The sequence below is a fragment of the Triturus cristatus genome, chromosome 10 (genome assembly GCF_964204655.1).
Source record: "Triturus cristatus chromosome 10, aTriCri1.1, whole genome shotgun sequence".
In the NCBI taxonomy this organism is placed as follows: Eukaryota; Metazoa; Chordata; class Amphibia; order Caudata; family Salamandridae; genus Triturus; species Triturus cristatus.
The window spans coordinates 683,936,308-684,080,486 of NC_140593.1; positions in this window are offsets into that span (position 1 = coordinate 683,936,308).

Sequence of the window (144,179 nt, forward strand, 5' to 3'; positions counted from 1 at the left end):
ACTTGTACCAGAGAAAACTATGGATGTGTGACTTTTCACCAAAGTACCTGTAGATGCATCAAAGTTCCAAAGCCAAACAGTTGCAGAGTCGGAAAACAAAGAGAAGCGACAATTCTGAGACCTTGGGAAGGCGATGAGACAGTCCCGCTGCACGCAGAGTAAGGGTTGCTCCGAATCCAATCTGTATTGAGAGGGAAACAACCTTTACAACGCAGCCATTACAACTCACGACCTTTACAATGCAGTAATTATAATGCAACATCCTTTCCATCGCATGCCATTATAACGCAGCCATTAAAACGCATGTCACTACAACGCATGTCATTACAACACATGTCACTACAACGCATGCCATTACAACGCATTATAAGGTAAGTATTCGGGAATAGTAATTTTTAACTCTACACTATCCAACACATACCCTACTGCTGCACTCACTGGAGTGAGAATAATAATTTTTACCCCTACACTATCCAACACTTATCCTACTGTTGCAATCACTGGAGTGGGAATAGTACATTATACCTCTACACTATCCAACACTTACCCTACTGTTGCCCTAAAAGTAATATATGTTGTAATGGTATGCGTTGTAATTGTATGCATTGTAGTGACATGCGTTGTAAATGTAGTTTCTGAAAATGTATTGTGATGGCATGCGTTGTAAAATCATGCGTTGCAATGAATATATACCTTTACAACGCAGATTTTACTCCACAATACAATCACTACGCGGTCGTTACAATGACCGTGTTGTAACCACGCAATGCCATTACTACGCAAGTCATTACATCGGCTTGCAGTAGATGGCTCCATAAAATTAGCAATGTATAATTTACTATTCTAACTCCAGCCTACATAACAGTAGGGAAGGTGATGGAATAGTAAACTATACTATTCCTTATGTTAGAGCGCCATCTACTACACGTCGATGTAATGACTGCATAGTAATGGCACTGCATGGTTACAATGCGGCCGTTGTAACGACCGCATTGTGATTGTATTGCGGAGTTAAATCTGCGATGTAAAGGTTGTTTTCCATTGTAATGGATGTTGCGATGTAGAAACTGCTTTGTAAAGGCATGCGTTGTAAATGTTTGCGTTGTAACGTCATGCATTCGTATGGCGAGTGATGTGTCGATTCTTCGTGACAGTTCCGGTCAGCAGGGGATGAGTCGGACGAACTTGTCGCCCAGGTCGTATGCAAGAAAATCCGGTGTGCGTCGGTGATCGATGCGGTGGCGTCAAGCAGTGCTGTGTCGGTCCTCCTCAGTCGCGATCCCTTGATGTGTTGATTTCTGTAATTCTTTACGTTTCTTCTTTCTTCCAGCTCCCAAACAGAAGCAACAACCTCCAGAGGCCCAAAACTGGCACAGGCACCTCTTGGCAGGCTAGAACTCACAGCAGCAGAGTTCAGGGAAGCTGGGGGTGAAATCTTTGTGTCCCTGAGACTTCAGAACAGGAAGCCAGCTCACTTCAGACCCTTGGAGAGCTCCTTCACGCAGGGGACACAGCACACAGCAAAGTCCTTCTCCTTTCCTTGGCAGAAACAGCACCTGCAGGCCAACCCCAGACACACAGCAAGGTCAGAACTCCTACTTCTCCTCAGTCTCTCCAGCTCATCTCCTTGGCAAAGGTTCCTCTTAAATTCAAGGAATGATCTAAAGTCTGGGGTTTTGGGTCTGATACTTATAGCCAAAATGTCTTTGTTCTCTTTGTGCAAGGGGCTCTGAGCCCAATTCAAACCAGTTCTGGGGGGGCACTCTGCAAGTGCACAACAACATCCATTGTCAGTGTGAGCCTTGGCTCCAGATACAGCACGGGGGGCAGAGCCAGCATTGTGGAAGGCAGGCACAGCCCTATTCAGGTGCAGGTGCTACTCCTCCCACCACTCCAAATGCAGATCAGGCCTATTCAGCCTAGTGCTGACTCATCCAGATTCCTGGAGCCACTGCAGCTTCCCAGTCCCGGCCACTCCAAAGCCAGACAGTCAATCTACTAACAGGCAGAGGCAAACAGGATGGTTGAACAAGAAATTAGGCACTTTCTAAAAGTGGCATTTTTAAACACACAATTTAAAAACCATCTTCACTAAAATCTGTGTTATTAAATCCTGAGTTCAGGGATACCAAAATTATTATTTTTGTATCTTATCCCTATGGGAAGATATGCTTGTACAATGTTACAAAGCATTTTCCATTCTGTCCTATGGGGCAAGATAGCCTTTCAATAGTGAAAAACGAAATTGGGAGTATTTCACTATCTGTACATGTTACACACACCAGTACATGTCCTTCCTTTCACATACATTGCACCTTGCCCAGGGGGGTACCTTGGGCCTACCATAGGGGTGTCTTATGTGTAAGAAAAGGGAAGGGTAGGGCCTGGCAAGTGGGTGCACTTGCCAAGTTGACATGGCAGTTAAAAAACTGCACACGGGCACTGTGGTGGCAGGCCTGAGACGTCTCTTCAGGGCTACTCATGTGCCCAGAGTCATATAGCCAACAACCACTGGTCAGGAAAAAATATAGGAGGAAGAAGCAACAAGTTTAGGGATAAACCTGCAAAAAGGGCCCTTTCCAACACTCCCTATTAGCTACTTTCATAGCTCTAAATGCTGTATAAGTGACCGTTTCTTATCCTCTGAGCAGGGGCGTAATGCAGGCTCCTGTGGTGCAGATGGGTCCTAACCCTCCAGGGCAGGTCAGGGCCGGATTGGGAACTTTAAGCTGCCCAGGCACATTTTGTCAGACCCGCCCTCATATGGTGCATAACAAATACAGCGAGCAAGCCTGACCACTGCAAGGGGGGTTTGGGGGTGTTTCCGCCCCCCAAGAAAACTTGGGAAACAATGGTGGATTCTACCACACATTTTTCATTATATATTCAATTGAATTAGTTTTTAAAGCATAGTAAATGATGACCTTAAAATGCACCACGATATGGCAATCTTTATTGGGGCTCTTTAATGATTCCCTCACTATCACCCTCCAACAATGCCTATCATCTTTCCATAGCCCATCTCTCACATGCATTTGAGTTATTTTATAGGGCCTCTCAGACCAGTGTAGGGTGTCAGAGCATGTTACATCACACACACAGACCATAAACCATATGTGTGTAAATCAGTCTATAGAAAATGTTACATAAGACAAAGGGGACCACAGGGTGTAGGATTCACATGTCATCCATACTGGTCGTCCTTTGTCTGGAGAAGCACAAATTCAGGATTCAGAAGGCATACTCTGCTGCTGCCACAACTCGAGTGGACTCTCTGCCCCACAAAACCACCGGCCCAGGGAGGAGGGGCTACTGCTGCCAACAACAGTCTTTTAAGCGCTATGACTCTCCCGTGGCACAGGACGGGCCAAGGGCAGGTCCGTCATTGCCAGGAAGAGGCAGTGCAGGGCCACCCCCCTTACTTCTCCACTAAAGACTTCTAAACAATGGTAAGCTCCCTGCTATCAGAGCAGATATTGGCAGTTGCTCAATTAGGTTTTTTATGCATTTGTGTTGGAGCCTGTTGACTGCTGACTGACTAAAGATTGGGGTAGGACCATAATCAACGAGAAGCTTCCTCTTATGCTTTATATCTATACAGTGGCTACTGTCGCAGTAATCAACAGTGCGGTTTTGGCTTTGAGCAGTATATTGAATTTAAAAGGGATATTGAACGCTGCACAACAACGGCAGATTATAACACAGGATATTTCAGCCGTGGAACTTAAATCACCTGTTTGGGTAATCTGCCTTTGCACACAAGTGTGTCTGGCTAAAGGCTGAATGTGCACTACTACTTAGAGGCCAGTGCATCTGGGTGGAGACAGAATATGGACTCCACTATGGTTACTATTGTAAGATCCGGTCAGATCTAAAGAAGGGATATATTATCTTTTACTTATTTTCATAAGCATTTTGGAATAAGGTGGGGATTGATTTTGACATCCTCTTTGGCAGTTGGCTACTTTGAACATGGGGAAGTGCAAGGCTGCAGCACCGGCCCTAGGGACTGCCAAATATAGCAAATCTACCTGACAAATAAATAGTCAGACTTTAAATGAGATCGAGCAGTTAATTGACAATGTGAAATCCTCTTTAGGGGCTGTCACTGCCCATACTGCCTCCAAGGAGAGAAAACGCTTTAAGAAAATTCCTAGTTACTTTAGAAAAATCAGTGTTAAAAGCCCCTATTCAACATACAATTCCTGATCCACCTGAGGAAGTAGAGGAAGTAGTGTCACTCCCTGTTACGCCAATTGTTTGCCGAAATATGTTTCTCCCTTTGATGGCATTCTGGCATTTCAAAAGAGCCTGGAAATGTTGACACTTATATGCAATATACCCCCGGGCGTCAGTTTGGATTCTGGTACTCGAGAGCCGCCAAACCGTTCCCGCTCTAAAACTGAAGACAAGAAACCTCTCCTATTGTGTCATATCTAGTGAGAGATAAAAGGCAGACTCAGCACTAGCGAGGTTGTCCATAATAAACCAACTCCTCACAAAATTCCTGAAAGAGACTCTTTACCGGGAGTTTGTCTTCTTTCTTTATACTTTTGGGTGCCGTGAACAGAGAGCCCAACCCCAGCACCCAGAATGTTTTAGAGCTATAACTCAACCAAGGGATAGCAAACTCTTTACCCAGACTCACACAGTCTGAGCTGAAATCCCTACAAAGCTGTTTTTGCGGGTTTACACACACACTAACCCAAATTAAAAGTGGGACAAGTTAAACCCTGTCTTTGATGTGACGCTGGTTTAACTCTGCATTGATAATGTAATGAGATGCAGTCAGTGGGAGCTGTAAAAGATTCAGACACATGCAGCTTTCTTCAAGCTGGAGAGGGGAGGTCTTATAGTAACCCCAAATCCCCACCCCATACATAGCGTCCGTGACACATTGCACATTATATACTTTTGAAAGAGGCAAAATGGTCCCTATCACCCTCACCTTAGGGAGATTAGAAATTGGTCCAGCGGACCCGCTAAATTTGAAACATGAACTTGACAACTGGGGCTGCCATGGGCCTGAAGAGCTAAACGTTATGCCCTGATAATTAAAATATTTTACGCTGCACAAAGGCTTGCCCTTAACAACAAACCTAGACTATCAGTTTTGCTTGGCTTACAAGCCATAATCTGAGATTTTCCAGGTCGAGGCTACCCATAGAGTGGACAAAACTGTCCTCCAGTTCGAGCAGAGCATTAGGGTTCCCAGCCAATAGGACCACGTCATCAGCATAAAGCAATGCTGGTACCTGAGCACAATTCTGCGAGTGTCCACCAGGGAAGAGGTCAGATTTGAGCAGAGACCGTTAATATATAAGATAAAAAGTAAGGGGGCAAAATGCAAACTTGATGCACCCTGCACTTAAGACTAAATTCAGGGGACATTTCACTATTTAGGCTCACACGCATTTTCACTGCCAGATCAGTATGCAAATCATGCATGAAGTTTACCAAAGATATCTCCACACCCATAGCCCAGAGCCTCAACCACAATTTTGATGTATTTACAGAATCAAACAATGTTGAGAGGTACATAAAGGTCAAGTACAGTGGACAGCACTTGACAAATATGTATTTGTTAACTAATAAACTCAGATTCAAGCACTGCTGTACTGTACCTAGCCCTGGACGAAACACAAATTGAAAGGGAGAGATGCTTTCGAATCCATGCAGCCAGGTAGTTGTAACTCACTCTGCCGATACATTTAGCTGTGCTGTCTATTAAAGAAATTGATTTATAGCATTTCGGGGACATGCGATCACCTCAAATTTCTTGGTCACTATGAGTTATTTTCTGTGTAAATAATTTTAGACAAGGTACATGGTTGTGTAGTTTTTCAAGTGGTCTAACCTTGCTTAAACAATAAACCCACGCTATAGGTTCATACTTTTAAAAAGCTGTCAATTTCCTATTGTAAACCTTTTCTGTCTTCTGCCTGTTTCTGGAACACAAGTCTGGGGTGGATGACAGTTGACTTTGTGCATTCCCTCTAGACAGCTACTCAGAAAGGAAGAGTAGGTGTGACTGAGTGGCCATCTGCATCCTGATGGGTCATTCTGAGCAGTATGGGGTAGGAGGTGATACTTACACCTGAAAGGGCTGAGTTCTGTCCCAACACAATGGGTTGTATACCCCCTATAGTGAGCCTGGAGCCACCGCAGGAAAACAAGGGACTTGTGCTCTTCAAAAACATCTCCTTGAAGGCTCACCACTTCAAAGCCCAACTAAGAATATGTACTGGACCTGTGACACCACCAACTTAGAACACTTCTGGAAGTTAGGACATTTCATCAGGTAGAACTGCTGTTCTGCTGGAAAGACTGCTACTTTGCTGAACTGCTTTGTTGTGTGGCCTGCTGCCTTCTGCCCTCTTGCCTGATAATGAGAAGTACTGGACCTGCATCTCCATATCCCAGAACCTGAGTATCTCCAAGAGCCCTTGGAGATACTCAGGTTCTAGCAAGTAGAGAGGCAGGCTCTGCCTCCTGTCTTCTGATGTCTCAAGGATATCAAAGAATTCAAGCTGAAAACAGCACCTGGACTCTATCTGCTGTGAGTCCTGCTTTGCCAAGTGTGCCAATCCAGTCCTGTGCCCTTGAAAGTGAGTTTAAAGTGCTGCATCCTTCAGAATCCAAGCATTGACACCATTGCGCTGATCATAACTGACTCATTGCCGCCATTGTGGGAACCTGGTCGTCGCAGCATACCTGGAACAGCCACATCGGAATCTGCACAATGCCACCAAGTCATGGAGAAGATCAATGCTTTGCCTCTACACTCTGGAGAAAACCTGGTGCATCGCATTCAGAACCGCCGCAACTTGGAACCGGTGTATCGGTCATGGAAATGGTGCATCACCGCCGCTGTGTGGAGAAATCCGGCGCATCACCTCAACTCCATGGAGATCACTGACGCATCCCTGGGCTGTCTCTGCATCTCGTTGTTTGCGACCAGGCTCAAGATACTTTTGCTCAAGGCGCCCTGTGTAGGTCCTGTATCTGGCCTGTACTCCATCGCAGTCAGCCTGATCTCTTAACTTTGTCCCGGTCCACCGCCACCAATTAACTCTTTAAGCACTTACTGCTTCTAGGTGCTATTTTTGCCTTTAATCTTTAAAAATTCATATCTCCACTTATACTGGTTGGATATTTGTTGTCTTGTTAATTTATAAAATTATTCTCTATTTTTCTAAACTGGTGTGGAGTCTTTTGTGGTGTTTTTATTGTGTTACTGCTTGATGTGTTGCACAAATACTCTTAAATTAAGCCTGACTGCTCTGTGCCAAGCTATCAGAGGGTGAGCACATGTAAATTTAAAATGCGTTACTGACTTACCCTGACTAGGATTGTGGTTCCTGCTTGGACAGGGTGCCTACCGCTGCCAACCAGAACCCCAATTTCTAACACCTGTCAAGCAGAATATGACTTTTAAGGAGGAATTGACACTTTAATGTCAAAGAGGATTTTTGCAGCTCTACCTCGGTGATAACTCTAAATTAGTTCTGGGGTAGCGTTCCCACACACTAGGGTTGCCTAATAACTAGAAGGACAAAAGCGGAGGCAGCTCTAGGTGTGAGCTTCATCTGCCTGTGACAGGAGAGGCCCATTTGATGTGCACCAAGAGTCTGGCCCCAGCTCCTGGGCCATTCTGTCAAGTAGAGGAAATCTCCTGCCCACACCAAAGGCCTATTGTCACTGTCCTGGGAGCAGTTCACACCTCACCACAAGGGGGTGCCAACAAGCTTCCAGGTGACATACTTACAGAAAGGCCTCCATAGGTTTTAGGAAGTCAAAGGTTAACTTTTATAAAGTATCTATTCAGTAATTGTAAGACATATTTTGAGTTTACAAGTTGGATTGTTTTAACTATTAAAAAGAGTACTGAAAAAAACAGTCTAGTGGTTTCCCAGGTGGAGATAAAATGTATTAACTTAAAATTGCATCCCAATGCTTTCTTACGAAACAGCCAACCTAGCTTCAGTGAAAATAGCATTGACGTGCTAGTCACTGTAAGGACATGTATTCATTAACCATTACATGTCCTGCTTTATAAATATCATGCTCCCTGCTTAGGGGTCGATTCCGATCCTGTTTTTTTTTTCCCCGTACGACTTGTATCTGTATTTTTTTACGTATGAATCGTACAAGTCCAGTACAAATGGTGAAGTATGATTCGTACGTGAAACATACATACGAATCATCTCGGGAAAAGTCTACGAGACTTCCCCGGACAGTTTTACATACAAATCGTAAAACTGGAGTCCGAGCGCGCAAGTACGATCCGTACCGCCCGTCCGAAAACACGAGCACATGGAAAAGGCTCCGTACGGAGCGAACTTTGTACGAGCCCTACCCCGAGTACACTTGTGCCCGGGGTACGAGTCGTATGGCCCCCCCAGTCTCCCACCCCTCCCGCGTACGTCCTCACCATACCCCCACCCTCGTACGTATGGCATGTACCCCCACCCGCGTATGTTCGCACCGTACCCCAGGCGTACCCCAATCCTCGCGTATGTACGGACTGTACATACACGACGATTGGGGTATGCCTGGGTACGGTGCGAACATACGTGGGTGGGGGGTACGCCTGGGTTACGGTGCAAACACACACGGGTGGGGGGTACGCCTGGGGTACAGTGCGGATATACGCAGGTGGGGGGTACGCGCCGTACATATGCAATGTTGGGGTATGCACCGTACATGATGACACGTACGATGTGGGTGATGGCGTGTACATCGTGTAGCGGCCACCTTTTCCTCGTGCATCGCAGCGTACTTAGCTTTTCCGGTGCTTTTTGGCTCCCGTAAAAATATAGCCGTGCGGAGTGCTGTAGGTACGAATCGTACTTGCTGGTCCGTAAAACGCTGCCTGACTCTGTGCGGACGTCGCGTAAGCGCTGTTCAGGATCGGAATTGTATGTATTTTTTAGCCGTACAGTGTTTTTTACGATTCGTACGGAAATGGTATTTCTGTACGAATCGTACTTGCTGGTTTGTACGGTGGAATTCCCGGGTACGAGTCGTACGGAGAAAACGCTCTGTACGACCATTTGTACCCGGGTTTTACAGGATCGGAATCGGCACCTTAATGGCAAGTCTGTCTGTGCTTGTCGGCACCCAGAACATGACCAGTACCAGCCATGCTCCCCAATTCTCCACAGATCTGGTGAGGACAATCATTTTCAGCAGAGAGATCCTGTTAAAATTCCAGCCGCCTAAATGTGGTCACTTCCTCTCATGTTTTTCAGAAGATAGCAGTTCCTTTATCTGCCCTAATTACTGTTTTGAATTGCTTTCACATACGAGACCACTTCACCCGGGGGAGGAACAAATGGTTTTTGGCAGTTCCACTTTGCATAAACAAGACTCTTTTAAAGGTTGTAATTTAAAGGCATGTTTAATCAATGCTAGATGACTGTGAGTCCTGCTTTGCCAAGTGTGCCAATCCAGTCCTGGGCCCTTGAAAGTGAGTTTAAAGTGCTGCATCCTTCAGAATCCACGCATTGACACCATTGCGCTGATCATAACTGACTCATTGCCACCATTGTGGGAACCTGGTCGTCGCAGCACACCTGGAACAGCCACATCGGAATCTGCACAATGCCACCAAGTCATGGAGAAGATCAATGCTTTGCCGCTACACTGTGGAGAAAACCTGGTGCATCGCATTCAGAACCGCCGCAACTTGAAACCGGTGTATCGGTCATGGAAATGGTGCATCACCGCCGCTTTGTGGAGATATCCGGCGCATCACCTCAACTCCATGGAGATTACTGACGCATCCCTGGGCTGTCTCTGCATCTCATTGTTTGCGACCAGGCTCAAGATACTTTTGCTCAAGGCGCCCTGCGTTGGTCCTGTATCTGGCTTGTACTCCATCGCAGTCAGCCTGATCGCTTGACTTTGTCCCAGTCCACCGCCACCAATTAACTCTTTAAGCACTTACTGCTTCTAGGTGCTATTTTTGCCTTTAATCTTTAAAAATTCATATCTCAACGGGGGCGTGGCTTGCGCGCCGCTGCGAGATGGCGTGTTGCGCTTGAGCTCTGTGCCGAGCGAGGGCCGTCGGAGGTTTATCTACCGCTTCGAATTGCCCCATACCTGTCAAAAGTTGGCCTCATGTTTCTGACGATGCCGAGTGCTGCATGAGCGAGTTTCCTGCTCTCTGAAGCTGCCGGTGACTGCATTTCTGCCGTTTAAGGTGGCGCTCAGTGTTTTTACGAGCGGCCGCCATTTTGTTTCCTCACTGACGGAGATGTTTTTTCTCCACAACACGACGGCGTTATTTCTACGAACTTGCCAGGAATGATGACAAACAGGTGCTGGTGACTATTTCCATACTTATAAAAGTCTATATTGGATTTCTTTCATTCCTCATGTTACATTGCTGCCTATTATGAGAGTATTTTGGATTTTATTCTTCTATACCTCTCTTCAGAGCGCCTCCAATGCCTTTGTATGGTGCTTCTATGCTCTATGATACCCTGATTCTTGGTTTCTTTTTGGTTTCGAAAGGCGTGGTATTTTTGTGATGAGATTCCTCTCCTTTGTCATGTAAGCCCGCTATTATTATTATCCTGTATTGGTTGCTGAAAGTGCGCTCTCCACTTTTTGCTCATTTCTTTTTTGCATATTGAGTATACTAGTATCCTCTGGCTTTTTCCTTCCCTTCATTTATCTGAAGTGGTGTATTTTGCTTCCGCTGTGGCTGTGTGCTCTATGGCTGCGAATATGGGCTTGTCACCAAATGCTAAAGATGCAAAGGACTCTTAAGTTTCTCTTAAGAGGTCCAAACAAGTGTCTCCTACACCTGAGACTGCTCAAAAAGACACCAACTCCACTCTTGAGACTATTCTGACGCGCCTTAATGATGTTCATGACATTGCGCAGTCTACCAAGACTAACACAGATTTGCTGCAAGTGGAGGTGTCAGCCATCAGGAATGATCTCAAGGCTCTTTCCCTTCGTGTTTCAGCCACAGAAACACGTATTAGTGGTTCAGAAGATTCTATGCAAAAACAATCTAGGTCTCTTTGCCAGTTAGAGCGCTCAATGGCGGCATTGCGGAGAGATCTCACTGATCAAGAAGATCGTAACCGCAGATCCAATCTGCGCATTTTTGGTCTTCCGGAGGAAGTTGAGAAAGATGCACCTTCTATGATTGATTTCTTATATCAATGGATTCCTTCTACGCTGCAAATTTCTTTCCAAAGAGACTTTGAGTTGGAACGGGCACACCGTGTTCCCACCTTTCGCTCTAAATCGGCCACGCAACCAAGAGTGATAATTTTTAAGCCATCAACTTACGGAACAAATTCTGGCTCATATGCGGAAGGTTAAAGCTGTCTCATGGAACAGCCATCGCATTTCAATTTCTCAGGACTTTGCCAGAGACACGGTAATAAGGAGGAAAGGTTTTCTTAATCTCCGGAAGCGTCTCTCTGAGATGAATATCCCCTTCTCTTTTTCTGGCCCTTCAAAATTCCGCATTACCTTCAAAGGTCTTTCCAGAATCTTCGATGAACCTGCTGATTTGTCGTCGTTTTTGGACAATCAGATGGAGCTGCAGATGGAACTTCAAATGGAAGCTTCGCTTGATCCTGGTCCCTCTGGCACCTGATGTGGTTACATATAACTGCAATGAGTTTTCTCTTCTCCAGATCTATTAAGTTTGTCTTTTTTAGATATGCGTGGTGATCTTATTGTCCACTGTTGTTGGTGTGCTTTTGCTGTTTTTTTTTGTGCGTCGCTTTGTAAGCTATGTGGTGGGTTGTGTTTTTTCTCCTTTTCCTTATATGTTCTCCCTTCATATCTTTATGATGTAGTGGACCACTATCTCCGGTATATCTACTTTATGTATCTTCTATTCTTTCGTGGTATTGTTTCTTTATAGGTTGGCCTCACTCCTGCTCGTTTTTTTCGTGCTTATCAATCTTTTTCCTCCTTGCATGCTTTTTGTCCATGTCAGGTTCTGGTTCTTTTCTTATCTCACTTTATGGCTTCTTTTATTTCCTTAGAATTTTTGTGTGAGACTTGGTCTTATCTCTCTTTTTTTTTTGTTTTTTGTTCTTCTTTTCTCCCTGACCCCAATTAATGTTACTTCCATTGTCGCATTTTTATTTGGTCCTTTCGCGTGATGTTTTTCTCTTGTTGTTTTGTCTCTATGGAGTACGCCATTGATTATTAACTGTATTGTTGTATAGATTGGTTACATAAATTGCTTCATAGATGCTTATTAATTGCTATATATAGAGTTAATTTTAATTTCTGTATAGTTAATTTTTATATCTATTTCATTGTTATATCATTGATTGGTTTGTTTACTTATTATTGTTAACTGCCTCTCTCTACTAGGTCTAAATTACTATATTTATATTGCACTTTATAGTCTCATGTTTTTTACTTCTATGGTTATATATTTAAGATATTCTTGCCTCTTTTAATTAAATTAAGTATAACAAGTTTTATATATTTGTGGACAGTTAACTAGATGCCTATCTTTAGATTTTACATATTTAAATATATACTTGTTTCTTCTATTTATCTTCCATAGGGCTTCATTGATTGTTATACTGATCAGCTATTTCATGCCTTTCTCTATTATGTCTCATTTATTTTCTTCATACCGTACCATATAGTCTTCTTTGGAAATATATTTCTTTCTCTTTATTCTTTCCTGTTTTTCATGATGTCTGCTTCGGTTTCGTTCTACCTAATATTAGAGATAGTTATTAGCTTATTTTTCATCATTTCCTCATTTGTAGCATTAGATATCTTTCTCTCTTCTGCTTTCTCCATTCTTTTATGATATTCTTTATATGTTACCTATTTATCAATTTGGTATATACATGTCGCCTTTATAGACTTACATGATGAATTGTTTTTGGAATACTCTAACTAATTCTAGTTCATATTTCAGATATTTCTTCTTCTTAATTAAGTATAATCAGTTATGTACTGTATTGGGGCTGTTTATGCTGATTGTATTTATTTCTCTTGATGGTCCCCTTGCTCATCTTCCCATGTTCCCCCTAGTATGAATTTGGTCTTTTTCAGACCTTCCTTGTTGGTTCTTCTCTCTCTTCTTCTTTTTACTTTCCTTCTTTCTTTTTCCTCTTCTTTCTCTTTTTCTCTTCGGATTTCTTCCTTGGATTCTCCCTGTTTCGTATTGTTGTCTAGTGTCTGGAGGCGAATTTCTATGGTTGTTGTATATCCTCTGTCATATCTGGAGTATCATTTTTTCCTATTATTGGCTCTATGTCTGGATTGAATATACTTTCCCTTAATGATAAAGGGTTGAATAACCCAGTAAAAAGGTCAAAGATATTAGACTACAGCAAATCTCTTTCTTCGGATCTAGTCCTTTTTCAAGAGACAAAGGTCTCTGCCAGAGAGGCGCTATTTTTGAGGAAAGAATGGGTTTCTGATGTTGCTTGTTCAGATGCTTGTGGCAAAAGAAATGGGGTAATTACTTTAGTTTCTAGACATTCTGGTTTGTCTATTGTTTCCTCTGAACAGGATACAGAGGGACGTTGGTTATTATCTAAGTTGTCTGATGGTAATGCTGATCTCTTTGTCATGAATATTTATGCCCCTAACAAGGATGATCCATCTTTTTGGAAAGTAATCACCAAAAAGCTAAATGACACACCGCATTCTGGTAATCTTATTGTAGGTGGAGACTTTAATTTACCAATGGATCCCATCCTAGATAGGAATTCTGCCATTAATTTTCGTCCCCCTAAATCACATAAACAAATGATTAATATGTGCTCTCTTATCCATCTTCAGGATGTCTCGCGTCTTCATAATCCCACTGGCAGTGATTTCTACTTTTTTTCTTCCCCCCATTCGTCTTTTTCACGCATTGATTATCTTTTGGTTCACTCCTCTCTTGTTCAATCTTCCTCATCTCCGCTTATTCATCCTATTTTGATTTCAGACCATGCCGCGGTGACTTTCACTCTTTTGGCTTTTGCCCCTAGAGCGAGATCTCGATCTTGGAGACTAAACACAGAAATCTTACATGATGATTTCCAGGTTCGAGAGTTTTCCAATGATATTGAGACGTTTTTCCTTGAGAATGGTGGTTCAGTCGATTCCCCTGTTGTTCTCTGGGACTCTTTTAAATGCACTTTCCGTGGTCAGGTCATCAAATGTATGTCAAGGAGAAACGCTGCCATTAAAAAGGAACTCACAGACTTAGCAGCTGAGATTAAAAGTCAGGAATCTCTTTTTCGACAATCTAAAGATAAATCTTGCCTACAATCTATTAAGAATTTAAAATATACATACAATACTATAGTCACTAAGAGATCTCATATAGGTCTTCAGGCTCAGAAATCTAAGAAGTTGTTGTTAAAAACCATTCTGGCAAGATTCTTGCGGCTACATTAAAGTTCCAGGAATCTTCTTATAAATCTTCCCAAATCTCTTCTATTAATGACCATCTTGGTAAGAAAAAATTTCAGACTGAAGAAATTCTTGAGGTCTTTCGAGATTTCTATAAGAATTTATATACCCCCTCTAACCAATCTTCTTTTCAACAATGCTAAGAGTTTAAAGACAGTTCCTGTGGAAACTGTATCGGAGGAAGATAATAACTCTTTGAATGGCCCGATTACCTCTGACGAAATTATTTCTGCAATTAAAGCTACTCGCTCCGGTAAAGCTCCAGGTCCTGATGGATATCATATTTTGTTTTATAAAACCTTTATATCTGTGATTGTGCCGAAACTTCAATCCGTCTTTGATGCTTTTATTAAAGATGGTTCTGTGTCTGGTTCTGCTGCTGATGCTACTATTGTAGTAATCCCCAAAGAAGGAAAAGATCATTCGGACCCCAAAAATTTTCGTCCTATTTCTCTTCTTAACATGGAAGCTAAGATTTTTGCTAAAATCTTAGCTAAACGCTTAGAATCCTTTATTCCTCAATTGGTTCATCCTTCCCAAACAGGTTTTGTAAAGGGTCGTCTTGCACGTGATAATATCCGTACTTTTTGTCACATTCTCGGTTCAGCCAAGCGATCCACTCTTCCGGCGGCGGCCTTGGCCCTTGATGCTGAAAAGGCCTTTGATAAGGTCTCTTGGCCTTTTCTACGAGCTGTTTTATGCGCACACAATCTTGGTGATTCCTTTATCCGTATGGTTATGTCTCTTTATTCCCGACCTAGAGCTAACATAAGAGTAAATGGAGCTACGTCGTCCTTTTTTAACCTTCGCCAGGGTACTAGGCAAGGATGTCCCTTGTCTCCTCTTTTATGTTTGTTATCCATTGATCCTCTTCTCAGAATGATTGACTTACATCCAGACATTAAGGTGTTCTCTTTTGGGTCTCATCAGATAAAAACAGCTGCTTATGCGGATGATGTTCTTATTTTCTCTGATGATATTGCACTGGCCATCCCTGCTATCTCTGATACGATTTCTCTTTTCTCAAAGGTTTCAGGATATACCCTGAACAAAGATAAGACAGAGATGTTCCCCTTAAATGCTTACTGTTTCTCTTCTCATATGGGTTCGGCGGGTTTTAAGTGGCAATCTAAACAACTAAAATATCTGGGTATTTATTTTTGTTCCACCCTTTATGCTACGGTTACTTATAATGAATCTCAAACTATTCTTAAGGTGCGACGTCTTTTAGAAACTTGGTCTCCGAAGCATATTTCCTGGTGGGGTCGACTGCAGACTCTTAAAATGATGATAACACCTATTATTAATTTTGTTTCTTCTATGCTTCCGGTAAAACTCTCTGATTCCTTCTTTCACGAACTTGATTTACTTACTTCCAAATTTTTATGGAATGACAAAAGGGCTAGAATTGCTTATAAATTCTTACGGAAATCTTACGATATGGGAGGCTGTAATCTTCCTGATTGGGGGAAATATCAAACTGCTTTTCTGGCGTCTCAGGGTGCGCTCTGGTTTTCTTCTCCCTCTATTCATGTTCCATCTTGGTTGCTAATAGAACAAGAATTGGCCTCCCCTCTGCCGACTGCCTCTTTTTTAACCACGAATACCCTTTCTATTCCATTCTCTCGATCTATTATTTTAGACACTATTGCTGCGGTTTGCAAGGTTGATAAGAAAGTAGCAATTCCACTGCATAAAACTAGATGGTCGTCTATTTGGCGGAATTCTAAAATCAAAATTAATATTGATCCAGAGTTGATGTCTTATTGGGCTGGGAAAGGTATCTCACTTGTTAAACATCTCTATGACTCCAATAATGATCCTTTCCCTTTCTCCTCCCTAGCTCAACAATTTTCTAACTTAGACTTTTATACCTTTCTTAAGATAAAGGTAGCACTTGCTAAAGTGCACCTTTATCCTTCTTCCCCTACGATTACGCTTTTTCAATTATGGATCAGGACTGGTCATGTAGCGTCTAGGATTCCCAAACTGTCGCACAGCAAAAATGGTTACATCATTTTGATCATAGTGTTACCGATCAGATCTCTTCAGACACATGGCAAGATATTGGTAAGCTTTCTCTTCGTAACAAAATCGCCCCCTCATTAATGCAGTCTAAGTTTTTCTCTGTTAATCTTCTACACTGGACTCCCATTCGTTTGTATTCGCTAAATCTCAAAGAAGACAATCTGTGTTGGAGTTGTGGTCTTTTACTAGGCGATTTTCAACATATGTTCTTTGACTTTTCCCTTCTCCAACCCTTTTGGGATTTAATTCACAAACACCTCATGATTATCTTTAATATTAAGTTTCAACTCTCTTTTCCATTAATTCTTTTAGGTCCATTGGCGGCCCCGGTCCCTTTGCCTTTAGATTCCATGGAATTACAATTGTTAGATCTTTTATTGACTATTGCAGTCAAAGTAATTGTCATGGAGTGGAAATCTTTCTCTTCAGTTTCTTACCATACTTGGTGGGCTTGGGTTTCCTTTTTACGAAGTGCTCATACGTCAGTTGATCACGCTCATCTCTCTCCTTCTATATCTACTGGTGTTTGGAAAGCCTTAGATACGTACATGGAATTGGCCTCAGAGGGGTTGGTGGATCAATATCCTTTTGATTTGTCTGGTTAATGTTGTCTTGTGTGTCGGGTGAATCCTTTGGAAATCTTCTCCTCTTCCTTCACTCCTCCCTGTCTTTCTTCATCTCTTTCCTACTTTTTCCGTCTTTTCTTCTTTTCTTCCTTTCTTTTTTCCTCTCATCCCTAATTTGCTATCTGATGGTGATACTTTTGATAATTACTTCTGCCGGTTATCAATTTTTTCTTCCCTAATTAATTTATTTATCTGATATCTGCAGATTAATGAATGTTAATGATGTGTTTCTTATTATTTAATTTCAATCTAACATATTGTTTGTCTTTATCTGATATCAATTGTATCACTTTTGCTTGTATCCTATGTCCTTATTTGCTCCTTTAAAATAATAAAATTCTTTTGAAATGAAAAAAAAAAAAATTCATATCTCAACTTATACTGGTTGGATATTTGTTGTCTTGTTAATTTATAAAATTATTCTCTATTTTTCTAAACTGGTGTGGAGTCTTTTGTGGTGTATTTATTGTGTTACTGCTTGATGTGTTGCACAAATACTTAACACATTAACTCTTAAGTTAAGCCTGACTGCTCTGTGCCAAGCTATCAGAGGGTGAGCACATGTAAATTTAAAATGCGTTACTGACTTACCCTGACTAGGATTGTGGTTCCTGCTTGGACAGGGTGCCTACCGCTGCCAACCAGAACCCCAATTTCTAACACCTGTCAAGCAGAATATGACTTTTAAGGAGGAATTGACACTTTAATGTCAAAGAAGATTTTTGCAGCTCTACCTCGGTGATAACTCTAAATTAGTTCTGGGGTAGCGTTCCCACACACTGGGGTTGCCTAATAACTAGAAGGACAAAAGTGGAGGCATCTCTAGGTGTGAGCTTCATCTGCCTGTGACAGGGGAGGCCCCTTTGATGTGCACCAAGAGTCTGTCCCCAGCTCCCGGGCCATCCTGTCAAGTACAGGAAATCTCCTGCCCACACCAAAGGCCTATTGTCACTGTCCTGGGAGCAGTTCACACCTCACCACAAGGGGGTGCCAACAAGCTTCCATGTGACATAATTACAGAAAGGCCTCAATAGGTTTTAGGAAGTCAAAGGTTAACTTTTATAAAGTATCTATTCTGTAAAAACTATTAAAAAGAGTACTGAAAAAAATAGTCTAGTGGTTTCCCAGGTGGAGATAAAACGTATTAACTTAAAATTGCATCCCAATGCTTTCCTACGAAACAGCCAACCTAGCTTCAGTGAAAATAACATTGACGTGCTAGTCACTGTATGGACATGTATTCATTAACCTTTACATGTCCTGCTTTATAAATATCATGGTCCCTGCTTAATGGCAAGTCTGTCTGTGCTTGTCGGCACCCAGAACATGACCAGTACCAGCCATGCTCCCCAATTCTCCCCAGATCTGGTAAGGACAATCATTTTCAGAAGAGAGATCCTCTTAAAATTCCAGCCGCCTAAATGTGGTTGCTTCCTCTCATGTTTTTCAGAAGATAGCAGTTCCTTTATCTGCCCTAATTACTGTTTTGAATTACTTTCACATACGAGACCACTTCACCCGGTCGAGGAACAAATGGTTTTTGGCAGTTCCACTTTGCATAAACAAGACTCTTTTAAAGGTTGTAATTTTAAGGCATGTTTAATCAATGCTAGATGGCTTACCAAACAGAAACTAGAAATATGGAACATTATAAAATGACAACACCATAGATCTTATTTTCCTTACAGAAACTTGGCTAAAATCCAGCTCAGGACCAGAGCTTGAATTTGCTATTGCTGACGGCTACTCAATCTCACATCGAGAGTTGATTTTGTAGGGTGGCATGGCTATCATACATTGCCTTAGGTTTCTCTCATCCATGCAGCACGTAGATGGTTTGGGCTAGGCTGAAGGAGTTGTTTTCTCAATTAAGATTTCTGCCAATATTTCCCTCACTAGTGTAATTATTTATCATCCTCATGTGATTCCCAGTTCAGCAAGGCCATATCTAATGCCACCTTGCCTCTCTTTTAACAATATTCTGCCTTTTTAACAATATTATGCCTTTCTAACCTCTGGCCTGTGTCAAACTCTCTCCCCAGCAGCTCCGCTGTGCCGTCACCGTGCCGCAGTCTCTTTGCCTCCTCGTGAGGTTCGCGCCTGGTGCCTGCTCCGCTGCCGATCCTGCCTGCCTTCCTCAGCCCACGTCCTGCCCCGTGCTACAGTCCTCAGCCCTTGCTTATATATTTATTTTATCCTCCCTTCTCCCACCTTATTTCATATTTAATTTATTCTTAAGCTTTTTAAGCTTATTGTGCCTGTCTCGGATGCTGCTGCCCCTGCGGCTCCTCCCCCCGGACAGCCCCCTCTCCCGCCTCCCAGTCTCTCATCCCTTCCCTGTCCCCTATTTAATGGTGGCTGCTGTGCAGTTGCGCAGTGGATGTGCGCAGCAGGCGTGCCGCTGGCACACCAAAGGAGCGCCTAAGGCAAGTCTGTCTGCGCTCGTCCGGAACCTGACCCCGACCAGCGCCAGGGACCCTGCATCTTTAACCACCCACCGCTACACCACAACCGCCGTCCACACACTAATCCCCAGAAGACTCAGAGACTGACAACAGGCCACGCCGAACATGACCCACGGCCAGTTCTGCTGCCTCCACTGCCGCCAGATCCTCACCAGCATTCGGGACCCAGCAAAACGGGCGCAAACACTGGCGACACCCTAAGATGCATCCTCCTCAACATGTACTCCGCGTACAAACATGCCGTAGAGATCTGGAACCTAGTCGACTCCCTCTCGGCCGACATCGCCTTCTTCACAGAGACCAAGACCAATGCCTTCAGTGCCATCCAGGATGGATATAAGATCCAGAGGAAGGACCGCCCCAACCACCCAGAAGGGGGCCTTGCCATCACCCACAAAAGCACCCTCCGCTTCACCACCTCCAGCTAAACCTTCCCCTCTGCCGAACACCTGCACTTCCAGATCCAGACCAGCCCCAACTCCAAACTCTGCAGAACCCTCATCTACAGACGCCTCGGCCCCCGGACACCCTTTGCCACCACCATCACCGACCTCATCGCATCCCACGCCATCGCCTCCTTGAACTATGTGCTCATAAGAGACCTGAACTTCCACATCGACAACCACAGTGACCCCAACTCCACAACCCTTCGCAACAACCTCTCCAACATCGGATTAAATAACTCGTCACCACACCAACCCACAGAGCAGGACACACCCTCGTCCCCATCTTCGCAGCAGGAAACAGCGTTCACATCAGTCACACAACGCAACCCCCATGGACTGACCACCACTGCATACACTTCACCATCTACAAACTCAAGACACCCAAACCAGCCCCACGCCCCCCACGAAGGAACTGGAGAAAGGTCACAGACGAGCAACTGAACTCCACCCTCACCCGAGACAACCACACCTCGGCATCTGACGCCAACGTTGCCGCCAGGGAACTCCACACCTGGATCTCCAACTGCGCAGACGAGCTTGCCCGCCATGCAACCCCGACAAACAGCACCCCAGGAAATCTGCCTGTTTCACCACCGATCTCCAAGAAGCCAAACGCACCTGCACCAGCCTGGAGAAGAACTGGAGAAACAGCAAGACACCCGAAAACTGCACCGAGACCGCCCTGCTTTCCGCCACAGACAACATCCGCACCCTCCTGGACCAAGGCCACTCCACAGCCCTTATCCTACTCGACCTATCAGCAGCCTTCGACACCATCTCCCACCGCGCACTCGTCGCCAGACTACATGATGCTGGCATACAAGGAACAGCCCTAGACTGGATCTGATCATTCCTCACTGGAAGAAGCCAAAGAATTAGACTTCCACCCTTCCTCTCCGATCCCACGGAAATCACTTGCGGAGTTCCACAGGGGTCATCACTAAGCCCGATCCTCTTCAACATCTACATGGCCCCCCTCTCTGACATTGTCTGACAACACGGCCTCAACATCATATCCTATGCTGATGACACCCAGCTCATCCTCTCCCTCACCGAAGACCTCACCACTGCCAAACTCAACTTCCAGAAAGGAATGCAGGATGTCGCAGTCTGGATGTCCAACAGCTGCCTAAAGCTCAACACTGAGAAGACAGAAGTCCTCATCCTATGAACCAACCCTTCAGAATGGGACAACACCTGGTGGCCGACAGCCCTTGGAATCCCACGGACCCCCACGGACCATGCCAGAAACCTGATTGTATTCGACTCATCACTCATCATGAACTGGCAGGTCAACACCATCACCTCCAGCTGCTTTCACACCCTCCGCAAAACCTTAAAATGGATCACCCCAAGTCAATGAAGACGGTCATCCACGCACTCATCACCAGCAGACTGGACTATGGAAACGCACTCTACACCAGCATAAACAAATCCCTACCCTGCAAACTCAAGACGATACAGAACACTGCTGCCAGACTCGTCCTGGGCATCCCCTTCACGAACACATCAGCCAACACCTACAGAGGCTCCACTGGCTCCTTGTGGAGAAAAGAGTCACCTTCAAAATCCTCACTCATGCCTACAAATGCCTACACAACACTGGACCCAAATACCTCAACAACAGAATCAACTTCCACATACCTAAAAGAAACCTCAGATCCTCCAACCTTGCACTAGCCGAAACCCCAGGCATCCACAGACCCAGGGCAGGCGGAAGATCCTTCTCTCACATTGCGGCCAAGACCTGGAACGAGCTCCCGGTGGACATCAGACATGCCCCCTCCCTGAGCACCTTCAGGAAGACCCTCAAGACCTGGCTCTTCGGCTAAGCAGATCTGCGGATCCCCCCCCCCCCCCAGCACCTTGAGACCCTCATTGCCTGGTCTGACCACCATTTAGTACCTTTTCACTTTAAGTTTTTTCTTCTGGAGGTATCCAAGAAAAAGCAGGAAGCGATGTATCGGCCCAGGCACTCCATCTCTGACCCAGCCTTGCACTCGTCATCAGTGGATATTGCAATAGCAGTCTAATCATATGACTCAGACCTCAAGATGAACTTTGATAAAATAGCTCCCTTGACAAACACTGGCAGGAAAAGGATGTCTGCATCTGCTCTTTGGTTTCCTGCCATGTTGAAAGCTAAACACTTAAATGTAATAAGTTAGAGAGGAAGTGGCAACTTAACTTTGCTGATGAGGACAAACTCACTCATAAAGCTGCTCTCAAATTATTTAGGAAAAATAAGAAGAGAGCAAAACCTTTCCTGATTTGAAAAAAGTTGCAGAAGCAGAAAGTGTGCCTACAAATGATTTTAAACAGTAAACTTCTTTCTGATTCCCAAAGCTAGTAAACAATCCACCAAAACATCACAGCAGCTGGCATTTTTTCACAACAAGGTTAACAATATTTACTCTAAGTTCAGAGACAATAACATCCTTGATTCTTCCATGTTACCACCAGAAAACTGGGGCAATGTTCCTCAGTTTGCTATTTTCAATATTCAATATTTTCCTGTGCCCACCCATCCGCGCATCTAGACCGTGTACTGCCTTAACTATGCATATGTGTGCTTAAGGCATATGCGTGGTTAAGGCGAATGTATTACTTCTGGTTTGGGAGTTGTTGATTGCATAAACATATCTGGTAAATTTCAAAGGCATTTAGATATTTGTTCGAAACTATAATTTCACTATAAATGTATTATTTAATATGAATATATGTAAAGTTTGGTGCAATTATTTTAAGGGGAACAAAGCTATTATTGATGCAAAATCAAGATTCTCTATATAGAGGTGTGAGTGCACCTTTGTTCTGCATATTCATATGTAACAAAGTGCACCATTCGAGAATTTGGCTCAAACTATTTAAAAAAACAAGTGCATTCACAGTGGGTTTCTCATGGCAAATTTCAGTACAAAGTTGTCAAGCGGGGGCCCAAAAAAGAGGAAGAGGGCTCCCAAAAATTAAATTTCCTAATTAACCTGCCATAGGAGTCTCTACTCATTTATACACAAAAAATCAGCTGAACAGAATTATTCCAAATGTTTGTGAAATAACTACCTCTGTCTTGTTTGTGCAAATCCATTCAGTAGTTTTCAAGAAATTAGCATTATATTTGTGGCTCTGTCTGGATATGAATATGGTATATTCGCAGTTGGTAAGGTATATTTTTGATTTGCCGGTAACTTTAGTGCTATTTGATAAATTTGCTTGAAATTTGGCCTATTCTTAGAATGTTTAGGTTACCCTTGGTATGTTTACATTTTGATTTCAAATTCATCAGTGATGGTCAAAATAGTGTTTACTTGCTAAATCACCGCCTCATCATTTAATAAATCCATATGAAATGTGCTCAAACCTTAGTATGAACTGTTGGAGCTGGTGTCGTCCCAGTTTCCAGAAACGGTTTTCTGAACTGAAACCAGGGCTGACAAGCTTCTAACTCAGATGTGCTTCAGCACTTCCAGCAGAATCCACTATTCACAGACATGATAGGATGGGGAAACGGGGCAGCGGAGTAGCTATAATTAAAATTAAAAAAAATAACATTTATGTCTCCTGTCACCCAGTATACATTACGGACTGTGAATCCCTTAGATTCAACATTAAACTCAACCATCACAATGCCTTCCACGGCCTATTGGTCTATAGGCCCCCAGGTCAGAGATGTTTTTTTTTGTTGCATATTTATGTAGCGCGAACTCGACCCGAAGGTATTGGAGCGCTTTACATGAACACCGTATTTACATTACACATTCAGGCACGGGGAGATTAAGTGATTTATATATTTATAGAGGCTTTTAAGCGATTACCTGGAGGGCAGTTTTACCCGGAGCAACTACACTGCTCTGGGTGATCAGAATTTTCACATAGATGACCAGAGGAATGCTGATACTGAGATAGTATTAGATAATCGTGTCACCTTTAGCTTGGAGCAAGTAGTGAACGCTCCCACCTATGTAGGAGGCCATATCTTAGATGTCATTTTAACTAATTGTCCACTATTTCAGGTTGGAGACATCCTCCCTTTGATGTGGGCTGATCACTATGCAGTAAACGTTAACATCAATATAAACAATCCTGTCAACGATTTCAGCCCTGGGCCCCAAGATGTTGTAATCCGAATCTGGACAAACTGGAAAAAACGAAACCCATTTTAGGGAATGACCCAAATAAGCTATGCTTAACTTCTCTTACTGGATGCACAAGGCCATAAATGACTCCCTACCATGTTTACTAGCCCCTTAGTAATATATTTGAAATGTGTGATCTAATCTAGAAAAACACTGTGGAATATGAATACAGCTTTTCAATTTATGATTCTTATTGCTACAATTCTTACATGATGAAATGTGTAAGAGCTTGATTGTAACGTTTTTGTAAAATGTATTAAGTCAAGATATTTAATACTGGATATGAACCTGGTTTTTAATTGATGATTTTATATTCTTCTTAATCATGTCATATCGATGTGATCGGATTTTTAATAACCATATTTGATAAAATTGTGCTTTTATGATTAATGTCTTGAATCGAATAAAGCTTATTTTGAACTTGAATTTGACTCCCTACCATCAAAAATAATAATTAGCCACAGATTTGGCCAATCTGCTCCTTGGTACACTACCTCACTCAATGATTTTAAAAAGAAATGTCAATGCCAAAAAGGGATCTGGAGGTCAGAATACAATGCAGCCGAGAATATTTAATATAAAGAACTGATACAGGAGTACAATTCCTTAATAATCACAGAAAAGACCAGATATTTTATGGATAAAGTCAGAGCTACAGCATACTCATCGAATAGAATAAAGTAGAGGTTATTTATCAAGATACCGTTCAAACACGACAGGACTAACTCTCAGCACCACATGTAACCCCACAGGAAGTAGAATATCCGCTGCTTAAGGAATTCCCAGCGAACTCCATAGGTAACCTAGGCACTATCCTAGTGGGCACAAAGTAAGGTGCTCCCAAAGACCCCTGTCTAGCCAGTATCTTCCATGAATTAGGAGATTATTTTTAACCATATCTTATACAATTGCTTAATATAGTTTTAGCGTTTGGTGTGTTTCCCATTGACTGGAATAAAGCTTTAATTCAGCATCTTTTGACAAGAACCTACACTCAATACCATGAAGGAAAATAATTATTGTCCCATTGTCCCTTTCCTATCCAAAATGTTGGAACAACACTTTAACATGGCCCTTATCATCTATCTGGAGCAGAATCATATTCTTGACCCATGCCAATTTGGCATTAGGAAAGGACACAGTACCGAGAATGCGCTGGTCACGGTCTCAGAAGAAGTTAGGGAAGTCCTGGACTGCGGAGGAAAGGCAGCAGTGGTATTGTTAGACCTATCCGCATTCTTCGACACAACATGCCATCAGAACTTAAAGCACTGACTGCGTGACATAGAAATCCACGGCCGGGCTCTCAGCCCACTATACTCATTCCTATACAACAAAGAACAAACCATTAGCATGGGGACGCATACCTCAGAACCTCTCACTCTCACTCTACCATGTGGGGTCAAACAGGAATCATCACTAGTCAGACACTTTTTAATATTTACATGACTCCCTTGATGAAACTAATAACATCTTTTCGCTTTTTCAAGTATCCTACTCAAATGACACTCAACTTCTGATCTGTTTGGAGGAGAACTGAGAGGAAGTCTCTTTTAGATTTAATGCGTGAATGACAGCAACAACAAACTGGATGAGTGCCTAAGCACTTAAAGTGAATTCCGATAAAACTGAGGTCCTTTTACCTTGGCAAGACCCCTTCTTTTGGAATTCATCTTGGTGACCTCAATCTTTGATACTTGCCATGCCCAGTCTCAAACGTTAGGAACCTAGGTGTCCACTTTGATACCAACCTCACGTTCAGAGGCCATACAAACCATTTTATGTCATCCTGCTTCCTGAACCTGAAAATTCTCGGGAAAGTTCTCCCCTTCCTACAACCTGAGATCCAAAAATCAGTGGTTGTTTCACTGGTCCTATCGAGGTTGGATTATTGCAACTCACTGTGCATTGGAGTTTAGCAAAGCATCCTAATGAGACTACAGAGGTTGCAGAATGCCGCTGTACAGGCTCTTACTAAGGCTAAAAAGAATGATCATGTCTTTAAAGACATACAGAACTTGCACTGGCTCCAGGTCAAAAAGAGAGTAGCCTTTAAGGCACTCTGCATAACACACAGAGCTCTCCATCAGCACTGAGGTCATAAACGGCCAATAAAGTACAGATCTCTTTTATCAGGAAAGTGTCCCGGGGAGGTAGAAGTTTGGCCCACAGGGCAGCTAAGTTATGGAACCAAATGCCCTGGAACCTGAGAACACAAGCCGACCACTCTGCATTTAGGAAACTACTGAAGACTTGTCTCTTCACTCTCCCATTTTAGTTTCTTCCATTGCCTGCTTGAGAAAGTTAGTGCCAATATGCGCGAGGGCATATGCTGCACTCTATAAAATTAAAATCTAATCAAATCATTTGGCAGATAATCAGCATGCTTAGCCTTCTGTGAGATTGGCAAGCTTTATGTAGATCCATTATTTGATTGACTCCTTACTGAAGAAGTCTGAAATTGTGCAGGCTATTAGAATATCAAACTGATTGGCTGGCTGCAGAGTGAGTTGCTGCTGCGATTACAGGATTCGGTGCTTCAGTCTCCAATTCCTAAAGAATAGATCAAAAAAAGCTAAAAAGTTGCAGGGGTTGCACCAATGACCCATTGGCTCAGGTTAGAGGGTCCCAAAATAATCCCTTATAGACAAAGGTTTTTTTTAAAAGTTGTCTTGGCTTTCTTCAAAGGTTTGGGTGAAGGGACCTTCCCATCTCTGCTAGGGCCAACCCCATGGCCAACTCCTGCAGTGCACATCCTAAGGCATGTCTAATGGAATGTTATGTCTAGGATGGTTTATTTGCACTAGAAAAGCAGTGGTTCAAAGGGTATTGACTCGGCGATGCGGCAAGTGCAAGGTAAGTGTTTTTATAAAAAACGTTATTCAAATTTACCTATATCGTCGTCTGTCAAGGGTGGGATTGCTGGCTTTTTTCTTGCCATTGCCAGTGATTATTTGGGATCTTAAACTCCCCATTTTGCCCTATGGGAGGAGGAATGGAGTTGACATTTATTTATTGCTCTAGGAAATAGAATGTCTTTCCCCCATTGCCTTGAAAAATGATGGGTGGTGTATTACTCATCCCTCTGTGCTCAACCCAATAATGAGCTCCTTTGAGGAGCCTTAAGCCCGTCAGATTTCCAAAGGGGGATATATTATAGTTTGGCCACCATCCAGTCCAGGGGGTAGCCTTTGGTTTTTCTCACTCTTTATCTTGTCCTAGATAGAAAGGTGGAAAGTGTTCTTAAAAAGATTCCCAAGGCAGCTTGGAGCTCTCAGCTGTTATCGTCCCCTTTGGCTGTCATAGAGATACAAGCCAGGGGGACTGTGCAGCTGGGCTATGCCCTGTTGACATTTTTATGGTGCAAAGGTGGCAACTTTAAGAGCCTATTTTGCTCTCAGTTGTTTTAGGTTAAAAGAGGATTGAGAGTGGTGACGACTGCTCTGGTACTCAGTTAGAAACTAAAACAGCACTCAGGGACAACTGTCCTCTGTGTCAGTCTGTAAATTAAAGAGGATTTGGCAGCACACACACTCCCCAACACAATCTTTGCAAGTGCAAATACACCATCAGGAAGACTGAGGATTTCTCTATTTTGTGCAATACCTCATGCCTCTTTGGGTCAGGTAAGAGGCAATGTGATAATTTCTCTTCCGTTGTCAACATCTTTACACTGTGAACACCTGTTTGTAGTGTTTCCCTCTTGATTGTCCAAGAAAAGGGTAATTGCTCCCAGTATCCATGGTGTCACTCTGCACAGTATTTCTCATGTGAAAGATGTCGGGTGTGTTCCTTAGACATCCTTAATAGGAGGAAAAAGAGTAAGGTAGAAAATGTTCTTGCCAATTTGAAAATTGTTGCTTAATAATGGAGAATGGAAGTGGAATTCAAATGGCAAGAACCAGGAACAAAAATATACACGTTAGCATTGAATCCAACAATGAAAAAGGAACTGGCATCACAGGAAAGACTCATAATTCATCATTGATTGGGAACCGCCAAGAGTGTCCTTTGGACAATACACCAATTTCGAAAGGGTAGATCATATGCTTATCCATGTTTATTCCTTACAGAATCTTTGTCTAAGTTGAAGATGTGAAGAAGAAAAATAATTTTGACCTCTTTCCTATTGCCAGATTGTTTAGCCCCAATGCAACTTGTGGTGAGTGTTATCTGCCACTGATTGCAGAACTTCTCACAGGGTGCCTTCGGTGTCACCTAGGCCACAAGGATGACCAGGTGCAGGCAGGGCACAACTTCCAGCAACACACCATTTGGCACAGCAGTGACACCTGTATTAAGGCAATGAAAGACGAATAGGGAGATAATTAGCACTCTTCACCCTCAGGCAAGATGGGGGAAGGCAGCACATGAGCCAACTATGATGTCAGGACATCAACATAGTGACTTGCGGTCAGTGTTGGAGAGATTTTGTCATGGGAGGTAATCAAGATAGATAAACATTAGAATTATATTTTTAGTTTCTTACGTTTGGTCATTCTGAGCATTTATATCTATAAATTATATAATTCTAAGATGGATCCAGAAGGAAAGTGTTTGGTATACCTTTCCCAAACCAAGATTTTGCCCAAATAGTGAGTGTCACAGTCAAAACAAAAACAAACGTGAAGTAGAATGTAGCGGCCATCTTTGAACTCTACTATATCAAGGGAATTACCCTGGAGAAGCATGCTTCGGAATGGCTATTTTCCATCTGCTTGCATCTCTTTGAGTTTGAAGACTGAATAGTGTTAGGGTATTTTCTTGATTATCCTCTTCATGGAATCAGTTCAATATCTTCAGTTGAACTGTTTTTTGTTGGAGTGCTGCCATCTCTGCTTGTATGGAATTGAACATTACTTCAAAGGTGGTATTGTTTCTTTACAGACTCTATCAAATTGAAGATTCTATCAAATTGAAGCTATGTCTTCGTGTATGGAGTTACATTCTATGATTTCTTCTAAAGACTTTGAATCAAGTACCTGATGTGGTTTTCTAAATGTATAATAAGCTCAGTTTGATATTATTTAAGGTATTTAAGGGATTATGTTCTGAATACATGTATCATCGCACTTCAGGCGGGTTGAACAGGAGCCATTTATATTCACAAGGACAGAGGGTATAATAAACACAGTGTTTTAGACAAACTGAAATAGTGAAGTTCAGAAGACAAAATAGTAAATTTTGTTTGTTAATTCTCTATGAAGACTTAAGTGCATTACAGGAAGCCATAACAGGTCCAAGGGAGGGCCCTAGCAAGTGACGTGCTTCTTTCCCAACACCGCTCCCTATTCCACCTGCATTCTAGGAATCAACATTTTTTGGAGTACAAGGTGGGTGAGACATAGCAGCATAGAATTCTAGAAATACACACAGTAGAGTCTGACATGGAGCGACCCGTTTCTCTTAAGAGGCAAAATTACCGTTTGTACTTGAACTGGGATACAATGTTCCAAACCCCTATTGTTTTCCATCGGGTTAGCTTGTCTTTAGTTAATCTCAACCCTTCCAGCCCTTAGGCAAGACAAGAGGACCAAGATGGCACACAGGAAGCATTTATCAGCATTTATCAGCACAAATGTAAAAACAATATTTCCTTCCTATCCTTGGCCAAGGTGGGTGAGTGGGGGCATCAGGAACTTTCCCTAATGTCCAATTAATAGTTTAGCCTTCACAGCAAAAAACAAATTGCAAGCAGTTTGAATGACAGTAAGAAGACAGGACCGAAACAAATTGTCCTCTGAATCCCATAGCACCCCCTTATCATACATGAACTAATTGTCTTTTCTGAAACCTACTGGATCTCTGACTTGTTATGACCTCTTGATTACCTTATAATTATGCCCAGTTGGAACTCTTTATGAGTGGATTACTCTTCCACTGATTTGTAAGTGCTCATATTAGAATCATTGACTTGCCGAACTTCCGATGGTCCCTGGCTGCTGTAGATTCTTGCCCGTTTTGTCCCTTCCCACCTTGAGCTGGCAAGGAATCTTGAGTTACCCTGATTTCTTCCTAAACAGGTAACTCTGTACCTCCCATTTTGAGCCAGCGAGCTAGTCTTGAGTCTTTTTGCTATATCCTAATTACATGATTTACCCTGTAAGCTTCTGCTCATTTCTGAACCTATGCATCATCTTTTTCGGATCCTCCTTAGATCCCTTCCCACCTTTTGACACCTGAGCCAGTGTGTAATTAGATTTGTCCCTCAATATGGGAAAACAGAGCTAGTGAGCTCATTCCCATCCCATTCCTGGGCCTGTTAACCTTTTCAGAGGAGCCTCCTCTGGATGAGCCCTACTCCTTGAACTGAGCAGGAAGAGTAAAACAAAAAAGAATGCAGTGCCACTCAGCTCTTGGATGGTCAGCTTAATTACAGTTCTCACTTCCTGCATCCTTTCCTGTAGTTTTAGTCTTTGTAAAAGATAATCTCCAACCAATACGCAGCGTCGAAAAACCTCGGCATAAACTCAGGTAAATTATATATTTTTTAATGTACCAATTTCTCTTTCATTTCCCAGTTCTCCCAGTGAACTTTTTATGTCACATGGTCCAACTCTATTGAGCCTTGATTTAGTTTTGTTTGGGAAAGGCTAATTAAGTTACTTATTTGCAAGTACAATTATTTGTGCATGTGTGGATGAATGAGTGTGTGTGGTGTGTGTGGTGTGTGGTGTGCTGTGTGTGTGTGATGACACTGAAAATGAATGCAAGAGTCTGGCGGAATCAGACATTTCACTGTAAAAGTCTAAATTTCCGGCATATTTAAAATTCACCGTATAGGCCAGAGTATGATGATAAAGAATATACATGTTTTTGTTACAAGAGAAGATTAAGTGCATTGCTTTATGATAACTACCTTCATAAATGGTGTATATGTTTAAAAATCAGGTATTTCAATATATAAAGTGTTTGTAGCAGTATCTGTTTGTACCATGTGGTGCGATAAGATAATTAACAGGTTTTTAAACTGCAGCAGCCTCTGAAATATGCTCCTCAGTTATACAAAATAATTTTTTTTTGCTGCATATGTTGCAGGATTCATAAGCAGTGCTGATGAATGGTTTGTTCTCAAATTCATGTCATGCTGTGTCCGCCTTCTTAATGTTTTCAATCCCATTTTGCACTTAGCTTCAGACCCCCCACAAACCATGCTAGAAAGGCCCTCTGAAATATTCTATGAGAAGAGCTGCAGAACAGATGGGCATAAATGTTGATCATAAATTCTAGAATTTTGTTGATCTGCCTTAACAAATTGTTCTAATTATTTTGGGGAGAAAAGAACAACACGCGTTTGTGGAGGAGAATGTGGAAGCTTGCAAAAGAGAAAGAAATGAAGACATGCACACTTTATTGTTTTAAAAGGTGTGTTTTATTGTTTTAGACATATACTGAATATAGGTAGGATCCTAAGTAAGAATTGACAAAACCAATCGGATTGATTTTGTATAGTTCATGAACAATCCATGCACGCGTTGATGTAGATCACACACTCGTATGCTTCTCGTTAGCCTGCTCGGGTTGTGGGCGAGGATTCGATTATCTTACAAAAAACACGTATTTCCTAGATATATTCGCATCACCAAAACATTCAGCCTTCCCTAAACCCTCCCTTCAAACGGCAATTCCCTTTTCTTTTCCTCACCCTATGCAATCATTTACCCACTATTACTCTGTTCTTCCTTTGTTTTCTATCCCAGAACCCCCCTGGCCCTTATATCCTATCACCTTCACCTCCACCTCAGCACTGCCATTGTATTCCCACTGCCTAACTCTAACTTGGCTCCAAAGAGCAATTCAGCCTTGACGGTTCCACCTCATTTTTTTTTTGTTTACATTTCTTTATTTGCATTTTCAATATATGTAAATACAATGCCCACAATATATACTTTACAGAATGTTTGTCAAGTTTTGGCTTGTAGTCATCACTCTACATTGTATAGGCTTAACAATTTTGATGAATTAATAGTGCTATGTAATTGTTAAAGTTCTTGATGTATTGAGGCATGCTAGGGTTTGAGGTTGTGATTAACAGAAAATAGAGAAGATTTCCACAGTCTTTTAGCATCATTGTGACATGACAAACGTATTTGGCGACTGAACATCAATAGTTTCCACTGGGCCTGTATTTCCAGTATTATGTGGAGTGAAACAATGCAATGTTACTTAATGTAAACATATTTCAACAAACCAACACATCTGATTCATTCAAATTCCGTTTTAGTGTCCCTATCTTGAACAGTTCCCTACACCAACCAGGGCCGGACTGGGAACCGGAAGTGGCCCTTGCAAACTGCTCGGCCGGCCCTCCTGGGGGGCCGATGGGTGCGACCAAGCTGTTTGCTAGGGCTGGTTTTAGACAATTTTGTTGCAGGGGGCTGATATTGCCAACCCCCAGTAACAAAACCGGCCCCCCAGGGGCCAAAAACAGGCCCCCACCCTGGCGACCCCAGGGAAATACCCGGTGCCGGCTATGGCCAGGCTGGCCCTGACATCAACCCTGGTGTCCCCCCTTCGCATTTCAACATATTCTAGAGTTTGTGAAAGTGTGTGCCCCGGGGTCGTTTATGCATGCATCACCTAATAAGTGGCGTTTCATTTTTGGTGTTTATGGATTGTGTTCAGTTTAAGTGTTTGACGGTTCTTCCTCATGTACGAACCTCACCCTGCTACTAAAAGTTCCCTAAAGACTTGCAATAACAAAAGCTTAATGAAAGTACCTGTCCTAGTAAATTACCTCCCTGATGCAGAGTAAGAATTCGTAACAGAAATCCATAAGTCTAAATAATTAAAATGCCATGAATAAATTAACCCTTTCACTGATGGGGTTTTGTGCATCGACTGTGTCGGAGTGTTTTTTTTAAATCAGCATTATTTTTTTCTCACACATTCAGGGTCATGTATTGGTGCATACTAATCATCAATATCTCATAGCAGTCTGAAGATATAATGAAAAATATGAAATACTTTAAATCTTTGACAAATGTGTTCTTTTTCTCGCATTTCTAAAATGGGTAAATTCAAATTTCTGAACGCTAATCAAAGAAATGCTGCACTGAATGTTTGGAGTTTAGCACAACAAATATGTGTGGGGTTTCCTAGGGAATGTAGTCTGGACAAATAATTATCCAAAATTAGCACACATCACTAAATGACAGCAGAATCACTGTTAATGGTACATTTGTTCATTTGGTAACAGGTATCAAAACTCAGACTATATGGAAAGACTCAAAAATACATATTTTGAAATTCGGTACCATGTAAGGAATCTAATGGTGCAGGTTGATGGCCATTAGAACATGCTGAACCTGAAGCTTGACAGACTTTTACAATTCCATCCGGTCTCCTCTCATGCAGGAACAAATCATTGTTAAGGCTTGATCCACAGCTTTGTTTCTTGGTGTTCCCCTGGTTATAGGTGTATCAGTTATGCCTGGGATTAATATGGGTTACTAGTGCCCATGAGAAATAAACTAGATGCATGTATTTGGGAAACAGTGAAAACAATTCAAAGTTAAGTGTATATATATATATATATATATATATATATATATATATTATCTACTGGTGGTCGCCAGTAGATAGTTATAGTTAGGACCGTGTTTCCATAGGAAATCCGCAACATTCTATTTGGAATAACTTTGGCGCCGGTTGACGAATCCTCGCGACATTTTCAAAATAGGTGGGGCACTCTGCTCCGCTCCTACCCTGAAAGTCTCGGGGGGATTCATCAAGCGGGGGCTGAGAAAAAAGGGGGGTCCCAAAACGCGTTTTCCCCATGCAATTTTCCATAGGGACCTTTAGTCCAAGGTACAGCCCGAACGGCTGAACAGAATTACTTGAAATTTGGCAGAGAGGTAGTCCTCAGGTCAGGGATGTGCCTTTTGCAGGTCTGGTGTCAATCTGTTCAGTAGTTCCTGAGAAAATCAAAAGTAAAATCATATATATATGTGGGCGGAGCCTAACCACACATCTCATCCTGAGATCTGATTGGCTGTCAGCACTTCATCCAAGAAGTGTTGACAGCCATCTTGGGACCAATATACATGATAGCACCTCATTAAAAAGCATTGCAGTTAATAGAAGGTTTTATGACTTTAGTTACATTATAAATCATTTGTTGATGGTACCATACTCATTTTAGGAATTGTGGTATGTTCTAAGGTGATTTCACCGTGTGAAAAAGCCTTCTGCTGCGATATCATGATTAAGAGAAAAATATTTTCTCATACTTTTCCCACAGAGGTTTGGAAGGTGATCTATAAGCTAAACTGAGAGCTTATTTTCTGTAAATTCACATTATCTTTCTCAGTCATGTGAGAATGAAGTCTGACATTCTCAGTAAAACATGTACATCCAACAAGGGCAGAGACTGTCAGTTGATTCCTTTGTGTTCTACTGCAGCTTCCCAGAGTGTTCCAAAGAACAACTAGAGCGCTAACAGTCCTACTTATGATAAACGTATGGCACACCTGAAGCCATCTTGCTTGGATTAAAGTGGTAACTCTTAAAACATTTAATTTAAAAAGGAACAAAATGAGGGTGTTCATTTTTCCATAAAAAGTATGATTAGTGCTGCAGAAAGAAAAATTAGGGCACATTTTGAGTGACTTCTCAAATCCTCTTCTATTTCATTAAAAAATTCTGACATGCAGACTGAAACATGCACTTTCAATACCAGCAGCAGTTTTCCCTGGTGAGCAGTAGCTTTACTACAGTGATCTAATGAGCAAAAAGAGTGCTAACATTCTGAATTTATGGCAAATCTGTGACACATCTGAATGCCTTTGGAATCAAAGTAAAAAACTGAAAGTATTTCCTACTGAGGAGACTGCAGTAAACGAGGAAATTAGGAAACTTCATAACAAATAAGTCTGCCAAGATGGCCACCAGAGACAAAAGAGCCCAAATGTAGCCCAAATATCACCCAGATGTAGCCCAAGTATAGCCCAATGACAGAATGTCCCAGAGTGTTCTTAAAAACAACTAGAGCGCTTACTGTCTTCATTATGACAAAAGTATGGCACACCTGAAGCCATCTTGATTGGAATAAACGGGTAACACTTAAAACATTTAATTTAAAAAGGAACACAATGAGGGGGTTCATTTTGCCATAGAAATTATGATTAATGCTGAAGAAAGAAAATGAGGGCACATTTTGAGTGACTTCTCAAATCCTCTTCTATTTCATTAAAAAATTCTGACATGCAGACTGAAACATGCACTTTTAATACCAGGAGCAGACTTCCATGGTGAACAGTAGTTTTACTACAGTGATTTAATGAGCAACTAGAGTGCTAACATTCAGAATTTATGGCAAAAGTGTGACATATCTGAATACCTTCATGATGGAATCAAAGTAAAAAACTGAAAGCATTTCCTACTGAGGAGACTGAAGTACATGAGGAAATTAGGAAACTTCATAACAAATAAATCTCCCAAGATGGCCACCGGAGACAAAAGAGCCCAAATGTAGCCCAAAATCACCCAGATGTAGCCCAAATATAGCCCAATGACAGAAGTGTGCACAACACTTATTATTTTGTGTTTTTGCAGTGTTATATAGTGCAGACTTGTCAGATATTGGAGTGCTTTACATGAGCATTGGTTACATCACACAAGAACAAATTCATTTTGGTTGTAAACATGGGGAGACTAAGTGATTTGACCAGAATCACAGAATGTCGAGCTGAAGCAGAAACTCCAACCTGGTTCCCCAGTTGCAAAGTCTGCAGTTCTGGAAGTAACACCACATCCTCTCCCCTAAGTGCAACATTTAATCAAGTGGTCAACTGGATAAAAAACCATAAAGGTAACAAATAATTTAAAAGTGCTTTCTCGCTATTTGAAAACTATGTCCTTATTTTAGTCTTTTAGAGCACTAACCATAATTTTGATGCCAATAAGACCCTCTCATATATGTAATTTCTAAAGGAAATGCTCTAGGTATTACAGTTTTGATTACATCAAGATGACGTCAGGCGTTCCACACTTTTGTAATAAATATAGAATGTTAGCAATCTAGTTGTTCATTAGGATACTGTTGAGAGGCAGAGGCCAGGGGCAGGTAGGAGGGTGCAAAGGCAACAATTTAACCACACTGAGCAGGCAGGAAGGGCCGTGGCAGCACAACAGACTATGGAGGGCAGTGGAAAGGGGGGCAGGGGCAACAAACCAACAATACAGGACTTGCAAGAGAGGCTGTGGCAATGTAATAGACCATTGTGGGCAGAAGGAAGAGGCAATGGTAGTAAAACCATACATGCCAACAGACCCGATTCAGCCAGGAAACGTCCAATGTTTTTAAGCTCAAATGGGCTTTATTTTATCTGTCTCCTGTCTACAATCTCCTCTTTTTCAATGTAACTCAAAGGGGAAAATCAATACCCCAGTTTATTTTCAAAATCTCCCTCTTACCAAGTTCAAAATATTCACAAGTATGGTACATTGGATCATGGAAGGAAATGGGGTAGGGACATGGACTTGGATAACAGAGGACAGGAGGGACATGGAGAGGTGCACCAAACTGACCCTCCAGGGCAGGCATCAGGGTTTGCAGCAGCACAATACACCACACAGGGCCTGCGGGACAGGAGTGCAGCACAACAATCCATAGAAAGCAAGAGGGAGGGGACAGGACCATGCACATGGACAACAGAGAGCAGAGGGGCAAGAGGCAGGACCATAATGGACAGACAGGAGAGAAAGCTGCAGCATAACAGACCATAAAGGGCAGGAGGGATGGATCAGGGGCATTACAATGGAACAGACAAGCCAGGAGGGAGGGAGTAGGGGTCTGCACATGCAAACAGAGGGCTGGGGGCAAGGGGGCAGGACAGGAGCAGCAAGATAGCCATGGAGGTCAGGCAGGATGGGCACTAGAAGCAAGACACACCATGAAGAGCAACAGTGAGACTGTGATGGCATACACACAGACCATGGAGGGAAGGTGGTAGGGGTTCTGGGGCAGCTAATTGACCACACAGGGAAGGTGGGAGGGGCCATGGCAGCACAGAAGACCACGCATGGCAAGTGGGAGGGTTAGTGGTAGCACAATGGCTATGATGGGCAAGAAGGAGGGTGCAGGAGCATGCACAAAGGACGATGGAGGATAGAAGGGAGGGTCAGGACCTGTGCACAGACAAGAAAGTTCAGGGGAAGGGGCCTCACAACAGACCGCATGGGGCAGGCAGGAGGAGCAGTTGCAGCACAACAGACCAGGGAGGGCAGAAGGGTGTGGCAGTACAATGGACCATGTAGGACAGGAGGAAGAGGATAGGGGCATGGCATGTGGACAGGCAGGGTGGAGGTGGCAGGGACAGGTTACAGTCATCTGACAATGCTAGGCAGGTGGGAGGAGAGTGGCAGCTCAACAGAACACTCAGAGTAGATAGGAGTGGCAGGTCCATGGAACATGGTGGGCAAAAAGGATGGAGCAGGGGCATACACAAAGACATCGGAGGGCAGGGGGAAGGAGAATAGGGGCAGCAAGCTAAGCACAGAGTTTAAGCAGGAGGTCAATGATGGGGCATAGAATTGGGCAATGGAGGGCAGGAGGAGTGGACTGGTACATCATACTAAATTGAGGGCAGTGGCAGCACATCAGACCATGCATGGCAGGAGGGAGGAGGCTAGTCCATGGATTCACACAACAGAGGATAGGGAGGAGGGGGATGGGGGAGCAAGCTAACTGTTCAGAGAAGGCGGGTATTAGGAACTTTATTGTTTTTAAAACATGTGTCTGTGCGAACTACTTAAAATATGAACAAGTATGCAGCATAATCTCACTTTTATTCAGGAAGAAGAGGACGTTTGTGACTGTGACTCCGGGCTCACTTGGCAGAAACACCCCCTGACCCTCCACCCCCTATCGCAGAATGTAATGCCCGTGAAAAGGGTAGGTGAACACAGTGTTATATAGAACATAGTCCTGAGAGCATGATTGAAAATGAAAACTAGATATAGTGTATGGTATAAACTATGCACCAAAAAGTGTGATATAAGATGAACCGGGCGTGAAATATAATATGCAATACATTGTGCGCAATGACAGATTCATTGGAGAGCGCGAGATACCACAGGCACTAGCGCGTGCTATGCGATATGAGCCGTGGAGTGTAATATGCACAGGGCAGTGTTGTGTAACCTAACTACTCTCTAAAGTTGTAATATAAAATATGTGCTGGGGAGTGTAACGTTGCATATGCACTGTGACAAAGATATGGATCCCAGATTGTAATATGTATGGCATAGCACTGTGCGTTATAACATAGGCATCGAGGAAGGCACGTTAGATGGGGCAATATAACCCATGCGAAGTGTGGCATGACATATTCACGGGGTGGTGTTACAGTGCACATGGGCTAGAGAGTGTCATAGCATATGCACTAGCTAGTGGAGTACAACACAGAGGTGTGTGGCACTCAGCAGGCAATGGTGGGTGTAACACAGCATTGGGCTCTGCTAGGAGCGCGCTGTGACTCTCAAGTGATGTTCGTCCCCTTTCCAGAGAGTAAAATAAAAATTATTACACATCCGGCAGTGGATGTGTGTTTTATTAACCGTGAGGGGGGTTTCTTGCATAGTTTTGGTCGAATTTTTGTCGAATCCCCTTTGAATGGCTTGGTGTGCATATGTATTAAATGTGCCCGTCAATAGCTACCCATGTTTGTATAAATAAACGACAAGGGTGTCTACCGGGATTAGGCACGGTAGGGCATCAGACATGTCAGAGCTTCACTAGTGGTGTAAATACATTCCACGTGGATTCATTGTATGCATAGTCGCCTTTTAATGAATATCACGCAAATCGTCATGGTGATAGGTACGTACGGTTTGTCCAGCATGTCCTAGGTGTGTCTATAAATATATATTTTTTTAAAGTAATATAAAACAGTGGCCGGCCCTGGGGATTGGGGTCAAAAAAATATAATTAGGAGACAGGCCCTGGGGGATGGGGTCATCAGGGCCAATAAATTAGAATAAGAAGGGGAACCACACAGCCCCCCTTCTTAAAAAATTAAAATAAATAAAAGACTGGCATCGTGCCGGAGGCCACGCCCCGACATTGCAGCACTCTGCAAACGCGCCCCCTGGTGAGTTGTCAGTTGGGGAATTAATTCCTCTTCAATACTGAGGGTCCCTGAGGGCCAACTAGCCCAACAGGCATCTCCAGTATGCACCAGGGAGCTGCGCTGCAGACAGGTGTTCCGAGGCCAAGCACCTTTTCACACCTCTCTGCAACGCAGCTCTGTGGCGCTTACTGGAGGTACCTAGTGGTCTAGTTTGACCCTAGGGACCCTTAGGATTCAAGGGGACTTAATCTCTCAACTTAGAACAGCCACAGGGCGCGTTTACACAGTGGTGAAGGGAGGGGACAGGGCCTGAGGTGACGTGTGCAAACACGCACTATGGCACGTTTTAAATTGGGGATATAATTTTCCTTCAATACTGAGGGCCCCTGAGGGCTAACTAGCCCACCAAGTGCTTCCAGTAAGCGCCACTGAGCTGCATTGCAGAGAGGTGGTCCAGGCCGTGCCACTTTTTACACCTCTCTGCAACGCAGCTCTGTGGCACTTACTGGAGGTACCTAGTGGGCTAGTTGGACCCTAGGGACCCTCAGGATTCAAATGAACTTAATCTCCCAACTAAAAACGGACACAGGGCGTGTTTACACAGTGGTGAAGGGAGGGGACGGGGCCTGAGTTAACATGTGCAAAAACGCCCTGTGGCCTGTTTTAAGAGGTAGTTTTAATCCCCCTGCCCTATTATATACTAGGGGCTTACAGAGGAGGTCATGCTAATCACAGGGGGACCCCAACGCATAATGTTCCCTAGTGTATGTAGGTGTTTTCACTGTATTCTAAGTGTCTTTTAACATAGCACTGGCTCTAGGACTGGTTAGTCAGACTCAGTTACCACCAGTATCTGTCTGAAAAAGTTGAGGGTACAGGATGATTTTGCAACAAGGCTCCTTTCTGCTCTTCTTTTTGTTCTTTCTGCATGTTATCCTTCTTCCTGCACTTTTCTTCGTCTTTGAGGAATTCTGTGGCTTCTGTCTGCACTTTATTTTTCTTTCTGTGCATTTTTTCTTCTTTCTTCACATGTCCTATCTCTGTAGGCATAGTTAGAAATTAGCATTTAAAAAACCTTTGAAATTCACAGAAAAAACCATAAGCTTCAGGCACGTTATAGTTAGGAATTAGCATTTAAAAAACCTCAGAAATTCACTGAAAAAACCATAGGTTTCAGGGGTGTTATAGTTAGCTGGACTTTTCACTTGTACAAAACCATTGAAATTCCCCCGTTATAGTTAGTTCAGCTAACTATAATTCGCGTGCCCGCAATGCACTGCTGATGACGTCACATATTACATCACTCATGACATGATCAGTGACATCACTCATGACATCACTAATGACATCTCAAATGACATCACTGATGACATCACTGATGACATCATCCTTGTGATAGAGTGGCAGACCTCCTCTCACCCTAATATAACCTTTGATACACACATTCAAAAATAGAGACTAAACTTTTCAAAACAATGGACATACCAATACCAGTTACAACAGCCTCTTCAGTAATTCTAAGATTCACATCCACATCCACTCATTCACCAACAGTCCTATACAGTCACTCATACATGTATTCACTCATCATATGTACTCATACACCTATATATCCTGTTACACAATGCCACTCATCCATAGAGTTACTCACACACATAGTCACTCATGCTAATAAAGAATCAAACATACATTTATTTGCATATACAGTTATACACACACCACCACACTTACTTCTACGGAAACTTACACATACTTAGTCTTTTAAACAATCACTTATAGAAACACATACTTATTCATACCGGAACTCTTTCAATCTCTCACTCTCACATATACTCACTTATATACACCAATAGTCACATATACTAGTTTAAAACAAATGTAGTTACTCATAAAGACACTATTGAGACAGTCATTCACTCACTAACACACCCATACACACACTCATTCACCCATACAGTCCTGCACACATGCTGTCTTCAACACATACAAAGAGTGAGTCACTCATTCATGCACCTATGCACTACGTAATACCCCCCACCGAACCATGCAGACACTCAGACTGATACTCAAAAAACCAACTAATAACCTATATAGACACCCATGTAGCTACTCACCAACCCATGCAGCCACTTATACACAAAGTGAGAGACTGATACAGATATTTACATATTTAAACATTACTCACTAAGCCTATGATACACATAATCAGTCAGTTACACAATCAATTTTTCAAAAACAAATCATCCATTTAGACACTTATATACCCATTTATTCTTCCATCGACCTTGAGATATACATATATAAAACATATTTAATTTTCAGAAAAACACACATTCACTGGATGATGTCATCAGTGATGTCATTTGAGATGTCATCAGTGATGTCATGAGTGATGTCACTGACCATGTCATGAGTGATGTAATATGTGACGTCATCAGCAGTGCATTGCGGGCGCGCGAGTTATAGTTAGCTGAACTAACTATAACGGGGGAATTTCAATGGTTTTGTACAAGTGAAAAGTCCAGCTAACTATAACACCCCTGAAACCTATGTTTTTTTCAGTGAATATATCTATATATATGTATTTTTTGGCAATATCACCCTTGGACTGTATGGAAATTTAATACCACTATATATATGTATTTCATAGTGGCAGTTGCCACTAGATAGTTATAGTTAGGTATGCTTTTCCATAGAAAGCCCATTTTTTGGTTTGCTAATAACTTTGTCCCCCTTTGACCTATCTTCTCAAAACTTTCCCAAAAAGAGTTCATCCACCTCAGCTGCTTTCTTGCATGTTTCAGGGGGAGATGTCAAGCAGAGCCGAGAAAAAAAGGAGGTTCCAAAAAATACCCAGGCCTTTTCCATAGACTTCTTTAAATAAGCCTACAGCAAAACGGAAAGCGAAATGACACCAAATTCGACAAGAAGTTAGATGTTGGTCCACAGATTGTGCTTTTGTGATTTGGTATAAAATCAGTTCAGTAGTGTTTAGGAAATTTAGGGTAAAAAAATATAAATTTTTGGATGGTTGGGCTCAAGAGAGTCTCAGAGACTATTTAAAAATTGAGAGTTCTCATTGGCCCAGGGAGCTTTATTTCCCTTCGACTTGCTTTCACTCAAGTCAGACTCCCATGAGAATGAGCACATTTTGCAGTCCAAATACCCACTCATTCCTAAGAACTAGGCCGACACCACCTAGTAGAGACAGAAGGATTTATTCAGGATATTTTGTCAGCGAAGGAATCTGTGGTTGAATGTAACCTCTAGGCAGATGCTTTCTTCAGTGCCGGTTACAGAGGCAGGTTCTCACACCTGGGGGCCGTTTTGAATCTTGCTGAAGCCCCCCCCATTGGAGCCTTGCCACGACCCCTCCTTTGCCTCACAGCTGTGTTTTACCCTGCGATGACACTCCAGACTGCTGCATGCTGGTAAGTGAAGCGTAGATTCCCCTTGAGTAAGAAGGTAATCCACAACACCGAGTGGTGTCCCAACGTTGTGGTCCTTGGCCTCCACTCCACCGCAGCAGTCTGATTAGATGTAGATGCTGATACCACTTGTCTCTACCTCACAGTTAATAGCGCTCCTCTCTCCCCAAGCAGTGATGTGACACCATGTGTTGATGAATCTGCATGGGGGCAACGCATATGTAGTTTCATACACAGTCCAAAGTTTGCTGGCCCCCTCGTTGTTACCTGATCGAGAGGGGGTGCTGCTATGCCAGTGCCTGCAATACTGGCTAGCTATGCAGTCCAAATACCCACTCACTCCTAAGAACGGGTCCAGCACCACCTGGTAGAGGCAGAAGAATGTATTCAGGATATTTTGTTAGCGCAGGAATCTGTGGTTGAATGTAACCTCTAGGCAGAAGCGTTTCAGCATGAGTCCTTTCTTCAGTGATGGTTACAGAGGCAGGACCTCACACCTGGGGGCCATTTTAAATCTTGCTGAAGCCCCTCCCATTGGAGCCTCGTCACGACCCCTCCTCTGCCTCACAGCTGTGTTTTACCCTGCAATGACACTCAAGACTTCTGCATGCTGGTAAGTGAAGTCCAGCGTAGATTTCCCTTGAGTAAGAAGGTAATCCACAACACCGACTGGTGTCCCAACATCGTGGTCCTTAGCCCCCACATATATATATAGAGTAGGGGTATCCTGACCCCCTAAGCCCTATTAGGGGGACCCAGAGTAACCTCTGTGGGGCCAGGAAAGAAAGAAAAAAAATGGCACAAAAATGCTGCAATCCTGCAAGACTCTTTTAATGTATTTATTATGATACATCCTAGGGGGTCTAACCCCTGGGCTGTGCTTATAAAGGGGAGGAGGGTGCATGACCCCCTTACCTGAGCCTCCAGAGGTCCTGGGGTTCCCATCCCCAGGGCCCAATTAAGCGTTTCTGGGGAGAGGGACATGCAGCCCCCCTGCCTGAGCCATTAGAGGCCCCGGGGAAGTCCACACCTGGTGCCAAATATACTTTGTATGAGTAGGAGGCCACCCTACCTGAGCCATTATGGTCCCGTGGAGTCCACCCCACGAGGCTGAAACACAGGCAATGTCCCGGGGAGCCCACTCCCTGGGCATAGCAGTTTCCCTGCCTGCAGCAGCACGGGGATGTAAACCTGTGTTTGCTCTCGCTTGGCAGAATGTCTTTTACATTTTCCACCAAACGGGAGCAAACACCAAGTTTGCTCCCAGTAGGCGGGAGCTATAAAAATGCTTCCAACCCACTGGGAATGGTCTTTAGATCTGTTTACCTGTCCACAGTCATGAGGGCATGACAATAGATCTAAATATTGCTCTCATTGTAAGGGAGCAGCATAATTAGCTGCTCCCTGTGCGCAGGAGCAATGCAAGCTTCCACTGGTTGTGGGGAAGTGACTGAGGCTTCAAGGTCCCCCCACGGTCCCCAACTACACCATGGTGGGTGCCCTGGGTGGGCAACAAGACACCCAAATGTAACGGTGTCAGGCCCCAGGGAATGGGGTATCTGGGGCTGGAAACAACCTGGGAGGGGGCCATGTTGCCCCCTTTCCCTGTAGACGTTTGGTGGGTTCTGGCTATGGGGTTCCGGGAGCTGAAATCACCCAGGGGAGAGGGGCCATGTGATATTTCTCCTTGTTACGTCTCCCCCTTGGAAGGCGTATATTTTTGATGCATTCCCAGGTTTACCCGTTCTGGTAAATTTGGAAATGTGTCAAAAACCATGGGGGTTGCATGGGAACACCCACACAACACCCATGGAATCCCTTACCAGGGCAGAGTAATGCAATGCAGTGATTCGCACTGTGTTGCATTTCTCCAGCTGTATGAAGCCACTCAGGGCCATGCTATGTGAACTTGCATGGCTTCATAAATCAGAATTTTGGGTTGCGTCATGCTTGCACAATGGTGTGTGGTGCAAGGGCGACACAGCATGGCTCCTGAATATGGCCCTCAGTCGTAGAGAAAGCTCAGGACCCTTCGTCTTTTCACATATGGCTGAAACATGTTGTCTTCACATAGGGTGTAGGAAGATTATTTGTATAGGCACCCCTTCTTAATCATTTTACTCATACCAGGAACACCACTAACAAAGGGAAATCTAGGTATTCCAAGGCTCTTTTAGCACTTCCCAGAAGGCTACTATCACAAGTGCTTCCTGGAAAATGAGCGAGCTCATTCTGGTTTTGTAAGGACCAGGATGAGATCAGATGATGGAGCATGACACCAATAGGTTGTGTGAGGATCTTATAAAAAATGAAGGATGATTGTGGACTTGTGGTAGCACAGGAGGACACAAAATTACAGAATTATTCCTTGTTTAGGACACTGTGTTGTGCTTTGTGTTTGTATAACAATTACCTTGACATAATGTTTAGGTATCACTATATTAAAATCACAAATCAAGGGCTGCAAAAAGAGATTGATTCTTCCAAAAAGTACATATGATCCATGATAATAAATCTATGGTACTAAAAAGGGCTATGCACTTTCCTTAATTTTTCACCATTGGATGTCTCTATTTACAAGAACCAGATCCTCAGGAAAGTGAGTGACCTAGAAGCGAAACAATTCAAGGGCATTGCAGAAATGTGGTCTTCAATCTCCGGAGAGTGCAGTGGTTGGTCTGAATACAGAACCATGCAGCAAATGCAGTAGCATTACTCACTAATGATAACAAAATTACCTGCCACTTAACATATAGGTGCCGATTCCGATCCGTTAAAAATAATTTGCGTACGACTTGTATCCGTATTTTTTTACATACGAGTCGTACAAGTACCGTACAAACGGCCAAGTACGATTCGTACGTGAAAAATAACTATGAATAGCGTCAGGAAAAGTGTACGAGAGTGCGTCGGATAGTTTTGACATCCGAATATCGTCGGGAAAAGTGTACGAGAGTGAGCCAGACATTTTTACGTGCAAATCGTAAAACACAAGTCCGAGCGCGCAAGTACGATCCCGACCATCCGTCCGAATACACAATCGCACGTAAAATGGCCCGTACGGAGCCAACGCAGTAGCACACATGTACACGGGTAAACTTATGCCCTTGTACAAGCCGTACAGTCCCCCACCCCCAAATATGTCAGCACCGTACACCACCCTGTCCGCACTGTACCTCAGCCCCGCAACTGTACGCGCCGTACCCCCCATGTACGTGCCGTACCCCCCATATACGTGCCTTACCCCCCCTGTCTGCATTGTTCCCCAGCCCAGCCCCGCACCTGTACGTGCTGTACCCCCCATGTACGCGCCTCCCCCATATACGCACCTTACCCCAGCATGTACGCGCCGTACCTCTGCATGTACGCGCCGTACCCCAGGCCCGCACCTGTACGCACCGTACCCCCACCACATGTACGTGCCTTACCCCTCCCATGTATGCGCCGTACCTCCGCATGTATGTGCCATACCCCAGGGCCGCACGTGTATGCACCGTACCCCCACTGCATGTACGCGCCGCACTCCAACACCGTACCCCAGCACCCTCACCCAGCATCGCGTATGTACGGATCGTACCTACGCGAAAAAGACTCTTACAGAACCAGCACACTGTAAACCAGCACAAGGAGGGTCAATTCGACTCGCACAACACCACAAAACATGTCTACATGACAAAATACATATCAATGACTGACCTGGCACATCCAAACAGGCAAACAGAGGCCCTAAATCATAACCACCTCTTATAACACACCCACCAACATTCAAACACAGCCACACCCAAAAATGGACCAATAAAAAGGGCCCACACACACAACCCATGAGCCTTTGCAACAGACCCACTGCTGCCAGACCCCACAGAGAAACAACTCTACATTACTCATACCTTCACTACACCTTCACTCACACACCTTCACACAACCTCCTTCACAAACATCCCCCTCTTCACATTCACACACTGTTGGACAGGCCTCACAGACGGTTTGCTCCCTCCCCGCACGACAGGGCCCGAACTCCGGCCCACCTGGCATACCCCCGCGACAAGCACCCGTACTCCGTCTTCCGACGGACCCTCTGCCCTCGGACCCCTACTCATCACGGGGTCCAGCCCCACCGGCTTCCCCGGCCGGGTCAAGCCGCCCTCTTGGGCCCTGCACCACGCGGCCGCATGGCCTCACCTCGACCCTAACCCCGGGCCTGGCCGGCCCCGACATCCCGGCACCACCATCCACCCAGGAGGTGAGCGGACCACTTGGCAGGTCAATGGGAGAAAGAAGTACCAAGGGCTCTCCCCCGCCAGGTGCCGATCGCCCCCAGCTCCCCCAGGCACTGGCTCCACCCCCTGCTGGGTGTCTGGACACCTTCATCCCGGACCCTCCGACCTCCAAGTGCGAGGGTCCGGACATCAAAGGGCACCAGCCCTATAACTGAGGCAGCTCCGGAGCAGGAAGGCAGTTGTATCCTGGAGTCGAGAGACACCGAGTGAACTCAACCTTGACGGTCTACTGGCGCTGCCGTAGCCGCTCTTGTGAACCATCGTCCTGCCTGCTGGCGCTGCCGCGGCCTTCTGCAACATTCATCTTCCTGGGACCTGCTGGCGCTGCCGCGGCCCGTTGTAACGACCATCCTCACCGGGACCTGCTGGCGCTGCCGCGGCCTTCTGCAACATTCATCTTCCTGGGACCTGCTGGCGCTGCCGCGGCCCGTTGTAACGACCATCCTCACCGGGACCTGCTGGCGCTGCCGCGGCCTTCTGCAACCTTCATCTTCCTGGGACCTGCTGGCGCTGCCGCGGCCCGTTGTAACGACCATCCGCACCGGGACCTGCTGGCGCTGCCGCGGACCGTACCACCTAACCACCAAGCTCGAGGATTGTGAGCTCATCATCCTCTCATCCGAACTACCTGATTGGTAAATAGACTGTCCCGCTACCCCCTTCCCTACCTTGCGAGACTCTAATCGAGGGGACCCCTGAGTCCAGACCTCCTTGTACCATTCAACCGTACCTTAAATAAGTGCTTATAAAGAACACTGAACCTTATCCGTGTGTGATATCTGTCTGTGGGGGGGAAGTTACTTGTCTGTACGATCACTGGAGACGGCTCTCCCCGGAGACCTCTCCCCCTGACCCCGGCCGGCCCTCCCGGTCCGTCTACCTTTTCTAACACACACACACCATCACATTCACACCCACACACCCACAACCATCCACACCCACACCCACCTCACACACACCATGCCCACAGACAAGAATCCAAAGTTCACAACGGCGGAGCTGGACCTCCTTGTCAACGAAGTCATCAGAGTCGAGCCACAGTGGTTTGGAACATTGGTCAGACAGACCAGCATATCTGAAAAATCTGCCATGTGGCAGAGGATTGTCGATAAAGTGAATGCTGTTGCGCCCATCCGAAGGACCAGGCATGAATGCCAAGCCAGGTGGTACGATCTGCGCAGGGCGGTCAAGAGGAAAATGAACGAAGAATATGCCCAGAGTAACATCACTGGAGGTGGGCCGCCCCGCAGACCCGTACACTACCATCCCTGGGAGGAGAAGGTGATGGCCCTGCTACCGCCGGTGGGAATACACGGAGTCGAAGGAGTTGCAGAGCCTGGTGAGTACACAAACAACTTACGTAACATGGGGCAATGGAGTCCAAACCACATATACACCAAATGCACACAACTTCCCCCAAGCACTCACCGCACACAACCACACTCAAAAACAAAGCTCATGCCACCAACGTCACCATGCACCCTTCACAAATCAAGGCAAAGCCATGTCCAAGGCTACAACAACCACAAACACAAGACTGGATGTCCGGGAGGCTGGGAGGGTGGGCCCCACACAACACATTGTGAAAATGAGACGCAGACACCAATGCCCTCAGCCCATATGGCATAGGTACATACCCATGCACAATGCACAGGGACTGGCAAAGTACTGACAAGGTAGCTGACACTTGGCCCTGCTGTATGCAGCACAAGGCCATCCTGGGACCACTGTACACTCAAACACCAACCACACAAGCACAGGTATCTAGCACAGGAACTCACACTCACTGTCATGCCAGCATGCACCATGAGGGGACAGACACATCACCTGGGAGACCCAATGACACCTCACACTACACACAACAGCAGGCCCGGTCACAACCCCCCTTCCTAACACAAGCACACACCCCCGGGGCAGACAACGGATTTACACACTCCCACAATGGACATGTGACACAATAAGACCAATCCATAGCCAAATAAGCCTCATAGCCAACAATCTACAGGTCAAACACTCAGGAGAACATCCCAATCTGTCCCCCGCAACATACCCATCCCCAAGTGGACATTGAGATTAAAGCTAGGCACATCCAACTACCTGGAGGAACTGTGTCAAGTTGAATATGTATGAAACATAGATGTCACATGAAACATCATTAACATTGTCTCTCTCTCACACACAGGGCAACGTCGTCGATCTCCCCCCAACACTGGGGGGAAGAATCACAGTCCCAGGCTCCGCGTGACGATGATACCACCGGCAGCGACGACTCTCACCACTCCGTGGATGACCCCAACCAACCTGGACCCTCTGGTGCCCAAGCCCCTGCAGCACCTGCGTCAGGTACATCTGTGCCAACCACCACCCCCATTCCTGCCACATCCCAGGACACACCCAGGAGCCCTGCTCACACTGAACAACAGATCCAGTCTGACCAGGAGGGACAAGGTTCTCCGGGCACCCAAGAGGAGGCAGGCAACCCTGCAAATGCCATCCCTCAGGGGTCCCGTAGACCCGATGTGCCCACAAGGGCAGGCCAGGCTCAAGTGGGCAGGGGTGGTGGGAGTGGAGGCAGGCAGAGGCGCAAACCTGACCAGCCAGCTCAGGACACCGGTATGTCACACATACGCAATATCCTGGACTCATACCGGCGTGACACCAGAGGCATCAACCAGGTCGTGTCCAGACGCTCAGAGATGCAGGGGACCCTCGATGAGATAAAGAACCTGCAGGTCGAGCATCATGCCAGTCATCAACAACACCAAGGACGGATGGAGGCAAGACTGGCTGAGCTCCTGGTGGTGCACAGGGACATGAGCCAATTACTCCATCAGATCGCCCAAAGCATGGGCAACCCTCCCTGTGCCACCAGGCGTAGACCAGCACCAGACACAGGGAGGGAGGAGGAGGAGGAGGATTTGTCTGACGGAGCGTCCCAAGCATCGTCAAGGCCTGCATCTGAGGGTCCCCGGAGGAAGGTGGGTCGTCCACGGAAAAGACTGTCCACATCTCCCAGGTCACCTGGCCTGGCACCTGGCCCTCTGGCGCAACAGCAGCACCTCATCCAATGACATTCTCTGCCACATGGACTTGCTGGTCACAGTCTAACCAATGATGACCAATACTGTGCCCTGGACTCTGATGACTTCCAATGCCAAGGATACCATCTCCCCCTGTGAACTTTGGATTCTATTCCCCCGGTAGAGCACCTAATTTCATCTACCAATACACGTACCCCACCGCAAATAAATATATTACTTTGGTCATGAGACGTTCCTGTCATTTTGCATTATTCAACCACATATGTGTGTGGAAATGTCAAACTATGCCTGAGTGTTGAACTAACTCCAGCCATCCATACCCTGGGATCAGAGTCTGGTACAGGACACACATGGGTCACAAGGTATCATTCAATGTAGGCATGGAGCACAACACTCACCTGTGATGGCCTCTGGCTGCTGAGGGGGGGCTTGCTAAACTGTGCGGACAGACCTATTTGGGAGAGTATCATCAAGGCGTAGAGGTCATGGCTCATGTGGAGGTTCCCGGGGAGGGAGTCCCAGGTATGTGTGGCCAGGTGGGAGAACAATGTCCTGTATGCTGGAGTACGGTGGATGTGAAGAACGTTGGCCAGGGCAAGGTTGGATGCACGGAGATGGCCCAACGGGATCTAGGATGACAGACGTACAAGGTTGGTTTGGGGTCGGGGTTGTGGACTGCCTCCTGAGTGTGGGTGGGGAGTGTGGAGGTCATCCTGCAGCAGACAGTGATCCGTTGCAGCTATCTATGGTGGACGGTGAGGTGGCTGGGGCGTAGGGTGTTGAAGCTGAGGTGTGCAGATGCACCCTGGATGTGGACAACTTTCCTGGGAGTTTGGATGTACTTGCTCCGTAGAGGGCAGGGCAGTATTTGACATGGATGTTGTCATGGACCTGGGGCATGGTCTGTCTTTTCTTGGAGTGGATCTATCTGTGGATCATGTGCACAATGCAGAGGGTGTTGCAGCATGAGGTACAGCTGCTGTGGACTAGCATGGCAAATGTGAGCGAGCCAAACATGATGCACACCATCTTGTGTGTGTGGCCACTGGGTGCTTGTGCAGGGCTCTTGCGGGTGGGACACAAGCACTTGACCCAGCTGGAAATGGACAATCCTCAGATGATCACCTCAGTCCTGTACAAGTCCAGCCTCAGGTGGCTCGTGTTCAGCCATTCATTATTGGATCTCATGCATACTTGAATGATGGAACTGCCAATGTCTGTGTCTTTGTTGAGGGTGAGGAGCACCTGGCTGTCAATGGCATATGAGCTGATGATGAGGTGCTGTGCGCATGTGATGGTGGAGAGGGGGGTCCTGGACACTCTGTAGATTGACATGCTGAGAGATGATACCTGTGCCATGTCCCAGACGATGACACCATACTACATGCTGAAGCCTTGAGTCCCACTCCCATGCCCTTGCTGGGCTACAGAGCTGGTGGGGAGTATTAGGGACGTGACCTGGTTGGTGTGACAGGGTCTGGAAGGCGGGGCAGCGCAGTGTAGGCAGTTGGAGTTGCACACTCAGCATGCAAAGGTATCGTGTGTGTGCCCAGGGTATGTCTGACAGCAGGCGTTAGATGTGCGGATGGACATAGCTCGGAATGTGGCTGCTACATCACACTGTAGTGTGAAGTGAGTTATGCAAGGACAGGATGGTGGTGCAATGTGCACCTTGCATGTGCTGATGGTCCAGCCTTTGGCACCGCGTGGCGGCAACAGTGGCATTGACAAGCTGAGGACAGCCAAATGAATGGGTGGAGGGAGGAAGTGAGGAGCATCTTGGAGGCGTGTGTGTTGCCAAATCAGGATACTCTGTGGGCCCTTGCTGCAGGGGCCGCAGCAGCAGGCGGCATCTCCTTGCAAAATGTCAGAATTTGCACACAAAGACTAGGATGTCAGAAGGACAACTGCAACAGGCGCGTGTGTAAAGTAAGGAGTGTCCAGTGTCACATGGCACACCCAGAGACAATGCATGCACAATCACCAAAGAAGCATGACACCGGATCAGGAAACTGAAGGCCGACCTGCGCACAGGAGACACACCCTCAGCAGCTTTTGATGGGCCATTGTGTGGACCAACATGCAAAAAAACATACACGACCATGTACTTCATGCCCAATAGGGAGCCTAAACCATGAGTAACTGCATGCATGTTGCTAAACTACACATGGACTCCTATGCATAATCTTCCACAACTATGCCAGATATGCCGCATGCAAAGTGGCAAGAGACCTGCATTGGCAGAGATGAGGCACCTTGGAGTGTGACAAACACCTTTATTACTCAGCCTCACACTAAGGGAAATGCATCAATTGGAACAGACTCACAGGTCATTTGGCTGACCATGTGTGACCTACACTGGACACCCCCTTCAACACACAGATGTGGTACATCCTACTGAGCTGGCACACAAGTGAAGGGGTTGAGCCTAACACCCCTTGCTGCACACGGTGAGTCTGCAATTCCCCATTGAGCCTCATATTGGGATGTCCCACACTATGTCCACCATTAGCATCCCGTATGTTCCTGAGGGACGTTTTAAACACATTGATGCCTTCATCAGAATCCACAAACCATTACATATGACTGTCAGGAAGGGTGACTATCAATTCATGGGAGCCATGCAACACGTCATGTGGCCCATAGTGAGTCGACATGTATGCATGGTAAAACAACATGCACAGGAGCAGTCCCCACATATCACAAACACGTACCACCCACAAAATGCCTTGCTGCACTTTTTACCCCAAATGACTTTTCACCATGTCTGTGCATGTAACTCTGATCAGCACACGTTGCAATATTCATGAGGAATAGCAGGAGGGCAATGATGACATGAGCAGACGACAGCCGCAAGAACCTGGAGAGGACAGACACACAACAAGTCAGTGAAGAGCTAGTAATCCGCAGACATGTACATGTACTCTACAGGAATGATGTTGTCACCATGCTCTTAATAAATTTATTGTCCCAGCTAAAATGTGTGGAATTACATCATCACTTTACTGACACATCAGAACACAACTCCAAGTCACTTAGCACACAGTCAGCTGGACACACACATTGCAACACATGCCACACAAGGCTCAAAGCGTGCACACTCAGACACAGGGACTCACCATCATGAGAAGTAGTTGCGGATAAGCTGACTCCGGATGTCCTCATCCTCATCCTCATCCTCAGCCTCACTTGCCCCGTGCCCAAGCCCTTCATCCTCCATGAGTGGATGATCCTACACATCGGGATCCAGGATGAGTGGCACGGCCTTCTCCACTGCCATGTTGTGCAGCATGCAGCACACAATGAAGATTTTGCAGACCTTCACCGGGGCATATGGGAGTGCACCGCCGGTCTTGTGGAGGCACCGGAATCTGCTCTTCAGGAGTCCAAACGTCCTCTCAATCACGCGCCTCGTCTGCCCATGGGTGTCATTGTACCGGTGTTCTGCGGCTGTTCTGGGGTTGCGGAGAGGTGTCATCAGCCATGGCATGTTGGGATAGCCAGAGTCCCCTATATGGAAACATCATGTGAAGAAGTGGGTCAGGAGATGCCGTAAGATACAAAGATAGCGCTAAACACAGGACTAACAGAGTATACCCACCAACAAGACATGCTCGTTCCGCGTGCAGATGCAGCATCATTTCTGGCACCCGGCTACGCCTCATGATGTATGCATCGTGTGCAGACCCTGGAAAACGGGAACAGACATGGGATATCAGCATGTTAGCAAGACACACCACAAGGGCATTAATGGAGTGATAATGTTTTCTGTTTCTATAGGCTACCTCCTGTGCCTGTGGTGGTACCAAAGCCACATGTGCCCCATCAATGGCCCCAATTACATGAGGCATCCCTCCCAGGGCATAGAACTCACCATTGACACGTGTCAACTGCTCACGAGTGGGGAAATGGATGAAGTCATCCAGGTGCACCAACATGGCTTCTAAAACATCATGCAGGACACGGCTGAACATTGTCTGAGACATGCCACCAACATCAGCTATGGTCAATTGAAACGTGCCGGTGGGAAAAAAATGTAGGGCTGCCATCACCTTCATCTTGGGGGTCAGAGCTGTAGGATTCCTGTGTTGTGGTTGGAGGTGTGGTGCAAGCCGGCAGGTCAAGTCCTCTATCAACTCTTGCGAGAAGCGGTATCTGCGTATGCAGTCATGTTCACACATGGCACCCAGGTCTGGCATTCCTCTGGGAAGAGGCGGTGCCCTGCAGAGATTTGGAAGGAATAACGAAGAGTGAGTACATTACCACACCAATGTCACTGAGGTGAGCACATGTTCAACAGCTAATACACATCTGCTTAATACAGAGTCTGGGCTGTGCAGTACATCCAGGACACGTAGGCCAGCCAGGTGATACTCCTACGAAGAGCCAGCCACAATAGTTGTATGGCAATGTTGACGTGACATGCCATTAAAATAGCTGTGGGCCAGTGTAAGTGACAAGCCAGACACATTACATCAGTGACAGACATCCACATATCAGCATTTGGAGGATGTCATCTCATACAGACAGCTGGCGGGAGTCTAGACGCACAGGTCACATGTCATCTGAAAAAGGACAGATAACACACATTTCCATGAAGGGGTACATGTCAAAAACTGATGACACAGACATTGAGAGAACGCAGATATTGCCTCATGTCAGGAAGTCATCTTCGAACCATCATGACACATGTAACGTGTGAGTCCACATGTGGTATGGTGTGCGTATATGTGTGTCATGCACATATGCACACAGACACATGTTGGATGCTGCAACAGCAGATGGAGTTGACGGAACACAAACGGCAAGCTCATGGGAACACATGACACACACATGACATAGTCACATCGTGGCACGCTGGTAGTCACATGTCAGGTGTAATTACCCGTGTACCTGGCATCAGGGGACAGTTGCGGGTGTTGCTGACTGTGCCATACCAGTGATGCAGTGCTTGACACGTGTGTCCTACATGCACACATGTGCAAAGTGTGAAGGGGAAGTGTGCCACGTAGTGCCCCATCACACATGACATGTGAAAACAGCTCATCACACATCTATTGTGCCACAACATGAGGAGACGTGTGCCACATCACTGCCTGACACACCTAGGCCCTGCACAAGAAGGACTGCACTGACAATGACTTGATGTCCAGCCTTGTGCGAGTCTGACACCTCCATTCCTTTCGTGTGCGGCTCCTATCACCAGTGTAAGCTGTGAAACACAGTACACACGCTCTGAGGGCATGTGTACGGGCCGTACTCATGCGTGAGTACCTGCCGTACACGCGTGACTACGTGCCTATCACTATAGTTGGGGGTACCGTAGGCCCTAGTGATACAGCACGTACTCACGCGTGTACGGCCCGTACATGCGTGAGTACGTGCCTATCACTATAGTTGGGGGTACCGTAGACCCTAGTGATACGGCACGTACTCACGCATGTACGGCCCATACACACGTGAGTACGTGTCTATCACTATAGTTGGGGATACCGTAGGCCCTAGTGATACGGCACGTACTCACGTGTGTATGGGCCGTACACACGTGAGTACGTGCCGTATCACTAGGGCCTACGGTACCCCCAACTATAGTGATAGGCATGTACTCACACGTGTACGGGCTGTACACGCGTGAGCACGTGTCTATCACTATAGTTGGGGGTACCGTAGGCCCTAGTGATACGGCACGTACTCACGCGTGTATGGCTCGTACACACGTGTGTACGTGTCTATCACTATAGTTAGGGGTACCGTAGGCCCTAGTGATATGGCACGTACTCACGCATGTATGGGCCGTACACGCATGAGTACGTGCCGTATCACTAGGGCCTATGGTACCCCCAACTATAGTGATAGACACGTACTCACGCATGTACGGGCCGTACACGCATGAGTACGGCCCGTATCACTGTAGTGATGGTGCCCTAGGGCTACGTGTGAAACACGCCGTACCTGTGTGGGGATTTAAGAATTACAATGGGGACACATGCGGGACAAGTATTAGGGCCTAAATGCATGCTGGTTGTCATAGATACAGAGTTTCAAGTTCAAAATTTAACATCATGTGGTCTGGAAAAAGCTGTTGGCCACATTATACATTGTTGCAAAGTGGTTGTTGACTTGACATGATGCTGCAAAATCGAAAGATGCAAAGGCTGTCACTGGTGTATGTTTAAAGGGATTGGAGGAAACGTAGGATGCAAATGAGTCTGACCAATCACTCTGTACTCCTGTAAATGAAATAGGCCAGCAAGGCAGATATAAGGCAGGCAGAACCCATGAGAGGGCACTTGCCTGCACAACATGTCAGTCGATACCACTGCTGCTGTATTGTCTCCCTCTGGCACCATGTCAAGGACTGTGGAGAGGGCCCAGCCTTTCACCCAGGAGGAGACGAGGCCCTGCTGGATGTGATCCTCCCACGGTACCCCATGCTGTATGGTCGACCAGGAGAGCAGGTGAGTGCTGACTCCACTACCTTTGCCTGTGCACCTTTATTGTGTCTGTCACTTCTGGCATTGTGTCCAGGTGTGACAGACATGCAATGTTGGTTGGAGTGGGTCCCGGGGGGGTGGATGGCTTATGTCTCTCATGCAGGGCTTGATGTAGTTCATGTGTGCACTCCTCACTTGCATTGTGCTTACTGTGACATTCACCGCATAGTGCACGGCACATACAGCCAGCCTAATCCTCTTGGACATTCTTGTTCTATTGTCCTGCGGTGATTCAGTGGTCACCCTGGTGTGACAGGTGACTGCACCCACAGATGTGTGTGAGAGTTGAGTGGAGCTGTGGTGAGAGTGGTGAGAGTGTCCAAAGGATGTGTACGCCCCCTGGGCATTGATGTGTGTGAATGTTTCTTGTCATGTGGGTGAGTGTCTATGTGGAGTGTTGCACCACAGCTGCATAGAGGAGGCAACTGCTCAATCCATCTGATGTGTGAAGTAAGCCGTGCTGTGTGTCTGACTTGCTGAGCTAGCCCCACACCTGTGACCCCCCCTGGCAAGTGGCACATGTGCAGAGTGAGGTTTGCATCCGCTGTTGCCAATGGCAGGTGATTGATGTGTCCCTGTGTGTGTCTGTGTACTCTGCTGAGGTTTCGTCAGTGGCCTGGGGCATGTGACTGCTTTGCGGTGCTGTCCATCAGCCTTGTGTTGCTTGGGATGCACAGTGTGTGCCAATGATCAGGGATTGTTTCGCACCCCTCATGCCACCTGTGTACTTACTATGCCATGTAGTTTATTGGTGCGTCCCCAGTGGCATAAGTCCCTATGACTAAGGTGCTATTACTTGCCAGCATAGTATGCCCTGTTCAACAAATCAAAGATGTTCAAATGTGTGTCTCTGTGACATGGTGCAGGTGTAGTGATGTTGTCCCACTTTGTCATCCACACAGGTAACCACCTACCAGAAGGGGAAGATCTGGAAGGATGCCGTCAAGGCCGTGCAATCGGTGGAGAGTCGCAGTCGGCGCCTGCCACAAGTGAGGAAGAGATGGCAGGACATCCGGTGCTGGACCCGGAGGATCGCCCGGGTCATGCTGAAGGAGGAGGCTCCTCGCAAGCATGGCGGGTGCCGGCGCCTGACCCACCAGATGAAGCGTGTCCTGACAGTGGTCTTCCCTGACCTGGATAGGCTGATACAGGAGTTACGCCAGCAGGAAGGGGGTGGGTACATGTGTGTTTGTTATGTGTCGCCAGCTTTTGTAGCTGCTCAGTCGCCTGGATACACTGCCAGGCTATATATGTGCAGTGCATATCTTGTTCCCCCAAGTCAACCTGTGCTGTTCTTCCTCCCTTCCCCTCCTTGACATGTGTTACCTGGTCTGTGTGTTGTCACTATTGCACATGGTCATCTAGGCTGCCAGTTTATCAAGGTGCACACTGCTTTCAGCATCATGTGTGGGGGTGGTCTGCCTGTGCCCTGTCCTGTTCAGTCATTTGGGGGTGCATAATTGTTGGCACTGATGCTGAGTCTCAACATAGGAGTGTGAGGGTTCAAATGAACAGACTTGCAGCATGCATTACCAATGTTGTGGCCTCAGACATGATGTGCGTGAGTGGGATATATGCATAGTGCCGGGATGGTTGCTCCTGTAACAGTCAGCTCATTCCAGGCCCATGGAGCAGTGTGCCCACTACAGTCCCCTGACACAGCCTGCCCTCCTACTCATGTGTGTCATCCAACACTGTGCACATTCACTGTGGGTTCAGCATGGCTCTGCCTCTGTGGCCTTGTTCCCTGGCCTAGGTAGTATTTTTCACATGTGTGATACATTTGTCCACTGCACAGGGATACACCAGTTTGCTTGTGCATACTCACACTGGCCAGTCCCTGTGTGGCTGTTCACAACAATCTGTTGATGTTTGTTTGTGAGCAATATGTTTTGGCAGCCCTACAAGGTGATGTTGTGTTAATGAAGCTAGTTTTCAAGCACAGTTATTGTAACCCTGAATAAGAGGTGTCACTTCTTGATCGTTATCAGTCACATTGACTCAGGTATGGGTGGGTGTGTGCGGGAGGGGCGTACATGTTCAACCCTGATGTTTAATTGCCAGTTCTGACTTGTGTGTGATGATTCACAGTACAGAAAGTCATCGTGCAGTGCCCCCGTGATGTTGGCCAGTGCTCAATGTTCGTGCTTCATAGCCTGTGTCAGTTTTTGACAATCATGTATCCTGCTTGTACATTTTTGGCACCTGTGTGTGGTTCAGATGCTACACAGTTGTGACTTTGTGTGCTGACATCTGTGGGTATATTCTGGCTTGCCATGAGGGGGAACCCACAGTACAGCTAGGCTTTTTTGCTAAACAATTGCAGGCCCATTACCTTATGCATTGTCCTGGGTGTGGACATGTGTGCCACTCCAGATGACAGTCAGTAGGTCATATGTGTAGCCAACTGTGTGATCAGGTGACGGATAGCCATGTGACAAATAACATTATTCAAGTTGTCCATTGGCACTCACTACACCTGTCAACATGTCTCAATGTTTCATATGCTTGACCTTGTTGTTTTGTTGTGAAAGACAATAATGTGCCTGCATGACAGATGTCTCCCAAGGAAGTGCACAAGACACCACCTTTACACTTTCCAGGGACACGCTGGCACATTTTAAAGTAAGGCACAGTTTGAACAAAACTTGTTTGGAGTTCATACATATACATGTTCCCACAGTGTGGTAGCATTTGGGTTAGTCCTTGGTTGTTGCTGATACCAACTTACGAGTGTCAAGTCATCCAGACCACCGTGGTGCCATGTATATGTACTTACTGATACGCCATTTCTGCCTAACAGTGGCTGATTTGAATGAGTCTGGCAGCTCCGACAATGACTGTGTACATGTAGTTTTGTGTGCACCTCCTTGTGTGACTTCTGCTATACAGACACATGTGTGTTGTGTTCACAGAGTGCCACATTCACACATGCTAGACATGTCCATTGTGTAAAGGGTTGTGATTCTCCAGGAGTCACAATGTATTTCTTTGGGGTGTAAAAAGTACTCACAGGTCTCTGAGTGTGGGGACACCTTCTGCATTGGCATGTGGTATTTGGCCTTGGGTGCGACAATACTGTTTGGTTCACAGTGAACAAGAGGTGGCATGCCTTCATAGTGTTGCTGTGCTCAACTGATCCCAGACACTAGCTTCTCATGATCTTGGGATTTCTAGGTTTTTTGCTGTTGTGTCCTAATTTTCATTGTTTCCAAGTGGCATGGTGGGTCAAACAACTGGGGAGTGCAGGGCTTACATATGAGGGAATATCCTAGATGTTACTCATGATGCCTTTCCTGATATGCACTGTTGCCTATTTTGTTTGGACTCATGTGTCAGATGTATAGAGGTGACTGATTTTTTCCTGTCTCTTCACCTTGCCCACAGCATCATCGGAGGACATCGAGGGAGACACCGGCACGGACGTGGAGGAGGGATCGAGCACTGGTGCCACCACTGCTAAGGAGTCGGCGGAATCAAGTAGCACGGAGGGCGAGGGGAGTGAGGCGGAGGACCTGCCCAGTACCAACACTGATTACGAGGCAGACGGGTCCGAGGCTGAGCTCCCAGAGGGGGCGGAGGCTGCTCCCACAGCTGAAAGCAGCAGTACATCTCTCACTGCCCCCTCCATTCCCATCACCGCCCTCCCACTTGCTCGGGTCCCTTCTGTCTGTGCTAGGCCACACCGTGTCTCCTTTGTGCCAGGCACCGCACCCCCTGCCCCTGTCCCCCCTGCTTCCCTCACTGCCAAGTCTGTGGACATTCAGCGGCAGTTGCAAGTTGGGCAGACATCGATCCTGACTGTCCTCCATGGCCACACCAGACTGCTGACCCAGATGGTGTCGTACATGGAGGGCATGTCATCAGCGATGTCTGACCAAAGGATGTTGCTGAGGTCCCTGGACTCGTCACTGCGGCAGTAGTGAGTCACCTGCAGCGCTGCCTCCCCCCCCTACCCCTGCCCCATCCACAATTCCCACACACATGCCTGTCCCAAGCACACCAAGACATCCACACACATGCACCCCACCAGACACAAGCAGCACACCACCACGTAAGGGCAATCGCACACCTCCTGACACGCACACTCAGGGGGAAGCAGACACACCCACTGGGTCTGGGGCACACAGGCAGGGATGCAGCCACAGTCCTCGTCCACATGACTCACTCCCCAGTCCCTCCGATGTCACTCCCCTTGGCTCCCCTGCCCCAGATTCGGAGAAGGAGGCCTACTTTGCTGGGCTGGGCCTCAGCCCCACTAGTTCACCTGGCCGGAAACGGTCAAGGCACTCCACGGGTAGGGGAGTTAAGTCCCCCAGCGTGTCCACCACCTCCCCCAGTAGCGCTGCAACCCATCCCTCCGACCCCCCCCCTCCTTGGGGCCTGTTGTTTCTCCGGGTACAGGGGAGACGCTTGAAGAACTGGCAGAAATGTGCAGCGCCAAGCTCACCTCCACCTTTGGCGCTGCCCCACCCCCTGTGGTGGAGTCGTCCGTCCCTGCACCCACCACACCTACCCTTCCCCCTCCTGTCCCTGCGGTGCCTGGTCCTTCCCCACATGATGCCCCCCCCAGTCGATGACACAGAGTCTTCTGTTGTGCAGACAAGCTAGGGGAGACGCATGGCCATGTGTCCCCCCGCCAAGGTCTGATGATATGGACTGGCCATTGGCCTTTGTGAATAGTCTCGTTTACACATTATTATTTTCATGCTGAATAAAGCATTTTCTATTTTCGTTAGAAAAGTCTTGCATTTCAGGTATTGATATTGATGCTGATGCTACAGGAGTTGGGGTTGTGGGCATGTGTTATGTTTCAGGGAAATGTTGTAGTCTGCTGCTCATGGGGTGGAACCTGGTATCTGCGTGCCATCAGAAGGTCTCTGCAAAGATTCGTTGTCGTGTATGCTCTTTGTGTTTGGAGACATTGTTCCAAGGAGTGTTCCTTCCTCTGTGGCACCTGACATCTTCCCTGCAGAGAGTTGCACAATTGTTGTGTTGCCTGTGTCTACATTTCCTATGTTGGTGATGGATCCCTTCAACTCTGGCCATGCCTGCTCAGCATGTCTCCGGCTGCATCGTCTGTGCCATCCTTGGTACTCACTGTACTTGTGTATAGAGTATTTTGCCATGCCTTCGTGGATAAATTGTCCCTTTTCTGCACAATGCATGTGTTTATTCCCAGCCTAGCACACATATGGTACTTGTTCTGCTGGGTATTTGAACACCTGACTCACAATTGTGGCCATTGAATCTGTAGGAACTCCACCCTATCCCTTCCATGACAGACAACATCTTGGTGGCTGGCCCAGCACCTGAACATTCCTATCAGTCCTGGGATGTGCATGACAGTGTGTGTTCTCTTTGGCTCTCTTAGTTTAGTAGGCAGTGACAAGACTATACAGTCTTGTGTCATGATCTCAGTGTGTGTATTGTGCTGCATCTGCCAGGGGTGGGTATGCACGTGTTATTTGTCCTCACACCCACATGTGGTGTGTTATGCAGTGGGGGAAAGACATCCATCCTCCTGGGAGTGGGACACTGCTGTCAGTGATGTGTTGTTATGGCTCTATCATCATTGTCCAAAGTTAGGGATGCGTACATACACCCGTGGTGTTGTGGTCATCTGATAATGATGTACACCCCCCCATGTCCCTGTCCACTGCTGGGAGTGCTCTGCACCCACCCCCATGTCTCTGTCCACTGCTGGTATTCCTCTGCACCCACCCCATGTCTCTGTTCACTGCTGGGAGTCCTCTGCACCCACCCCCATATCTCTGTCCACTGCTGGGAGTCCTCTGCACCCACCCCCATGTCCCTGTCCACTGCTGGGAGTCCTCTGCACCCACACCCATGTCTCTGTCCACTGCTGGGAGTCCTCTGCACCCACCCCCATGTCTTTGTCCACTGCTGGGAGTCCTCTGCACCCACCCCCATGTCCCTGTTCACTGCTGGGACTCCTCTGCACCCACCCCCATGTCTCTGTCCACTGCTGGGAGTCCTCTGCACCCACCCCCATGTCTCTGTCCACTGCTGGGAGACCTCTGCACCCACCCCCATGTCTCTGTCCACTGCTGGGAGTGATGGGCACCCACCCCTCACATGTCCCTGTCCACTGCTGGTATTCCTCTGCACCCACCCCCATGTCTCTGTCAACTGCTGGGAGTCCTCTGCAACCACCCCCATGTCTCTGTCCACTGCTGGGAATGATGGGCACACATTCCTCACATTTCCCTGTCCACTGCTGGTATTCCCCTGCATCCACCCACCCACCCACTTGCGCCCTTGCTGTGGTACACTGCTGTCCTGGGCATAAACCACCCCCAATTTACAGCTGATGTGCTGCACCAAGCCGTACACCTACATCCGTGGCATGTGTACGCCTTGTATCCATCATGTAATGGGGCTGTAGGGGTACGCATGGTACGGCCCGTACCCATGCTCTGGGGGCGTGGGTACGGGCCGTACCATCATTGTGGCGGTGACGTAGGGGTACGCGTGTACGGACCGTACCCATGCTCTGGGGGCGTGGGTACGGTCCGTACACGCGTACCCCTACATCACCACTGAAATGGTGGTACAGACCGTACCCACGCTCTGAGGGGCGTGGGTACGTCCCGTACCACCATTGTGGTGGTGACGGGTACGCGTCCACGTCCACTTCCGTTGTGGCGGGACGTGGGATTGGTGGACACGCCCCCCAAAGTGACCAGACCATGGAGGTAATTAATGTGTAGGATATATTTGTTGTTTTGTGGTGTGTGGGTTATGTTTCCTGCCCCTTGCGCCCCCCCCCTTTGCCCCTGGGGGCTGTTCTGACCTTCTGCGGCATCTGCGTTGGTTTCTGAACACGAGGTCGTAGGCTATGAGGGCCGGGATGACGCGTAGGTTGGGGTCCATCGCTGTCCGTCTCATACCGGTGCTCCTTGTTCACGTCGTCCTCAATTTCCCGGCAGTTTTTGGCTCCCGTAAAAAATGCTACGTGCGGAGTGACGTAGGCACGAATCGTACTTGCTGGTCCGTAAAACGCTGCCTGACTCCATCCGGACATCACGTATGCGCCATCCAGATTCAGATTTGTATGTATTTTTTTGCCGGTCGGTCTTTTGTAAGGAAATGGTATTTCTGTGCGAATCGTACTTGCGAGTTTGTAAGGTGTTTTTCCCGGATACGAGTCGGACGGAGAAAACGCTCCTTACGACCATTTGTACCCGGGTTTTACAGGATCGGAATCGGCACCATAGCATCAACAGCATCACTTTCACTTCCAACATCGGCAATTGGTTGACTTAATAATATTCCAGGACTTAAATCAAGTGCACAGATGCAGGAACCTGTGGTACAGACAATGTCCACAACTACAACAAATTGAGAGGATGTTACAAGGTCACTTGAATAACTAAACAGAGGTCTACTTGTCTAAAGACCTTTCAACCTATTGGCGTGTGAAAAAGAAACACAGAACATAGTGAGCTGTAAATAAACTGACTTCTAGGTCCTGTAAACAGTGTATCTTCAGAGATGGTATTTAGTGCAGCTGGTACAATTCTCACAGACAGAAGGGCCAGTCTCTTTCTTAAAAATATATAGAGACTGATGAAGATTAAAATTAGCAAACAATGCTATACCCAAAAATTACCTGATCCACAAGATACAACCATAGATAAGGGTAATTTCTTGGGCATTACAAGTGTGACGAGTGATCATCCTCCAGATGATCTCCATGAATTTGAGATTGACATCTACTTTCCAGATTTAAAAAAACAACAATAACATAACAGACATGTCTGCTTTAAAAGCATTTTTTGTTGATATGTGTTATGTAGCTAATGTGAATAAACCTAAAAAGACTATTGTGAACAGGAGAGATATTTTTCAGGGAGGACATCACCATTTTAGCTCGGTGACTCAGAAAGTGGTTGGAGGAAACACAGAAACAAAACAAATTCAATCTTAGGGTCAACCATAGACTTTGCAGTAATGAATCGATTGTATTAAAGTCTACAATGGATGCCACCAGATCACAGCCTGAATAAACAAGATATCTGCCTCCAATGCCTGACTTTGCATGCCCATGCTAAGCTGTCAGTAAAGGTGCAAAGGACTGCACAGCCTATGTATGTCACTTTTATTGGAAAAGATATGCATAGGTTGAAGAACAATTTTCTTGGAACATTTAACTTGCATTGTAGTGAGGATATGGACACACCTGTGGACATTACTAAGTTAGCATAAGTTAGTATATTCTTGCCCGCCATTTTGACGCTTTTGCTCACGTTACTACATGCCACATTTCTCGTAAACACTTTGCTTGCTCGCTTTCACATGAGAACTGTCTGCATTTCACATATTTAGTTGAACACTCGTCTGTACAACATGTTTACGGTCGAAAGACGATGAACTCTGTTGATTTGCTTTGGTCAGTCTCACGTCCCTAGTCATAACATAGAAAACTGCTGCAAACCTCGAAATCTGGTGCTTTTATTATTGCCTTGCATGCATGTTAGGACACTTGGAGAAACGCTTTCCAGGATAGGAGAGCTGTGCTCGTCTGGTGATGTAAAATCCTGGAGGTATGGGGTCCCCCTGACAAAGCCTGGAGGTCTTCTATAATTATCATAAACTAGCTTCTAGCACGGGGAGGGTGACAAGGTGCTATAGTCCTGTTTGCACCATCGTTGTAATATGATTTCCCCTTATGTTCTAAATGGAATTGTAACAATGCTGATTTGTTTGATCTTATTCATATTGCTGCTAGTATTGGCTAGTGTACTGCATTATAGAGCACGTTAGTTAAAATAAACATTTTAAACTATTCCTTGACTCTATTTACTCATGATGTGGACAAGTACGAGAGTTTGAACAAAAGAGTGTTCTTGTTCCCACGCATCCTGAGAGGGCTGGAGTAGCATGTTCTAGGATGTCTAATCGTTGGTAGCTTCGCTGTAGCACTGAAACTGAATAAGACACTGTAGCTAGTCGGATTGGGGTTCTGGGTACTGAGGTGTGTATTTTGGTACCCCACTACACACTGAGGTCCTGGTTTCCTGCGCATAGTACTGTATATGTGCAGAATCCCTGCAACAGCATCAGTGAATGCCAAACGATAATTCATGTGATGGACATGAGGGCTTAGAATAGGTAAACTTGTATTTCATATGGTAAAGAGTCAGAATATCGAGTTGGAAAATTCGACTTGCACTAATATCGAGTTCAAAATATCGAGATACAGAAATATCGACTGCAAGAATATAGTGGTCTAGAATATCGAAGTCAATCAATCAATCAATCAATTTCTTTATTTCGATGGTTAAAAAATCATCATAAAAAGTACATATTATAAAAAGACAACATCACATATGATTTTATATTACATCAATATAAAATTAGTCATCAATAAAATTGTTGCAATTCACATAAAAAGCAATATATTCTTCAAAAATAGGTTAGTCTCTGGTATTTCTTAGTCTTACTGCTGCTTTCAGAAAGCCTATTACTGAGCATAAAGTATACATATCGTTTGCTCTCTGAAGGAACAACAAGGCTATTTTAGCGTGACGAAATTTTCTGTTTTTTAAAATTTCCACCAAAAACCTACGCCTAGGAAAACGATAAAACGGACATAATAGTACAAAATGAAGGGTGTCCTGCGGAGACATATTGTCGCAGCCGCAGGCACCCTTCTGCTCAATGGTTACAGTAAAACCAGACGGATAAGATAAAATATTGTGCAACAAATTGAGCCTAAAACGACACATTAAAAACCTATCCTGCTGATTATGCATCAAAAATAGATAGGGTTCCATACCCACTGCCTCTTTAACTAGGGAGTGTGCTACGACTGAGCGTTTTAATGCAAAAGCTTTAGTCTCCCTGTGCATCTCCAATTTATCAAGCAACAATCTTTTGATTTGTGATTTGCTATTCCTTGATATTAAGGCAGGGGTACTAAAAAGGGTATGCTGGCCTACGAACTCTAAAGTTAATTTGACGTATTTCAGCCAAGGGATTAACATCCATTTGTCCCTTTGTAAACAGTCAGAGAGAATTTCTCGGCTTAGTGCTGCCTCTGGGTTGGCCCAAATACTAAGCCAAGCCAGGACCGGTCTAATCTTGATCTGGTCTACAATATATGGGATTCCGAGTTCGGAATGTGCAATTTCGGCTGGTATTGAGTGAGGGATCTTGAGGATTCTACGGATACATTTATCTTCTTCTAGTTGTAGCTGTTTGGCATCCCTAAAACCCCATACCTCAGCTCCATATACTGCTTTGGCTATGCTTATTGAGCTATATAAACTCATTATTTGCTCTGGGGACCAACGTCCTAGTCTTTGGGCGAAGTTCATGATTGCACCACATGATGAAGCCAATTTAGTACAGTGTACATCTAACAGAGTATCAAATTGAATCTTACCATCAAATAATAAACCTAAATATGGGAAGGTGGTTACAGTGCCCATCGGGTGAGTTCCAATTTTAAACACCGGTTTTTTAGTAGGTTTTTTGCCTGTGATCAATGCAAAAGACTTGGTCAGATTCACGGAAAGGTCTAATCTTTTCATGAAAGCTACAAATCCGTTGATCAGGGATTGAAGACTTTTCGGTGTCCGAGCGAGCAGGACCGCGTCATCCGCGTACAACAGTACCGGTATTTGACGCTTCCCTACCTTGGGACAGTGAACTGCCTGAGCTATAAGGCATGACTCCAGGTCATTTATGTATAATGAGAACAAGAAGGGGGCAAGAATGCACCCCTGCCTTACTCCGCTAGAGCATGGGAAGGAGTCCGTTTGCCCTCCCTCCATACTGAAACGAACCCTAGCTGTGGTGTTCCAATGTAGTTCTCTTAAAATGTTTATAAGTCCCTGGTCAATCCCTAAAGTGCTCATCCTTTCCCAAAGTTTACTTCTATTCACGTTATCAAATGCCGCTGCCAGGTCCATGAATCCCATATAAATGGTACCATTACTTGCTCTGGTGTATTTGGCAGCAAGTAGGTATAAATTTAAGCATTGGTCACTGGTCGATTTTCCTGCTCTAAACCCGTACTGGGTATCCGCTATTTTATGGTGCTCTTCAGTCCAGGCCATTAAACGATTTAATACCACCCGCCCCAGTATTTTGGCCGAAACATCGATCAGTGATATGGGTCTGTAACATTGGGGATTGTCCCTATTTCCTTTCTTGAAAATAGGTACTATTAAAGCAGTGGACCACGACCTCGGAAGTCCTGTCTTGATAGCTGCATTTAACACCCTCGTTAAAATTGGTGCCCACAGATCAACGTTACTTCTATACAAATCTGGCGGGGTACCATCAGGTCCTGGGGCTTTGTTTGGAGACAACCCTTTGATTGCCTGAATAATCTCGGCGAGTGTGAAATCCTGTACCCAACTCCTTTTGCCATCCCATTCCCCTTCGTGTTTAGAATCTACAGAATGATTATAGAGGCTCTCAAAATGGGTCATCCATTGCTGCGGGAGAATATTTGTGCTAAGGACCGGGGCATTATGATCGTGGTAACATGGCCTGTTTATAATTTTCCAGAATTTAGTATAATCCCTGGTTTCTCCAGCCTCTCTTAAATCGGCCCATAATTCTGCTTTTAGGGTAGCCTTCCTTTCTTTGGTCTTACTTTTATAAATTTTTCTGCACTTTGCCACTTCCACTAGGTCCCTTGGGTTTGCCTTAAGACTTAATTTTAAATTTCTTAGTGCTCGTGCGCAACTTGCATCAAACCACCTTGGTTGAGTCCCTATTTTTCTAGGTCCTTTAGCCTCCAGCAATTTTTCGGCAAGTTTAGTGAGTTCTCTGAAAGCAGCTACCAGATCAACTCCCTCTATTTTAAAGTCTAGACATTCTTCAACCCACTTTTTCCCCTTTACTATCAATGCAGTATAAAATTCCGGAGCATTGATTTTCGCCCATTTTAAACGCCTTCCATGGTCTGAGGGCTGTAAAATAATATCCAACTGTTTATTCATTTCAACATGACCCTTGTAAAATATTTCTACTGATAAGGGATTGTGATCACTGAAGGGGCTCCATCTAGTGCATACCTTCCCAATCCAATGTTTGGCAAAGGCAGATATCAAGATGAAGTCTATAATCGACGAACATCCCCTGCCTTTAAAAGTTGGTACCAGGGTTCCCTTTGGGCCTGGTGTTGCCAAATCAATAGTATGTACAAGAGAGTGACTACCTATTAATTTTGTCAGTAATGTGCCCTCAAAACTATGCTCAAAATGTGGCCCTTTTCTAGCTGGGCAAAGATCCCAATCTATGGTCACCGGTGTCAGGTATGGGCACAGATGACAGTTAAAGTCTCCCATTAAGAGGACAAATGAATCATCCCCTCCTTTCCTTAAATCAGCTTCTTGTTGTAATTTGGCGTCAAGTTCCTCTAACACAGCATTAGTGCCACTTCCTGCGCCTGGATTATAAATATTAAATAATTGTACCCTCAACCCCTGACCTTGAAATGTTATTGCCTGCAAGTTTTTTGATGTCCAAGATGGCACTGTCCATCTCCCCTTCAAATTGATATCAACATATATTATTAGGCCTCCTTTCGCTCTGCCTGCCCTACTCTCTTGTGCGGGAACAAAAAATAACTTGTAGCCCTCCAAATGGTAAAGGTCGGGCTCAACCGCCCAGGTCTCCTGTAAAACTGCTATGTGTGAATCCCTTATTTGGTTCATACTGTCTGCATTGTTTATTTTTCCTGCTAGGCCTGCTATGTTCCATGATGTAATTTTAACCTTGCCCCCCTGCTCCCCGGGCAAACTTAAATCACAAACATGTAGGTCCTCTGCCTCCCTCTCTTCAAGCAGGGGATCTTGCATCTCCCCATTTTGATTCTGACCGGAGCCTTCCTGGGGGTTCGGTATATATCTACCTGCAGGAGTTGGTTCAGTGATATCCGTGATCATTCTTATTTCTTTCCCCACAAGATGTGTATCTAGATTGGATAGTCAGTCATTTTCATCCAGGTATTGTAGGGGACTGAATCTATTCTTCCACTGCGGGCCATCCAAATCTGATAATGGGAAGTGACTATACTCAGAATTTCCTATCCTATATCTATCTATTCCTCCATCCTTCCTGCTCTGATTGTAGGCCAAGGGGTATGTATTTCTGTTTCTAGGATAAAAATAGCCTAGAGGCATAGATTGTATAGTACTAATCGAGTTTTTGTTACAGCTACCCAATATATATTCCACTAGATCTGGATTCCTAAAATTTACAATGATACGGTCCCCTTCAATGTCCTTTTCTCTAACCCCCAACCATGGCACTCTCCTCACATGGATAATTTCTCCCCTTTGCCGCCCTTGGAGAGGTCTATGTATGTTAAGCCATTTTATGATCTTACTTTTTAAATCTAAATGTGACTCTTTTTGGCCTACTCCAAGTTCGGGTACCCCGGCAAAACCCACAACATAGGGGCTTGCTTGGGGGGGTAAGTTTACTCCAGGGGGTGGGAGGAAAATGTTTTGCTTTGTTCTCATACCCTTTCTGATGTTCATAGACCTGACTATTAGAAGCAGCCTGCCCTGGCACCGTCTGAGCCCGAATGGGCAGGGCCTGCGGTATGACGTTAAGTTCTTTATCATTTTCACTGGAACCTCTATCCTGCAAGTGAGCTGTATTTTTAGGCGGCACATGAACTTGGGCAATAGTACATGGCTCATTACTTATGCAATTATTATTCATAGGAGGTGGCCTTAAGGGGGGGGCTACAGTTGAATTTCCATTAGGGATGGGATTTATAGATTCCTTCAGCCTCCCCTGTTTTAGCAATTCGTTAGTGATTTTATCTAATTTGCTAATTAATGGTTTGATTTGGGAAGTAATGTAGATTTCAAGATGTTTTTGTAGGTCACTTATTACCGGATGAAGCCATCCTGGCGGGATTAATGGACCTTGCACATCTACTTCTATGATCTCATCCTCTATTAATTGTGTCTTCCCACCCCTATTAGTTGGTTTTGATTTTCTTGCATGCATATTTTTTGTTCCCCTTTTAGGCGGCCTGTGTTTTAAATTAATTGGTCTTTTAACTGCCCTGGCAAGGTGTGTCTCGGCCTCTAATGCCTGCTGGCCACAAGGTACATTTTCAAATGAGGTATCTGGGCTATTATCCTGTACGCTGACACAAAAGTTTACGTCTAGAGTCTGCGAAAGTATACTCTGCGTTTGTGTATGGGGATTTTTTGTGGGGGTCATTGATAGGCGTCTCTGGGTACGTTCAATCTCCCCATCCACCACCCCAATAACCTTTCATAACATCAAGTCTATGGCAGTAGGGGGAGCTAGATGCCCAACTACGTTAGCAGTATCAGGACCAACTTGTTTAGTAATCAGCGGGGTACTTGCTTTCTTCTTCGTTGATCTAGTTTTGGGTTTGGAGGCCATAATGCCCTATCAATCAAAATCCTCTTTCTCCCCGTATGTATCAAACAGAGTAGCCAAATAATGTTAACAGATCCGTGTTTCACAATCCAAAAAGTCAGGGCACATCAGATATACCAATTAGAATCTCCAGGCAATCAAATGGAACAACCACATCCGACTTATAGATGTTATAACATTTATCCACCGCTCCAGACTAACGTGTCGGCCACTATTGACTTATCAAGCCACCAGATTACAGCACCTTGGTTTTTTCTTCCAATAGGTGTGGCCCTGCCCGGCCTCCTGCGTGCCTCTGAGGGCCACAGAGGGCCCGCCCTTTGCCCGGGCTTAGCCCGGTGCTACCCGCGTGCGGTAGCTCACGCTGGCTTTAAGCGCCACCAGGCACGAGAGTACAGTGGGCGGGTTCACATTCCCCTTCCTGTCGGTGCTGAGGATCCTGGGAAAGGTAGTCCCCCTCAGCACAGCGGCCGCGTTAGAATGGTGGCGGCGGGAGGGAGAGGGACAACGGCCACGAGGCAACGCCCAGGGAGTCAAGCAGGTGAGGTAGAGTGTATTGGCCTCCGATGCTGGTTCAAAATATTATTATTAATGCTTGTAGAGCGCATCTGACACCCCACGGGTAACCAGGCGCTATGATACTAGTGTCTCGCTGAGTGTGTAAACTGTGTCCCTGAAGGCGCTGTTCAAGCGACGCCACTCGCAAACAAACACAATTGTCAATAGTTGAGATTGTGTTGTGGTCGCTGCGGAGTACTCAGTTGCACCACTGAGGGTCAGTTCTATAGCTTATTCCGTCTAGTCCCGGGGGGCAGCGAAGGATGGTTTTGAGGGTGGGGCAGGTGAGTTTGGAGACAGTTTGTGCAGCGCCGCTGGAATCAAGCGCAGGTTTGTGCATTGGGCCGGACTCCCAGCAAGGCAGAGCTGTGTTGGCGTTTCCTCGCTTCCTCTTGTCACACACCCGGGGTGCACTGAGTATGGTGGTCTTCAGGTGCAAGCTGTAGTGTGCAGCAGTTAGGCGGCAGTCAGGGCAGTACAGCAGGCGCAGAGCGATTGGACGGTGACACTTTACCTTCCCTCCACAACCCTCCGTACTCAGTAGGACTCAGTGAAGAGGCGGTCAGGCGCTTGCTATCTGTAGAAGGCACAGTGGATGCTGGAAGGGGGAGCCTGGAGTCACTTTTTGCCGTGCAGTAATGCTGGTAAGTCCTAAGCCTGTTCCCAGTTATTAAAGATAGCTGGTCGCATCCCCCACCGCAGCCCAGCATAGGGAACAGGTCTCAAGCATGTGTTTTAGCTACCCCGCAGCAGTTGGGGTAAAAGTCATTTGCAGCTGGGACGTAACAGAGGGGATCGTAGTTGCGAGTCTCGCGGACTGCGCTAGGGCCGCAGCGGTGTGTTCCAGAGTCCACGCTGGTGGCCTGCGCGACTCACGGGGCTCCTCTGCTGCGGGCCGGGGGGCCGACACACGGCCCCTCCTCCACAAGGCCAAGCTGGCTACCACAGCCCACCAGCAGCGCGGGCACCCCAACGGCCGCAGGGGGCAGTGATCGGATGCGTAGCTCACTCACCGCTATCAGTAGCCGCTCCCTACTACCGCATCGTCGTCCAGTGGCTCGGCATGCCCCCGGGGCCTCGTCTCTTCAGGCAGCAACAGCACGCCGACGGTGCGTACCCCTACGGCACCCTATTGGGGGTCTGCACCGTACCCAGGCCCTCAGAGTGTTGGTACGGGTCGTACCACGCATACCCCCACATCACCCCAACAATGCTGGTACGGCCCGTACCCAGGCCATTCGAACGTGGGTACGGGCCGTACCGCCATTGTCGGGGTGACGTAGTGGTGGGCGTGGTACGGCCCGTACCCACGCTCTTAAGGCCTGGGGACGGTACGTACCCAGGCCTGCAAACCGTGGGTACAGGAATGTACGGAGCGTACCCCCACCCGTGTATGAATGGAGCGTACCCCCACCCCACCAGTGTATGTACGGACCGTACCCCCAACCCACCAGTGTATGTACGGAGCGTACCCACACCCATGTATGAATGGAGCATACCCCCACCCGTGTATGCATGCAGCGTACCAACTCCCCACCCGAGTATGTGCGGACCGTACCCCCCCCACCAGTGTATGTATGGAGTGTACCCCCACCCGTGTATGAATGGAGCGTACCCCCACCCCACCCGTGTATGTACGGACCGTACCCCCACCCCACCAGTGTATGTACGGAGCGTACCCTCACCCATGTATGAATGGAGCGTACCCCCACCTGTGCATGAATGGAGCGTACCCCACCCGTGTATGAATGGAGCGTACCCCCACCCCACCAGTGTATGTACGGACCGTACCCCCACCCACACCAGTGTATGTACAGAGCGTACCCACAGCCGTGTATGAATGGAGCGTACCCACACCCGTGTATGTCCCGACCGTACATGCCCAAACATAGGAGGGGTGTGTACAGAGTCCTCCCAGCAGTGCCCAGACACAGGAGGGGTGTGTGCAGAGTCCACCCAGCAGTGCCCAGACACAGGAGGGGTGTGTGCCTATCACTCCCAGCAGTGCCCAGACACAGGAGGGGTGGGTGCAGAGTTCTCCCAGCAGTGCCCAGACACAGGAGGGGTGTGTGCCTATCACTCCCAGAAGTGCCCAGACACAGGAGGGGTGTGTGCAGAGTCCAACCAGCAGTGCCCAGACACAGGAGGGGTGTGTGCCTATCACTCCCAGCAGTGCCCAGACACAGGAGGGGTGGGTGCAGAGTCCTCCCAGCAGTGCCCAGACACAGGAGGGGTGTGTGCCTATCACTCCCAGCAGTGCCCAGACACAGGAGAGGTGTGTGCATAGTCCTTCCAGCAGTGCCCAGACACAGGAGGGGTGTGTGCCTATCACTCCCAGCAGTGCCCAGACACAGGAGGGGTGTGTGCAGAGTCCTCCCAGCAGTGCCCAGACACAGGAGGGGTGTGTGCCTATCACTCCCAGCAGTGCCCAGACATAGGAGGGGTGGGTGCAGAGTCCTCCCAGCAGTGCCCAGACACAGGAGGGTTGTGTGCAGAGTCCTCCCAGCAGTGCCCAGACACAGGAGGGGTGTGTGCCTATCACTCCCAGCATTGCCCAGACACAGGAGGGGTGGGTGCAGAGTCCTCCCAGCAATGCCCAGACACAGGAGGGGTGTGTGCCTATCACTCCCAGCAGTGCCCAGACACAGGAGGGGTGTGTGCAGAGTCCTCCCAGCAGTGCCCAGACACAGGGGGGGTGTGTGCCTATCACTCCCAGCAGTGCCCAGCCATCGGAGGGGTGGGTGCAGAGTCCTCCCAGCAGTGCCCAGACACAGGAGGGGTGGGTGCAGAGTCCTCCCAGCAGTGCCCAGACACAGGAGGGGTGTGTGCCTATCACTCCCAGCAGTGCCCAGACATAGGAGGGGTGGGTGCAGAGTCCTCCCAGCAGTGCCCAGACACAGGAGGGGTGTGTGCGTATCACTCCCAGCAGTGCCCAGACACAGGAGGGGTGGGTGCAGAGTCCTCCCAGCAGTGCCCAGACACAGGAGGGGTGTGTGCCTATCACTCCCAGCAGTGCCCAGACACAGGAGGGGTGTGTGCAGAGTCCTCCCAGCAGTGCCCAGACACAGGAGGGGTGTGTGCCTATCACTCCCAGCAGTGCCCAGCCATAGGAGGGGTGGGTGCAGAGTCCTCCCAGCAGTGCCCAGACACAGGTGGGGTGGGTGCAGAGTCCTCCCAGCAGTGCCCAGACACAGGAGGGGTGTGTGCAGAGTCCTCCCAGCAGTGCCCAGACACAGGAGGAGTGTGTGCCTATCACTCCCAGCAGTGCCCAGACATAGGAGGGGTGGGTGCAGAGTCCTCCCAGCAGTGCCCAGACACAGGAGGGATGTGTGCAGAGTCCTCCCAGCAGTGCCCAGACACAGGAGGGGTGTGTGCCTATCACTCCCAGCAGTGCCCAGACATAGGAGGGGTGGGTGCAGAGTCCTCCCAGCAGTGCCCAGACACAGGAGGGGTGTGTGCCTATCACTCCCAGAAGTGCCCAGACACAGGAGGGGTGTGTGCAGAGTCCTCCCAGCAGTGCCCAGACACAGGAGGGGTGTGTGCAGAGTCCTCCCAGCAGTGCCCGGACACAGGAGGGGTGTGTGCCTATCACTCCCAGCAGTGCCCAGACATAGGAGGGGTGGGTGCAGAGTCCTCCCATCAGTGCCCAGACACAGGAGGGGTGTGTGCAAAGTCCTCCCAGCAGTGCCCAGACACAGGAGGGGTGTGTGCAGAGTCCTCCCAGCAGTGCCCAGAGCAGGAGGGGTGTGTGCCTATCACTCCCAGCAGTGCCCAGACACAGGAGGGGTGTGTGCAGAGTCCTCCCAGCAGTGCCCAGACACAGGAGGGGTGTGTGCAGAGTCCTCCCAGCAGTGCCCAGACATAGGAGGGGTGGGTGCAGAGTCCCCCCAGCTGTGCCCATGGAAAATAAGGGGTTGAATACACACAGATACAATGCCCACAATTGTCAGTCAGGTGCTCAAAGACCCAGCAGAACACGAAACACATGTGTGCGAGGCTGGGAGTACACACATGCATACTGCGGAAAAGGGAACATGTACACATGAAGTCCTGTCAATATACTCCAGTCACAAGTACAGTGACCCCCAAGGATGACACAAATGATGCAGGTGGAGACCTTGGCCAGCATGCATGGCCAAAGTTGAAGGGGTCTGTCACACACCCAGCAAATGTAGACACAGCACTGCACAAATGCCTTCACAACACCCTGCAGGGAAGATGTCAGGGTCCACAGAGGAAGGTACACACCTTGGGACAATGTCACCATGCAGTAACAGCTAACATGAGCAAAGTTTGATAGCAAATACTGTGTGATGGCACACAGATAACAGGGTCCACCCCACGAACAGCACACTACAACATATCCCAAACACCTAACACATTATCGCCATCCCAAATCATGGAGCAGCACCACCAACAGCAATGCCAGAAAAGCAGTAGTGTGCCAAGGAAAATAAAATAGCTTTATTCAGCAATGTTGTAAAATGAATTGTACGAAGAGTTCAAAATGCACAAGTCCCATAGGGCAGTCCATAGTTCCAATCCAGGTGGGGGACACATTGGGATGCGTGTCCCCTAGCTTGCTTTCACAGTTCAAACTACCTTGTCATCCACAGGGGGGGGCATCATGTGGGGGGGAAGGACCAGGCACCGCAGGGACAGGAGGGGCAAGGGTAGGTGTTGTGGGTGCAGGGACTGACGACTCCAACACAGGGGGTGGGGCAGCGCCTAAGGTGGATTGGAGCACGGCACTGCACACTACTGCCAGGTCGCCCAGCATCTCCCCTGCACCCGAAGTAACCACAGGCCCCAAGGAGGGGGGGGTCGCAGGGATGGGTCGCAGCGCTACCCGGGGAGGGTGTGGACAGGGGGGGGAATCAACCACCCTGACCGGGGACTCCTTTGACCGCTTGTGGGGTGGTGTCACTGTGGGGCTCAGGGACAGAGCGGCCATGAAGGAGACTTTGGTGGAATCCTGGCCAGGAGAGCTGAGGGGAGTGGATTTGGAGGGTGGTGGTCGTGAGGAATGTGGACTCCCACTCTGGCTGCGTGTCTTACTTTTCCCCCCCGACCCAGTGGGTGTGCCTACTTCACCCTGTGTGTGCGTGCCAGGAGGTGTGCGCTTTGCCTTCCCTGGTGGTCTGGTGCCTGTGTCTGGTGGTGTGCGTGCATGGCTACATCTGGGTGTGCTGTGGACAGGCATGGGAGTGGGAAGTGTGGATGCTGCAGGGGTAGGGGGGGGACGTAGCGCTGCAGGAGACCCAATGCTACAGTCAGTGTCGAGTCTATGGACCTCAGCAAGTTGCGTTGGTCAGACTGCGCAGCTGAAATGCCCTCCATGTATGCCTCCATCTGGTTGATCACTTGGCTGTGGCCATGGAGGACATTAAGCATCGCAGTCTGACCAACCTGCAACTGCCGCAGGATGTCCACAGACTCGGCATTGGTGGCAGCAGTGGAGACAGGGGCAGGGGGTGCGGTGCCTGGCAAGAAGGAGACACGTGGTGACCTAGCACGGCGGGAAGGGACACGAGCAAGTGGGAGGCCGGGGAGCGGAATGGAGGGGACGGGTAGCGATGGAGTGCTGGTATCAGCTGTGGGAGCAGCCTCCGCCTCCTCGAAGTGCTCAGCCTCGGACCCGTCTGTGTCATAGTCGGTGGTGGTTTGACTGGACAGGTCCTCCGCTGCACTCCCGTTGGCCTCCGTGCCACTCGATGTGCCAGACAACTCTGCACTGCTGGCACTGGTGCTCGCTCCCTCCTCACGGTCCGTGCCAGTGTCTCCCTCGTAGTCCCCCGACGATGCTGTGGGCAAGGTGAAGAGACAGGAGAAATCAGACACCTGTATACATATGTCACATGAGTCAACTCTACATAGGTCACAGTGCATAGCCTGAAAAGCTACAAGAGTAACATCTACAATACAAGGTACATATGTAGTCCCTGCAACACACAGTTTGTTGACCCACCATGCCACTGTTAAAATATGGAGAGCATGACACAATAGCAAATAACTTGATATCAAATTGTACAGAGGAGCCAGGCTCTGGGGACAATCTAGCACAGCATCAGCGACACACAGCGTAGCCAAGAAAGGGATGAGCAGGAACCATGTCTAGCAACTCTTGGGACATGCTGCAAAGGTAATACTGAAAACCATGGCCAACATGACTGGGGCACTGCACCTTGAGTGTTTGGCCACACAAACATCACACACTGGCCAGACCGAGCAAGGAGACTTCAGGTTTGGACATGTAGGCCTTGCCCACACCAACCCCCCCCCCCCACCTGAGACAATGTGATTGAGACAGAGGAAGTACTTACACCTCTTAGTCTGGGATGAAAACACATGGCCTGCAATTAATCCTGATCGCACACAAACTACCCCTGGTGCGCCTGTCCACACATATCACTGACAAACAACCATCATCAGATAGTTGTACCAAGACACACAGGCACTGGCCCCTGTGAGTATGCACCAGCTAATTTAGGTCACCCTGTACAGTGGACACATGTAGCACAGTATACGTGAATTCTAATGAGGCCTGGTACTATGACACAGGACCCAAACTATGCTGAAGACACAGAGAATGTCCACATTGTCTGATGACACACATGATACCTAGGAAAAGGTGCCCCAGGGGACTGTAGTTGCCACACTACTCCATGGCCCTGGATGGATATGACTGGAACACAAGCCACCATCCCTGCACTATGCACATCCCACACTCAAGCACATCATGTCAGAGGGCACAACATTCGAAATGCAGGCAGTAAGGCAGTACACATGAAACACATACTCCCATGTCAGGACTCAGCATCAGTGCCAACTAACATGGACCCCACAATGACTGAACTGGCCAGGGCACAGGCAACGTGCAAAAACCTGTTACACACCACCCCCACACATGATGCTGCAAGCATTGGGCACTTGGAGTTACTGCCAGCCTAGATGACCTTGTGCAAGAGTGACTACACACAGACCAGGGAACACATGGCATGGAGGGGAATGGAGGAAGAACAGCACCGCTTTACTTTGGGGAACAGGATATGCACTGCACTTTTAAACCCTGGCAGTGTATCCATGCAACTGCGCACTTCCAAAAGCTGGTCACACACAACAAACACACATGTACCTACCCCCTTCCTGCCGCTGCTTCTCCGCTAGGCGCCTATCCAAGTCAGGGAAGACCACTGCCAGCACACGCTTATGGATGTGGGTCAGACGGCGGCGCCCACGGTTTTTGTGGCTCTCAGGTGAGTCCCCCAGCAGGACCCGTGCGATCCTCCGCGTCCAGCACCGGATGTCCTGCCAGCGTTTCCTCACCTGGGCTAGGCGCCGCTTCCGACCATCCGTCCTCCTCACGGCACTGACGGCTTGCTTCCAGATCTCCCCCTTGGCACAGACGCCTACCTGTGAGGATGCAAAAGTGACAATACATCAATCCACCTTATCAATGATACAGAGACACACATATTACAAATCATGCATGTTTGAACTGGCCACAGTATGCAGCCAACTCATTGCACCTTTGTCATAGTGACATCATCCTCCTGGGAATGGGCAAATGCAGTAGGTGCCATTGAAAGCACACAGGTGGCATGAGGGGTGCAACACAATCAATGATGCAGGCTCACACTGTGCATCCCAAGCTACAACAGGAATCTGAACGGTACCCCTAAGCAGTCACATGCCCCAGCCCACTTACGCCACCTCAGCAAAGTACACAGACACACACAGGCACTGAACAATCACCTGGCATTGGCAACTGCCGCTACAAACCTCACTCTGCACATGTGCCACTAGACTGGGGGTGTCACAGATGTGGGGCTGTCTCAGCACGGCAGACATCCAGCACAGCTCCCTGCTCACATCAGATGGCCAGGGTGTATCCATCCCACATGCAGCTGGGGTGCAACACTCCACATATGCACACACCCACATGACAGGGGACTCACACACACACACCAATGTCCAGGGGACGAACACATCATTTGGACACTCTCACCACAGGTACACAGAACAGACACACATCTGTGGGTCCTGGCACCTGTCACCCTGGGGTGAGCACAGACTCACATCAGGACTGTAGGAACAACATTTCCAGGAGGATTAGGCAGTCCGAAAGCGGCATGCACCATGCAGTGATCGTCACAGTAAGCACCATGCTAGTGCGTTGTGCACACAGGAACTACAGCATGCTCTGCATGGGAGACATGAGCCCTTCCCCCCCCCTGGGAACCACTATGAAGAACCCTGCATGTCTGTCACACCTGGACACAATGCCAGAAGTCACAGTAAAAATGAGGGGCACAGTTTAAGCTAGTGGGGTCTGCACTCACCTGCTCCCCTAGTCGACCATACATCATGGTGTACTGTGGGAGGATCACATCCAGCAACGCCATATTCTCCTCCATGGTGAATGGCTGGGCCCTCTCCACAGACCTGGACATGGTGCCAGAGGAATGACAAGTAGCAGCAATGTTGTGTAATGAAGGGATGTGCAGGCAAGTGCTCTCTCAAGGGACCTGGCTGCCTTATATCTTCCTTGCTGGCCTGTTTCATTTACAGGAGTACAGAGTGATTGGCTCAGTCACATTTGCATTCTATGTGTCCTCCAATCAATTTAAAACTACCCCAGTGACAGGCTATGCATGGTTTTAAAATTGAGCATGATGTAATGTCAACAACCACATTGCAACAAAGTAAATTGTCTCTAACCGACTTCTGCTGGCCACATGATGCAAAACTCAAACCTGAAACTCGGTCTCCATGACAACCAGCATGCATTTAGGCCCCTATACTTGTCCCTCATGTGTCCCCTATGGCAATCCTATGTCACAACACAGGTACGGTGCGTCCCACAGCCCTAGGGCACCCCAAATGCATTGCAACGGACCATACACGCATGTGTACGGTCCCTATCACTATGGTGGTGCTGGCGTATGTGTACGCCATGGTAGTCCGGACCGTACACACGCGTGTACGGTCCCTATCACTATGGGGGTGCTGGCATACCTGTACGCCATAGTAGTCTGGACCGCACACACGCGTGTACGGTCCCTATCACTATGGAGGTGCTCGCGTACGTGTATGCCATAGTAGTCTGGACCGTACACGCGAGGGCTGGACATCAAGGCATCGTCTGTGCAGTACTACATGTGTCGGGCACAGGTGGGTCAGGCTGTGATGTGGCACCATACTCCTGAGGTGTGAAGCTAATTACAGTATGATGGGCTGTGTACACATGTCACGTGTGATGGTGCCCTATATGCCACACATCCCCTTCACTCCTTTGACATGTGTGCATGTAGTACTGACTTGGTGGGCCATGCATCACTGGCATGGCACAGTCACCGACACCCGCAAATGTCCCCTGATGCCAGGTACACGGAATTTTACCCCTGACAAGTGAATGCCCGCGTTGCACGCTGTAGCTATGTCATGTGTGTGTCATGTCTTCCCATAGGTTTGCTGTAAGTGTTTGGTCAAATGCATCTGCTGTTGCTGCAACCAACATGTGTCTGTGTGTAGATGGGCATGGCACACTGTTACGCACACCAGCACACATGTGTAATCCGACGAAAGGTGTGTATGTATTGTAGTGAGTTCTCTCTGAATACGTACAGGCATTGTTAAGTTAGCATAACCACGTTAGATGTTAGAAAGCCATCTTTTTGCTTTTGCACACGGCACTGCGTTTACATGTTATTTCTTAAAACAGACTGTTGACTCGAGACTTGCTTCACACAAGCGCGATCTGTTGCTACTATCCCAAGCTCTGCGCAGCGACCTTGGTCTGTACATGGTGTGACAAACAGTCTGGGGTATTACACAATGCATGTTTTTCACTCTAGGTTGATCGGCCCACTATTTAGCCATAACACACGCGCAGCTGCAAATGCCTGAAAATTAGTGCTTTTAGTATCACAGACATCATGTTTATTATTCAGACCGAAGACGAGCCTTCCTGCGAGAAGTCTCCTGATGCTCCTGTGATGTGATTTCACTAAGCTGATCTTTGAGGTATGGGGTCCCCTATTCAAGCCTAAGAGACCTTCTATTAGCATAATAATAATATTAGCTTCTTAGTAAAGGGAAGGTGGTAGTATCCACTGTCATTATAAAATGATCACCCCTTTTATATTCTATGGTATTGTAACTATGTTGCTGGTTTTGATATTAATCATTTGTCTGCTTGTATTAGCCAAAGTACTGCATCTTAGGACACGTGGTCTATAAAAATAAACCCCTTTTATTTACAACGTGTCTCTGTTGATTATTGTTGTGGACTGATGTGAGAATAATATACGAACAGGTATTTCCGATTCCCACCATTCCTGAGTATGTACTGAGTCGCTTGTTCTGGGTTGTCTACACATTGGGACCGCCGAGCTAAATCTCGGATAACTAATGGGACACTTATGCTAGCCGGATACTGGGTTCTGGGTTCTGAGGTGAGTTTCTGGTACACCACAATTCACTGAGGTCCTGGGGTTCTTCGCATAGTTCTGTGTATCAGCAGAATCCCTGCAACATGGCGCACCTAACGTTTGGTCTATGAGTTGAAACGCCTTAGTAGTGCTTACATTTAGTCCACAGCACCCTCATTCTTGTTTCCGGATAACAAGTCTGACGGATTTCAAACCTACCTAGTTCTATTGATATAGGTTCCTTCAAGCTTGATTATTAAAAAGGTTATTGAACCCTTGTGCTACTGAATACTTGAAGTGTAGCTTGTCCTTATGGCAATTAATATTGCGGCGCATAGCCGTGCGGCCCTGAAACGTCACTTGACGCAGTATGGGGTGCCGGACGCGGGCATGGACGTCATCTTTGTAGTGGGAGCCGATGCGGCTCACCCCTTTGAGTTGTTCTACTCTTGGGTGACGATTCCGGCAGTCAGTGGTAATGATAATACATTTCATTCTTACACTGCTACTGCCGTGCCTGCTGCCTATGCGCCTTATAGGACACAGGAGATACCAATATCTGCTTGGCAACATCAGATTTGGTTTAATGGCGCCCTCCCCCATGTGGTTATACCGCCGAGAATGGGCCCTTTATCAATTGCGGGGGCCACTTGGCCGGTACTAGCCGGATTTACGCCTCATCCCCGTTACCTCACGGTGACGGTGGATGAATTGCGTGTACTACACACTGCCCTTATAACAGTATATAGGGCGTTAGTGCAGTATGTGTCGCGCACTGTACAGGCGGGGGCGCCTGTTAGTGCGGGACAACCTAGTGATCGCCACGCGGTGGTCATTAGTCCTGTTATGGTCAATTCCGTTGTGGGCAAGCGCCCCCTCACAAGGGATGATTATCCTTTTTGGCTTGCTGAAAAATTTGACCAAATAGAGGCGGTGGCAAAGGTCGGGGTGCTCCACAACAGCGTGACCAACCCCGACAGACTGAGGGTAAAGGCAAGCAGGACGAGTTTGCTCGACAAAGACCCCCGTTTCAGAAGAAGAAAGTGGCGGCTCTGACGGCAACATATGCCTCAGATAGTGCGGACACAGCTTCGGAACCGGACATGGGCGCTGACGCTACTAGACAGCGCAGCGGAAATTACCATAGTCCGTCAAGCTCTGCGTCCATTTCTGGCGGCGACAGCAACTGATGTATTGGTTACTGTTGAAACAGCTGACACCAGAGTGGCTCCCCCTGATAGACTTTATGAAATAGTCTTATTAATAGAGGGTGACATACAACGTACTATAAAAGGGATTTTTTGGGATAATCTGACCACCACCTATGATATCCTCCTAGCGGAGGCAGATTGGCCCCCGGCCTTCATTTTGGACGCTCCTAGAGGGGAGGTGAAAATCCTCCCGTCCTTTGCGCACACGGTGCCTAAGGACCAAGCTGAAATGTACGCTGGTGAATGGGCGCTGGCGCTTGCGCCAGCGGTATATCGTACTCAGGTGGGTTGGGACCGGTTGTCCCCCTGCCATGAGATTCCATTGCGGTCTATGCCCCAGCCTCAGCCCCAATATCCCATGCGTCGTGAAGCTAGACCCCACGTCGCGGCGATCCTTGAACAATTGGAATATCAGGGTGTAATTGAAACATGTGTGTCCCCTATGAATAACCCTTTATTCACTGTGACGAAGCCTGACGGCTCGTACCGTTTAGTTTTGGATTACCGGCACCTAAACTCCCATTGCCGGACCTGCGCGGTACAAAATACACATAGCTCGGCTCTAGTCGACAGTCTCGTGCGTAAACGATTTAAAACGACACTTGACATTTCCAATGGCTTTTTTAGCCATAACCTGTCCACACTGAGTAGCCAGTGGACAGCGTTTACTTCGGGCGGTAAACAAAAACAGTTTACGAGATTAGCCATGGGCTACAAAAATAGCCCTGGCGTCTTTTCCGCTCGCGTGGTTTCCCTCTTAGAAAGAATAGACCCCGAGGCATACTCCTATGTTGACGATATCTACCTCACGGATGACGAGCTGTTGCCGCATCTGTCTCGAGTCGACAATATTGTAGTGAGTTTTGCTGACTATGGCTACAAATTCAATTTTGCGAAGTCTCACATCGCGGAATATACAGTGTTGTTTTTGGGCTACGAGCTCAATAATGAAGGAAAGGGGTTAGCTCCCCACTTTCTGGAGAAGTGCGCATGCTTGAGTGCGCCAACGACACTAAAGAAATTACAATCTCTACTGGGCTTTCTGAATTTCGGCCGTACGTACATTCCTGATTATGCCCAGCGTATCAAGCCGCTTTACGCCTTGGTACAACCCACATTTTCGAAGTCTAGCTGGCAGCTGGAACATTCTAAAATTTTACAGTCTTTACAGGCTGACCTTCTTGCTTCACAATATTTGCTGACACGTGATAACCGCACCAACCTGGTAATAAGAATAGTGCCAGGCGCCGTGGGTTTCACGTATTTGACGTTTAATGAGGGCGATACAGTCCCCATTGCGTACAAATCCCACTTGTACACCTCTGCTGAATTACGTTTTTCCGCGGTCGAAAAAGTTCTGACTGCTGTACAGATGGCGATCCTTAAAGAACGCGCACTGTCACATGGGAAACAGATTCTGGTTGTAACACCCTATCCCGCCTTAGAAGCGGTGACAAAGGCAAGTGTACCAAATTCTAAAGCTTTGCATCCTCGGTGGATACAATGGGCCACAACACTGACGTCGCCAGACGTCACCTACATCTTTGATGCCTCATTACAGACTCAAGAGTTCTTGCAGTATGAATTCGTTCATCCAGCTCCTCTGTCTTTGCGCCCGCTCGAAGAATACCATTGTGTCATATACACTGACGGGTCTGCGCAGCCCGCAATTGGATCAAAGCACGCCTACTCAGCGGCTTGCGCAATTGTCGTAGGTACTTTCGTAAATGGTGAATTCCAATCTGATGCAGTGCATACGCAGTCATTGGGCGATTGTACCGCGCAATTGGCGGAGCTTCGGGCTCTAGTGCTTGCGCTGGAGTTTGCTGATCCCCGAGTCACTACTCTAATTGTGAGTGATTCTTTCTACTGTGTCCAGTCCTATAATGACAATTTACACTTCTGGTCTCAGAATGATTATCGAGACACGAAAGGTGGCACAATTAAGCATAAAACGCTTTGGGTTCGAGTGGCAGACTTTAAAGAACGTCTCCCACTCGTGAATGTAATTCACACTCTTGGTCACCAACGACTTGGTGTCCATGCTGTCGGCAACGGCTTGGCTGACGAGGCAGCAAAAACAGCAGTGGCTACATACTTAGTGGCAGCAGTAACCAGATCAAAGAGTAAGATTGATGATGACATCTTGGCAGCTATTGCTGCTACAGAAAAGGGAGGCGATTACCCGAAGGGTTTTCCTTCTCGTTACATTTACCATTTAAGTCCTGATAATGTCCCATTAGTGAGGATTAACGACGTTGGTGACAGAATTATTCCCAACGCGGACTGCAGACCCGCACTGATTCTGGCTGCTCATGAGGGGTTGGCGTCAGCCCACGCCGGAGTGTCAGCCACTATATCTCTGCTACAACAACGTTACTGGTGGTTCGGTTTATATAAACAAGCGCGCGCTTATGTTCTCGATTGTGACATTTGCCAACAGATTAAACCTTCTACTGTTGCGCGCCCATCACAAACACAATTGTACATATCCAATAAACCATTTGGTTGTGTTTATTTGGATCACTGCGGTCCTTTTTCTTCTGATACTGCGTACAAGTACATCTTGGTTGCAGTGGATTCGTGCACACGTTTTCTGTGGGTATGGCCACAAAGGAGTGCTGACTCGCGGACTGTCATCAGAGATTTGCGTGTCTTTGTGGGAACTTTTGCGTGTGGTACCTTCCATTCTGATCAGGGCCCTGCGTTTGCCTCTAAGGCTTACAAGGAGGCTATGAGAAATTTGGGGGTCCTAGTCAAATTTTCGTCCCCCTACCGACCTGAGGGTAATAGTGTGGTGGAGCGAATGAACCGTGACTTAAAGCAATCATTGACAGCCCGTGTTTTAGGCACAGGCCGAAACTGGCTAGCCCATTTGTATAACGTCCAACGTGCACTTAATAATCTCCCTAGAAGGTCTCTGGGTGGGCGGACCCCGTACATGATGCTCTTCGGAATAAGAATGTTTGTACCAGACCTTGATGGTCTAGACATGGCGGCGTCGACCGCACCCTTTGACGTAGATGATCACTGTGCTGTTTTACAGACTCTGCAAGAAGCCAGAGACACTCTATCGAAGGAACACATGCCCTCCACATCTGAAGCTGAAGTTCAGATTCCGGTAGTCGGCTGGCTACCCCGAGTTGGTGATCTGGTCCGTGAGAAGGTGGAGAACAAGAAGGAGTTCGGCCCCTCTTATCGTGCACCAGTTCCAGTGCTTGGAGTGCAGGGTACAAGAACAGTCGTTTTACCTCCACTTCCTGGTCGCAAAGAAAACAGGTACATCTCTATTGACAATGTCAAACTTCAGCGAGTGGCCGATACTTCTTAGTGTGACTCCAGCAGTTTCATGCCAGACGCTGCAAAGAAATTCAATGTTGACTCTTGCTTCTAACACCTTGCCTGATGTTGCCATCGAGATGCAATCGGTTACTGATCCCTTGTTGATACCATCGGCTGGTGGTTTGCCCGAAGAGACTGATTATGCTTATCCTACACGTGGTCCCTCACCTGTTTTCCAATCTACGGCGCTTGGACAGTCCCGTTTCTCCTTTGACACTAACTCATTGCCCTCAAGCCCCCCATCGAACATTGCAGTTTTTTTCAGCTGGTTTAAGAGACATTTTTTGATTGCCCCTTGGACATACATTTGGCTGTTGCTTTTCAGTGTTTTTTTGGTTATGTCCCTTGGATTTGTAATAGTTTTTTTCCGTCTTGTGGATGGCCACTATCTGAGTGAGAGATCGACAATTAGACTTATCAATGGAACTTTGGCCCCCCACTCCTCGTCCCACATCATGAAGAGGGACCAGACTTTTGTGAATATTACTGCCTGGCCCGTCTTGGATGGAATCGCATGGGATGCTGTTAAATTCCAAATTCATGGGCCTACAGAGGTCATTAATGTACCTAATGTATTTCGTGTTTCTATGGGTGATGTGGTTAGGCAGAACATACGTTCTGATGATTGGGATGTACACGCCATTGAATCACTGTTTTCTGATTTGAAATATTATGCCGCTTTTGATGCTGAAGATTTATACGAAAATACGGCTAATTATGCGGAACAGTATTGTTTTCAACATTATGGCAATCATTTCCTGCATAAATCAAATACGTTTAGAAATTTTGTAAATTTTACCCAATGGGAACACTGTCCTACTCCCGAATTCGGAAGTTCACAAACACTGGTTAACAAGTATTCATATTTTACCGATTTCAGTGTTTCCAACCCGGCAGCGTTTTATTTTAAGGTGCTGCCTGAGTCTGCCGCAAAAGTTAGACTGACACACACGAAGCTACTTTATTCTAAGTCCTTCATGGACGAGTTGTCAATCAAAGGTTATGATGTATGGAAGGCTACTATTGATCTAAAGTCGGTTTGGGGTTCCAAGCCGTGGCAGGTACAGGGTACAGAGGCTTTACATCGTGCCTGTCTTATACCAAATCATATTTTATTTTTAAATTCATCCATCTTCCAAACCACCTGTTTCGGATTGGCTACTTCTAAACAATTAAAGTCACCTTCTGTGCCAGATCTGGGCGCTTATCCCAATTGGGATAACCACACAGATCTGTCCCGCGCTGCTTTGCAATCCTTAGTTTCAAATACATCTTTCAATATTTCGAAAGTTGATAGTGAGGGTTGGTTAATTTGGCAAAGCAGTTCAGATATCTGTCAACGACGTTTTCTGGGACTGAAACCGGGATATACTCAAGAACGTGTAGACCCTCGGTTTGAGTCGTCACATACTGTCACTACATACTCTGTGGGCAAGTTATGTCAATCTTGGCTGCGACATTCCACTTTGGCGTCTGTCAAGGATCACTTATCACAATTACATGACAGAATAGATTTGAATGATTTTGTTAAGGGTCCTGTGAGCGGCAGAACCAAAAGGTGGGCGTATGCTATTTACAACGAAGTCTGGAAGTTGTCACAGATTGAGGCGGCTTCCAGATTGAGAGCTATTGACCAAGCAAACATGGAGAAGGTTTTAGCCGTTATAGATAATAGCATTAGCACTCTCTCTTCTAGGATTTATACATTAGATAATATTGTTTCGTCAGTTGTTGATATTGTGCATGATGATATGTCTGTGTTATATCATGGTCAAAACCAGTTGCGTTCTGTTATGCAGTTTGCGTGGACATTGCAGACGTTAAAGGCAGGGAGGGTCCCTTGGGACTATTTGAACACTACATCGTTATTCCTTCCCTTTAACCTTACTGACAAGCAGCGCTTTATGTCCATGAAGGATGCTACATATTCATTGTTACATATTGAAAAATTAGAGCCATTGCCCTTCTCAGTAGCGGAGATCAATTCGGCTACGTGGCTAGCACACGGATTGATAACTCTCCCTTTTGCGCTTTTTAAGTTTACGTCTTGTATGAAACATTATGCTTTAGGTAGATATGAACCGCTAGGCACCGCTTTCATACACGAGGTTTGGTCCCTCCCCTTTACGTATAGATGTACTAGGGACGGAACTGAGGTTTATTTGAAAGGCGAGGAATGCACCACGTCACCAGACCATTCCTTGGTTTGTAGGCACATTCAATTACACGGCGCGTGCAATGTACAAGCCCCGAATTTGGCCTGCGTTCTGCGAGGTATCCCAGTGCCTATGATTACCCCTTCTTTTAAGCTGCTTGCTAACGGTAGTTATTTAATTTTGAATACTGAAGCTTGCTGTGGGATGTTAGTGGGAATCCCATACATAGTAACTGTCTCGCAGAAAGTTGTCTGCTGCAATAATGTTCTCTTTCCACCCCCGCATGGGCGGCTGGATGTTTCTATCTGGCCTTCGATTCCAACCTTGAAAGCAGAGTTCAACCAGTTGAGCAGAATAAGAGCCTTATTGTCCCAAAAAGAGGTGTCTTTGACTTCCTCTCGTGAAACATTCGACCTTCACGTTGCTAATACGCGCACAGAGGTACAGGCGCTTCTGAATACTGACCTCCCCCTACATTTCGGCTCTTTGATCCAAACTATTTTCAATGCCTCGTCCACGACCGGCCTGGCTCATTTTTTTAAACTTGTGGGCTCGGGTCTCGTGACCTCTTTCCAAACTATTTTTGGTGTGGTTCCGGGCTTTTTTCATTCTCTGTTCTCGAGCATCTTTGGAGGTGTTCCGCTACTTCTGGCGCTAGCGGCAGGTGTGCTGCTTTTCCTTTTCATACTACGAAATGGCTGCTCCATCTGTGCCACTCGTGCACCTGTCCCGCCTGCAGCTTCTTCGGGATAGGATGCTTGACTTTTATGGAACTCTGCCATTGGCGACATTAAGCCTGGCGTATGGATTGTCCTTCCGGTATTGCTACTTCACCTGCGTGCAGCCTGTGCTACACTGCCTGGATTGCCCCTTTGAATGGCCTTTGGATTTGTGCTTGACCAGCCTGGTGTCTCCGGTGCCGGATTTCGATCGACTAATGAGGCCCTTAGTGTCTCACGAGTTGACCTGTTCTGGTGTCCGGATAATGGCTTGTGGAGCAGCACATGGGATCCTGGGTAATTGGGACATCTCTACAGCTGCCTACAACTTCTTGGCTATGAGCTATTTGGAGGAACATTCCGGGTGCCCTCTGATCGTGCTGGAAGCTCCGCTGATTGAAGAACACGTGTGTTCCTTCTCGTTGATGGATTGGATGGCTGAGACTTTCGCTGGCCCTGCAAATGATTTTTTGTTGGAAGCGGTTGCCACATATGCTGCCTATACATTCATGGATTGACTGAACTATCGTCCTTGGCACCTGTCGCTCCTGGACAGCACCCTGCCGCGGCATTTATTTTTTTGCTTTCTCCATGATGGTTGTTTTGAGTTTTTTTTTTAATTGATTATATTTTTTTTCCGGACTCCACAGTTTCCCCTGTTGCTTTTCAATTTTTTTCGTTTCAGACTTTAACTCATTCTGAACCTTTGAATTGGTTACGCCTTGTTCTGCTCTGACGAAACTGAACTCTGCGTTCTCTCTTTTCTTGCCTACTAAATAGTGCTTCGATCAAGGGGGCGTGTAGTGAGTTCTCTCTGAATACGTACAGGCATTGTTAAGTTAGCATAACCACGTTAGATGTTAGAAAGCCATCTTTTTGCTTTTGCACACGGCACTGCGTTTACATGTTATTTCTTAAAACAGACTGTTGACTCGAGACTTGCTTCACACAAGCGCGATCTGTTGCTACTATCCCAAGCTCTGCGCAGCGACCTTGGTCTGTACATGGTGTGACAAACAGTCTGGGGTATTACACAATGCATGTTTTTCACTCTAGGTTGATCGGCCCACTATTTAGCCATAACACACGCGCAGCTGCAAATGCCTGAAAATTAGTGCTTTTAGTATCACAGACATCATGTTTATTATTCAGACCGAAGACGAGCCTTCCTGCGAGAAGTCTCCTGATGCTCCTGTGATGTGATTTCACTAAGCTGATCTTTGAGGTATGGGGTCCCCTATTCAAGCCTAAGAGACCTTCTATTAGCATAATAATAATATTAGCTTCTTAGTAAAGGGAAGGTGGTAGTATCCACTGTCATTATAAAATGATCACCCCTTTTATATTCTATGGTATTGTAACTATGTTGCTGGTTTTGATATTAATCATTTGTCTGCTTGTATTAGCCAAAGTACTGCATCTTAGGACACGTGGTCTATAAAAATAAACCCCTTTTATTTACAACGTGTCTCTGTTGATTATTGTTGTGGACTGATGTGAGAATAATATACGAACAGGTATTTCCGATTCCCACCATTCCTGAGTATGTACTGAGTCGCTTGTTCTGGGTTGTCTACACATTGGGACCGCCGAGCTAAATCTCGGATAACTAATGGGACACTTATGCTAGCCGGATACTGGGTTCTGGGTTCTGAGGTGAGTTTCTGGTACACCACAATTCACTGAGGTCCTGGGGTTCTTCGCATAGTTCTGTGTATCAGCAGAATCCCTGCAACAGTATGCATCGACACGGAGTTTCAAAACAAGGACATATCTGCATACTCTCTATGTATGTGTGATCAGTCTTGACATGCAATCCTTCATGGCAAGGTGTATGGTCTGTCCTTTTTCTATGACATGTCACCTGTGCCTCTAGTGTTCCGCAACCTGTCTGTACAATAAACATCCTTCTTCTGCACATATTTGGATGTCTGTAACTCCTGTAATGCATCTGCCTGCTCACTTACACTGGCCCACAGCTAGTTTCATGGCATGGCATAATGAGGTTGAGAATCAACGTTTGTAGCTGGCTCTTGGTAGGAGTGTCACATGCCTGGCATACGTGTCCAGGGCACATTGCACAGACCTGACTCTGTATGTAGCATATGTGTATTACCTGTTGAGCATGTGCTCTGTACATTGACATTGGTGGTGTACTGTACTCACTCTTCGTTGTCCCTTCTAATTCACTGCAGGGCTCCGCCTCTCCTTTGACCAATTCCGGACTTGGCTGACATGCGGGAAAATGACTGTATACGCCACTACCGCTTCCCCCAACGCTTGATTGAGGACTTGACGACACGGCTGGCAGCACACCTCCAACCGCTACACAGGTATCCTGGTGCACTGACACCCAAGATGAAGGTGATGGCAGCTCTACATTTCTTGGCCACGGGTACCTTTCAACATACCATTGCCCATGTCGGTGGGATGTCCCAAACCATGTTCAGCCGTGTTCTGCATGATTTTTTAGAGGCCATGTTGGAGCACCTTGATGAGTTCATTAAATTCCCAACTCCTGAGCAGTTGACAGCTGTCAAGCGTGAGTTCTATGCCCTGGGAGGGATGCCCCATGTCATTGGGTCCATAGATGGAACACATGTGGCTTTGGTACCACCACAGGCACAGGAGGTAGCCTTCTGTAACCGCAAGCATTACCACTCCATTAATGCCCTTGCTGTGTGTCTTGCCAACATGGTGATTTCACATGTCTGTGCTCGTTTTCCAGGATCAGCACACGATGCGTACATCATGAGGCGTAGCAGGGTGCCTGAAATGATGCTGCAGCTGCGAAACAAATGAGCATGTATTGTTGGTGGGTATACTCTGGCAGTCCTGTGTTTAACGTCATCTTCCTGTCTTACTGCTCCTCCTGACCCACTCTTGTCCATGATGTTTCCATGTAGGGGACGCTGGCTATCCCAACATGCCATGGCTGATCACGCCTCTCCGCAACCCCAGCACGGCTGCTGATCACCGCTACAACAACACCCATGGGCGGACCATGCGAGTGATAGAGAGGACGTTTGGCCTCCTGAAGAGCCGATTCCGTTGCCTCCACAAGACCGGTGGCGCACTCCCATATGCACCAGTGAAGGTCTGCAAGATATTCCTCGTGTGCTGCATGCTGCACAACAGGGCAGTGGAGAAAGCTGTGCCACTCATCCTGGATCCAGATGAGCAGGACCATCCACCCGTGGAGGATGAAGGGCTTGGGCACGAGGAAAGTGATGTGGAGGAGGCGGTAGAGGACATGCGGAGTCGGCTCATACGCGACTTCTTTGCTTAGTGGTGAGTTCTAGTGTCTGAGTGTGCACGCATTGGGCTGTGTGTGGCATGTGTTGCAATGTGTGTGTCCATCTGCATGTCTTCCAAGTGAGTCTGAGGTGTGTTTGGATGTGTCACTCGAGTGATGGTGCAATAGAAGAATGTTTTTCCAGAGTCATCATTGTCACCTAGCATGTTGACAACCTAATAAGTGTCGAGTACATGCACATGCATGCGGATGTACTTCTTTTGGCTGACTTCTGGTGTGTCTCCCATCCACAGGTACTAGCGCATGCTGTCTGCTGGTGGCATTGTTGTGCTCCTGCTATTCCTCATGAACACAGCAACATGTGCTGAATTAGCGTTACATGCACGGACAAGTTTGAAAATCTCCTTCGGGTAAGGGATGCAGCACGGCTTTTTGGGAGTGGTATTTGTTTTGAATGTGTGTGCACTGTTCCTGTTCATGTTTGGTTACTTTGCATACATGTAGAATCACCATGGGGCACATGACCTGGAGCAGAATTCACCTGAATTGATGGTCAGACTTGTCGACAGTCATCTGTAATGGGATTGTGATGGAGCCATCAATGTGTGTAACACTGGCCTCGGAAACATACGGGTTGCACCGGGTTGACATGGTGTGTGAATTCCCCATTAGGGGCTCAATGGTGTATAGGAGGCTCTCCGTGAGCAGCAGGGGGTGTTTAGCTGTAACCCGTCACTTGTGTGCCAGTGCCATGGATTTCCAGCATCTGTGGCGGTAAGGGGGGTGCCAGTGTTGGTCCCACGTGTTCATCCACATGACCTGTGTATGTGTTGACAGAGTTGCATTAGCATTCCGACACACGAGTAATAAAGGTGTCACTCTGCCTCCAAGGTGCCTCATCTCTGTCAATGGTGGTCTGTTGCCACTGTGCATGCGGCATGTCTGGCATTGTTCTCAGAGATGGTGCATATGAGTCTATGTGTAGAGTAGCAAGATGCAAGCTGTTTGTCAGGGATTAGATTCTGTATTGTGCATGATGTCCATGGCTGTGTGGGTATTGTGGCATGTCAGTCTCCATGACGGCCACTGTGCTGCATGTGAATCCATTGTGTGTGTGTGTCATGTTGAACCAGACATTCCTTCCTTGACATACACCTTTTACATAGTTCCTTCCTGAGATCCTTGTCTTTGTGTGCTACTTGTGGCATTGTTTCCTTGACATGGCGCATGCTGCTGCAGGCCCTGCAGCAAGGGCACCCAGTGTCCACGCAAACGAGATGGTGTTCATCATGGATTGCTTGCTGACATGTGCTATGCTGATCAGCAGCATCTGTGCCTCATGCGGCAGCACACTCTGTATTATGCACAAGATCCCCAGTTCCATCCACCTCAAGGCAAGAGGGAGACCATCCCCCAGGTCAACTACGACATCCGTGTCTAATCCTACCCTGCACTCTATGGACATGTGCGTTAGAAATCCCACGATACTTGTCCGCATCGAGGGTGCATCTGCACAGCTCTGCCACTACATCCGGCGACCAGGCCACATCAACGTCCAACAGAGATGGGGGGAGTGTATCACTGCCAGCTGCAGGTTGACCTTCTCAATCCACGCACACACTCAGGATGCAGCCCACAACCACAACACAACCTTGTGGCACTGTGATCCAACACCCAATTGTGCCATCTCCATGCATCCAACCTTGGCTGACCCACCATTCTCCACATCCACCTGACTCAAGCATGCAGGACATGGTTCTGCCACATGTCTACACATACCTGGGACTCCCACCCCAGGACACTCCACATGATCCCTGACCTCTGCGCATGACTGTTGCTCTTCTAAATAGGTCTGTAGGCACAGTTGTGCGGGCACCCCCTCAGCTGGTTGGGCCCATCACGGGTGAGTAAGGTGCTCCATGTCCGTCTTGGATGGTACGTTGTGACCCATGTGTGTCCTGTGCCACACTCAGACCCCAGGGTATGGAGTGTTAGAAAAGGTAGACGGACCGGGAGGGCCGGCCGGGGTCAGGGGGAGAGGTCTCCGGGGAGAGCCGTCTCCAGTGATCGTACAGACAAGTAACTTCCCCCCCCACAGACAGATATCACACACGGATAAGGTTCAGTGTTCTTTATAAGCACTTATTTAAGGTACGGTTGAATGGTACAAGGAGGTCTGGACTCAGGGGTCCCCTCGATTAGAGTCTCGCAAGGTAGGGAAGGGGGTAGCGGGACAGTCTATTTACCAATCAGGTAGTTCGGATGAGAGGATGATGAGCTCACAATCCTCGAGCTTGGTGGTTAGGTGGTACGGTCCGCGGCAGCGCCAGCAGGTCCCGGTGCGGATGGTCGTTACAACGGGCCGCGGCAGCGCCAGCAGGTCCCAGGAAGATGAAGGTTGCAGAAGGCCGCGGCAGCGCCAGCAGGTCCCGGTGAGGATGGTTGTTACAACGGGCCGCGGCAGCGCCAGCAGGTCCCAGGAAGATGAATGTTGCAGAAGGCCGCGGCAGCGCCAGCAGGTCCCGGTGAGGATGGTCGTTACAACGGGCCGCGGCAGCGCCAGCAGGTCCCAGGAAGATGAATGTTGCAGAAGGCCGCGGCAGCGCCAGCAGGCAGGACGATGGTTCACAAGAGCGGCTACGGCAGCGCCAGTAGACCGTCAAGGTTGAGTTCACTCGGTGTCTCTCGACTCCAGGATACAACTGCCTTCCTGCTCCGGAGCTGCCTCAGTTATAGGGCTGGTGCCCTTTGATGTCCGGACCCTCGCACTTGGAGGTCGGAGGGTCCGGGATGAAGGTGTCCAGACACCCAGCAGGGGGTGGAGCCAGTGCCTGGGGGAGCTGGGGGCGATCGGCACCTGGCGGGGGAGAGCCCTTGGTACTTCTTTCTCCCATTGACCTGCCAAGTGGTCCGCTCACCTCCTGGGTGGATGGTGGTGCCGGGATGTCGGGGCCGGCCAGGCCCGGGGTTAGGGTCGAGGTGAGGCCATGCGGCCGCGTGGTGCAGGGCCCAAGAGGGCGGCTTGACCCGGCCGGGGAAGCCGGTGGGGCTGGACCCCGTGATGAGTAGGGGTCCGAGGGCAGAGGGTCCGTCGGAAGACGGAGTACGGGTGCTTGTCGCGGGGGTATGCCAGGTGGGCCGGAGTTCGGGCCCTGTCGTGCGGGGAGGGAGCAAACCGTCTGTGAGGCCTGTCCAACATGCGTCCCCCCCAGCTGAAGGCGGGGAGAGTCACCCATCTCCTTGGGGACTCTCTTCGTCGAGGCGGAAAAAGCGGGACAGGCCATCCGCGTTGGCGTGGTCTTGGCCTGGTCGGTGCTCCACGGTGAAGTCCATTCCCTGCAGGGAAATGGACCAGCGCAAGAGTTTTGGGTTCTCCCCCCGCATCTGCATCAGCCATTGCAGGGGTCGATGGTCGGTTTGTACCCGGAAGTGGGTACCGAAGAGATAGGGTCGGAGCTTTTTGAGGGCCCACACTACTGCAAATGCCTCCCTCTCGATGGTGCTCCAACGCTGTTCTCGGGCCAGGAGACGTCGACTGATGAAGGCCACTGGCTGGTCATGACCTTCGGGGTTCAACTGAGAGAGGACGGCCCCGATGCCGTGGTCGGAGGCGTCGGTCTGCACCACAAATTCCCGACTGTAATCGGGGGCCTGGAGCACCGGGGCGGTGCACAGGGCGGCCTTCAGCTCCTCGAAGGACGCTTGACAATCAGGAGTCCAGTTGACCCGCTTCGGTTGGTTCTTGGATGTGAGACCCGTGAGGGGCCCCACGATGCTGCCGTAGTCCTTCACGAACCGCCGGTAGTAGCCGGTGAGCCCCAAGAAGGCTCGGACCTCGGTCTGGGTGACGGGGGGCTGCTAGGACTGGATGGCCGCAATCTTAAGTTGTAGTGGGGCCACTAGCCCGCTTCCCACTTGGTGCCCAAGGTAGGTCACAGACCCTTGGCCAATTTGGCACTTGCCGGCCTTAATGGTGAGGCCGGCCCGCTGGAGGGCTTGTAGGACCTCTTGGAGGTGACGGAGGTGGTCGGACCAGTGGCGGCTGTATACAGCGATATCATCCAGGTAGGCAGCGCTGAATTCTTCGAGCCCCGCCAAGACCTGGTTCACAAGGCGTTGGAACGTGGCGGGGGCATTCTTCATGCCAAAGGGCATGACCCTAAATTGATAGTGGCCATCGGGGGTGGAGAAGGCTGACCGTTCCTAAGCCCTGGGTGTGAGGCCGATCTGCCAGTAGCCCGCCGTTAGGTCGAAGATACTAAGGTAGCGGGCGGCCCCCAGCCGGTCGATCAGCTCGTCTGCTCGGGGGATGGGATGAGCGTCGGTCCGGGTGACAGCGTTCACGCCCCGGTAGTCGACGCAGAATCTTAGTTCAGGTGCGGTGCCGGGGGCAGCGGCCTTGGGAACTAATACAACCGGACTGGCCCAGGGACTGTCCGAGGGCTCGATGACCCCGATCGTGAGCATCTTGGCCACTTCCGCCTGTATGCAGGCCCGTACCCGATCTGGTACGCGGTAGGCCCGGTGCCAGACAGGGGGACTGTCCCCGGTGTCTACGTCGTGCAAACACCAAGGGGTGACCCCGGGGGTGAGGGAGAACAGGGCAGCGAACTGCAGCAGGAGGTCCCGGCAGTCCTGGCGTTGCTCCGAGGTGAGGGCGTCAGAGAGCCGGACCCCGTCCACGGAGCCGTCCTTCTCCTGAGTCTTCAGGAGATCCGGGAGGGGCTCGGAGTCTTCTTCTGTACCACTGTCTGTAGCCATCAAGAGGCTTAGTTCGGAGCGCACAAAGTGTGGTTTGAGCCGGTTGGTGTGGAGGACCCGAAGGGGGTTCCGGGGGGACCTCATGTCGATGAGGTAAGTGACGGGGCTTTTACGCTCGACCACTTTGAAGGGCCCCGTCCACTTATCTTGCAGGGCACATGGTTCGGTGGGGGACATCACCCATACTTGCTGCCCAGGCTCGAATTCAACGGAGGAGGCATTGTGATCATACCACCTCTTCATGTCCTCCTGGCTGGCCTCGAGGTTCGCCTTGGCCATCTCCCTGAAGCGCCGGGTCTGGTTTCGTAAGGCCAGGATGTATTTGAAGACGTCTGGAGGGGTCGTTAAGGGGGCCATCTCCCAACCTTCCTTGACTAGGCTGAGGGGCCCTCGCACAGGGTGTCCGTACAGGAGTTCGAAGGGGCTAAAACCGAGGGACTTCTGGGGAACTTCCCGGTAGGCGAAGAGGAGGCACGGGAGCAGTACATCCCACTGGCGACGGAGAGGCTCTTCCAATCCCCCAATCATCCCCTTGAGGGTGCGGTTAAAACGCTCCACTAGTCCGTTCCCTTGGGGGTGATAGGGGGTCGTGAATCTGTAGGTGACCCCGCATTGTTGCCAGAGGGACTTCATGTATTTAGATATGAAATTCGTACCTCGGTCGCTGACGACTTCTCGGGGGAAGCCTACCCGGGAGAAGATCCCCATCAGGGCCCGGCCAACCACCGGAGCTGTCACTGTCCGTAGGGGTACCGCCTCGGGGTAGCGGGTGGCATGGTCCACTAGTACCAAGATGAACCTGTGTCCTTGTGCCGTGCGGGGGTCCAAAGGCCCTACAATGTCTATCCCCACCCTCTCGAACGGGGTGGTGACCACAGGGAAGGGTTGCAGAGGGGCCTTCAGCTTCCGACCACTCTTCCCGCTGGCTTGGCATGTGGGGCAAGATCGGCAGTGGTTCAGGACGTCATTCCTCATTTTCGGCCAGAAAAAGTGGGTCACCAGGCGACTGTACGTTTTGTCCTGGCCCAGGTGTCCAGCCAGGGGGACATCGTGGGCTAAGTTGAGCAGAAAGTCTCGGAAGCGGAGCGGTACCACCAGAACTCGACCGGCCCCCAGCTCGGCGATTCTTTGCTCGCTGTAGAGCAGGTCGTTATCCCAGTAGACCCAGTGGGTTCCGGTGGTGTCCCCGGCGTTTTGGGTACTGGCTTGTTGGCGGAGTCCCTCGAGGGAGGGACAGGTCTTTTGTTCCTGGCGGAACTGTTCTTGGGTGGGCCCCCCTTCTTGACGCCACTGAGCCAGATCCGGAAGGTCCTGGTGTTGCGCGTCTTCTTCGGTAGTCGGGTCCGGGAGGTCGGACTCGCCGTTGTCCTCTACGGGGGCAACCGGGGGCGCAGGTGCTGGCCATTCGGTTTCTTCGGATCGGGGGGCGGCACGGGCGGCCATGGATCGGGTGGTTATGCAGGCCCAGTCCGGGAGGCCCAGCATCCCCAGGTGCTCTCTTTTCTCGACGGTGGCCCACGGGGAACTCTCGAGGTCATTCCCCAGGAGGCAGTCCACGGGGGCATCGTCCCGGACCGTCACCTTCAGTAGGCCGGAGACCCCCCCCCATTCAAACGGGACGCAGGCCATCTTACACATACTCTCAGAGTTATCTGCCGAGCGGACGGGGCAGAGAATGTTCGGCAGGATCTGCTCGGGCTTCACCAGATGACAGCGGACGGCCGTCACGCTGGCGCCGGTGTCACGCAAGGCCTCGGCTCTCTGTCCATTAATGGTCACCCACTGACCGTATTTTCTGGTGTTGGCGGGTAGGGGAGCCCGCGGAACCATGTCTCTTCCCCCTAAGCATGCCAGGACCATGGCGGCCGGTTCCCACCCTTGCTGGGCCGGCTCGTACTCTTCGGGTCCCTCCGATGATTGCTCTTCCCCTAGGGCAGCGGCAGCTACCTGGCGGGGCTTGGGTGTTTGGTTTAGCGGGCAGTTCGGGTCGTTGGCGTAGTGGCCTAGTCGCTGGCACCGGTGGCACGTGACGTTGGCTCGGTACCCAGGCCGCAACGGGGGGTTGCCCCGGCCGGCCGGAGGCGGGGTGCTGGCCACGGGTGTTGCTGGTAAGGCGTCTCTCCCTCGCCCCGGGCCCCCTCCTCCTCCCCGAGGACGGTGCTGGCCTTGGTTGCTTCTGTTCTGGTCGTGTGGCCCTCTCCGGCCCACTCGGGTGCTTTCCCACCGGTCAGCTTCGGCGGCGAGCTGCCGGGGGTCAGTCAGCTTACTGTCGAGTAGGTGCTGCCTGAGCTCGACGAAACAGTTGTTTGACAGGTGCTCCCATACCATAAGGTTGAAGAGTTGTTCGTAGGTGGTGACCTGACTTCCCTTGATCCAACCCTCGAAGGCCCGGCTGAAATAGTTCACGTATTCCACCCAAGTTGTACCTGGGATCCGGGTGCAATCTCTGAACCTCTGGCGGTACATCTCGGGCGTGAGGCCGTAGCGGGTGAGGAGGGCAGCCTTCATGTGGTCGTAGGACGACATTTGGTGATCGGGGAGCTGCAGCAGGGCATCGCGACCCTCGTTGATAAATCTCCCCCAAAGTCCGGCTCCCCAATCACTCCGGTCGATCCGGTGGGAGGTCATGGCGATCTCATAGGCTTTAAACCACTGTTGTATGTCGTCTTCTCGGACATATTCGCGGACAACATCCTTGGGGATGTGAACTTTTTTCTCACTTGGCCCCGGGGTGTGTGGTCGCTCAGGCACTCCCAGTTCCTTATTCTGTTTGCGCAGTTCTATTTCCGCTAGTCGGCGCTCGTGCTCGAGCGTTATTTTTTTCTCTTCCAGCTCTCTCTGTCTCTGCTTTTCTTCTCGTTCCTCTCGAAGCCGCATATGCTCGAGGTTGAGTTTCTGTTCAGCTAACTTGAGTTCCCCATCCATCTTGAGTCGTGCCATCTCCAACTCGTGTAATCTGACTCTGTCTCTTTCTCGGATCTCCTCCTGTGGGAGGCCCGTTCCCCGCTCCTCGGGAGCCGTGGCGTTCTCCTCTGGTGTGACGCTGTTTTGGTCGGAGGGTCCTGTGACCCCAGTTTCTGTCCATGACTCAAGAGCGCGCTTTAGATCATCCTTGGTACTCAGGCCGGTGGTAGCAATGCCAAGTTCTATGCAAAATTGTCTCAGTTCGCGGTGGTTGTATTCTTCTAATTTCTCCATTTGGAATTTCTCGGTGGAGCTGCTATCTTTGGTCGACATCGTGCTTATGTCGTGGGGTGAGCTACTCTCTGTACGATTACGCGTTGATTCGGATCCCACCGCTGCCACCAATGTTAGAAAAGGTAGACGGACCGGGAGGGCCGGCCGGGGTCAGGGGGAGAGGTCTCCGGGGAGAGCCGTCTCCAGTGATCGTACAGACAAGTAACTTCCCCCCCCACAGACAGATATCACACACGGATAAGGTTCAGTGTTCTTTATAAGCACTTATTTAAGGTACGGTTGAATGGTACAAGGAGGTCTGGACTCAGGGGTCCCCTCGATTAGAGTCTCGCAAGGTAGGGAAGGGGGTAGCGGGACAGTCTATTTACCAATCAGGTAGTTCGGATGAGAGGATGATGAGCTCACAATCCTCGAGCTTGGTGGTTAGGTGGTACGGTCCGCGGCAGCGCCAGCAGGTCCCGGTGCGGATGGTCGTTACAACGGGCCGCGGCAGCGCCAGCAGGTCCCAGGAAGATGAAGGTTGCAGAAGGCCGCGGCAGCGCCAGCAGGTCCCGGTGAGGATGGTTGTTACAACGGGCCGCGGCAGCGCCAGCAGGTCCCAGGAAGATGAATGTTGCAGAAGGCCGCGGCAGCGCCAGCAGGTCCCGGTGAGGATGGTCGTTACAACGGGCCGCGGCAGCGCCAGCAGGTCCCAGGAAGATGAATGTTGCAGAAGGCCGCGGCAGCGCCAGCAGGCAGGACGATGGTTCACAAGAGCGGCTACGGCAGCGCCAGTAGACCGTCAAGGTTGAGTTCACTCGGTGTCTCTCGACTCCAGGATACAACTGCCTTCCTGCTCCAGAGCTGCCTCAGTTATAGGGCTGGTGCCCCTTGATGTCCGGACCCTCGCACTTGGAGGTCGGAGGGTCCGGGATGAAGGTGTCCAGACACCCAGCAGGGGGTGGAGCCAGTGCCTGGGGGAGCTGGGGGCGATCGGCACCTGGCGGGGGAGAGCCCTTGGTACTTCTTTCTCCCATTGACCTGCCAAGTGGTCCGCTCACCTCCTGGGTGGATGGTGGTGCCGGGATGTCGGGGCCGGCCAGGCCCGGGGTTAGGGTCGAGGTGAGGCCATGCGGCCGCGTGGTGCAGGGCCCAAGAGGGCAGCTTGACCCGGCCGGGGAAGCCGGTGGGGCTGGACCCCGTGATGAGTAGGGGTCCGAGGGCAGAGGGTCCGTCGGAAGACGGAGTACGGGTGCTTGTCGCGGGGGTATGCCAGGTGGGCCGGAGTTCGGGCCCTGTCGTGCGGGGAGGGAGCAAACCGTCTGTGAGGCCTGTCCAACATGGAGGTTTGGAGTTAATTCAGAAATCAGGCATGGTTTGACTTTACAACACACACATGTAGTGGAATAATGCAAAATGACGGCATCATCTTGTGATTGTGATGAATTTTATTAGTGCTGGGGTACGTGTTTGGGGGGGGTGACAAGAGGTGCTTGGCGGGAGTGTAGAATCCAAAGTTCACAGGGGGAGTTGGTGTCCTTGCCATTGACAGTCATCAGAGTCTGTGCCACAGTCTTTGTCAACATTGGTCAGACAGTGACCAGCAAGGCCATGTGGCAGAGAATGTCCTTTGCTGCTGTGCTGCTGTTGGGCCAGAGGGCCAGGCGCCAGGCCAGGTGACCTGGGAGATGGTGATGTTCCGCTGACTCTCACGGTCTTTTTCATGGATGACCCACCTTCCTGCGGGGACCCTCAGACGACTGCCTTGACGATGCAAGGGACGCTCCGTCAGATGAATTCTCCTCCTCCTCCCTCTGTGTCTGGTGCTGCTCTACGCCTGGTGGCACAGGGAGGGTTTACCAGGCTTTGGGCGATCTGACGGAGGGATTGGCTCACGTCCCTGTGCACCGCCGAGAGCTCTGCAAGTCTTGCCTCCATCCTGGCACGATGCTCAACCTGCAGGGCCTTCATCTCATTGAGGGTCCCCACTACCTGGGCGATGCCTCTGGAGTCACGCCGGTATGCGTCCAGGATGGTTCTGACGTGTGCCATAGCCGGGTCCTGAGCCAACTGGGCAGGTTTGCGCCTCCGCCGTCCTCCACTCCCACCACCCCTGCCCACTTGCGCCTGGCCTGCCGTTGTGGGCACATCGGGTCTCCGGGACCCCTGAGGGATGGCATTTGCGGTGTCGCCTGCCTCCTCCTGGGTGCCCGGAGAACCTTGTCCCTCGTGGACAGACTGGCTGTGTTGTTGTGTGCGGGCAGGGCTCCTGGGTGTCTCCTGGGATGTGGCAGGAATGGGGGTGGTGGTTGGCACAGTTGTACCTGACGCAGGTGCTGCAGGTGGTTGGACACCAGAGGGGCCAGGTTGGTCTGGGTCATCCACGGAGTGGTGAGAGTTGTCGCTGCCGGTGGTGTCCTCTTCACGCAGAGCGTGGTCCTGTGAGTCTTCCCCCCCAGTGTTGGGGGGAGATCGATGACGTTGACCTGTGTGTGAGAGAGACAGTGTTAATTGTGTTACATGTGACATCCATGTTTCATTCTTTTTTGATTTGGCACAGTTCCCTGGGTGGTTGGATTTGGCTAGCATTCCTCACACAGTGCACTTGTGCATGGGTATGTCCCTTGGCCACAGCTTTCGACACTTTACCTTTGTGTGACACAATCTTAATTGATGCATATTTTGGGAACGCAGTCAGCAGTGTAGTGAGCGGGCGTAGCCAGCCATGCAGAGCCGCCTTACGTGTTGCACTGTATGTGGCCAAATGGTGTTTATTCCATGCTATTTGAGAATGCAGGTAGGTAACTTAACAGACGAACACAGTGGGTAGGTATACTGGGTGTAAGGTTCTGTTTGTGCCTGCAGCACGGATGTACTCGTGCACAGATTGACACATGGCCTAGTGTTTATCAAAGGTTGAAGGGGGAATTAAGGCACTGCCAAACCTTGTCTACATGCACACAGTCCACCTGCTGACGAGCAGACATAGCCACACCACCCAAGGGTGATTTGGTCTCCCTCTGTCTCCCTTTCTCCCTCCCTCTATCAGCCTCCTCCCTCTGTCCGTCTCCCTTTCTCCCTCCCTCTATCAGCCTCCTCCCACTGTCCGTCTCCCTTTCTCCCTCCCTCTGTCAGCCTCCTCCCTCTGTCCGTCTCCCTCTGTCTCCCCTTCTCCCTCCCTCTGTCAGCCTCCTCCCTCCCTCTGTCTGTCTCCCTGTGTCCACCTCTGTCTGTGTCCCTCTCTCTGCCCCTCTCCCTCCCTCTGTGTGTCACCCTCTGTCACCTCAGCCCAGCTTCCTGGGCACACACAGTTTGCAGGTCTTGCAAAGGCCATTGGCTTGTTCATGTGGGTTTGTTTCTTCTCTGCGGGCACCCATTGGGCGGAGTGTCTGAGTCTGCGCTGTGCTGTGGCGGTGTGTGCTGACACTCTTTCAGTGTGCTGCGTCTTCATTGGCTGCTGTTATGTGCAAATTGTGCCTTCATACCCATGTCGTCCTGCAACGCGGCCACCATTAGCAGGCAAAACAGTACTGTGTGGGGACACACTGTTGGTATGGCTGTGCCCTAAGCCATATGGGCTGAGGGCATTGTTGTGTGCTTCAGAGTTGCTCTATGTTAGTTTTAAGGCCCACCCTCCTGGCATCGGGGACATCCTGTCTTGTGTTGGTGTTTTGTGTGGCCTGTGACTTGGCATGGCCTTGCTTGGGGCATGGGGCATGGAGGCGCTAGTGGCATGTGTGTGTTTTTGGAGTGTGGTTGTGTCCGGTGCTGGCTTTGGGGGGGTTGCGTGCATGATTGGTATTTGGGTTGTATATGGCGTTCCTCCTTCTAGTCCGTCTACTACCAACGGCGGGAGCGTGGCCATCACCTTCTCCTCCCAGGGATGGTAGTGTACCGGTCTGCGGGGCGGCCCTCCTCCAGTGATGTTGGCCTGGTTGTGCTCGTCCGTCATTTTGCGGCGGACCGTCCACCGCAGATCATACCACCTGGCTTGGCACTCATGCCTGGTCCTTCTGGTGGTCCCAACAGCATTCACGGAATTGACTATCCTCTCCCACATGGCAGTTTTTTCTGATATGCTGGTCCGTCTGACCAATGATCCAAAGAGCTGTGGCTCGACTCTGATGATTTCGTCGACAAGGGACTCCAGCTCGACCTTTGTGAACTTTAGATTCTTGTTGGTGGGCATGGTGTGGGGTGTGGGTGTGGATGGTTGTGGGGGTGTGGGTGTGGATGGTTGTGGGTGTGTGGGTGTGTGTGTGTGAATGTTATGAGGGAGTGTTTGTGATGGTGGTTGTGTGAAGGAGTGCAAGTGTAAGGTGTATTGATGGTTGAAGTATGGTGCAGTGCGTTGTCTCTGGGGTCTGGCAGCAGTGGATCTGTTGCAAAGGATCATGGTTTGTGTGTGTTGGGCCTTTTTATTGGGCCATTTGTGGGTGTGGCTATGTTTGAACTTTGGGTGGGTGTGTTATAAGGAGTGGTAGTAGTTTGGGCCTCTGTTTATCTGTTTGTCAGTTGCAGGTCAATGTATAGGATGTATTTGGCCTTGTTGGATATGTTTTGTGGTGTTGTGTGCCTCGGATTGACTGTCCTTGTGTTTTTTTGGTTAGTCCTGGTTCAGTAGGAGTGTTTTTAGCCTCTGTACAGTGCGTACATGGGCCATGTTGTTGTACAGTGCTGTCCTTTGCTATGGCTTAGTACGACTCGTACATGCCCGATGGGTGAGGGTGCTGGTGTGTGGGCCTGGGGTAGGGTGCGTACGAACACGGGCAGGGTGTTTGTCCGCACCGTCCATCGGTGGTGGTGTTTCGCACCGTGCATACAGGGGGGGCTGGGTGTAGGGTCCGTACATACACGGGTGAGGAGTTGGTACGCTCCATGCATACACGGGTGCGGGTACGGTCCGTACATACACTGGTGGGGTGGGGGTACGGTCTGTACATACACGGGTGGGGGTACGGTCCGTACATACACTGGTGGGGTGGGGGTACGGTCCGTACATACACGGGTGGGGGTACGGTCCGTACATACACTGGTGGGGTGGGGGTACGGTCCGTACATACACGGGTGGGGAGTTGGTACGCTGCATGCATACACGGGTGGGGGTACGGTCCGTACATACACTGGTGGGGTGGGGGTACGGTCTGTACATACACTGGTGGGGTGGGGGTACGGTCCGTACATACACGGGTGGGGGTACGGTCCGTACATACACGGGTGGAGGTACGGTCCGTACATACACTGGTGGGGTGGGGGTATGGTCCGTACATACACGGGTGGGGAGTTGGTACGCTGCATGCATACACGGGTGGGGGTACGGTCCGTACATACACTGGTGGGGTAGGGGTACGGTCCGTACATACACTAGTGGGGAGTTGGTACGCTGCATGCATACACGGGTGGGGGTACGGTCCGTACATACACTGGTGGGGTGGGGGTACCATCCGTACATACACTGGTGGGGTGGGGGTACGGTCCGTATATACACGGCTGGGGTGGGGGTACGGTCCGTACATACACTGGTGGGGTGGGGTTACGGTCCGTACATACACGGGTGGGGGTACGGTCCATACATACACTGGTGGGGTGGGGGTACGGTCCGTACATACATGGGTGGGGTGTGGGTACGGTCCGTACATACACGGGTGGGGAGTTGGTACGCTCCATGCATACATAGGTGGGGGTACGCTCCATGCATACACTGGTGGGGGTTCGGCGTGTACATTCGCGGCCGGGGGGCATTTTGCGCGTACATGCGGGGTCTGTGGTGGGGTGTTCGGCGCGTATGCGGGCACGTGTCTCCATGGTTGATATGGGAGTTCGGTCCGTACGGTGTTTTTTCCATACAGTTGTGAAATCGAAAGGACCGGAGTGATCGTACTTGCGCGGTCGGACTTCATTTTTCCGATTCGTACGGTAAATCGACCGGGGATGTGTCGGACACAATTTCTGACCCGAGGACGTGTGGGGAACTTTTCCGGATGTGATTCGTATGGAGTTTTTCCCATGCGAATCGTACTTGGCAGTTTGTACGCTACTTGTACGATTCGGACGGAAAAATGTCCAGATTCAATTCGGAAGGGGGAAACTTTTCCAGGATCCGAATTGGCACCATAATTGTTAAAAATATCATTTATTTAGTTAGTGTTATGTATTTTAGTATGTATTTTAAATGTATGTGTTCTATTTTCTTGTCTAAGTATTGCATTTGTTTTTTAATATATGTGTTACTTTTTTAAAAGTTATTCATTTTATTTTAATAAAGTTTTGTGTTTTAGTTCCGTAGCGGGTTGTGGGTTTATAGGGGAATAGGGTTGGGAAGTAATTTAATTATAATAAATTGAATATTAATTTTTATTCTTTTGTATTTATTTAATTTTTATTTTATAATGTTAATTGTGGAAATTAGTTTATTATTAATTAATTAATAGTTGGCTGTTATTGATTATTTAATTGGCAATTCTGTTAATTGTGTCTTTATTTAGGTGTGGGTTGTGGGTTTATAGGGGAATAGGGTGGAAAGTAATTTAATTATAATTAAATTATTAATATTATTCATTAATTAATATGTATTTATTTAATATTTCATATTGTTGATTGTGGGAATTAATGTATTCATTGTTTGTTAAATATTATTAATTAATTGGTAATTATGTTCATTGTGTTTTTGAGGAGCGGGTTGTGGGTTTATAGGGGAGTAGGGTAGAAAGTAATTTAATTGTAATACATTTATTATTTTTTTCATATAATTATTTTATTTTATTTTATAGTGTTAATTGTGTGAATTAATGTATTAATAATAATTATTTATATTTTGTTTGGTAATTGTTATTAATTAATGTATTAATTGTTAATGAATTATGTTAATTGTGTCATGTTTTAAGAAATTGATGGTGGCATTTATAAGGGGATTTGGTGGGAGGTAATTTATTTATATTTAATTAATTATTTGTTCTTTAATGCTAATTAATGAATTAAAATATAACTATGCCAATTGTGTAATTATTTTGATGTGTGAGTTGTGGGGTTTATAGTGGTAAATGGTGAGAAGTATTTTTTTAAATAATTAATGATTTGTTGTTGATTGATATTAATTTATTAATGTAAAATTAGTTATGTAAATTGTGTGAATATTTTTAGGTGTGTATTTTGGTGCTTATTGGGGTAGAGGGTGGAAAGTAATTTAGTTGAAATGAATTAATCGTTACTTGATCATTAATATTCATTTATTAATTGATAATTTTTTGGGTTATTGTTTAGTTTTTATTTTGTATGGGGATTTAGGTTCTATAGTTGTAGCTTTTTGTTAGTACAGTAATATTTACCTTTTTAAATGTGTTTTTAAATATTAATATTTGTTTAATTGATAAATAATTGTGTTACTTATGGAGGTACACTTTTTTGATTTAGATGTGTTTTGTAAATTGTGTGGTGATATAGGGTAGGAAAAAAAACATTGATGTATTTTTTAATTATTCAAATTAATTTTTATTGCAAAATATTGATTTGTTTGCACATTTTTGTTTAATTTAAAAAAATTGTATTTTCATGTGAATTTTAGATTTTTGAGAAATGTTTTTATTTTTGTGTTTTTTTTTTTTTTACGGAGTTTTATATAGCGCGATCTTGACCCGGTATCGGGTATCAGAGCGCTTTACATAGCACCAGTTACAATACATGAGGACACATTCATTATTGTTAAGCACGGGGAGATTAAGTGATTTGCCCAGAATCACAGGATGTTCAGCATCGTTGCCGAGACTCGAACCCATTTCCCCAGATTCGAGGTCAACCGACCTAGCTATTAGGTCAACTCCTCTCCCCAATTATAAGATGCTTCTATGTTTTGTACATTTTTATATATGGTTATATTTTTTTAAATTATATTTTGTATTGTTGTTGATATTTTGATATTTTGGGAATAGTAATTTTATCCCCTCCGCTATCCAACACTCCCTACTGTTGCACTCATTGGAATGAGAATAGTAAATTATTCTCCTCCGCTATCCAACACTTTCTCTACTGTTGCCCTCACTGGAGTGGGAATAGTAATTTTTACCCCTCCGCTAACCGATACTTTCCTTACTGTTGCACTCGCTGGAGTGGGAAATGGTAATTTTATCCCCTCCGCTATCCAACACTTTCCCTACTGATGCACTCATTGGAGTGGGAATAGTAAATTATTCCCCTCCGCTATCCAACACTTTCCATACTGTTGCACTCACTAGAGTGGCAATAGTAATTTTTACCCCTTCGCTATCCAACACTTTCCCTACTGTTGCACTCGCTGGAGTGGGAATATTAATTTTTATCCCTTTGCTATCCAACACTTTCCCTACTGTTGCACTCATTGGAGTGGGAATAGTAAACTATTCCACTCTGCTATCCAACACTTTCCCTGCTGTTGCACTCACTGGAGTGGGAAAAGTAATTTTCCCCCCTCCGCTATCCAACACTTTTCCTACTGTTGCACTCAATGTAGTGTGAATGCAGGTTTAAAAAATAGTAATATTTTAATTTATAATATTACTTTTGTTTTTAAAATGTATGTTACAGGTGTATGTATATATAACTATTCACTGAAAAAACCATAGGTTTCACACATGTTATAGTTAGCGGAAATTTTACTGATAAAAAACCAATGAAATTCCCCCGTTATAGTTAGTGCAGGCAACTATAACTCACGCGACCGCAATCCTCTGCTGATGCTAATACTGTATTTAGACACTTATTTGCCCATGTCTTCTTCCATACATTTTTAGCTATACATATATTACAAATATTTTTTTTTCATAAAGACACATATGTCATCAGCAGAAGATTGCGGTCGCGTGAGTTATAGTTGCCTGCACTAACTATAACGGGGGAATTTCATTGGTTTTTTATCAGTAAAATTTCCGCTAACTATAACATGTGTGAAACCTATGGTTTTTTCAGTGAATTTGCAAGGTTTTTTAAATGCTAATTCCTAACTATAACGTGTGTGAAACCTATGGTTTTTTCAGTGAATTTGTACGGTTTTTTAAATGCTAAGTTACTTTACGCCATTCGTGGCGTGCGCGCCCACTTAACGCAGTTCGTTTCGTGCGCGCACGGTGCGCTTCGCGCACCGTGCGCGCACAGTGAGCACGCGGTGCGCTTCGCGCACCACGCGCCCACTTTACGCAGTTAGTGCCGTGCACGCACGGTGGGCACGCGGTGCGATGACAAAGCAAGAAAGCACGTCAACAAATCTGTTTCTGCTTTCCTCCGTGACTATGGTATGGGTGCCATTTACCACAACAACTTGCGTTATGACATGCAAGACATTTATAGAGGAGATGGTGTGCACTTCAATGATGAAGGGAACAGAGTCTTCCTCTTGAACCTTAGACTCTGCATCGGTACTTACTTGTAGGTACCACTAAAAAATCATTTCATAAACACAACGGCTCTTTTTAGAGCCCCCTAATATCTAAACACTTAAATCTGATTTTCATTTTTTTTTTTTTTTTTTTCTACCGTACGCTTACCGTAAGCTTACCGTACGCGTACCCCGTGATTTTTTTTAAAATCAATAAATGTTTTCTTTGTACTTTACAGTCCTTCTTTGACCCCCTCACAAATGTAAGGGGGTCTGTAACTCTCCTCATTGCCCCCTTTTCTTGTTTTCACTCTTTTTTTTCTGAGTGAAATACACAAAATGGCGGCCGCCGCTTCCTGGTTTCGGCCGATTCGAATGTTTACTAAGATCTAAGAGCCAATCAGAATCGCGCTCGCGCACGCCACCGTACGCTTACGGTAAGCGTACGGTAAGCGTACCGTAAGCGGGCTCAGATATATATATTGATTTAAAGGCTATTTTCTCAGAATCTACTGAACAGATTTACACCAAACCTACAAAAGGCACTTCCTTGACCTAGGGACTACCTCTCTGCCAAATTTCGAGTAATTCTGTTCAGCCGTTCGGGCTGTAGCTCGTTCTAAAGGTCCTATGGAAAAATGCATGGGGAAAACGCGTTTTGGGACCCCCCTTTTATCTCAGCCCCCGCTTGACGGATCCCCCCGAGACTTTCAGGGTAGGAGCGGAGCGTAGCGCCCCACCTATTTTGAGAAATTCGCGAGGATTCATCGACCGGCGCCAAAGTTATTCAAAATAGAATGTTGAGGTTTTCCTATGGAAAAGGGGTCCTAACTATAACTACCTACTGGCGACCGCCAGTAGGTAATATATATATTTATAATATTTAATATATTTCTAACATTTTATAAGTCATAAAAATTATTATTTCTTAATTATTTTTAACTAGATATATATACTACACTTTGGTGTCAATTCCGATCCTGTAAAAAAAGTTTGCGTACAACTCCTATCCGTATTTTTTCACGTACGAAAAGTACGATTCGGACGTGAAAAATACCTACGAATAGCGTCGGGAAATGTCTACGAGAGGGAGTCGGAATTTTTTACGTCCGAATGGCCTCGTGAAAAGTGTACGAGATGGAGCCAGACATTTTTAAGTGCAAATCGTAAAACAAAAGTTCGAGCGCGCCAGTACGATTCGTACCGCCGTCTGAATACACAGCCGCATGTAAAAGGCCCCGTACAGAGCCAACGCAGTTGCACACATGTACATGGGTAAACTTGTGCCTGTGTACGAGCCGTACGGGGGTACTCCAGGCCCGCACCTGTACGTGCCGTACCCACACATGTATGCGCCGTACCCCCCCATGTACGTGGGTACCCCAGGCCCGCACCTGTACGTGCCGCCCCCCAGTACATGCCGTACCCCCGCATGTACGCGCCGTACCCCCCCATGTACGCGGGTACTCCAGGCCCGCACCTGTATGCGCCATACCCCCGCATGTACATGCCGTACACCACCATGTACGCGGGTACCCCAGGCCCACACCTGTACGCGCTGTCCCCCCATTACACGCCGTACCCCCGCATGTATGCGCCGTACCCCCATGTACGCGGGTACCCCAGGCCCGCACCTGTACACGCCGTACCTGCACGCCCCAGGCCCGCACCTGTACACGCTGCACCCCCACCGCCCCAGGCCCGCACCTGTACGCACTGTACACCCACCGCATGTACGCGCAGCACCCCAACCCCATACCCCAGCTCCCTCACCCAGCATCGCGTATGTACGGACCGTACCTACGCGAAAAATAATCGTACAGAACCAGGACACTGTAAAACAGCACAAGGAGGGTCAATTCGACTCGCACAGAGCCAACGCAGTTGCACACATGTACACGGGTAAACTTGTGCCTGTGTACGAGCCGTACAGCCCCCCAACCCCCCAATATGTCAGCACCGTACACCCCCCTGTCCGCACTGTACCCCAGGCCCGCACCTGTACGCGCGGTACCCCCCAGTACGCGCCGTACCCCCTCATGTATGCGCCGTACCCCCCCATGTACGCAGGTACCCCAGGCCCACACCTGTACACCCGTACCCCCCAGTACGTGCCATACCCCCACATGTATGCGCCGTACCCCCCCATGTACGCGGGTACCCCAGGCCCGCACCTGTATGTGCCATCCCCCCAGTATGCGCCGTACCCCCGCATGTACGCGCCGTACCCCCCATGTACGGGGGTACTCCAGGCCCACACCTGTACGTGCCGTACCCACACATGTATGCGCCGTACCCCCCCATGTACGTGGGTAGCCCAGGCCCGCACCTATATGTGCCGCCCCCCAGTACATGCCGTACCCCCGCATGTACGCGCCGTACCCCCCCATGTACGCGGGTACTCCAGGCCCGCACCTGTATGCGCCATACCCCCGCATGTACACGCCGTACACCACCATGTACGCGGGTACCCCAGGCCCACACCTGTACGCGCCATCCCCCCATTACGTGCCGTACCCCCGCATGTACGCGCCGTACCCCCATGTACGCGGGTACCCCAGGCCCGCACCTGTACGCGCCGTACCCGCACGCCCCAGGCCCGCACCTGTACACGCCGCACCCCCACCGCCCCAGGCCCGCACCTGTACGCACTGTACACCCACCGCATGTACGCGCAGCACCCCAACCCCATACCCCAGCACCCTCACCCAGCATCGCGTATGTACGGACCGTACCTACGCGAAAAATAATCGTACAGAACCAGGACACTGTAAAACAGCACAAGGAGGGTCAATTCGACTCGCACAACACCACAAAACACGTCTACATGACAAAATACATCTCAAAGACTGACCTGGCACATCCAAACAGGCAAACAGAGGCCCAAACTCACAACCACCTCTTATAACACACCCACCAAAATTCAAACACAGCCACACCCAAAAATGGACCAATAAAAAGGGCAAACAACCCATGAGCCTTTGCAACAGACCCACTGCTGCCAGACCCCACACACAGACAACTGCTCCTTACTGAGCCCTTAACTACAACTCAACTCACACACCTTCACACAACCTCCTTCACAAACACCCCCACTCACATTCACACACACACCGTCACATTCACACCCACACACCCACAACCATCCACACCCACACCACACACCATGCCCACAGACAAGAATCATCCAAAGTTCACAAGGGCGGAGCTGGAGCTCCTTGTCAACGAAGTCCTCAGAGTCGAGCCACAGCTGTTTGGAACATTGGTCAGACAGACCAGCATAGCCCAAAAAACCAGCCTGTGGCAGAGGATCGTCGATAAGGTGAATGCTGTTGCGCCCATCCGAAGGACCAAGCATGAATGCCAAGCCAGGTGGTATGATCTGCGCAGGGCAGTCAAGAGGAAGATGAATGAGGAATACGCCCAGAGTAACATCACTGGAGGCGGGCTGCCGCAGACCCGTACACTACCATCCCTGGGAGGAGAAGGTGATGGCCACGCTTCCGCCGGTGGGAGTACACGGAGTCCAAGGAGTCGCAGAGCCTGGTGAGTACACAAACAACTAACGTAACATGGGGGGAATGCCATCCACACCACAAATACACTAAATGCACGCAATTTCCCCCAAGCCCTCACCGCACACAACCACACTCAAAAACCACGCTCATGCCACCAACGTCTCCATGCACCATTCACAAATCAAGCCAATGCCATGTCCCACGCTACACCAACCACAAACCCAAGACTGGATGTCCAGGAGGCTGGGAGGGTGGGCCTCACACAACACATTGTGAAAATGAGAAGCAGACACCAATGCCCTCAGCCCAGATGGCATAGGTACATACCCATGCACAATGCACAGGGACTGGCAAAGTACTGACAAGGTAGCTGACACTTGGCCCTGCTGTATGCAGCACAAGGCCTTCCTGGGACCACTGTACACTCAAACACCAACTCCACAAGCACAGGTAACTAGCACAGGAACTCACACTCACTGTCATGCCAGCATTCACCATGAGGGGACAGACACATCACCTGGGAGACCCAATGACAAATCACACTACACCCAACAGCAGGCCCGGTCACACACACCCCCCTTACACAAGCACACGCCCCCGGGGCAGACAACAGATTTACACACTCTCACAATGACATGTGACACAAGACCAATCCATAGCCAAATAAGCATCATAGCCTAATTTCCACAGGTCAAACACTCAGGAGAACGTCTCAATCTGTCCCCCGCAACATACCCATCCCCAAGTGGACATTGAGAGGAATGCTAGGCACATCCAACTACCCGGAGGAACTGTGACAACATGAATATGTATGAAACATGGATGTTGCATGAAACAGCATTAACATTGTCTCTCTCTCACACACAGGGCAACGTCGTGGATCTCCCCCCAACACTGGGGGGGGAACAATCACAGTCCCCGGCTCGGCATGAAGATGACCCCACCGGCAGCGACGACTCTCACCACTCCGTGGATGACCCCAACCAACCTGGCCCCTCTGGTGCCCAAGCCCCTGCAGCACCTGCGTCAGGTACATCTGTGCCAACCACCACCCCCATTGCTGCCACATCCCAGGAGACACCCAGGAGCCCTGCTCGCACTGAACAACAGAGCCAGTCTGACCAGGATGGACAAGGTTCTCCGGGCACCCAGGAAGAGGCAGGCAACCATGCAAATTCCATCCCTCAGGGGTCCCGTAGACCCGATGTGCCCACAACGGCAGGCCAGGCTCAAGTGGGCAGGGGTGGTGGCAGTGGAGGCAGACGGAGGCGCAAACCTGACCAGCCAGCTGAGGGAACCGGTATGTCCCACATTCGCCACATCCTGGACACATACCGGCATGACACCAGGGGCATCATCCAAGTAGTGTCAAGACTCACAGAGATGCAGGGGACCCTCAACGAGATCAAGAACATGCAGGCCGAGCAACATGCCAGTCAACAACAACACCAAGGACGGATGGAGGCAAGACAGGCTGAGCTCCTGGCGGTGCAAAGGGACTTGAGCCATTCACTCCGTCGGATTGCCGACAACGTGGGCAACCCTCCCTGTAACAGCAGGCGCAGACCAGCACCAGCCACAGGGAGGGAGGAGGAGGAGGAGGATTCATCCGACGGAGCGTCCCAAACATCGTCAAGGCCTGCATCTGAGGGTCCCCGGAGGAAGGTGGGTCGTCCACAGAAAAGACCGTGAGAGTCAGCGGACCATCAACATCTCCCAGGTCACCTGGCCTGGCACCTGGCCCTCTGGCGCAACAGCAGCACCTCATCCAATGACATTCTCTGCCACATGGACTTGCTGGTCACAGTCTGACCAATGATGACCAACACTGTGCTCTGGACTCTGATGACTTCCAATGCCAAGGATACCATCTCCCCCTGTGAACTTTGGATTCTATTCCCCCGGTAGAGCACCTAATTTCACCTACCAAAACACGTAAGCCAACACAAATAAAAAAATTATTTGGTTCATGAGACGTTGCTGTCATGTAGCTTAATTCCACAACATATGTGTGTGTAAATGTCAAACTATGCCTGAGTGTTGAACTAACTCCAGCCAGCCATACCCTGGGATCTGAGTCTGGTACAGGACACACATGGGTCACAAGGTGTCATTCAAAGCAGGCATGGAGCAGAACCCTCACCTGTGATGGCCACAAGCTGCTGAGGGGGGGCTTGCAATACTGTGCAGACAGACCTATCTGGAAGATTATCATTAAGGCATAGAGGTCATGGCTCATGTGGAGGTTCCCGGGGAGGGAGTCCCAGGTATGTGTGGGCAGGTGGGAGAACTATGTCCTGCATGCTGGAGTACGGTGGATGTGAAGAATGGTGGCCAGGGCAAGGTCGAATGCACGGAGATGGCCCAACGGGGTCTCGCATGACAAGACATACAAGGTTGGTTTTGTGTCGGGGTTGTGGACTGCCTCCTGAGTGTGGGTGGGGAGTGTTGAGGTCATCCTGCAGCAGACAGTGATCCATTGCAGCTATCTATGGTGGACGGTGATGTGGCTGGGGCGCAGCATGTTGAAGCTGAGGTGTGCAGATGCACCCTGGATGTGAACAAGTTTCCCGGGAGTTTGCATGTACGTGCTCCGTAGAGGGCAGGGCAGTATTGGACACGGATGTTGTCGTGGACATGGGGGATGGTCTGTCTTTCCTTGTAGTGAATCAATCTGTGGATCATGTGCATAATGCAGAGGGCGTTGCAGCATGAGGTACAGATGCTGTGGACTGACATGGCAAATGTGTGTGAGCAATACATCATGCACACCATCTTGTGTGTGTGGCCACTGGGTGCTTGTGCAGGGCTCTTGCGGGTGGGACACAAGCACTTGACCCAGCTGTAAGGGGACAATCCTCAGATGATCACCTCAGTCCTGTACAAGTCCAGCCTCAGGTGGCTCATGTACAGCCATTCATCAATGGATCTCATGCATTCAGGAAAAATGGAACTGGCAATGTCTGCGTCTTTGGTGAGGGTGAGGAGCACCTGGCTGTCAATGGCATTTGAGCTGATGAGGTGCTGTGTGCATGTGATGGTGGAGAGGGGGGTCCTGAACACATTGTAGATTGACACGCTGAGAGATGATACCTGTGCCATGTGCCAGACAACGACACCATACTACATGCAGAAGCCTTGAGTCCCACTCCCATGCCCTTGCTGGGGTACAGAGCCGGTGGGGAGTAGGAGGGACATGACCTGGTTGGTGTGACAGGGCCTGGAAGGCATGGCAGCTCTGTGTAGGCAGTTGGAGTTGCACACTCAGCATGCAAACCTGTTGTGTGTGCGCTTAGGGTATGTCTAACAGCAGGCAGTAGATTTGCGGATGGACATTGCTTTGAGTGTGGCTGCTACATCAGACTGTATTGTGATGTGGGTTATGCAAGGACATGAGGGTCGTGCAATGTGCACGTTGCATGTGTTGATGGTCCAGCCTTTGCCACCGCGTGGCGCCAACTGTGGCATAGACAAGCTGAGGACAGCCAAATGAATGGGTGGAGGGAGGAAGTGAGGAGCATCTTTGAGGCGTGTGTGTTGCCAAATCAGGATACTCTGTGGGCCCTTGCTGCAGGGTCCGCAGCAGTAGGTGGCATGTCCTTGAAAATATTCCACAATTTGCACACAAAGACTAGGATGTCAGAAGGACAACTGAAAAAGGCGTGTGTAAAGGAAGGAGTGTCCGGTTTTACATGGCACACCCAGAGACAATGCATGCACAAACACCAAAGATGAATGACACCGGATCAGGGAACTGAAGGCCGAGCTGCGCACAGGAGACACACCCTCAGCAGGTGTTGATGGCCCATTGTGTGGCCCAACATGGCAAAATACATACACAACCATGGACTTCATGCACAATAGGGATCATTATCCATGAGGAACCGCATGCATGATGCTAAACTACACATGGACTCCTATGCACAATCTTTCACAACTATGCCAGAGATGCCGCATGCAAAGTGGCAAGAGACCAGCATTGACAGAGATGAGGCACCTTGGAGGGTGAGGAACACCTTTATTACTCAGGCTCACACTAAGGGAAATGCATCCTTTTGAACAGACTCACAGGTCATTCCTCTGACCATGTGGGACCTACACTGGACACCCCCTGCAACACACAAATGTGTTAAATCCTACTGGGCTGGCACACAAGTGAAATGGGTGAGCCAAACACCCCTTGCTCCACACGGAGAGTCTGCAATTCACCATTGAGCCTCTTATGTGGATGTCCCACACTATGTCCACCATCAGCATCCCGTTTGTTCCTGAGGGAGGTTTTACACACATTGATGCCTTCATCACATTCCACAAAACATTACAGATGACTGTCAGGAAGGGTGAATATCAAGTCCTGGGAGCCATGCCACATGTCATGTGCCCCACGGTGAGTCGACAGGTATGCATGGTAACACAACATGCACAGGAGCAGTCCCAACATAAACCAAACACGTACCACCCACAAAATGCCTTGCTGCACTCCTCCTTACCCAAAATGACTTTTCACCATGTCCGTGCATGGAACGCTGATTCAGCACACGTTGCAATACTCATGAGGAATAGCTGGAGGCCAACGATGACAAGAGCAGACAACAGGCGCAAGACACTGTGGATGACAGACACACCACAAGTCAGCAAAGAGCTAGTTATCGGCAGACATGGACATGTACTCTACAGGAATGATGCTGTCAGTTGTCACCATGCTAATTTAACAAATTAGTGTCCCAGCTAAAATGTGTGGAATTACATCATCACTTGCATGACACATCAGAACACACCTCCAAGTCACTTAGCACACAGTCAGCTGGACACACACATTGCAACACATGCCACACAAGGCTCAAAGCGTGCACACTCAGACACAGGGACTCACCATTATGAGAAGAAGTTGCGGATGAGCTGACTCCGGATGTCCTCCTCCTCCTCCTCCTCCTCCTCACTTTCCTCGTGCCCAAGCCCTTCATCCTCCACGGGTGGATGTTCCTGCTCATCGGGATCCAGGATGAGTGGCACTGCCTTCTCCACTGCCATGTTGTGCAGCATGCAGCACACAAGGAAGATTTTGCAGACCTTCACTGGGGCATATGGGAGGGACCCGCCAGTCTTGTGGAGGCACCGGAATCGGCTATTCAGGAGGCAAAATGTCCTCTCAATCACGCGCCTGATCTGCCCATGGGCGTCGTTGTAACGGTGTTCTGCGGCTGTTCTGGGATTACGCAGAGGCGTCATCAGCATGGCATGTTGGGATAGCCAGAGTCCCCTACATGGAAACATCATCTGAAGAAGTGGGTCAGGAGATGCCATAAGATACAAAGATACCGCTAAACAGAGGACAAACAGAGTATACCCACCAACAAAACATGCTCGGTCGTCGTGGAGCCACAGCATCATTTCGGGCACCCTGCTACGCCTCATGATGTAGGCATCGTGTGCTGACCCTGGAAAACGGGCACAGACATGGGAAATCCAGATGTTAGGTAGACATACCACAAGGGCATTAATAGAGTGATAATGTTTGCGGTTCCGAAAGGCTACCTCCTGTGCCTGTGGTGGTACCAAAGCCACATGTGTCCCATCAATGGCCCCAATTACATGAGGCATCCCTCCCAGGGCATTGAACTCATCCTTGACACCTGTCAACTGCTCACGAGTGGGAAAATGGATGAATTCATCCAGGTGCTCCAACATGGCTTCTAAAACAGCATGCAGGACACGGCTGAACATTGTCTGGGACATGCCACCAGCTATGGTGAATTGAAAGGTACCAGTGGCAAAAAAATGTAGGGATGCCATCACCTTCATCTTGGGTGTCAGAGCAGTAGGATACCTGTGTCGCGGTTTGAGGTGTGGGTCCAGCCGGGTGGTCAAGCGCTCAATCAACTCTTGCGCAAAGCGGTATCTTCGGATGCAGTCATGTTCACGCATGGCACCCAGGTCTGGCATTGGTCGGGGGAGAGGCAGTGCCCTGCAGAGATTTGGAAGGAATAACGAAGAGTGAGTACATCACAACACCAATGTCAATGAAATGAGCACATGTTCAACAGCTAATACACATCTGCTAAATACAGAGTCTGGTCTGTGCAATACATCCAGCACACGTATGCCAGCAAGGTGATACTCCTACGAAGAGCCAGCTACAATAGTTTATTTGCAAGGTCGACGTGACATGCCATGAAACGAGCTGTGTGCCAGTGTAAGTGAACAGCCAGACACATTACAGGAGTGACAGACATCCACATATCTGCATTTGAAGAATGTAATCTCATACAGACAGCTGGCAGGAAGCTAGACGCACAGGTCACATGTAATTTAATAAGGGCAGATCACACACCTTTCCATGAAGGGGTACATGTCAAATGCTGATAACCCAGACAAATTGAGACAACGCAGATATGTCCTCAGGTCGCAATACCATGTTCGATGCATGCAGACACATGTCACGTGGGATTCCACATGTGGCATGGTGTGCCTAATTGTGTGCCATGCACATATGCACACAGACACATGTTGGATGCTGCATCAGCAGATGGAGTTGACGGAATACCAACTGCAAGCTCATGGGAACACATGACATAGTCACATCGTGGGACACTGGTAGTCACATGTCAGGTGTAATTATCCGTGTACCTGGCATCAGGGGACAGTTGCGGATGTTGGTGACTGTGCCATCCCAGTGATGCAGTGCTTCACACGTTTGTACTACATGCACACATGTGCAAAGTGTGAAGGGGAAGTGTGCCACGTAGTGCCCCATCACACATGACATGTGTAAACAGCTCATCACACATCTATTGTGCCACAACATGAGGAGACATGTGCCACATCACTGCCTGACACACCTAGTCTCTGCACATGAAGGACTGCACTGACAATGACTTCATGGACAGCCTTGTGCGAGTCTGACACCTCCATTCCTTTCGTGTGCACCTCCTATCACAGGTGTAAGCTGTGAAACGCAGTACACACGCTCTGAGGCTGTGTGTACGGCCCGTACATGCGTGAGTACGGCCCCTATCACTATGGCCTACGGTAACACAACTTTAGTGATAGGGGCTGTACACACACGTGTACGGCCCATACACGCGTGAGTACGGCCCGTACTCACACGTGTACGGGCCGTACACGCGTTAGTACGGCCCCTATCACTATGGCCTACGGCAACACAACTATAGTGATAGGGGCCGTACTCACGCGTGTACGGCCCGTACACGTGTGAGTATGGGCCCTATCACTATGGCCTTCGGTAAGACAACTATAGTGATAGGGGCCGTACTCACGCGTGTACGGCCAGTACACGCGTGACTATGGGCCGTATCACTGTAGTGATGGTGCCCTAGGGGTACGTGTGAAACGCGCCGTACCTGTGTGGGGATTTAAAACTTACAATGGGGACACATGAGGGACAAGTATTAGGGCCTAAATGCATGCTGGTTGTCATGGATACCGAGTTTCAAGTTCAAAACTTTACATCATGTGGTCTGGAAAAAGCAGTTGGCCACATTATACATTGTTGCAAAGTGGTTGTTGACTTGACATGATGCTGCAAATTTGAAAAAAGCTAAGGCTGTCACTGGCATATGTTTAAAGGGATTGGAGGAAAAGTAGGATGCAAATGAGTCTGACCAATCACTCTGTACTCCTGTAAATGAAATAGGCCAGCAATGCAGATATAAGGCAGGCAGAACCCATGAGAGGGCACTTGCCTGCACAACATGTCAATCGACACTACTGCTGCCGTATTGTCTCCCTCTGGCACCATGTCAAGGACTGTGGAGAGGGCCCAGCCTTTCACCTAGGAGGAGAGTGAGGCCCTGCTGGATGTGATCCTCCCACAGTACCCCATGCTGTATGGCCGACCAGGGGAGCAGGTGAGTGCTGACTCCACTACCTTTGCCTGTGCACCTTTTTTGTGTCTGTCACTTCTGGCATTGTGTCCAGGTGTGACAGACATGCAATGTTGTATAGAGTGGGTCCCGGGGGGGGGGTGGATGGCTTATGTCTCTCATGCAGGGCTTGATGTAGTTCATGTGTGCACTTGCATTGTGCTTACTGTGACATTCACTGCATAGTGCATGGCACATTCAGCCTGGCTAATCCTCTTGGGCATGCTTGTTCTATTGTCCTGCGGTGATTCAGTGGTCACCCCGGTGTGACAGGTGACTGCACCCACAGATGTGTGTGAGTTGAGTGGAGCTGTGGTGAGAGTGGTGAGAGTGTCCAAATGATGTGACGCCCCCTGGACATTGATGTGTGTGAATGTTCCTTGTCATGTGGGTGAGTGTCTATCTGGAGTGTTGCACCAGAGCTGCATGGAGGAGGCAACTGCTCGACCCATCTGATGTGAGAAGGAAGCCGTGCTGTGTGTCTGACTTGCTGAGCTAGCCCCACACCTGTGACACCCCCCAGGCAAGTGGCACATGTGCAGAGTGAGCTTTGTTTCCGCTGTTGACAATGGCAGGTGATTGATCTGTGCCTGTGTGTGTCTGTGTACTCTGCTGAGGTTTCGTCAGTGGCCTGGGGCATGTGACTGCTTTGCGGTGTTGTCCATCAGCCTTGTGTTGCTTGGGATGCACAATGTGTGCCATGATCGGGGATTGGTTCGCACCCCTCATGCCACCTGTGTACTTACTATGCGATGTAGTGCATTGGTGCGTCCACAGTGGTAAATGTCCCTATGACTAAGGTACTATTACTTGCCAGCATACTATGCCCTGTTCTACAAATCAAAGATGTTCAAATGTGTGTCTCTGTGACATGGTGCAGGTGTAGTGATGTTGTCCCACTTTGTCATCCTCACAGGTAACCGCCTACCAGAAGGGGAAGATCTGGAAGGAGGCCGTCAAGGCCGTTCAATCGGTGGAGGGTCGCAGTCGGCGCCTGCCACAAGTGAGGAAGAGATGGCAGGACATCCGGTGCTGGACCTGGAGGATCGCCCGGGTCATGCTGAAGGAGGAGGCTCCCCGCAAGCATGGCGGGCACCGGCGCCTGACCCACCAAATGAAGCGTGTCCTGGCGGTGGTTTTCCCTGACCTGGATAGGCGGATACAGGAGTTACAGCAGCAGGAAGGGGGTAGGTACATGTGTGTTTGTTGTGTGTCGCCAGCTTTTGTAGCTGCTCAGTTGCCTGGATACACTGCCAGGGTATATATATATGCAGTGCATATCCTGTTCCCCAAAGTCAACCTGTGCTGTTCTTCCTCCCTTACCCTCCTTGACATGTGTTACCTGGTATGTGTGTTATCACTATTGCACATGGTCATCTAGGCTGCCAGTTAATCAAGGTGCACACTGCTTTCAGCATCATGTGTGGGGGTGGTCTGCCTATGCCCTGTCCTGTTCAGTCATTTGGGGGTGCATAATTGTTGGCACTGATGCTGAGTCTCAACATAGGAGTGTGAGGTTTCAAAATAACAGACTTGCAGCATGCATTACCAATGTTGTGGCCTCAGACATGATGTGCATGAGTGGGAGATATGCATAGTGCCGGGACGGTTGCTCCTGTTACAGTCAGCTCATTCCAGGACCATGGAGCAGTGTGCCCACTACAGTCCCCTGACACAGCCTGCCCTCCTAAACATTTGTGTCATCCAACACTGTGCCCATTCACTGTGGGTTGAGCATGGCCCTGCCTCTGTGGCATTGTTCCTTGGCCTAGGTTGTATTTTTCACATGTGTGCTACATGTGTCCACTGGACAGGGATGCACCAGTTTGCTTGTGCATACTCACACTGGGCAGTGCCTGTGTGGCTATTCACAACAATCTGTTGATGGTTGTTTGTGACAAATATGTTTTGCCAGCCCTACAAGGTGATGTTGTGTTAATGAAGCTAGTTTTCAAGCACAGTTATTGTAACCATGAATAAGAGGTGTCACTTCTTGATTGGTATCAGTCACATTGACTCAGGTATGGGTGGGTGTGTGCGGGAGGGGCGTACATGTTCAACCCTGATTTTTCACTGCCATTTCTGACTTGTGTGTTGTGAGACCGGCCTCGTGGCGTGGGCCCTCCCGACCAGCAAGTTACACGACAACCACGCCGAACCTCGTGGACACGGCCTCCCGGCCTCCGTGGACCAACATCCCGAGGGCCGACCAGATCCCCAACACGCATGCCCGGCCGAGGGAGAACGAAACCCCCCCGAACCCAGACCGAGAGGCGCCGACTCTGTCACACCTCTGGACTCTTCCCGAGGGAGGTTTCGATCGGCCACCCGGCCCCCGGCGAGCGGGCGCCTCTCCTGCTGGGCGTCTGGGGTCCCTCCCGGACACATCTGAACAGAACAAGGGGCTGAGCCGACAGGAAACCCCGACACCTCGCCCCCAGGCACGAGACCCCTCTCCGCGAGGACTCCGGACTTCAAAGAGGAGGGGGAGTATAACAAGGGGTGCTGAAGGGACGAGAGGCAGAGAAGACCTGGACTGACGAGAGCCTGCGGACCTGGTCGCGGCTCGATCGCTCACCGAACAGAAGAACGCTATCCGAACTCTGAAGCCACCTGAGCCCTGCTGACGCCGTCGCGGCTCCCCGAACTCTGAACCATCCGAGCCCTGCTGACGCCGTCGCGGCTCCTCGAATTCTGAACCATCTGAGCCCTGCTGACGCTGTCGCGGCTCCCCGAACTCTGAGCCACCTGAGCCCTGCTGACGCCGTCGCGGCTCCCTGAACTAAGAACCTCCGGTGCCTGCTGAGTGACTCGCGGCCCGCTCCTCCAAGAGAATCGTCCGAGATCGCCGAGAGAAGCAACATCCCCTCAGCTCGAGGATTGAGAGCTGTGCACCGGATACCTCGCAGAGACACTAATTGAAAGACTGTCCCGCTACCCCTTTCCCCTCATCACAAGATCGCTGCCGCTTGTGGCATTAATTCTGCACCTGCCTGCCGGATCATAAAGATCCCTGACAACTACCGATAAAAGCCTAATACCGACTACTGTGTGGTGTCCCTCTATCCGAAGATAAAGTAGCGCAGCGCGTGCGATCCTAGGTGCGAGACCCTTCCAGGAAGGGCCTCCCTGCTCTTGCTCGGCCTATATCTGGGAAGAATGGGCCTCAGGGTGGTCAGGAACCCATTCCACAGCCTCCCCGGGGAACCCCTTCTAACATTTGGTGGCAGGCGACGGGATCCGAGCCAACACCTAGAGATCGTGCAGTAAACAGCTGACGCACCACCAAGAAGAATGGAAGGAGAAACTTCCCTAGGTGCCGCAGGCACCAACCCAAGCACGGCATTTCAAAAGGACCAGATAGAATCGTACACGCACCGAGAACTGAAACAATTTTGCAAAGACTTTGGAATCGCTACCACTGGACTAAGCACGAAAGAGGACTTCCAGGGGGCATTAAAGACCTGGGGCGAGGCAGAAACTCCCCGGTCGCAAGCAGAAGGAGAGCACCCCAACGAACCATGAAGCAGCCCAGGGAGGAACGGCGCTCCCGAGGGGGGCCTATCCCCAGAGGAACTAGCGGACCGAGAAAGAAGTCGCAACCACGAACTGGAACTAGCAAAACTAAAAATCGAAGGAGAGATAAAACTAGCTGAGAAAAAACTAGCAGTGGAACAATTACGCCTACACGGGGAACTAGAAGAAAAGAAAAGACAGAGAGAACACGAAGAAAAGAAACTCCAACCAGAGCACGAACGCAGCCTGAAGGAGATCGAGCTGCAGGCCAAGCGGGCGGAGACTCGACCCTCGGAAACGCAACCCACCTCCTCCACCGTGGAAACAAAGGTCCACATCCCCAAAGATGTGGTGAAAGAGTACTATAAGAACGACGACATTCAGCAATGGTTCAAGGCCTACGAAGTCGCCATGACCTCTCACCGAGTCCCGCAGAAAGACTGGGGGGCTGGGCTGTGGGGCCGGTTCCTGAGCGAGGGGAGAGATACCCTGCTGGACCTGCCCTCCACCGTGATGAACTCCTACAGCCACATGAAAGAGGCCCTGGTAGCCAGATACGGGCTCACCCCTGAAATGTACCGGCAACGGTTTAGAGACTGCAAAAAGATACCCGGTACCACATGGGTGGAGTACATGAACTTTTACAGCCGGGCCTTGGACGGATGGATCAAGGGCAGCAAGGTCTCCACCTTTGAGGAGCTGTTCGACCTGATCGCATGGGAACACTTGGCCGCTAATTGCTTCGTAGAGCTGCGCCAGCACCTCCTGGACAGCAAACTCACAGACCCTCGGAAACTGGCTGTCGAAGCGGACCGGTGGGTGAACACCCGGACCTCCCGGGGCCCCGTGGGAGACTACGGTCGCCACAATCAGGGACCCCCCGCCAGAGGGGCGGAGGGAACCACAGCCGGCAAAGGGAGCTCCCGGGGGGACCCCCGCGCAGCCCTCCCCGAGGACAATCTCCGCCATTCCCAGCTTCGCCTCCGGCCAGCACTGGGCCACCAGGGAGGCCGGGACCCTGGGGGAGGATCACATGTTTCCGCTGCCAGCAGACCGGACACTATGCCAGTGACCCTCAGTGTCCCCAGTACCAGCGGACCACCACCACAACCCCGCCGGCTCGGCAGATGGCCTCTGTGGCCCTGGGAGAAGAGATGGAAGACTCCGAAGAATGGGAACCAGCCGCCATGGCTTTGGTCTCCCTAGGGGACCGGGAGATGGTCCCCGGAACGCCCCTGCCCGCCAACACGAAGAAGTACCGACAACAGGTGACGGTCAATGGTCACCGCATCGAGGGGCTCCGGGACACGGGGGCGAGTGTCACGGCGGTCCACTGTCACCTGATTTCTGAGGACCAAATCCTGCCTGACGCCTTTTGCCCCGTTATCTCATCAGACAATTCCGAGAGCCTCTGCCGGATGGCCCTAGTCCCTAGTCCCCTTCGAATGGGGGGGAGTCACCGGCAAGTTAAAAGTAGCGGTCAGAACCTCCCAGCCCGTGGACTGCCTCCTGGGCAACGACCTGGAGAACTCCCCGTGGGGACAAGTGGAGCGAAGGGCCCACCTAGAAATGATGGGCCTACCCGAGTGGGTATGCGCCACCACGCGCTCGATGACTCTCCGGGCACCTTCCTCCGAGGAGGGAGAGGCCATGCCCCTGAACACCGCCACCACCCCCGAGAGCCAGGATACCCCACCAGAGGCCAACGACCCCCTCCTGGATGAACCAACCGCTCCCAGCGAAGAATCCGGGCCTTCCGACCCCGCAACACCGTCCCAACTCAGGGACTTGCCAGAACTATCCCCGTGGCCCTGCGAAGGGGGCCCCTCCCGTGAAGAGTTCTGCCAAGAACAATCCACCTGCCCGTCCCTCATTGGACCCCGACAACAGGCCGAGGCCCAAGCAGCCGGCGACCAGACTGGCACCCACTGGGTATACTGGGAGAACGGACTGCGGTACAGTGAACAGAAGTCGGCCGAGTTGGGATCGGCCCGAGTACTAGTAGTACCCCTACGCTTCCGAAGTCTTCTCCTGGGCCTGGCCCATGATGTGCCTCTGGCCGGACTCTTAGGCCAAGATAAGACATACCAGCGACTCGTCACCCACTTCTACTGGCCCAAGATGCGAGCCAATGTGGAGGCCCACTGCAAATCCTGCCCCACGTGCCAGGCCAGCGGAAAGAGTGGGGGCAAGCGCAAGGCTCCGCTCCAACCCTTCCCCGTCGTCAGTACCCCCTTTGAGCGGGTAGGAATCGACATTGTCGGACCACTGGACCCTAAGACCGCCCAGGGCCACCGGTTCATCCTCGTCCTGGTGGACCATGCCACCCGTTACCCCGAAGCCATCCCTCTCTGCACCGTAACGGCCCCCGTGGTGGGCCGGGCCTTGATGGGGATCTTCTCCCGCATGGGCTTCCCCCGCGAAGTCGTGAGTGACCGGGGGACGAGCTTTATCTCCCGATATATGAAGTCCGTCTGGCAGCAGTGCGGAGTATCGTACAAGTTCACCACCCCGTACCACCCCCAAGGAAACGGCCTAGTCGAACGCTTTAACAAGACACTGAAGGGGATGATCATGGACCTCGAGGAACCCCTACGCCGGAGGTGGGACGTCCTCCTCCCATGTCTCCTGTTCGCCTACCGGGAGGTCCCCCAAAAATCCCTGGGGTTCAGCCCATTCGAACTGTTATATGGACACCCCGTCCGAGGACCCCTGAGCCTGGTCAAGGAGGGGTGGGAAGCAACCCCCAGGGGGACCCCTCTAGACGTGTTCCGATACATCCTAGCGCTCCGCAACCAAACCCGAAAATTCAGGGAACTCGCAGAAGCAAACCTCGAGGCCAGTCAAGAAGAGATGAAGCGCTGGTATGACCAGAATGCTACGCTGGTCGAGTTTCAGCCGGGCCAACAAGTCTGGGTCATGGCCCCGGTGAGACCCTGCGCTCTCCAAGATAAATGGACTGGGCCCTTCAAGGTGGTCGAGCGGAAGAGCCAAGTCACCTATCTCATCGATGTGCAGTCCCCGCGGAACCCCCTCCGGGTTCTCCATGTGAACCGCCTCAAGCCCCACTTTGTGCGGACCGAATTGAGTCTACTCCTGGCCACCGACGATGGGGCCGAAGAAGACACCGAGCCCCTCCCAGATCTCCTGGGGGCGAAGGAAGCCGATGGATCTGTGGAGGGGGTGAAACTGTCGACCGCCCTCACAGCCCAACAGACCAACGACTGCCGCCAGCTACTTGGGCAGTTCGCGGATCTCTTCTCCCTGACCCCCGGGGTCACCAGCTGGTGTGTCCACGACGTGGACACCGGAGACAGCCCGCCAGTGAGACATCGGGCCTACCGGGTCCCTGATCGGGTCCGGACCTGCATCCAGACCGAGGTGACAAAGATGCTGGACCTTGGGGTGATTGAACCCTCCGACAGCCCCTGGGCTAGCCCGGTAGTCCTGGTTCCGGAGGCGACTACCCCGGGTGTGGCCCCCGAGTTGAGATTCTGCGTGGACTACCGAGGCCTCAATGCGGTCACCCGAGCAGACGCTCACCCTATCCCCCGTGCCGACGAACTCATTGACCGCCTTGGGGCCGCCTGCTACCTCAGCACCTTCGACCTGACCAGTGGGTACTGGCAGATTGCCCTCACCGAGGGAGCCAAGGAGCGCTCCGCCTTCTCCACCCCGGATGGGCACTACCGCTTTAGGGTGATGCCGTTCGGAATGAAAAATGCCCCGGCCACCTTCCAGCGGCTGGTGAACAGGGTCCTGGCCGGACTAGAGGGGTTCAGTGCAGCATACCTTGACGACATAGCGGTCTTCAGCTCCCAGTGGACCGAGCACCTCCAGCACCTTCGTCAAGTCCTGCTGGCTCTACGCCGGGTCGGCCTCACCATCAAAGCTGGCAAATGTCAAATTGGGCACGGCTCCGTAACTTATCTGGGGCACCAAGTGGGGAGTGGGCAGGTCGCCCCCCTCCAGCTGAAGATCGATGCCATCTTGTCCTGGGAACCCCCTACCGCCCAAACGGAAGTCCGAGCTTTCCTGGGCCTCACCGGCTACTACCGACGGTTCATTAAAAACTATGGCAGCATCGCAGGCCCTCTCACAGAGCTAACCTCCAAAAAACACCCCAAGAAAGTACACTGGACTCCCGCCTGCCAGAAGGCGTTCGACACCCTAAAGGCCGCCATGTGCGCGGCTCCAGTACTCAAAGCACCCGACTACGCCCAGGAGTTTGTGGTCCAGACGGATGCCTCGGAACACGGCATCGGGGCAGTCCTCTCACAATACGATGACAAGGGCATCGATCAACCCATAGCCTTCATCAGCCGAGGTTACTGCCCCGAGAACAGCGGTGGAGCACGATCGAACGTGAGACGTTCGCCGTAGTCTGGGCCCTCAAAAAGCTACGGCCCTACCTGTTCGGAACACACTTCCGAGTGCAAACGGACCATCGACCCCTGCGGTGGTTGATGCAGATGTGAGGGGAAAACCCCAAGCTGCTACGCTGGTTCATCTCTCTCCAGGGAATGGATTTCACTGTGGAACATCGCCCCGGGACTGACCACGCCAACGCGGATGGCCTGTCCCGATTCTTCCGCTTCAGCGAGGAGAACTCCCAAGTGGATGGGTAGTTCTCCCCTCCTTTCAGCTGGGGGGGCACGTGTGAGACCGGCCTTGTGGCGTGGGCCCTCCCGACCAGCAAGTTACACGACAACCACGCCGAACCTCGTGGACACGGCCTCCCGGCCTCCGTGGACCAACATCCCGAGGGCCGACCAGATCCCCAACACGCATGCCCGGCCGAGGGAGAACGAAACCCCCCCAAACCCAGACCGAGAGGCGCCGACTCTGTCACACCTCTGGACTCTTCCCGAGGGAGGTTTCGATCGGCCACCCGGCCCCCGGCGAGCGGGCGCCTCTCCTGCTGGGCGTCTGGGGTCCCTCCCGGACACATCTGAACAGAACAAGGGGCTGAGCCGACAGGAAACCCCGACACCTCGCCCCCAGGCACGAGACCCCTCTCCGCGAGGACTCCGGACTTCAAAGAGGAGGGGGAGTATAACAAGGGGTGCTGAAGGGACGAGAGGCAGAGAAGACCTGGACTGACGAGAGCCTGCGAACCTGGTCGCGGCTCGATCGCTCACCGAACAGAAGAACGCTATCCGAACTCTGAAGCCACCTGAGCCCTGCTGACGCCGTCGCGGCTCCCCGAACTCTGAACCATCCGAGCCCTGCTGACGCCGTCGCGGCTCCTCGAATTCTGAACCATCTGAGCCCTGCTGACGCTGTCGCGGCTCCCCGAACTCTGAACCATCTGAGCCCTGCTGACGCTGTCGCGGCTCCCCGAACCCTGAGCCACCTGAGCCCTGCTGACGCCGTCGCGGCTCCCTGAACTAAGAACCTCCGGTGCCTGCTGAGTGACTCGCGTCCCGCTCCTCCAAGAGAATCGGCCGAGAGAAGCAACATCCCCTCAGCTCGAGGATTGAGAGCTGTGCGCCGGATACCTCGCAGAGACACTAATTGAAAGACTGTGCCGCTACCCCTTTCCCCTCATCACAAGATCGCTGCCGCTTGTGGCATTAATTCTGCACCTGCCTGCCGGATCATAAAGATCCCTGACAACTACCGATAAAAGCCTAATACCGACTACTGTGTGGTGTCCCTCTATCCGAAGAGAAAGTAGCGCAGCGCGTGCGATCCTAGGTGCGAGACCCTTCCAGGAAGGGCCTCCCTGCTCTTGCTCGGCCTATATCTGGGAAGGGTGGGCCTCAGGGTGGTCAGGAACCCATTCCGCAGCCTCCCCGGGGAACCCCTTCTAACATGTGTGATAATTCGCAGTACAGAAAGTCACCGTGCAGTGCCCCCGTGATGTTGGCCAGTGCTTAATGTTTGTGCTTCGTAGCCTGTGTCAGTTTTTGACAATCATGTATCCTGCTTGTACATTTTTTGTACCTGTGTGTGGTTCAGATGCTACACAGTTGTGACTTTGTGTGCTGACATCTGTGGGTACATTCTGGCTTGCCATGAGGGTGTCCCCACAGTACAGCTAGGCTTTTTTACAAAACAATTGCAGGCCCATTAGCTTATTCATTGTCCTGGGTGTGGACATGTGTGCCACTCCAGATGACAGTCAGTAGGTCATATGTGTAGCCAACTGTATAATCAGGTGACGGATAGCCATGTGACAAATGACATTATTCAAGTTGGCACTCAGAGATATTGTCCCTTGCCAATCACTACACCTGTCAACATGTCTCAATGTTTCATATGCTTGACCTTGTTGTTTTGTTGTGAAGGACAATAATGTGCCTGCATGACAGATGTCTCCCAAGGAAGTGCACAAGACACCACCTTTACACTTTCCAGGGACCCGCTGGCACATTTTAAAGTAAGGCACAGGTTGAACAAAACTTGTTTAGAGTTCATACATATACATATTCCCACAGTGTGGTTGCATTGGGGTTAGTCCTTGGTTGTTGCTGATACCAACTTACGAGTGTCAAGTCATCCAGACCACCGTGGTGCCATGTATATGTACTTACTGATACCCCATTTCTGCCTAATAGTGGCTTATTTGAATGAGTCTGGCAGCTCAGACAATGACTGTGTACATGTAGTTTGGTGTGCACCTCCTTGTGTGACTTCTGTTATACAGACACATGTGTGTTCTGTTCACAAAGTGGCACATTCACACATTCTAGACTTGTCCATTGTGTAAAGGGTTGTGATTCTCCAGGAATCACAATGTATTTCGTTGGGGTTTCCTAAGTACTCACAGGTCTTTGAGTGTGGGAACACCTTCTGTATTGGCATGTGGTATTTGGCCTTGGGTGCGACATTACTGTTGGGTTCACAGTGAAAAAGAGGTGGCATGCCTTCATAGTCTTGCTGTGCTCAACTGATCCCAGACTCTAGCTTCTCAGTATCTTGGGATTTCAAGTTATTTGCTGTTGTGTCCTAATTTTCATTTTTTCCAAGTGGCATGGTGGGTCAAACAACTGGGAAGTGCAGGGCTTACATATGTGGGGAGTATTCTAGATGTTACTCATGATGCCTTTCCTGATATGCACTGTTGCCTATTTTGTTTGGACTCATGTGTCAGATGTAAACAGGTGACTGATTTTTTCCTGTCTCTTCACCTTGCCCACAGCATCATCGGAGGACACCGAGGGAGACACCGGCACGGACGTGGAGAAGGGATCGAGCACTGGTGCCACCACTGCTGAGGAGTCAGCGGACTCAAGTGGCACGGAGGGCGAGGGGAGTGAGGCGGAGGACCTGCCCAGTACCAACACTGACTACGAGGCTGATGGGTCCGAGGCTGAACTCCCTGAGGGTGCGGAGGCTGCTCCAACAGTTGGCAGCAGCACTCCATCCGTCACTGCCCCCTCCATTCCCATCACCGCCCTCCCACTTGCTCAGGTCCCTTCTGTCCGTGCTAGGCAACACTGTGTCTTATTCGTGCCAGGCACCGCACCCCCTGCCCCTGTCCCCCCTGCTGCCCTCACTGCTGAGTCTGTGGACATTCTACAGCAGTTGCAAGTTGGGCAGACATCGATCTTGACTGTCCTCCATGGCCAAACCAGACTGCTGACCCAGATGGTGTTGTACATGGAGGGCATGTCATCAGCGATGTCTGACCAATGGATATTGCTGAGGTCCCTGGACTCGTCACTGACGGCAGCAGTGAGTCACCTGCAGCGCTGCGTCCCCCCCTACCCCTGCACCATCCACAAGTCCCACACCCGTGCCTGTCCCAAGCACACCAAGACATCCACACACACGCACCCCACCCAACAGAAGCAGCACAACACCACGTAAGGGCAAGCACACACCTCCTGACACGCACACTCAGGGGGAAGCAGGCACACCCACTGGGTCTGGGGCACACAGGCAGGCACGCAGCCCCAGTCCTCGTCCACATGACTCACTCCCCAGTCCCTCCGATGTCACTCCCCTTGGCTCCCCTGCCCCAGAATCGGAGAAGGAGGCCTACTTCGCTTGGCTGGGCCACAGCCCCACTAGTTCACCTGGGCGCAAACGGTCAAGGCACTCCACGGGTAGGGGAGTTAAGTCCCCCAGCCTGTCCACCACCTCCCCCAGTAGCGCTGCAGCCCATCCCTCCGACCCCCCCTCCTTGGGGCCTGTTGTTTCTCCGGGTGCAGGGGAGACGCTTGAAGATCTGGCAGAAGTGTGCAGCGCCGAGCTTGCCTCCACCTTTGGTGCTGCCCCACCCCCTGTGGTGGAGTCGTCCGTCCCTGCACCCACCACACCTACCCTTCCCCCTCCTGTCCCTGCGGGTGCCTGGTCCTTCAACACATGATACCCCCCCAGTCGACTAGCCAGAGGGTTCTGATTTGCAGGCAAGCTAGGGGAGACGCGTGGCCATGTGTCCCCCCCAAGGACTTCATATCTGGACTGGCCATTGGCCTTTGTACATAGTGTTTTTTACGACATCTTATTTTTTCATGCTGAATAAAGCATTTTCTTTTCCGTTTTGAAAAGTCTTGCATTTCATGTATTGATGTTGATGCTGAGGCTCCAGGAGTTGGGGTTGTGGGAATGTGTTATGTTTCATGGAAATGTTGTAGTCTGCATCTCATGGGGTGGAACCTGATATCTGCGTGCCCTCACAAGGTCTCTGCAAAGAATCTTTGGTCGTGTCTGCTCTTTGTGTTTGGAGACATTGTCCCTAGGAGTGTTCCTTCCTCTGTGGCACCTGACATCTCCCCTGCAGAGGGTTGCACAATTGTTGTGTTGCCCTGTGTCTACATTTCCTTTGTTGGTGATGGATCCCTTCAAGTCTGGCCATGCCTGCTCAGCAATGTCTCCGGCTGCATCGTCTGTGCCATCCTTGGTACTCACTGTACTTGTGTATAGAGTATTTTGCAATGCCTTCATGGAGAAATTGTCCCCTTTCCGCACAATGCGTGTGTGTAATCCCAGCCTAGCACATATATGGTACTTGTTCTGCAGGATATTTGAACACCTGACTCACAATTGTGGGCATTGTATCTGTGGGAACTCCACCCTATTCCTTCCATGGCAGACAACATCTTGGTGGTTGTCCCAGCACCTGTACATTCCTATCAGTCCTGGGATGTGCGTGACAGTGTGTGTTCCCTTTGTCTCTCTTAGTTTAGTAGGCATTGACATGACCATACAGTCTTGTGGCATGATCTCTGTGTGTGTATTGTGCTGCATCCGCCAGGGGTGGGTATGCATGTGTGATTTGTCCTCACACCCACATGTGGTGTGTCATGCAGTGGGGGAAAGACATCCATCCTCATGGGAGTGGGACACTGCTGTCAGTGATGTGTTGTTATGGCACTATCAACATAGTCCAAATATCGGGATGCGTACATACACCCATGGAGTTGGGATCATCTGATAAGGATGTACACAACCCCATGTCTGTGTCCACTGCTAGTATTCCTCTGCACCCACCCCATGTCTGTGTCCACTGCTGGGAGTGATTGGCACCCACCCCTCACATGTCTGTGTCCACTGCTGGGAGTGATAGGCACCCACCCCCATGTCTATGTCCACTGCTGGGAGTGATAGGCACCCACCCCTCACATGTCTGTGTCCACTGCTGGGAGTGATAGGCACCCACCCCTCACATGTCTGTGTCCACTGCTGGGAGTGATAGGCACCCACCCCCATGTCTGTGTCCACAGCTGGTATTCCTCTGCACCCACCCCCATGTCTGTGTCCACTGCTGGGAGTGATAGGCACCCACCCCCATGTCTGTGTCCACTGCTGGGAGTGATAGGCACCCACCCCTCACATGTCTGTGTCCACTGCTGGGAGTGATAGGCACCCACCCCCATGTCTGTGTCCACTGCTGGTATTCCTCTGCACCCACCCCCATGTCTGTGTCCACTGCTGGGAGTGATAGGCACCCACCCCTCACATGTCTGTGTCCACTGCTGGGAGTGATAGGCACCCACCCCATGTCTGTGTCCACTGCTGGTATTCCTCTGCACCCACCCACCCAAACCCACCCACCCACTTGCCCCTTTGCTGTGGTACACTGCTGTCCTGGGCATACACCACCCCCAATTTACAGCTGATGTGCTGCACCAAGCAGTAAACCAACATTCGTGGCATGTGTACGCCTTGTATCCATCATGTAATGGGGCCGTAGGGGTACGGGTGGTACGGCCCGTACCCCTGCATTCATAGGGTGTGCACAGGCTGTACCACGCGTACCCCTATGTCACCTCTACAACGGTGGTACGGCCCGTACCCACGCTCTGAGGTGCGTGGGTACGTCCCGTACCACCATTGTAGTGGTGATGTAGGGGTACGCGTGTACGGACCGTACCCACGCTCTGGGGGGCGTGGGTACGGTCCGTACCACCATTGCAGTGGTGATGTAGGGGTACACATGTACGGCCCGTACCCACACCCCTCAGAGCGTGGGTACGGTCCGTACCACCATTGCAGTGGTGATGTAGGGGTACCCGTGTACGGACCGTACCCACGCTCTGCCTGCTCTTAAAAAATGGAAAGAAATTTTGAAATTTTTCTCTTTGAAAGGAAAATGGCTGCATTAAAAAAAAAATGCTTGCTTTATTTTTAAAAAATCATGGACATGGCAGGTCTGCTGACCCCAGCAGACCACCATCCCCATGATATTAGTGATTCCCAATGGGTCGCAAATTGCGATCTACCTCAATAATGTTAATGAGATAGGTGACCCACCATGAATCGCTATATGAAACTCATGGAATTTCATACATTGGGATTAGTGGTGACCTAATTGCGATTTGATACATGTGGCCCACAGAGCCCCTGACTGGGGCTGATAATGAGAGCGGGCTACTCTTCAGGTATTTTACCCAGTCACAGGTCCTTTTGTTTGCTACCAGATAGGGGTGTTCTTGAACCCTCAGGTCATAGAAGTTTCATCGTCCGGAATTTGAGCAAGGAGGTTTAACAGGGCCTTTCCACCTCAATCGACACTCCGCATGCTCCTCCCCTCTACCAGCCCCCTGTTTTTTTATTCTCCACAGCATCATTGTGTGTTGGTGATCGAGAGGATGAGACATCGGTCATTCCATGCCCTGAGTCAGCTGCTGCACTGAAAGCCCCTGCCTGCCACTGATCATGAGAGCGGACTGCTCTCTAGATATTTTTATTTAAAAACTGCATTAATTGTTTTTAATGTAATTACCTGTTTATTGTTGAACCTTCATGTGGTAGTGATTTCGTGCAAGGTTGCATAAGGCCCCTTCCCATCATTTGGCTTCACTCTCAAACCTACACCTTGGTTTATACCTTTCCTCTTTACCATCTTGAGTTGGTCACGCCCCCCTTTCCCACTATTATCCTTCATAAACCCTCACAGAACTCTCCTAGAACATCCGACTGGCTGTCCAGGTAAACAGCAGAAAGGTTAAGGGCATCTTCCCAGTTTCAGCTTGTTAGTGCCTCGAAGTTTAGATTTAGTACCCTCCCTTTGCGGGCCTTCACCTCCAAATGGGTTGCAACGGGTCATGGTGGGTGCCCCGCTTGTAACCATCAGGAGGAGACCGAGCTGCATGTCTTATTTTTCTGCCCTGGCTATAAACTGGCAAGACAGTGTTGGCTTATTTAGATGTGTAGGAATATGGGGTTCGTGGGATGTCTGGAGGCATTTAGAGTTTTGAAGTACGATACCTCCAAGCCCATTGTCTTTGCTGTTTCTCGATTCTTAAACGTAATGTGGCGCAGGAGTTGGGCCTTCTTAGAAATAGAAAAAAAAGATGATAATAACCACCCCTGCTGTTAGTGTATAGATCATTCTACTGTGCATAATAAGGTGCGAGGAAAAACTTATTTTATTCTTTTAACTATTTTAGACTTTTTTAACCATGAAATGATTATTTCTACATCGAGATATTCTATGTATAACCCTCTCCAGTCATATCATCAATTGTATCGCTTTTATTAAATTTTTTTTAGCATTGGATGGTTATTGCAATTGACTTCTTTCCTATTGTATTTATGCCTGTGCTTTTTAATTATTGTTATTATTGCACTTGCACTTTTTCGAACTTACAGGTGTGCTCACTGGTCAGTGCAGCGAAATCTTCTTTCGCACTCGAAGATTTAGCACCCTGATTCTTATATCTTTGTTCGATGTGTTCCAATCACATACTGTTACGATTTGGATTACAGTGTCACGTTTCTGATTATATTATATACAAACTTTTAAGGTCATATAGACCTAAACAAAGGTACTTTGAAGATACAAATTTAACTCAACTACTAACGTATGAGTAATTATAAGATTTCTATCGCTGTTTAAAATTAATTAACTGTTTTTGTATTGATTTTATTGAAACCTCCTATATAGTGTTGGTATCTATTAGCTCTTGCCTTTTGCACAGTATACATTTTTTACATGCACTTTATTGGCTTACTGGATTTGGATTTGTGACAGTTTTGAATTTCAGGGCTGGATGTCATTTTACATTTTTATTCTCTTATTCTAAAGGATTGTATGCTGTCTATTTTGTATACTTTTATGGTCATAAAATACCGAAATAAAGTTTTTGACAGACTATCTTGCCAAAACACCATTTTTGTATTATTATTTTTAGTTGAAAAAGGAACTTTATTGATATAATATAAAACATCTCAATAAAGTACAGAAATAGGAAATACAATCTTAAATGTATAATCTATTAAGGTCATATGAGACAGGAGGGGAAGAGAAAAAGAGAGGAAGGAAATGACATTCATGTTGTATTAAATTTCAACATAACTACTTATATACTTAATACCTACTGTATTGCGTAATAAAAATGTGCACGGAAAATACATAGGGGCCTATTAGGATGGCGCACCTTATCGGTGCTGGGACCGTCCGCCAGTGGTGCGGCAGTCCCGCACCGGCAATTAGGATGCCACCGCCACCGTGGCGGTGGCATTCTCTATTCCCAGCATTGTGGCGGGCGGTGCTCACAGCACCACCCACCACAATGCTGGGAATGCATTTGAGGACGTTTAAATTGAAAAAATGTAAGGACTCGTTTTCCCATCGCAGAGAGCCCGTGAGCAAGGAGCAGGAGCTCCGAAATGCGTAGTGCGGATTGATTTTACAAGCGCTGTGATGTCCGGTTTTAATAAATAAGAAACGCTGCTACAAAGGTGCAGGGTTCGCCTCTTCTTTCAAGTGTATCCTCGTTGGGGGACACCCTTTTGTGAAAAAAAAAAAAAATATATATATATATATATATATAGGTTTGGCGAATGCTGATTAGAAAAAATTCACTTACATGAAGACTTCATGTGCTAATGTCCTGAAAGGGTATAGTTTTGACTTATACTGAGTGCTCCCCTGTTTCTGGACAAATTTAAGCCTCTCTGGAGCGGTATGATGATAGTGAAACACATGTCAGGAGGGTTGCCTTTATACATTTCAGGTTGGCTTGGATAATATTTTACCAATCCAAAGCTGCAAGACTGTGTCTGGAGGTGGAAAGGATTTTGGCATTTTACAGGTCGATGTGGATGGCACTGTACTAATCTTAGGCATAAAGATTTTGGTGTAGAAATGGCAAAATACTTTGACCCTTTCTGTCTCTGCATGGATGGCACTGTGCTAATCCTATGCCTAAAAACTTTGATAGGGAAGCAGACAATTGAGGTGGAAAAATGCAGACTGTCACTGGTGTTGTTGGGTGTTCTAAACAGAAGCTGCTCTCCACCTAAACCTGGGAACTACCCAGAGTTCTCCGCTTTTTTTTTGTATAATGTATGAGGCAGTCTATGCCTGAAAGGGTATTGTTTTGACTTATACTGGGTGCTGCTTTGTGTCTTGACAAAGCTAAACCTTGCTGAAGAACTATAATGATAGCGAAACATGTATCAGGGGTTGCTTTTATTCATTTTAGGATGGCTTGGCTGGTATTTTACCAATCCAAAGCTGTATTACTGTGCATGGAGTGGTAAAAGGCTTTGTCATCTTACAGCTTAGTGTGATTGGCACTGTGCTAATCCTATGCTTAAAGGCTTGACTGAAGAAACGGACAAAGACTTTGATGCTTATTTACAAACCTCTTGTGCCTCCGGTACGTCACTTTTAATAGGGAAAAAGTGACATACCAGTGGCACAAGGGGCTTGTAAATAAGTGTCTTTGTCTCTTTCTAGCTCACCGTGGATGGCACTGTGCTAATCTGATGCTTAAAAACCTTGATAGAAAAGCTGACATTTGAAGTGAACAAATTCAGAGTGTTGCTGGTTTTGTAGGGTGCTCTATACATGATCCGCTCTCCACCTAAATTTGGGAACAACCCAGTGTTCTCTGCTCCTTTTTTGAATAATTTATGAGGCACTCTATGCCTGAAATGTTTTTTTAATCTATACTGGATGCTCCCTTGTGTCTGGAGAAAGCTAAATCTCTCTGAAGAGCTACAAAGATAGCAAAACACATGTTAAGGGTTGCTTTTATTAATTTCAGGTTGGCTTAGATAGTATTTTACTAATCCAAAGCTGTAATGCTGTACCTGGAGTGGTAAAATGGTAAAAAGCTTTTGTCATTTTACAGCTCGGCGTGGATAGCACTGTGCTAATCCTATGCTTAAAGAATTTCCAGTAGCAATGGCAAAATTCTTTGTCCCTTTCTTTCTCAGGGTGTATGGCACTGTGCTAATCCTATGCTTAAAAACTTTAATAGAAAACGGATATTTGAAGTGAGCAAATTCAGAGTGTTGCTGGTGTTGTGGGGTGCTCTATACAGAAGCTCCTCTCTACTTTAACTTGGGAACTACCCAAAGTTCTGTGCTCCTTTTTTGCCTACTTTATGCGGCACTCTATACATGAAAGGGTCTTGTTTTGACTTATACAGGGTGCTCCCTTGTGTCTGGACAAAGCTAAACCACTCTGAAGAGATATAATGATAGCGAAACACACATCAGGGGTTGCTTTCATTCATTTCATGTTGGTTTGGATGATATTTTACCAATCCAAAGCTTTAATATGTGCATGTGTTGGTAAAAGGCTTTTGTCATTTTACAGCTCGACGTGAATGGCACTGTGCTAATCTTCTGCTTACAGACATTTCAGCAGAAATGACAAAATACTGTGTTCCTCTCGTTCTTGGCGTGGATGGCACTGTGCTTATCCAATCCTTAAAAACTTTGATGGAAAAGCAGACATTTGAGGTGAGCACATCCATAGTGTTGCTGGTCTTGTAGGGTGCTCTGTACAGGAGCTGCTCTCCACCCAATCTTGGGAACTACCCAGAGATCTCTGCTCCTTTTTTGCAAAATTTAGGAGGCACTCTATGCCTGAAAGTGTATTTTGTTTTACTTATAGTGGGTGCTCCCCTGTGTCTGACCAAGGCTAAACCGCTCTGAAGAGCTCTAATGATAGCAAAACACATGTCAGGTGTTGCTTTTATTAATTTCAGGTAGACTTAGAAAGTATTTTACCAATCCAAAGCTGTAATGCTGTGCCTGGAGTGGTAAAATGGTCAAAAGCGTTTGTCATTTTACAGCTCAGCATGGATAGCACTGTGCTAATCCAATGCTTAAAGAATTTCCAGTAGAAAGGGCAAAAGACTTTGAGCCTGCATCACAGAAGTAATCTGAGATGAAAGACTAACTTTATGGCTTTAGGTATTCACAAAGGGCATTTAAGAGTAGTAATGTTAGACTTTTGGTCTACGTTTAGACCAAAAGTCTAAGTTAGACCAATAGTCTAACTTTACTACTACTAAAGTTTGACATTTGGTCTAAGTTTAGACCAAAAGACTTACTTAGACCAAAAGTCTAAATTTACTACTACTAAAGTTAGACTTTTGGTCTAGGTTGAGACCAAAAGTGTAACTTAGACCAAAAGTCTAACTTTAGTAGTAGTTAAGTTAGACTTTTGGTCTAAGTTAGACTTCTAGTTTAAACTTAGACTAAAAGTCTAACTTTACTACTCGTAAATGCCCTTTGTAAATACCGAAAGTCGTAAAGTTAGACTTTCGTCTCAGATTACTTCTGTGAATCGGGCCCTCTGTCCCTTTTTTTCTCAGTGTGGATGGCACTGTGCTAATCCTGTGCTTAATAATAGAAAACAGATATTTGAATTTAGATTGTCGCTGGTGTGGTAGGGTGTTCTATACAGAAGCTGCTCCTCTCTACCTTAACTTGGGAACTACCAAGTGTTTTCTGCTCCTTTTTTGCCTACTTTATGCGGCACTCTATACATGAAAGGGTATTGTTTTGACTTATACTGGGTGCTTCCTTGTGTCTGGACAAAGCTAAAGCACTCTAAAGAGATATAATGATAGCGAGAACCGCATCAGGGGTTGCTTTCATGAAATGGTGCATGAGAGCATTTATAAGTGAGTGAGTGCATTAGTGGTGTATGGGTGTATATGAGTAGGTGTCAGTAAGTGTGTGAGTGGATGTGTTTGTAGCTGTTTGGGTGATTGATTGGGTATAGCAGTATTAACATGAGGGAGTGACTGGATATGTTAATGATTATATGTGTGACTGAGTGGATAAATGACTGACTTCATGCATGAGTGAGTGGGTGTGTGAGTGTCTGTATGAGTGAGCGGATAGGTGTGTGAATAGCTATATGGTTGATGAAGTGCATATCTTAGTAGCTGTATGAGTGAATACGTGGGTGTGTGAAGATCTGTATAGTAAAGTGAGTGGATGTATTTATAGATTTATGTGTAAGTGTCTTGTTCTGGTATTGGCTGTGTTGGTGAGTGAGTGGATGTGTGAGTGGCTGAATGGGAGACTGGCTGGGTATATGAGTGGGTTTATCAATGTGTACCTGTATGCTTCAGTGGCTCCATGAGACTCTACCTTGGTACATAGCTTGACAAAGTTAGTTTATGGAACTACACAGAAAGATATAATTAGGTAAAGACTTAACTCCAATAGATTGTGTCATTCATCTGTTTTAAAGCATAAAGAATATAAATATGTCAGTATTACGTTTTGCACAATTCTGTGTTAAACGTTTTGTTTTTGCAATGCATAAGTTCATATTTTCAAACAAAACAGTAAGTATTTCTTATACTGTAATAGCATTTCGCAATATGGTAATGCAATTTATTTTTGCTTTTTTTTACTGTTTTCAGCTTTTTTACTTGTACACCATAATTGATGTACTGCTTACATATTCATTTTTCAACAGTGGGTAAAAAACAATCACTAACATTGTTAAAATATTACCCTGATCACAATTAAGCACCTGCCCTTTTATTTTTCTAAACCTAATTTTATTGCTTTTTACACCATGTGTAAATAAAATGACATCTGATGGCAGTGAGGATCAGTTGCCACAGCTCAGCAAAGTGGCAATCAATTGCATAGGAGTTTTTCACTATCCCCTCCTGGTGAAATAAACTTATGGCAAAGCATTTTAAGTGCTCTTTATGCATGAAGACCCTCTCCACGAGTAGTTCAAAGAAACATTTCTGTGGCACTACAAGTATGTTGACACATCTAAGGACGTATCGCTCCAAACACTGTTGTAAAAGACAAATAATAGAAATCTAAGTTAGTATTTAATTTACAAAATTCCAGAAACATAACAGTACACATTGCTTATGCTTAAAAGTATATCCCAATATATTAAAACACTTAATTTTTCCTTTTTTACTGTTCTCGGCTCTCATACTTGTACACCATAAACAATGTAATGGCTCAAGATCCATCCTTGAACAGTGGGGCAAAAACAATCGCATAGATTGTAGGAAAAGAAACTGCACAGTATAGCACTATAAAAAAGTGACACTATGGATTGCAGTGACTACAATTCATTAATCAGTTGTTTTACCTACAGTTACTGCATTATCTAAACAAACCCATGTCAAAAAATATTTTTTATTATTATACCTGGTACAATACTATTAATACAAATATACGAAACTTGGATTTTGGAGCTCCATCTCTGGGATGTCCTAAACACTTATGATCTTGGTAGAGTAAATACATGAAACAGTACATTGAGAATAACAATTGCATAGTAGTTGACACCAGAAATGTTTGACATCTGGAAACCTACAATCTCTCCCTCATTCTCCAGTTTTCTCATCTTAACACCTTCCTTATTATCCCTCTTTTTCTTCTTTTCAGCAACATTCGTAGATTATTTTCTGAGCAGAGAATTAAGCGTATTGAGGACAATCAGTTTGTCGTGTAGTTCCCATAAATCTATATAGGATCTGTGCGTTTAGACAACATAAACTGTGGGATAGGTGTCAGGACTAATTCAAGACAACCCCACCTGATATGTCCGTCTGTATACCAGCTAGCTCACAGTGCCAATATGAACTCGTCTCACTAAGGCGTGAATAGTTTCTGGCAACTATCGAACATGACAACCCTGACCCCTCAGGGATCATGTAAACAGTACAGTACTTTTCGCTCTGTTACTTGTGCTCACTTTGTCTCAGAGAGATACACAGAATAAACAATGGGGACATTTTCAATAAGCATTTATTGAACAGTGTCATTGTTTAAAATATGTGTGCTGCAACAGCCATAAAACAGAAACAGATATAAATGATTATAAGCACCAACAGAGTAAAAGGATGGTAGATTTCTACCATAGTGCTAAAACAGTGAATATATGCAGGTATACGAAAATATGACAGTAATAATGCATACTCCTACGATGCTAGCCCTAACTAGATGTACCTAAATGTACCTATCATGTATGTAGGTGTATAGCCAAGAATCCCCCTAGGATATAACCAACCTCATTACCTGGTGTGAGAGAACGAAGGACCCTGTCTTGGTTTCAAGATGGGCCCCCCATGAGAGATACCAGACCACTGCGTGCTAGAGTGTCTGCATGCAGGATCCTCAGAGTCTCGAGTCAGTGTGTCAGTATGGAAGTCTATCTCCTCTGCCTGCCCCAGCAAAGATATGGTGCCTATATACACAAAAGGTACACTCAGGCGTTCTACCTTGCTTTGTCATGTTGGCCGAGGATGACAAAAGGGATGACCCTTATACATAGTTACTATGCAGAAGATGCAGGAGATGGTAGTCCCGCTGTGATTCTGAGACTCCTCATGCATAATAAATGAGGCTAGTTTTCGAGGAAAACCACATCACATTCACGCAGTACCTAACTAGGTAAAAGGTCAGCACAAACCCGTTATGTAGTACAATGGCATGGTAAATGTAGGTGAAAGGTTAGGAGACTACCTAAGCCTATATTGGGGTATATTATGAATCATAACACCCACTCCTCATCCGACTGGACGACATAGTAAAAAGGGAATGTCCTGCTAATCAATCATAAAACAATGTTAAAAAGTTTCAGAAATGAAAGATTGCTAAAAGGCAATAAAAAATACCTAAAAACTCTATAAGACCCTTATTTATTAAAAAAAACCTCTATAAGTCCATTAAAATAAGTTCATAGATATGGCTTGAGCAAATGAGAGCGCCTGCAAGCCATGGTGCTCAGTAAGAGTGAGAAAAGAAAAACTTTTTTTTTAA